Below are 135,325 nucleotides of genomic sequence, written 5' to 3'. Positions count from 1 at the left end.
TTGTGATAGCTGCAGGTAGGAAAATAGCAGTAACAGCAGGGAGCTTTGAGGGACCTTCTGGAGGTACCATGAAAAATCACCTGTCTATAAAAATTACAGCAAAACAGCAGGCTGCTGAGTTTCAGCAAGATTTCTATGCAGATGGGGATTTACTTTTTCTGCACCTGCTGTCAGTAAGCGTTAGACCATAAACATCAGCAAACATTGATTAAGCGTATTGCTAAAATGAATCATTAAGCAAAGAAACAAAGAAAGTATGTCGGAAACTGCAGATCATCAAAGACAAATGACTTATCCAACATTATTTTAAGGCAGAATAGAATAATTCCTACTTAAGAGTTCAATGGAAATCAAATCCAGTTGTGTTGAATTTTTTGTAGGTTCTTGTCTTAATAAATTCTACCCAACATTTTTGTTCAAAAACTCTCAAAGTCCAGTAGTCTTCAATCCCAACAAATCTATGGAGGTCAGATTACTGGTTGGATGCATGAAAAGGTACTTCCTGTACTGCAGCTCTTTGGAAAAATAATTTAAAAATGCATTTATCTGGTAGGAGGGTCTGGAAGTGTAGCACAGTAAATAGGAGCAGAAGTCTGTGTTGACTTCTTACCCACAATTCACCTTGGAAGTGTTTTGGCACAGTACAGGCATCAGAGTTCAACTGTCCTCTCTCCCCCCTCTCATTGTGGTGGAGCATAAGCAGCCAGAACACAGTCAGCAATATTTAAAGCAATGTGGTGGAAAGAAAGATCAGCATGGAAAACCTGAGCAATTTCTTTTTCCTGGTAGGACAGACTTACTGAAAATTAGATGTCAAATATCCAGTGAGCATTTTCTCTCTGGCGTCATACACCCACCCACCCACACACACACACACACACACACAGAAAAAGGTTGCAAGCTTACTGGGATATTTTTTGCATGATTTAATCTGTGTTCCAGCTATGTTTAACAGCACAAAGCACTATAGGTAAAGGTTACCTGTAACATACTTGAACTCTTGTTTCTGCACGTTAATAATGTACTGCAGGAGGGTTTTGTTATGCGGACACAGTTACAAATAAACTTTGATGAATAATAAAATTGTTAACATATTGCTTTAATAAATAACATACGTTTCATATGAGACTTACTTGCTGAATGCCTGTGTGTCTCCAGATAATCCTGAGGTTAATGGAGTTTAAAGGGATTGGACCCACTCTGTTTCCTGAGGATGGAGATTCTGACTGCAGTGAAGAAGTTTTTATGAAAGGATGTCCCACTGTGATGCTCATACAAGCTGTGCTTCACAGGTAGACAGTTTAATTGAACACAAACTCTTTTGCATGCTAGAAAAGGTGCTTTGAATACCATGCTACCTAATAACCATCCACAGTCATTGTTAGGCTTAATCAGCCTGGGAGAATGAAGTAGAGATCCATAGCTATGTGCCTGACTTAGGTGGGAGTGATTACCAACTTCTCTTCGGGCTGAGATTTAAAGGATCTTCATAAGTAACTTTAAGCAGTTTTCTCCCATCTCAGCTCATCCCTAACAGAACAGCTATAATGCTGGAAATTCTTTTAGCTCCTCACAGCAGATTCCTCCTAGCCCACATATAAATGCTGGAGCATGTTTAACCTTAAAGAAAGACAGCTGGAAAGTTCTGGGAAGGAAAACTGCACGTGTAAAGAGTTTACAGTAAAGTGGAAAGAACAAAAGAAGCTATATTCTGACTTGTAAACCTTATTATGTATTGTTGATGTGTGTAACTTTTAAATCACATTTTTTATTCTCCACAAAGCTGACTAATGTACTATGGCTCTTCATAAAGTAAAAGATAGCATCTTAGCTGAGTGTTTTGATCTGCAATATTTTAATGTCTTTTCACACTACATATGAATGCAAAGCTTTCCTATTGCCAGTGTTTCAGTTCTTTATTCCCATATGCAGACGCATTTTATATACCAATCACTTCGCTATTCAGCTTTGTTTGCAGAAAGAGGAAAGAGCAGTAATATTTAGCATAGTAATTATCCTTTTAGCCAGGCAATTTTTCTCATGAAAATAGGATATCAAGCATCCAGTGCAATTCAGTAACTAGAGCACCTAGCCTCACTAGAGTTACTCAGGCTAAATACCACTTGATAAGGCTTTAAATGAAAATTAATAATATACATTGATGCACTGAAATTGATTTTATTTTAATTCACCTAGCTCAGATCTAAGAATATATTCTGCTTTTCTGTTTGCATTGTGAAAGCTTTGATAGGCAATATTTTGAAGTGTCAGTAACCGGATACTATTAATGAGAATACATTACCTCTGTGCTCAAATGACAGGCATTCATTTCAGTGCTCGTAATTAATATCAGGTGCTCTGATGCTTAGGAACTTAACCATCAAGTCTGAAAGCAAAGTAAATTGGATTTCTTTTGGTTTCATTTTTTTTTTCTTTTTTCTTTTTTTCTCTTTTGTTTATGTTTGTTTGTTTTTCCTTTTCTGTCAGTGCGAAGAGGTAGGCTTTTATTTACGTCTAAATGTAGGATAAAATAAATACTGATGTGCCAGCAGCCTGAAGTAAAGAGATAGTGTCCAGCCAACATTTTAAAATGTGTATTTTGAAAAGAAAAGCAGAGACCCTTTTAAGAACGATTGGTCTCCTCCCTAAATCGCCAGGGGGAAGTTTGGATGTGTACATGACAGGACTAGCTATTCCTAGAAGAAAGACACAATACGCAAATAACATCACCCATCCCAATGTGTTCCTGCAAACTTTGACAGCATTTGCAAACTCATCACAGCCAAGACAGCTGATTAATTCTGATAGCAAGAAACTTTTGCATACTGGCAGGGCCTATTTACCAAGTGCTGCTGTGCACCTGGTTTGAAATGATAAGCCTCATGTCAAGGGCTGCAACTTTCATGTTGTGCAGAGACCTGAGGGTGCTCCTGGGTTGAGCAAGGAGGGAGGAGAGCCTGCAGGCCTCTGCTCCAGCGGGCCAGGCAGATGGTGCTCGCAGTACAGACACGGCCCTTCTGCACCCAAAAGGACACACAGCCTATACCCTCTGAAAGGAATCTAGCCTTATACTTACCACAGAGCTGCCACTTGGTTGCAGACTGAGAAGCACAGCAGGCTTTCAGAGAACTGCCTTCTCCCAGGCAGCCCTGTGTGCTGTGCATTTGTAGCACCCCAGGCACCTTGCTCTCGTGCAGCCTGGTCTGTGGAAAAGAAAAGCTGCTGTCCTGCACTGGGGGAGAAAAGAAGCTGGGGAGTTTCTGGAAAGCATTTGAGACACCTGGTGTCACAGAGCCTAGAGAATGCAGCGGTGTCTGAGGAAAAGGAATTTTGGCACCAGATTCACCGTTAGTATTCTCAGCAGAAATTCTTTAGTTTATATACAGAGATCACAGTTAATGAATTCTCTGTTTCATCACATTTTGCTATTTTAAAATATAAAAAATACAAGAGAAGTGTTAACCAAAAAATGCACTAGAAAGCAGACACATAAGGAAGCCAGTAGGAATGGGAAGAAAGGGAAGAGAAAAATCAAAGCTGCTTGCAGACACTTGCACTTTTACAGTCCAGCTCTGGAAGTGGGGGAGGGAAAGAGGACTTAGGCCTTAGAGATATAAATCCAAGTGAGAACAGGAAGGAAGCTTTAACGAGGAGAGAAAGGAGAGAGAGCAAGCAAATCTCAACAGCCCTAAAGGGAGCTATTGCTAACAAAGAGACAGAGGAGATGTCTGCATGGAAGCTGATTTAGAGAAGGTCAGCCCTAACAGCTGGAGGTCAAGCTGCCTATTTCCTAAGCAGCTAGGAAGGATCTTGGTCTTTAAATCAGTTATATATATACTTTTAAATGCTTATTTTTTGTAACTGTGTTTGCAATCCAATAGAACAACAGACAAGACAAACTAAGTGTATCAGTACATCAGACTGTAATCCCAAGAAAGATTATGGACTATCTGGCACTACTGCTTATACTGGTTACTGGTTATACTGGTTATGTCACATTGTCTCAGTCACTAACAGTTGCCACCAATGACCAGAGGCATGCTCATGCCACTCCATAAACTTAGGATTTTCTAGTTTGCAATAAAGCTCCCAGATCTGGATTTGCTAGCTTGAAACACTTCTATAAGCAGGGAGGGCATGAATGGTGTCTTACTCCTGACCTAACATTCCTTTTCTTCATCTCTCTGAGCTTCCCTTTTGTAAAATTGGGACATGGAAACTGAAAATCTTGGAACCTGAAATCTTTTGTGACATTTAAGAGCTGCAAAGCTCACTTTTGCATTGGCATTTGGAGCTGGTCGCTCCAAATTCTAAGGACAGTTGAAACACATGAAGAAACACAAATCTCTCTTCTCCAGCCCTGAAAATCCCAAAAAGACAGAAGAAAAACAACTATTACACAGTTAGACGTAACCACTATTATGTAAGTCATATGCTGCATGCTCAGACTCTCGTGCAGTTCAGGTGTGAAGGCCTGAATAGGGGCTAAAGTGTTCCAGAGTACCAAGCTTGGGACAGCTTGCACAGAAAGCTCAGAGTTTGCTTCCCTGGGCTTTGTCACACTCTACATCTCACCAGCAGCAAATTCAGCATACTGCATGCATAATGAGTTAAGAATGCTAGGTCTTTCCTATTAATATCTTGTCTTGGAAAGTCACTGGTTGTGCATGACACGTAATGAGTTGGAGAAGACATATTTGTTAGAAGTGCTTGGTATAGATGGACACAGAGGCAGATGGGATAACTGACAAGCTCTATTGTGCTGCTGCCAAAACACAGCATGAGTGTGATTGGTCTTGGTCTGCATGCAGACTGCGTGAAAATGAAGTCAGAAGCCCATTGGGAAGACTATGGCAGAGAATATCTTGGCTTTGCTATGGCCTGGAGATGATATGAATGCTTAGGGACAGTAAATGGAGAAAACTGAAAATGCTGTTAGGAAAATTCTATTTCTCTAAGTTCAGCTTCTCTTCCCTCACTATTGCATTCTGTTGAGATGCCATCTGCTTCAAGGCTGGAGTTCTTGAGTCAAGAGGGACCAGAGAGACTCCCACGTTGTGATAAGCAGCATGTGCCAGAGCTGCCAACCATGGCTCCTTCCCTGCATAGCAGCTGAACCAGCAGGCTGTGGAGGCTTTTGATGCTCCCCATGCAAACACGGACTGGTGCCATGCCAAGACCAAGAATTTCCATGGAGCCACCAAGAGGCAGATGAGCAACAGTGCTCTTCTTTAAACTGGACCAAGAGTAAAAGGACTGCATATACACCCCCCCTAGCCATCCACTCGCAGCACACTTCCTCCATTTTTATGCTGCTTGCTCAGCATTTGCAAATGTTACAAAAATTTTTTTCACTGTTGAACTGCTTGTGTGGAAGCCTCTCACTGGTCTTATTGCTGAGCATTTCTATATCTACAGACCTGCCGTTCTCTGTTTTAAAAATCCTGTATATCCCTCATCAGGTATTTCCCATGCTGGCAGACATGACTACTTCTTTGCACTTCGTCCCTTCTGGCACAAACAGACACAAGCACTGAAGGAGCCAATACTGTACCCATACAGTAGCATAGTGCAAATTTAAAGTTTGGAAAGATCTCACAAATGTGACTTTGTTGCATAACGTTTATGTTGTACATCTGTTCCCTCAAGACATGTACCAGCTCTGACAGACTCTCCGCAGCAGTTTCACATGCACTGTTCTATGTAACATTAATGAAAGCTTATGAGGCTCGTTAGGCAAACACAGCATAGCCCAGCAGGCTGTGGCACTTTGCCAGCAGTGCCCTACCCCCCCAAATCGTGACAAGCAATTTAAAGCAAGTGAAGAGTTATGCTAAGTATATCTCCAAAATAAAGCATTGCACTTCAAAGAAGCTGCTCTTCCTCACCGCCCCCATCCACCTCCTGAGAAGTAGAAAGTGCTGAGGAGCAGACTGTGCAGTATTTGGATGCAGATGCACAGGAGACTGTGCACTGTGCTCTTTCACCCAGCAACTCCTGTAGTGCTGTCTTTAAATTTTTAATAAAAGCCATGTTGAAGGTATGTGCTTCCCCTTTTATGAATGTAAAATATATTTATCATTTATAGTGGAAGCAGACAGATAGACTATGGATGCACATCTGCTGATTTTTCAAATGGTAAACTGGCACGAAGACATTTCATATAATTCCTGCCTGGAGAGACAGAGAAGTCAGAAAAACTCTTTTCCTGCTACTGGTGATCGCTCTGAAATTTATCCTCTGATAGATCTTCTCCTAAACACGAGGATCAAGCATAGTCTTGTGCTTTGTATATTCTTTTAAACTATAGAAAAAGATGAATAAAACAATGTTAAGTCAGAATAGAGCATTTTAATATACAGCTTACCCAGGTGTAATTGATTGCAGAAAGACCAGGTAAATATATGTGATTCTCGGTGTTTTCATCAGGTGAAATTACAAGGGCACGAACATGAAGCAACACCATATGCTGATAAGCTTTTGTTTCTTCATTCAGAGCCAAAAATGCATAGTATCTATTAGGACACCATTTTAGTATTTGTTTTCAGATAAATAAGAATTTCAGAAGGTTGCAGAAGAGCTCTAGTTATCAGGTTAATTTACTCTTCCAACTTAGTAAAGTTTCTGATAGATAAAAATTTGGAACAACTGATAAAAGTTTCAGTATTTCAAGTTGTGAACAACAAAATGCAAAAGCAGCCTCTCATGTTGCGTTGTATGTTTTCTGAGATCACTGCAGAAGGTAGGTAGGGTTGAAATACTGGCTGGACAGCAAACAAAGCTGATAATAAAAATCAGCTAACTGCACAAATACTGTTTTTGCTGAATTGGAAGCAAACATAAAAGTAGAAAATTTTCTAGTCTGCAGGAGGAGATGCAACCTACTTTTAAAAATGTTGTAATGTATGCACACATCCAGCTGAATTGTCTGTACTTGCACGACAACACATAAGCACACACAGTCCCAGAATAGATCAAGTTCTGATGAATTCAGAGATTTCTGTTCAAACAGGAAAAATGGTTGAGCTGATAACTTTCTGAAAGTTATGTAACTAGGAGTTTTGCCTGAAAATGCTATATGTTTAATTCTAAGTGCAAAGCAACAGTAATGAGACTTATTAAATCTAGAAGACTGAAAAATCACCTTCTCATTGGAGACTTGCTTGTGGATTACATCTTGTTTTTGGGAGTATACTTCGGTTAGTTTTTTAATTGCTTATAGGCTCTTGGAAAAAATTGGTTAACTTTTTGTGATGACAGATTTTGCTAAGTTTATTTTGTCCAGCTGACTGTGTGCATCCCCACAGTGATTTCATCAACTTCCTCCCCATACCAGCCTTCATACGCTTGCCAAGAAAACCCTTTCGTTTCCCTTTGTCCCCAACCTTGTTTTTCTCCCTTTTTTGTGTACCCCCTCTTCTGACAATAAAACAAATTCTCCCACTTAAAACATTCTAAAAAAGACCTCAACAGTCAATCATATCATTCTGTATCCTTAAATCTCTTCTTATTCTGTCTTTTTAACAGTGCAGGCTCAGTGAGATGCTGATTATGTTTCTCCAGGAAACATTACTCTGTGAGCTGATGCTACAGATACAACCAACAACATGCTTTTGCTGGAGCTAGGGCCAAATCTGGGCATTGTTCTACTTAGATACTGAGTAATAAAAAACTCAAAGTAGATAAACAGATCCAGGTAGACTAGCATGGGGAATATTTTATGTATCATAGACCTGACTATCTATGGCTAATTACCAGGATGAGATTTAAAGTATGCGGATGTAAATTGAGTGTACAAAAATCCATCTGGAGTTCACTGTTCAGTGGTTTGGATAAATGCAACATTGAAAATCAAAGAAATCCCCAAGCATAATAAATCATAAGTGTTATGCCTAATGTGACAGATAAAAGAATTGTAGAGCTCTCTTCAGTATTTTTGTAAGATGCAACCTGTGGAATCTAATTTCAGCATGTATAGAAACTTATTTTTCATACTTCACGCTTTTCTTCTTTGAAGATTTTTTCCCCTTGTCTCTTTCGAAGCTAATATTACTAAGTAATAGAGTGGGAACTGATTCTTTCCTGCAGTACAATTTTAATTGGGCTACTTAGAGACTCACAGGATGTAGAATCAGAATCATTTAGGAAAAGACCTACAAGATCATCAAGCCCAACCATTAACCTAGCATTGCTAAATCTACTGAAGGATGTCTCCAAACTGCTACAATCATAGCAGCTAAGCAACAGCAGCAATACCATAAATTCAAAGTATTTAACCAGTATTTGGTGAAAAGAACTGGGCACCTGTTTTAACTCAGTGTTGTTGGATATGATAAGCAAAAGTAATTTCTAAAACATGGTGAGAAGTGAAAAGAATGACACTTCTGTGGTTTTTAGTATGAATACTGACAAATAATTGTTGGAAAACTCAACAGCTCTTGCAAAAAAATTAAATGAAGCCAAGGCTAGGGAAACCTGCTGAGTTCAAGGACAGAAGCATAGAGCACAGTCTGAGTGAACTGGGGGAGAATGCAACCTGCAGGTGTTCAAGGCCAGGTTGGATGGGATCCTGGGCAGCCTGGTCTAGAAACTGACAGCTCAACCCATGGCAGGGGGTTGGAACTAGATGATCTTTAGAAGATCAGCTGCAATTTAAGCCATTCTATCATCCTATGATTCTATGATAACCTTGCAACAGAGGATAATGGATGCTTTTCTTAGTTCTCCACTATTGACTTTAATCAAATCTGACATTAAGCTTTGTTCAAGAACTGAATCTGACTGATAAAGATATTTTTTATTAGATCTTTTCATTATGATTTCAAAAAGCACTCGATGTATCTGCCACATATATGAAATAAATTACACATTCTACACTGCTCATTTGCCACTAAAATAAGCATTTTACACCCAGTCAATTATCCTCACAACAGAATGGTACATTTCAGGAATTGTTTAGAAGCTACTAAGCAACTAGTAAATATGCTTAGGCACAGAATTTATGTAGCAGAAGATGCAGGAAATTCCAGAATTATGGCTGTTCAAAATTATTTTGTCTCCTAAGGCATATATACTGTTCAATTATCCAATAAGACACTGTTCCCCACTGGCAATCTTGATTCTGGCATTTCTAGCTTTTGAGTCTGATCTGTGAATCTCGATAGCAATCTTTTCACATATTTGTAATGTAAACATAGAATACACACGAAAAGATTGCACAACACAAAGTAAGGCAGGTTAAATACACGACCCAAATAATAGCAGGCTTTCAGTTTCAAAATAACAACAGGTTGGTTGCTTATATTTACAACTCCAGGGGTGGGGAGCTTGAAAGAGTCTGTAAAACTGTCTTTTCACTACTGTTTTTTCACTGCTATGCTGAGACAAATAACTCCAGCTGTGTTATTACCGAGGTCATGTAATCTACGCATTTGTGTATAAGTAACTGAATGAATATTGGAAAGGTCTTTTTAGATCCTCCATTCTTTCCATTATATATATATATATATATATAATTATATATATATATATATATATATATACTTAGCACAGTTAATTAGATTTATTCTCATTTAGTCTGGTTATCTAAAATGAGATCTACAGTCTTTTATAAGCTTTGGTGCGAGAGAAGATAGACAGCTAAAATTATGGTTGGACATGTAAGTGCATTGACAGCTCTAAAACATCAAACTGTCTGCAGCTCCAAGGACAGCCGGAATATTCAAGTTATTGTCTACTGAAAACTGCCATCTAAGTATGCAAACTTGCATACAGATTATCAAAATAAAGTCTAAAAAATTCTATCATATTAATAACTTCTGTAATAATGTTTACATCAAATGCATGATCCTAAAAGTACTCCTAAAAGGAGTAGTTCTGACAGATAATCTAGTATCTTCCACAGATGAACAACATTGATTACTTTACCTAATTTTCACCCTCAGAGTCAGCCCCAACATGTCATATTCTTTTCTCCATTACTGTAGTTCTGTTGAAAACTACAGAGAAACATTTCATTTTTCCAACATTTTCATATCTACTTACTATACCTCCAAATCCTGGGATTCAAAAATATCTCAAGAGATTTTCAGTCAGAAGAAATATTGTGTTAGAGTTGACTTCTTCACCAATTTTCACTGATACCACACAGGAAAATAAACATGTTCCATGCTAAAATTAATCAAATCCACCAATTTTCTGTCAGTAATCCTTTAGTTTCTTCTTTCAATGCTTCATCAACCACAGATAAATCATGATGGCTGGTGAGGCACCAGAAGACTGACATGGCAGTGTGTCAATATCTGTAACTGAGGTATTGTTGCCTGGTAAATTATCAGCACCAGGGATTGTTGACTGAGCCAGCAATTCCCTGGAAGTTTGGAGCCATTAGGGCACATTACTTTCAAAATCTGTCAGACCCGGAAGACTAAAAACATTTTAAACATACCAAGTATATAGCATTTGTTCTGGGCTGTCCTTGCACAGGTTCAGAGTGTTTTCATCAATAGCTGTTCTACTGGGGAACCATTACTGAATGGACAAGTTACCAATGTGGTTCCCCAGGGTACCTCTGGCCCTGTAACAAGACACTTTTTAATAAATGAGGTAGGAAAAAAACAAAGTCATTACAGATAACATTTCCAATGATTACAAAGACTGATGGAGTGCAACATGGGAGACCAGATCCTTCACCCCATGTAATTTTAATGTCTGGAAGCTGGGCACAAAAAGTGCATTAAATGAAGTTAAATGAAAAGTCACACGATGTTGAAGTAGTGACTGATGATTAGTCACCCCTGTGCCCATTATCACTCCAAAGTGATTTCTTTATGTCATTTTTGTGCTTTAAACAACAACAATATTGCAGCATTCCTGTAGTTACCGAAGATGTGACTGGCAGAAGACAGGTTTTCTAAGTCTCACTGACTCTGTGAATGGAAGGCTTTATGCTGATCTTGAAATACAAGGTTACTCAGCTAGAAAGAGCTCAAGCAGTGATTTAACTGGTGGCTGTCATTAACAGGTCATGCTAAAGCCATGCTAGGAGATATCAGTGCTTGGCCAATCAATTGGAATGTGAAACAATCAGTTTTTCAAAGCAAGGATGATTGTATATAATTTCCCTATAATTTCCCTATAGTTTCAGTTAATTTAACTTGTTGAGGTTGGAAGTGTACAAAGAGGAGATTCTGATCATGTGATCAAGTCAGACTGCCCAGTACAAAGTAGGAGAGAACAGTTTTAGATTTGGCCTTAGAATAAGTAGAGATTGTATTGCTGTTCCATTTCTTATATCTATAATTGAATAATCTATCAGAGATTTCATAAATGAATACTTGCAATTGCTCTTGCATCTTAGCATGGCTGAAGTCAAGGGTATTTTTATGGTATCTGCAGAATACTTAGACATTCAGTTTCTCAGACCACGGTGATATATATTTTACAGTACTTAACATACTGTGGCACCAGTATTGCCATCTAGCTTTATGAGCTCATTCCAGAGTCGGCAATGCAAGAAAATACATTTTCACATTTATTCACATATTCTATTTCGCATATGTACTAATTATTTATTTTTATTCATGCAGTAATTCTTTTCATTAGTTGCTGTGTGAAAACTATATTTAAGAATTATCATTAAAATATATATTCATCAACATATGTCACATAATTTTCATAAATTTCATTTACATTAAGGAAAAGAATTCCCCACACTAAAGTCACCATAAAATCCTTATAACACTGACAAAGGTGGATAGTTCACACACATTCCTCCCCTACTCCCTTCACCACAGGAGAACCACACAAATTCCCCATAGCTGTTAGCATTCTGACAACATCCAGTCCACATTTTGCTCACACTCTCTCTCAGTTATTGTCCTTACCTCAAACTCCTCAAGACCCACTGTTGGGCACCAGGAAGGACTGTGCTGGTTCAACACCAGTATGCAGCTCAGCCTCACCAGGCTGCTCTCACACACTCATTCCTCAGAAGGAAAAGAGGAGAAAATGTGCAGAGAATATGGCACGTGGGATGAGGTAAGAAAAGGGAGATCACTCAGCAACTACTGCCACGGATTAAATAGACTCGGCGTGAGGGATATTAATGCAATTTGTTGCCTGTTGCTAACAGACTAGAGCAGTGAGAACTAAAAGCAAACTGCAGACACCTTTCCCCCATCACCCTCTTCTATCTCCTCTACTTGAGAAGTGCAGGAGAATGAGGAATGGGGGCTGCAGTCAGTCTGTAATACTTTGTCTCTTACCACTCTCTGCCCCTGCTCCACATGGGACCCTCCCACTGGATGCCATCCTTCCCCAACTGATCCTGCATGGGCTTCCCACAGGCTGTAGCTCTCCAAGCACAACTCCAACGTGGCTCCATACCACAGGGAGAGTTTGTCAGTCTCTCAGACTAGCAGGTAGCAAGATCGAATAGCAGGAAACTGAAGTGAGAGAGTTCAGACTGGTAATAGAATTTTATTATGTTTTATTTTATTTTATTTTATTTTTCAATTTTTTTTTAAATGACAAATTATTAATTAAGGAATTATTGCAAGTATTGTACTGTGATACCACATACAACTGACAACTTTCAGCTAAAGCTTCAGTGTTTTTCAGGGAGAGGTACAGTAGTTGAATAAGAATTTTTTTATTTAATCGTACGGTGTATGTTGTAAACTAAAAACAGACAACCACAGATTGACCCTCACTAATTTGATTATTTAAATCTCCACATAATAAAAATGTCTTTCGGTGAACAGGAAAAATGTTCTTTGTTTTTCTGTGTAAAAAAAAATTGTGTATTCCAATTTTTATTACACATTGCTAAGAAGCAGCAGTATTTCTGCAGGTTAATACATTTATTTATTTGCAATGGAATGAGACCTGCAGAGTCCTGGAATCCTTTAAATTTGGAGTTGTTTTTTTTTTACTGAAAGAAAACGTTTCTGTTCCTGCAGGGTTGCATGGATTTAGCTAAGAAAACTGTCATTTCTCCTTACCGGAAAACACAAGCCAATTGTGGACAACTCAGCTGTGTATTCATACCATAAGGCAATTTCTCTGCTCCGCTACCTTGATTTTAATGAAACCCGTCCTTCTGCTGCTGCTCGCTTTGAATTAGCTATTCTTTTTCCAGTCAAACTGATTGACTTTTTTGTCTCATGACTGCCCAAGTATGGAACAAACTTCTTTCACAACCATCTATAGTACTTACAGACTGCATTCTTTTTTATTTCCGTTTATACTTGTGAATATGTTGAAACACAAGAGACCAAACACGACCATTTTTATCATCATTTTATATATTTTATATGCTGCATATAAATGTTTTGCAAAAAAAAAAAAAAAAAAAAAAAAAACAGGGATTTGTTTTCTAGGAAGGCTAGCTAGGAAGCTGGAGTTTTGTCACAGCATCAAGTACTACCTCTATGTTTTCTATTTTATATTATGCACAAATATACTAGGATCCATAAAGGAGAATCAAAGTTCAAGAATGAGGACCAATAAATTTGGTGTAAACTTACCTCTTACAATTAGAATTAGTAGACTTAATTTTCTAGTTCCTGTGTCTTTATTTATTCAGTTACTGAAAACAGAACTGTAGAACTTTTCATATCCCTCAATTGGTACATATTTTACATCCAATAACTCTTTGGAGACACAAGACTGGAGGGAACCTCAATATGTCATTAAGTATATTATTGCTTTGCCCCAGAAAGAACAATTATGTCAATGTCATTTCTGACAGGTATTTTACTAGTTCATTCTTAAAGGTTTTAAAAGATGGAGATTCCACCAATTCTCTAGGTAATTTATTCCAGTGCTTCACTCTCCTTCCAATTAAGCTGCAGTTTATACCTATTATTTCTAGGCAGAGAACATAAAGAATGGATTATTCCCTCTTTTTGAAACCATCCTTTATGTATTTGAAGATTGTTGTGTTCCTGCAATCCTCTGCTTTCCAGGTTAAATAACCCAATTTGTTCAATCATTTTTCATAGGTCACATTTTCAAACACCTGACATTCCCATTTTTTCTCTACTGAATTCTATCCAACTGTTCCATGTATAATTGGCAAATTACTCTGAATGAAGCCTTTAAATGCTGAATCAATAGGAAGAATTCCTTCATGTCTTGGAGGCTACATTTAAGGTAATAAATTCTCTTTGATCCCAAAGAACTGTGGTCTTTTTTCCCATCAATATGACATTGCTGAATCATGTTGAGCTAGCCACTGTATGCCCAGCTTTAACCCCTATGTCCTTTCTTGCAGACCTGCTCTTTAAATTGCTTTTACCCATCCTGTCTATGAAACATATAGCTCCTGGCTAATGTATGTTTCTCCATTGATCAGTATCTGATTATTTTCAGATAGTACCTCCAATTTGTCAAGATCATTTTAAATTGTTATACCATTCTCAATATATTCACCCTCAGCTTGGTTCCGTCTACAAATTTAATAACTGAGCTCTGTACTCCATCATCTTGATTATTAATGAAATTATTGAACAGCGTATAGAAACAGATGCTGCTATATACATCCTTCTATTTTGACAATAATCCATCAATAAATACTTTCACAGTATTGTTTTCAAACCAGTTCTGAATCTATATTCACACAGCTCACATTTCTTTGACTAGCATATAAGGTTGTCATTGTAGAATGCTAGAAGTCTTTCTAAAATGAAGGTATAGTAGGTATAAAAGCCTTTAGTCCATCACGCCTGATTTCCTGTTAATGAAGGACATATTTGCTAACTGAAAATATATATTTATATTACGTATAATTGACTCAAAACAAAATGCAAAGCCTGACTGGGTGAAATCCTTGCAATGGGTTGTCATTATCAGTTTGTGATTCTCTTTCCACCATGAGGTTGTCTTCCCTTCTAGTCATTCTTCTTTTACCTAGGCTCTACAGTGTCTTAGGAAATTTGAGGTACTTGCCATGCCTCTTTAAGTAGGAAAGACGTTTGAGCTGCATTTAGCTTTTCTTACATGAAAAAAATGTTGCACATTGAATCATAGAATCATATGGTTTAGATTGAATGGGACCTTCAAGATCATCTCATTCCAACTCCCCTGCTACAGGCAGGAACACCTCCCTCTAGACCAGAATTGCTTCAGAGCCCATCCAGCCTGAATTTGAGCACCTTCAGGGAGGGGGCATTCACAGCCTCACTGGGCAGCCTGCTCCAGTGTCTCACCACTCTCACAGTAAAGAATTTCTGCCTAATATCTAGCCTAAGTCTACCCTCTGCCAGTTTAAAGCCATTGAGAAACAAAATATTAAGTAGTTAGAGAGCAATGTATGGCAGAAGATTCAAAATATATACATATGATAAGGGAAACTGAAGTTGACAGAAGAGTCTGTGGATGGTGGAGTTGAGTCAAATAAGAAATTGCATTTGAAGTTTATTTCGAACAAGTGAAATTCTAACAATGTTGTAGACTCATTACTTGTCAAATATGGTAGATTCATTCACAGTGATACAGAAGCAAAAATGTTTATGAAACCTTTCCATTCAGTATTTCAAATGAAGGATCACAGAAGGATGATCTATGCACAACGAAGTAGTTCTAAGTTATTTGAACATTAAACAGCTAACTGCATTTAATCATTTCTTTACACAAACAGGCTGGGAAAACTTGCATCTAGTTCATAAAGGAACTGCATAAGGATCTCTATGTCTCACTTATCATTCATTAAATTCTGGGCTACCCCAGAAACTCCAGAAGATAGAAGGAATGATGTTCTGCCAAGAGTCTAAGGGAGCAAGTGCTATGAGCAGGATAAAGTCAGGAGAGGAATATCTGCTCAAGAGGCAGCATACAGTTTTAATAGATAGAATTTCATAGTGTAACAGATTTGCAACAGATTTATCGAAATTACTTTAAAAATATAGAAGAATCTGATATTTTACCCAGTTAAAACAGATGGCAGGCACTGCAGTGTTTCCAGACGCCAGCTTCAAGTTTTGAAGGAGGCTTAAAATGAGGTAAAACAAAAAAGTAATTGAGCTGTCAGACATACTCTCTAGTAAACAATTATTCATACCAAATCACTTGTCACTGATCCATCAGTTATATGAGGAGCAGTCCAAAATTATCCTGATGTAATTGGCACAAGTTACAATACTTTAACAAATCAGAGAAAATACATATCCTCCCGCTGAACTATGTCTGGTTATGTATCAAATTATTGTGTTTATGCATTTACAAACATTATCATCGAAGCAGCTGCCTTCATGACATGCTTTGTATAAGCATTCTGTATCATCAGTCTTGTGATCCTACTTATACTGAGCTGTGCAAATTCAAACTTTACCTGTAATTATCAGAAAATGAAAAATTGCCATATCAAAGTCCAGTCACATTGCAGAAGAGCTGATGTGGCTCCTCTTCAGGGAAGTTCGCCATTCTCTAAAAATCAGTCCCGTAGAAAATGCTTGAAACTAGAGAGGCAAGAACAGAGACATCAGAACCAACCATTCCTGAAAGTTTGGTTATCAACTTTGATAGTCACTCAGCTTGCTAACCTTTAGTCCAGCTGAAAATAGGACAGGAATAGACAGTTGGAGTTAAAGCAAATCCAAATTATGTTCAGAAATAAAACCAAACAAGTCAGGAAATCAAAACTAACTGCTGGGCCTTCAGCTCAGAGGACATGGATGAGGGTTTTTCTGGTTTCTACATGCAGCAGGTACTTTTATTTGCCCTCACAAATCCTTATTAATTTATTTTTTTTAATCCATAGGTTAAGTCTCTTGGATCCTGGATCTAGCTCCATCCCCCAACACCAATGTTGCAAACATCTGGTTTCTTACATTTCTATGCAAAATGCATCCCTGGGAGACTGGAGCTGAATTCAGAGAGTGCAATTCATCTTGCCTCAGAGGTATTTCAAGAACACGATTCACGTAGTCCTAAAGTAAGCACCTAAACTAGGTCAGATGAATCGAAACTTAAAATCTTTCCCTTTCTATTTCTCTCCCTTTTCTATAAATAGACCTTCAGTGACCCTTCAAGAACCAGTGTCTTCACTGTAACTAAATGCAGGAGACAAAAGCCCCAAACCTACTTTATCGCCTAGATTAGGTGATTTCATTTTATTATCAGCGCTCTAACAACCTAACGTACACTAGCAACACATTACTTGCCTAATTGTTTTTGTGAGAACTTTTCTTATAGTATTAGTCTATTATTTTAAAGGTCTGAAGTTTGGGTTTTTATACAAGCGTTACCCACAGCCCACTTATTTATTACCACAGCAAGAATGTCGAGACACCTGCATAAGTAAGTCTACCCACTGCACAGACTGCAGTTTTAAGCTTGTGGGTCAACATTTTCTCATTTTTCAGCTTCATGTACAAGATCAATTCCTTTGCAGTAACATCTGAACCATTTTTGGCTCTGCTCCATATCCTATTTTAAGTCAGAATGTCCTCCAGGTCATAAATGAAGGACATAATACTTTGTTTCACTTGTAAATGTCAGGAAATGTAGCATTATCACCTATGTTACCAGTAGCAGTAATGACATTGCAGACTAGACTGCTCTGTCTTCATCAAAGGACACGCATCAGCTAAGATACAGTGCTGCGGATAACTTGAGTCAAATACCAGTGCAAAGAGCTCTTTATCAGTGTAGGTCAGTGCTAGAGCTCATTTCAGCAAACACCTACAAATCGTACTTCACCAGAAAAAAATTTTCTCCTTGTCAAAGAACCTTTTTTTTTTTTTTTTTTTGCAGAGTGCAAAGAAGACGTGAATGTTCTGTAATCCACATGCCTAAGTGTGCAGCACACAAGCTCTTCATAGCTTGCTGAATATTTATACAAACCTCTGTCCTCATACCATTTTGGTTTGCTTTTGCAATGATTCTTTTGAATCTTTCCAAGCCAAGCTTACATTCTGCCTTTTCAGACGCCATAAGAAAGACAGCAGACTGAAATGTGCTGAAGACATCATAAAGCAGCATAAACAAATCCAGCAACAAAGGACACTGTACAGTAAGACCAGTGCTGGACTCTAGCCATACATGTACTGGAAAGAAATTCCTGCAGTGAAGAAGTCTTTAATTTGCCCTTAGTTAACATGTGCCTGAGACAGCTACACAGAAATATCCCATATCGCAGGGAAGAATTCTCAGAATAACAAGCTACATTCACCTGCCTTTTAAGCACAGGTTTCTCCTATTGTGTGCACGATATTAATGAATTTGCAGTTTTTTTATACTAATATTTAGTTTTTAAGTTAATTTTTAGATGAATCTGTAATTAGTTAGCATTTTTTCCCCTTTGCCAGTAGTTAGTGGGGAGGGAAGTTTATGAAAACAAGCTCCAAAGCATTGCTCAACACTGAAATCTAATAAGCTTTCTATTTGACTTATATCTACAACTAGGATGTTTAAATAATGCATTCCACCTCTGGTTTTGTGGCATGGCTGCTGCCTTATATGTTTTTCTGTAAGTGCTTCATAATCAAGGAAGGATGCATTCAGAGCATCTTCGTAATCAAAGAAGGATGAGCACTTTTGTGTTTGTACTGAAATTACAAACCATAATAAATTAATTTCCATCAAAATTATTAAGTGAAACTTCCCCCAGTGGAATCCTCTTGATCTTTTTTTTTTTTCTCATATGCAAACAAATAAAAGAAATATCTTGAGTTACTATGCACCATCTGGGTAAATGTCAGTAGGTCCCTACCTAGAGGGTTTGGGGTTTATTTCTCAAGAGGAAGGGTGTTGGTTTTGCTTTTCTTGCCTACAGTTTGCACAGCTGAATAATTTAAAAAGGTCTATGTGCTGAAAGATAAAATGAAGATGGAGTATATTGTTTCTGGCTACAATCCCCAGTGCATGTAGGTGGCATTTTCTGCTAATACAGCTTGCAGTAGCATTGCTAACAAAAATATATTTGAATCATCATAATTAAGGCTGTGTCAAGTAAGACTTTTCTTAACATGAATTATGTACACAAATAATACTGTGCACAAGTACCACTAAGACATATTTAATTCCTATATCTCTTTTATCTATAAAAGAATTATTTGATCTTTCAGTGAGCTCACCAAAATTACTGAGTCCTAAATATCAGATCAAAACAGAAACCAGATAGACATTCTGTGCAAACATTTCTTGCATTTGAAACACAGGATTTTTTCCACATAATAAGCTGACGAAAGGAATTGAACCTCAAATTGTCTTCCCATCAGAGTTATGGCCAGCAGGGCTGACAGAGGTGAGGGTCCCTTTAAATAGAGTACAAAGATATTACATGGGGCTTTGATCAAATTGCAGAATTTGCAGTACAAATAAGGGAAAAAGAATTTTGGAAAGGTCAACGAAGAAGCATTATGCCCAGCACCAGGGAATGTTAAAGCTCTAAAATGATTCAAGATCCCTGGTTTATCTAAATGACATGTTTTCTGTTTATGGTATAGAGGAAGTTGCTTCTTTTGAAGAAATGCCATGATTCTGCACCAGGTGCTAGTACCGTGTCTCATGGGTTTTGTTCTTGTCTGCACTCCCAATTTTGTGTACCATTCAACTCTGATTTTTTTTCTGTGCAAAATTCAATCTTGGGTTAAAAAAAGCTGTGTATGTACAGCTGCATGCTGTCATTCTTCAGATTGCATCTTCCTGAATTATATATAGTGCTTTATTAACAATGACAGTATTTTGTAATTGAATATCCAGATAAATTCTGTGTCGGGTCAAAATGGTTTATGTATGATCAATCTCCGATTGATTTGCCTGTAGAGCTAAAATATTTGCATATCTCCTCTAAGACTGAAGCGAACACACTGGGCAGCCTAGTGAAGCATCCCTGAAGAGCCAGTAGTTAAAGAAGGGTCAAGGTGAGGGTCAATACAATACCTGCTAGAGCAGCAGTGAAGTCATCATTCTGAATTTATTCTCAGCTGAGGGACAACCTCATTTACTCTTGTACACTGAGGGAGGGGAGAAAAACAGAAAAAAATAGGCATAAGTGGAAATGATAAAAGGGATAGGGAAAAAAGACTTATAGACAAAGGGAAGAAAGTATGAAAGAAGTCTGGGAAAGAAATCCATCCACAAACAATATATTTCTATGCAACATTAGGAATCAGCAGCTTGGTTGCTCTTTACTGCCTCAGTGCTGTTCTCTTCCTGCCTTCACTGAACAAGTGAGGCTTATGCAAGGGGCTGAGTGGAACCTCAGGAAACTACTCAAAGAGCCCCTCTATCTGAACAAAGATAGTTACATCTCTGTCTGAATAATTATAGGATCATAGAATCCTTAGAGTTGGAAGGGACCTCTGAAAGCCGTCTAGTCCAACTCCCCTGCAGTGAACAGGGACACCACAGCTAGATCAAGTTGCCCGGTAATTCCTTGTAGATGTTCATCTAACTGTCTAAATGCTGCCTAATCGCCCTTAAAGCTGTCCATAGTTATACATTATATCACATCTCCAGGTTGCCTTTTCCAAACCATTACAAACAGCTTCTATTGTCTAATTCGGTCATTTTAAAACTTTTCCTTTCAAGATTACTGTGCTTTTAGACATGGTCAGGTGCAAATGCAGGATCTAGCCACATGAAAACACATACAACAGCTAGTGTTTCTGAGTTACTTCTCAAAAATTCTTCGAAGACAATTGATTTTTGACATATGCAAAAACTAAATCAATTTTATTTAACTTATTCCACTGTAAGTAAAATTTTTGAGACCTTTCAGCATTCAAACTGCTTTGTATCCCTTCTACTCTAATTCCAAATACTTTAATGGACTGAGGCAGTACTGCAATATGACATAGCACTCCAACTGAGGTTTTGCAGTCTCGAGGTAAGAGGGAGGATAGCTGCCCATTTCCACAGGCTGAAATTCACATTACACATTACTGGGGGATATCTGTTCCTGGGGATTATCTTGGCAGAGAGGAAAAGATAAGGCACGATATTGTTGACTTATCTCAATTTATAAGCCATACAACCTACAAATAAGAATTTGCTACTTAAATAGTTGTTCCCTTTTTTATTTGTGCAGTTGATTATTCCTACCTAAATGCAGTTTGTTTCATCTGTCCTCAGTGAACAGTATCCCATTTATCTCAGGCCACGCTTTCAATTTTTCGAAATCACTTTAAATTCGGATCCTGTTTTCCAACATACTCACAGTCCCTTGCAGATCCTTAGTAAATCTAATAAGCATGCTCTCAATCCTTTCATTTTTGGAGATCCCTTGAGATTACAGCACTTTTATGATCTTACAAAATTGTAGGAATAAGACGTATGCTTTTTCACAGCACTTCAAAACAGCAACAGTCAAAATGGACTTTGAGGATATTTTTGTCCTTAAGAATTCAGCGCAGATCTCCATGAAGATGGGTTACGCCTACACTTCCTTGAAGAAAGTTGTGGGGTCAGTTGTCAGAGTTTTCTGTCCAGCCCCCTTATTGAGCTCCTTCTACAGGCACAAGCATGCCCAGCATCCTCACACAGTCTTACCATATCTCTATGAAGACATGTCTGGGGAGCTCACTGTAGTTTCCTCAAGGATCACTGTGAGTCTTATCCAACTAAAGATATTCTATGACTCTATTCAATACTTTGCAGCTGCTTTCAAAGGCTTTCTGTAACTATGAAGGTGTGGCAGTTTTGATACATTATCTCTGGGGATTTAAATCCTTCAGGGAGCATGAGAGTTCAAGGATACTTGCCCTGAACCACTCAAAAGGCAGATGTTGATGGAGATGGCCAAAGAACCCAGACTTGAGCCAGGTTCCACGGGAGGAGCGACCAGTGCACTGTCTTACTAAAATTTAATCTGTCTGAAATACAACAGCAAGATACAGACCCAGCCTGCCACTAGCCCTGACAGAAAGCAGTAACTGGAACAAGCCCTGCCAGCAGTGCTTTCCCCCTGCTCCCCATAGCAGAGTGACAGACCATCAGACAGTTTCAATGATCTAATATCTTATGATTATTCTGCACAGAACATAAGATTTTTAGGTACTCAGAGGCAGAATAACATAATTGCCTAGTGCTGCAGACCACCTGAGTATTGCCAAATCCCATCTTTATCCTCCTGGACATGTAAATGCTCAGACTTTTCAACAGACAAATCCCAAATCATTTTTCTTCAGCTGATGTGATTCCTAAACTTAAGGAAATGTGATCTCAAACAGAATTTAAGTCATGAATAGTAGTCTATTGCACTTAATTGTTTGTACCTATTGTCTTCAGTGTTTGTCTGGAGAAAAGGAACAGACAGCTTTATTTCCAAATTGCATACTTACAGGTCTTCCCAACACCTTCAGCTGTGTCATCTACTTCAGTTTAAACAGTGGCTTGTGAGAAGGCCCATACAGGAGAATCAACCCAAAAATATAGAATTCAGTCTTTATCTAAGAGACTTCTATAACCTTCAACACCACAGTGGATATCATATAGATTCAAAAACATCCTGATAACACTGTTTTAGAAAAAAATCAATTCAAAACAAAGTGAGTGAAGTATAGATTTATTTGACATTCAAAAAAATACCCTTGAACAACAGCTGCTGTTTGCTAAATGTGATGCAAAAAGACTTGTTCAGAACTGCTGAGGAGGAGAAGCTAATTAGACGTTTAAGAGTCCATCTCCTTCTTTCATTCTCAGTTAATCAAATGAGCAATGTTAAGGGTCAGAATAACTCTCTCACACTTACACCAAGGGGAAGAACAGGAGATTCTTGTTGGGTTCCTGATACAGTAAATTAGCAGATGACTTTTTGATAGAAGGAGATAGATTTCCTTTGCTGGAAATAGAAGGAAGACATATTAGTATTAATAGATCTGTTCATGAAAAGCCCCATCACAATTAGTGATCATCATCTATCATCATCACAACTTCACCAAGAGATCCTAATCACTCATTCCCTCAATTACTCACAGAAAAAAGAGCAGTATGTTAAAGTGCTGAATGCATGTCACCCATTTTATGGCTGGTATGAGATATAAGATGTCTGTGGCAGATTTGAACAATTAATTTTACATTTCCTTAACTTACTGTAAGAAAAAATATACACCCATCTTGTCATTTAAATTGCAGCACTGTTAAGGTACAGTCATTGAAAGAAACTGGAAAGGGACTCTTGTAGGTGCTGAAACTCCAAAGGAAAGAAAAATATCTATTATTTGTGTTTGTCTTTCTCTTCCCTTCATCCTCATCTCCCAAATTCCAAATGTTAACATTGGATAGATTTTATACTTAACATTGGGTAGATTTTTCACCATATGTTCATTAAATTTCTTTTTATTTTCATTTAATTTCATCATATGTTTATGGGCAGCTCAGAGAGTGTAAAATTAAGTTGTTAGGATGCGCAGGGAGAAAATCAGAAAAGCAAAAGCCCAGCTTGAACTCAACCTATCCATTGTGGTAAAAAATTAACCATAAGAGGAGTGCTAAAGAGCATCTCCGTCCTTTACTGGGTGCACTGGGGAACATGACCACTGAGAATAAGGAAAAGACTGAGGTTCTCAGTGCCTTCTTAGCTCTGTCTTTAAAAGTCAGACCAGTTATCCTTGTGATACTTTACTCCCTGAACTGGAAGTCTGGAATGGGGAGCAGAATAAACCTCCCACAATTCAACTGGAAACAGTTAGAAGCCTATTATTCCACCTAGACTATCACAGATTCATTCGGCCAGATGGGATCCACCGTAGTATGATGAGGGAGCTGTTGGAGATGATTGCCATGTCATTTCCACCAGCTATTGGCATTGCTGGAAAAACAGAGACGCCTCAGAGTATTGGAGCCTTGCCCATGTGACTCCCATCTGCAGGAAGCATCATAAGGAGGATCTAGGGAACTACAGGTCTGTCAGCTTGGCCTTGTTGCCGAGAAAGGTTATGGAACAGATCATCTTGAGAGAGATCACATGGCATGTGCAGGACAACCAGGGGATATGGCCCAGCCAGCATGGGCTCATAAAAGGCCTCACTTCCTTCTATGATTGAGTAACTTATCTGGCGGATGAAGCTGTTCACGTGGTCTACCTAGACTTTAGCAAAGACTTTGACACTGCACTGTCTCCAGCAGTATTCTCCTAGGGAATCTGGCAGCTCACGGCTTGGACAGGTACGCTCTGCTTGGTTAAAAACTGGCTGGAGGGCCTGACCCAGAGAGTGGTGGAGAATGGAGTTAAATCCAGTTGGCAAGTGGTCGGGAGTATTGTTCCCAAGAGATGGGTACTGGAGCCTGTTCTGCCTAATATCTTCATTGATGATCTGGATGAGGGGATAGAGTGCGCCCCCAGTAAGTTTGCAGATGATACAATGTCGGAAGGAAATGGCAATCTGCCTGGGAGCAAGGAAGGCCCTTCAGAGTGATCTGAACAGGCTAGATCGCTAGACTGAGGCGAGTGAGATGAAGTTCAACAAGACCAAGTGCTGAGTCCTGCATTTTGGCCACAACAACCCCAGGCAAAGCTACAGGCATGCAACAAATTGGCTGGAAGAAATGGACCTGGGAGTGTTAATTGACACTTGGCTGACCATGAGCCAGCAGTGTGCCCAGGCCAATAGCATTATGGCTGGTATCAGAAAAAGTGCAGCCAGCAGGAGCAGGGAAATGATTGTCCCCCGTGCTAAGCTGTGGTGAGGCTGCATCTTGAGCACTGTGTTGTTTTGAACCCCTCAAAACAAGAAAGTCATCGAGGCCCTGGAGCATGTTCAGAGAAAGGCAATGAAGCCACTGACAGGTCCGGAGCCAATGAAACTGAAAAAAAAATAATAATAATAAAAATAAAAAAATAAAAAATAAAATAAAAATTAAAAAAACTTGCATACTTTGACAACATTTCTGTGATTTACATATAACTTGGAATGATGAAAAAGGAGATACGATTATGGACCCCTCCTACAACAAGTAACTTATAATTCTCTGTGTTTTGTGACCTCGTACCGCACAGTCAGATGGGCAGCAGCCAGCTGTGAGAAGGAAGGGAACAACTCCACAGACAATCTTCATCTCCTGGCTGCTACCTGTGAAATCCTTCCTTCGGTCACTGGGGAACACTGAATGCAGGAGGATCAAGCGAGAAGAGTGCAATGTTTCTAAATATGCTTGCATATGTGCCTATCCCCAGTAAGATCTGAACCACTGGTAAGAAAGTCGAAGAGTACATTGTAAAGTCTGAGGTGCCTGACTGCCCACTGGATTAAATAGTGGGCTCTGAAAGGAGCTTATCATGTATTGCAAGTGTCATACCTCAAAGCAAATGAGAAAAAACAGTACTGTAAATGAACAGATTGATGTGTGACCAAGCTTTCCCTGTTCTTCTCCTACTGCCTGGTTGAAGAAGGCGTAGTTACACCAGGTATATTGACTTCCAACTCTTTCATACTGATTTGATAGCAGATAGTTATATCATGTGCTTTATATTTTCTGGCTCAAGTGTTCCTTATCACTATAGCAGTGTTTTGAGCTTGTAGGTGTTGTATTTCCAATATTGTGTATGTGCTTTTTGCCACTTTCTACCATTTATTACCAGTATTGTCAACAGTAGCTACTATCATCCTGGCCAGAGAAGCTGTGTGTGCCCCATCCCTGCAGACTCTCAAAAAAAAACGAATTGGCATGTCTTACTGCAAAAAGTAATAAACAGCTACATAATTCAGAGATCACTATTTGACCTTCTTGGCAATCTGATGTGCAATTACTTAAATATTGTCTGATTAGCAGAACAAAAGATTAAATACCCTTCAAATTTAAAACTAGAACATAGTTTGTATGCACTGTGTCACCATCTCTTTTTATTCCAAGAAGAAAATTATGTAAACATCATTTGGATGCAATAACATTTAGTGCCCTCATGTTTGTTCTAACAAATTCATTATTTTCTTTGCAGTCAGTTTTAGCAGTGATCTTTTATTGGAACACATAGTCTGTGTTTTCATTTAATTTTCTGTGGGCCTTTTTTGTTTGGCTCATTTATCTTTCCTTATCCCTTGAAACCATCTACAGTAATTCAGTTCACTACAGCTAGATTTTCTGACAGAGCAGGAAGTAATCAGCTCCAGGCACAGCTGATTCCAAAGTCTGCCAAAGAGAATCTCACGATTCTATTTTAATGCTTTTTAGGTTATTGGATACTTTTTGTTAGCATTTCTTTGGCCTTCATCCTGTCAAAGAGTTACTCCTTCCTCTTTCCTCTGTACTGAAATGCAGTTTGAGCAGTGTTGCATACACAAATCGCAACAAGCCATTGAAATAAAGCTCTCAGTTGGTTTGTTGTACCTAGTACTAGTTAATCTCTCTTAAAACATTTCCTTCCAACATACAACAGTGTTATAAAATATTTTAACACAGAACAGTTTGTTGTTTAAAACATTTTGAAAGTAAACAAACTAATGTATGTACAAATATCTGTTTTCCTTAAGCTCTATTTAAAAAGCAGTTGATTCCTAGAAGCTATATTGTGGTTTGTAGTCAAGTTAGGGTACTTAATGTAAGTAATTTGAGTCATTTGTCTTTTCCTGTCAAAACCAGCATTCACAAAAATTTCACGAGTGACAGGTATGCACAGAAAAATGAATGGGATACAACTGGAGCAGACACTGTCCAAGGTGCCTAGGCTATCTAATAGTGCATTATGTACAGGTCAGCTCCAGGGTATCATTTTAGATAGGGAAGCCTTTTCTCATAGAACAGCACACAGTTCTTGAGAGTTTTTTTTTTTCTTTTTTTCTTATATGAATGTGAGGATGGTACCTGGCTAGTACTTCCATTGTGCAGGAAAACTCATATGCTGACATTCATTTTTGCTCTTGAATTAGAATGAAGACAAAAATCTCCAAAATCTCACACACAATAAAGAAAACAGAAAAATATACATATGCAGCTTCAGATGGCAACATTCAATGAAAACAAATGCTTCACTTGGATTTTGACCTGTCCAGTATGTTTGGAATTTGTATTATTCAGTTTAGTTTTGGCCTGACAATTGCCACCAATTACCAAACGTAAAGTGAAACACAGCCACAAGAATTTTTGTTTAATTTTTGGCCTGACATTTGCTAACATCACTGTTTTCTTTGTCTTTCTCCAACACATTTTTTATTTATTTCTCTGAAGAAAAGCTATTTATGCTAATCTTCAGTGCCCCTTGGGAACTATCACAATCCCTTTCCCATTCTGTGCTGAGAAGTTAACTCAAATAGCCACAATGACATCTTCCTCCTACTCTTTAAATATTTTCTTCCTCTTCTTTATATTCCCCTTGTACTTGATAGGAATTCCCAGTACACATTTGCAGAAATAACAAATAATTCCCATTCAGATTCCTTCTTTATGCTCACCGTCGCTTAATGAGACCGAATTGGCTTTTGCTGTGTTGAGATCACTGGCTATCAATCCGACGAATATTATTTATTATATATTATTATTTATATTTACCTCCTCACCTCACTGTATTCATACACAGTTTGGACTTCAACATTTGTAGGTCAAGTGGGATAGGTCCTGTCTCTTTTCATAACAAACTGAAATACATATCTCTGTAGGGATCCTCAAATATTATTTGCATAATGAAGATGGAATGAAAGAAAAGACTTACTTTAACCCAGATACGTAGCATTTCTTGCATAGAATATTTAAAAGCATCAGAAACATTACTAATTAAACAAGTGTGTCTACAAATTTTAAGTGGGCTTCTTCAGAATGTGCTCTAGTGCATTAGAAACAATATTGTATAGAGTGGCAACAATTAACTGTTAATAATTGTTTTTTAAATTATTTATTTTTGAGTGTCTGACATTATAAACTCAATGTGGTATTGAGATTAAAATTTTGTAATGACAAGATTTGAAAGGGTTACCTGCTGAACTATGAGGCTTTGTAGCTAGGGAAATAAATTACATTCTAGCCCACATCCCTCTGTAAAATAGATGTCATTTAGGAGAAGCTCTTAAAAAGAGATTTCTTAATTGGAAAAACATCTTTTTCAGTCACAAGTGGCTGAACTGAAGTGTGTCCTCAGAATATCAATATGAGCTGAAGCTATTAAAATGTCATGGTTAACCTTTTTAAAAAGCCTAATTTAATTAGAAAATAATAATTAGGGTATTCTTACCAGTAAGAAATGCCTGCTTCAAATGAACTTCCTGTACACTCCAATTTCAATGGATAATTCTGTTGGAAAAGATTCAGCATATGAACAATGAGACTGAGTTTGCAAATACTGTGATTAACTTCCAGGTTTTGCTATTGAAGGTAATTACTGGAGCATGCTGGAGGGCAGGGACAATTAACTTTCTGATCACACCTTGTAAAATGTTTTTGCACATGTCAGCAGCTCTGAAGCATAACATAAAAAAAAAAAAAATTATAATAATCAGAGCAATCAATGTTCTTAGTGTAGCTTGTATGTCTTTCTTGAAATCAATGAGAGCAGAGCTCTTGTGAACTGAAGCAAAGGGCAACCTGGCACCCTGCAGAGTACCTCTTCAGTTAAGCCTGCATGACTTAGAGCTTCATTCTGGCTATCATTTTGCAGTTACATTTTTATCCAGATAAAACTATTACATCCCATGTCAGGGCTGGAGATATGATTTCCATTTAGTGCAGTGGCTGCTGGAATAAGAACAGTCATATTCAATGAAAATAGATTATTTGAAGAAAATTGTGGTTTCAGGATATAGCTCAACTGAGCAGTATTTGAAGACCAGTTGATGTAACATCATGGAATGGTCACCCGCTATCTTCCATAATTAGAAACAAACATCCAATGAATCTCATTAGATATGGGACTGGAGAATCACTACCTAGGAAAAATAACACTGCTCTTTTGGAACACTATCTAGGAAAAATAACGTTGCTGTGTTGCAACAGAGTACTTAGGATGAGCAATTTAAAAATACTCTTTTAAGATACAGAAGAACACTTCTGTTTCCCTTTGCTAGCCAGCAGCAGTGAGATCACACAAGCCAGTCTGCCAGCATACAGCAGTAGTTAATTTGTTTGAGAAGTGACCTTTGTCCACGTTCTGTTTGTTTTTAATTGGACTGATTCTTGGTTGTGGAGCTATCCTGACCAGATGTCACCTGTCTGGTCACGGTTGGCAGTCAAAGTGTCTTTCAAGAACAAAGATTTTGGCCCTGTGCTCCCTGACAGAGGACCTGGCCTTTGTTACATGCTTTGTATTCAGTCCTGAGGGGAGGAGACATGGGATACAAGTTTCTAAAAAGCATTGCCAAAACAAAGTAAAGCAGAGCACTGAGAACTTATTCAGGGACAGGGCACGGGCACCCTGGCCCATGCCAGTAACAGTGAACACAATAATCAGTCCTTTGATACGGTCCCCTTTCTGTTTAAACTACAGCACAATGAACTTTGATTTTTGCCATCAATGCTTCCAGCATGCTTATAATAACATGGAAGAGACCTAGGCCCAGTAGAAGATAGGTCACATTTAAACATAACCTCATTTTCTCACATTGAGTGTTTAATTAGATTTTACCAGATGAAGAATTGTTAGAAGAACCAACAAATTTATATGCCAGAGACCTGTGAAAACAGTCACAGCAGCTCTGCACAGTGTCATCCATCATCATACAAAACAAGGAGGGAACAAGGGCAGGATCTGAATCGTCTTCATCCAAATACAGCGGAGGAATTTCTCTCTGCCTCAGTGTCACTCCTCCACACAACATATTTGTTGTAGGAATTTCTTCACTGAATTTCTCTCTGTGCCGTGAAGCCTTGAGGCCATTGGCTGCACTTTTCAACCATGTCTTCCCGGGTTACTCTGCACCTCTGTATTTGGCATGTTCCGTGCAAGGTACAGAATGATGGTACCAGAGGGGTTAAAAATAAAATACAATCAGATCTCTATGCTGTGACACAGAGACACACATTATATGTTTTGCATTCAGCTTCAGAAAGCAGGGAGACCAATAGAAGAGATACCTTACAGCTTTGAGAGTGCAGTCAGCCTTCCCTAATGCTGAGATTTCAAGAGATAAATGGCTCAAATCAGGCAATGGAAACATTTCAGAACTCTTAGCTCCTTTAAAGCATGATTGCCTCTGTAACAATGGCTAAAGAATTTTGTTAATTTTGTAGCTCTTTTTATACTGATCTATAGATACTACAGGAAAGGAGTCAGAGCAGAGATGGGCTGAACTTATACAGCAAAGAATTGCACTCAGTCCTGTCTCTGTGGCTGGTATTTCCTTCTCTTCCTGTGCTGGCTGGGATGTCTCTGCAGGGTGCTCAGGCTATCCCCCTGATGAGCAGGACCTTTCGCAGCGCAGTCATTTACTGACGTGCTCCCCTCTGTGCTCTGCACCCCACTGATCGCCTGGTTTGGGATGCTGGGAGTAGCTTCTAGCAGGTGGCTGTGCAAAAGACAATGTGAGACTCCTGCAAAGTCACTGATCACTCCACTCCAAAAATCAGTGCTACTCCAGCTTCAAACATACAGCTTTTGCTACAGGACAGCTGTAGTAGTGGTGATCCAAGGAGAAGTGTAGTTCCCAAAGGCATGAGGAGCAGCAGTGTTAAAGGTGTGATGGGACCATGTGGGGTACAACAAGATTGAGGGCACTGTAACCGCAGGAACTGATCGTCCTGAAGGTGGCCTCTGACAGCACTGACCATTGCCATGGTTCTGAGATTTTCAGAATTGCTTCAGTCTTCCCACCACTTGGCTGCCACTGCTGGTGATCCACAAGCACACCCTGTTCTGCCCGTTCCTGCTGAGCTGTTTGGTCAGGATGATGAAGAGCTGCTTCAAACAAGGCATTCTTATTAAGCATAAAACCGTGTAACAAAGTGATACAAAGTGTGCACCTGTTCAGGAGAGCTGAAGTGTTGCTCTGAGAGTAGATAAATGAATTGATGCTTCTTTGCCATGCAAACCTGGAATGAGAGGATTTCACAGTTTTGAAAGGTTGTTTAAGCAGTGGTGTTTTGAACAAGTCTGCACCACAATAAGACTGCACAGAGTGCAGTCTTATCTAAATCAGTTTTATAGCAGATGATTCAGGTTCTTGTAGCAAAGAGTTCAGTGAATGACATAAAACCCACCTATGAAATCAGGGAAGCGTTTGAACGATCAGTAATATCATCAGCACTTCCTGAGTTCATTAGTTTAAAGCTGTCTCAGGTATGTCTGTGCTGTAATGCAGACACAAAAATAATTACAGATCTTGCATCAGCTGTATGCAACCTGCCCTGTCTTGCGCAGGGTGGATATGCAGTGGTTAAATCCTACAATCCTGTCTTGCTAAATTACAGGATTTTAGTTCCTGTAAGCAGTTGTGCAATCTCATGCATGCTCATGCTTCTGCTGAAGACTGAGAATTCTGTACAAGAACTTGGTGCTTGGTTTTAAGTGCTGTTTTCACTTACTGTGACAAAACAGAGCTTCCAACAGTCATGAGGTGTCTGCACTGCCAACAGGATGCCTGTTTACTGAGATCTCCCCCTTGTCAAGATCAGTCCTAAACTTTTTCTAGCTTAACAGAAAATGCAGTCCCGAAGGCTTTTATCACTCAATACTAAATGAAGGACGCAGCAACTCATATGAGAAATATGAAGTTCTTTTACCAAATGCAACTATGATAGCCCACTCTTCTTCCTTCTCTTGCCCTGTGAAATTCAGCTTCTTTTACCTGCGTGCTTTTCTGGGTAGAGCTGCAAAATACAGCTTTGGCTAGCAGAGTCCTTTTCTCCTCCTACAGACTCTTCTGAGATGCAGCCCTACCATATTTTGTGTTTCAGTGTACACAGAATCTCTGGGGATTGTAACATTTTCAAGGCTGTCATAATGTTTTATACATCAAATATGATAAAATATATTCACTGTACATTTGCTTATTAATCTTGTAATCTCTTAGTCACCTCTATTTTTTGCTACAGACAATCCATGACATTAAAAATACAGAAGACAGGTTTAGTAGAAGATGTACTAAGTCCTTCCCAGCCACCTCGTGTCAGCCATTATCAAATTAAAATATTAGAGTTAAAAAGATAGTATGTCATCTTTGTCATCTTTGTTGATTGTGTATGGTGCCATAATCTTCATGTGGAGATAACATCCCTTCTGCTTCTAACCCATAATAGTCCACATTACATAGACTTTGTTTTTTTTTGGGGGGGGAAGGAGGGGGTTGAGGAATGGGGGCAGTGGAGAGGGAGGGGGAGGATCATGAGGATTTGAATACAAATTCACGAATCACTGTTCATGGGAATTCTATCACACAAACCCACCACAGTTCGTGAGCACTTTGTGCATTTGTTTCCCAGGTGTGCTGTTTCAAATATAAAAATGGGCATTTGATCAGGAAGGCTGGAGTCATAGGCTATTTTTCACTTTGCATATCAGGGTCAGATAGACAACTAACAGGTGAATGGTCTTTTTTAAAGGGCATTTGTATACATCAGACATAGTGAATGCCATTGCAAACACCTTATTATCCTTGCTCAGTCATGGAAAACACAGCTGTAGCAAGACTTGGCAAGAAATCAGCTATTGGGAAAGTAAGTGTAAAACTACAGCCAGTGGCTTTGAAAAGGCAACGCAAACCTGAAGCTGCTGCACTGAAGTGGCAATTGCTGCTTCAATTTCACACTGGAAATTACTAGTATGAGAGAAGCACAGAGGAGCTCAAGTCAAGGACTAGACCCTATCATCAGGAGGGCTGCACAGATAGTGATTGAGAACAGAAGCAGTCACTACCCAATTACCACTTTTGTAAAAAGTAAAGATCACAAGGGGATGAAAACAAGGGGATGTTTCATTCACACATGTACACAAGGAGAACATTTGTAACGAAAAGCTATTTTTTAAACAGACCTGGGAGTAACAGGCCTACTCTTTTGTTAAAAACAAACAAGTAATAAATACCTTTTTACAAAATGTGTCCTTGAAAGTATATGAATAGCTAACTGCTTGGTACAATGGATACGTTTTTTTTTTTTTCTTTCTGTCTCCTTGGGATGAGATCTCCTGTTTTGATCCGTTTTCAGAATTAACTAACATAACAAGATATCCAGAATAACTGCAGGATTGTAAGATTTTATTTTTGCAGCTCAAAACTAGCACATAATAATAAATACAGACTCTGCACCCGCTCACACTGAAGCTCTTCCAAAAAGAGAAATTCTAACATATGGCAGCTCTCAGTATCTTATAACTTGCATTGTGATTCTAAGTGCGAAATCCCCCATGGCTCTCTGAAAGAATACATATAATGAATTCAACACATTATTTATGTAAAAATCCATCCCGTTGAATATTCTGCTCTTAGAAGACATAGCTTTCAAAATTAGATTTGCCAATAAGACTCCCTTCCTTCATTGATAATCAGCAGTGTATTCCAGTCATTCCCCTCAATTTATTCATGGCAATGGAGGAGAAGGAGAGGTCTACTAAGGAGTAATCTCTGCTCCACAGGATCACTCAGGGAAATCAATTCAACGGAAAGAATACAAAAAGAATTATGCCTTGTGCACGTAAATCAGGGATAAAACAAACACTACTTACACTTGCAAATTTGATAAACAGAATCACCATTTTTTAAGAGTTAAAGTAAAGCTGGTAGCAAAGGATAGAAGGGCTTGGGGCACCTTTGAGTGTCACTAAATTACTGGCAGTGCTAAAACATAGTGCTGTAGTTTAATCCAGAAGGTGGCTGAGCACCACACACTCCCACCCTTTCCCAGTGGGATGGGGTAGAGAATCAGGAAATAAATAAATAAATAAATAAAACTCACAGATTGAGATAAAACTATTTATTAAGATAGAGAAAAGAAGAAGGAAAAAAAAAAAAAAGCAGAAGAATAGTTATGACAAATATATGCATGTGTATATGTATATAACGAATGATACACAGGCAATTGCTAACCAGCCAATGATTGCTCACCTAGAGGCCTCTCTTCCTTCTCCCTAGTGGTAGATATTAGCCTAATTTCATAGAGGAAGTATTATGGAGTCATTACGGAGTATACTGATGTTTTTACCTTTTGAGATATATGTTAGTGGTCATGCATCTAGAAGTGTTCTGGATTCATTTAGCAGAGGTAGACAGGAATTTTTTTATATAGTTGTCTATATCACTACAGAGCTCTTCTGTCTTCCCAGCTATCCGTTCTTCTGCAGTTAAAGCAGTGACTGCATCTGCTTCAGTTACTAAAATCTGTGGTTGCACAGAGCTCAACTTTGCACTGCTAGTAAAATCCATGCAAGTTTTTCTGTCAAGGCTGGCTTAACCTGCATTTATAGTATATAGTTCACTTACAGATGTCCTTTTTAGTAATTCAATATTGAACTTTCATGGCAGAACTAACTCCATTCTTATTCTAAGTAATACTTCGAACAGGCATTGAAATTCTACTGCCTTCAGAAGGACCAGAGCACGAGCTCATGTGTCCCTGATTTGTGGCTAGCCCTCTCATTTCTGCTCATACCACCCCCAAAGGCAGTGTGTGCACAGCAGTGGGACAAAGCTCTGGTGCTTACACCGGTTCACCTAGGAAATCTCACTGGTGAGTGGGCACCTTGAGATCAGAGCTGCAGAACTGTGACCCCCTGGAAGGGCTGCTGCTTCTCCAAGGTGGTAGGTCTGGTATTACACTTTGAGCAGTTCCAACATTCACACTTACTATAGTTGCTTGTGTAATTTATTTAATCAAAATTCCAGTATGGTTGGATTACAGCTTTATTAAAACTTTATAAAAACTTGAATTATTTTCCTAGGTATCAATTAAGAATTAGTGACTGATGCCTACCCGCTACATACTTTAATATATTTTTCTAATATGTGTCACTGTACTCATATTTTAGAGGTTCCTTATTATAAATTGTTTTGCTTTGTTGCCAAGTATCCCGTGAAAGGAACATAAATCAGGCACAGCAGTCCGAAGGTATATTTTCAAATTTTCATGCAGAAAGCCAGTAAGGTCTAGTATCATTTATTTATTTAGATGACACTTCAAAGTTTGTCAATCTTACTGCTGAAGTTTCTCAAAGGAAAGAGATGCCGTAGGACTGTTTGTACTGCAAAGATTAATTGTGGTCTTTACAGAATACAGAGCAGTTAGACAGCAAGTTCTTCATCAGATTAATCTGAATAAATTAATAAACTTGGCTTTTAATCAAACTTCTTTGACTGGACGAATGTTAGGCAAAAAAAACTATGACCCCAAAGGATTAATAGGATTAATTTTTTTGTCTTCAGCAGAAGGCAAAATGTTCCTTAGAGATATGTGTTAGGCTGAGTATTGCTCAGGTAACCAAAACCCAGTGCACACAGGGGACTTACTCATTCCCTGTCTCAGCTATAATTTCTGAGCAAGCTGTTGATTTAATACTAGACGAAGAGGGCAAGACTAATATTCGTTCAGTAACAGTGATGCAAATTAGCTGCATCTTTCTGAAAGTCTACTGATTGCAGACCATCTCTTGTTTTATTCAAGCAATTGATATCCTGGTTACATTACCAAGCTGGGTTTTCAGTCCATTTGCTTATGACTACCGGACCCACTGGCAGCAAAAGAAAACCTTATCCATTCAAATCGTCTGGCAAGGTTCTAACATCACCGGGTTTCTCACTGTGTGAATTTTGTACAATATTATTGTACACTGAACAGAACTGTAAAAAGGCTTTTTACTCGTTCATAGCATGTTTTCTTTACATCTGTATTTGCTAAGATCTGAGCTCTTGTTGCCATGCAAATATGTAACGTGGTACAAATAGCACTGGGTTCTCAGCAATAATCCACATGCAATAAGATAATGAAGACAGGTTTCATAGCTGCAAGCTCCCAGCATTCAGTCTACCTATGTGAGAGTGCCACAAACACAGGGACACAGAGAAAACCAGATCAATACTACCCAGGCTGCCACCGCTCTGCTTCAAGGCAGGAAGGGCAGGGCAGGCATCTGGGTTGGGAAAGCCTCTAGAGTGCACAGGTTCACGTGGATTCCTGGGTTCTTAAAGCATCTAATCACAGAGCATGAAATTAATGATGGTGTTTTTGTAACAGATGTCCTTCCATTTACTTTTTCTCATCTACCAAATGAAAAAGACAGAGAATTATTTCCTGCCTTCAGTTGATCTCTGGACTGAGGCAGACCTTCAGCCCTTTCTCAGGCATTCAGACATCACACTGCCAGCCCCACAGCACTGCACTGCTCAAGAGAGGCTGAGGGCAAGAGAAGAAAGAAAAGCAGTATCTGAAGTGTAAGGAGGTAGAAAGAATTGAGATAGGGCATGCATGGATTTCCTTTTTCAGGATCAACTAGGATCTTGCCCATCTCTTACCCAGCTCTGGAATTTGTGCCCTGTGGGAGTGCAGGAGTCTGATGGGACAAGTTTTCAGGTGGATGTGTCACTTGGTGGGAAGGGAAAGCAACAGCCAAACAGCCACAGCAGAGATGTCTACCGTGGAACAGGAAAGTAATTTGTGAGCTACAAAAGATATCTATGTTGATAGGGAATGCAAACAGGGAAAAGGTCACACAAAGAAAGAGAAACAGATTTGTCTGAGGCAACTCATCTGGTTACAGGAATGTGCTTCCTGTACTGACAGGCTCGTTGGTGCTGTGTTCGTGCAATCACCTGTATCAATGACATGGCAGTGGGAGGTGGCATTTTGCACTGAGGGCAACTTCAAAAGGTGGAAAATGTTCATCTTTTTCTTTTTTTATTTCAGTTACAGAAACTGCTTAGAACACACACAAAAAAGGCTCAGATTTCCACTGTAGAAAGAATACTTTAACAACCCTATGACGTCTGGACAAGCAAAGAATCCATTGGAAAAATGCATTCCTTTGGTGCTGCCACAAAGAGGCTGCATGCTGGGGCCTGGATCACAAGTGAATGCACACACTGGCACAGGGAGAAGACGTCTGCTGCCTGCTTGAGCAATGCATGAGCCCTGGGAGCTGATTTACTGCAGCGTGTGAAGGCTTCTGCTGGATGCCACCTGACATGTTCACATGTTTTATGAAACAAAGAAAAGGTCTCCCTTTTAAAGACCACACAGTCAATCTGTTGTACATGGACTAGCAGTTTCTTACATAACATCGCAGAATCTTTTCTTTTTATAAAAAAGAAAACTAAACAAGCCTATCACTTACATACACAAATTCCCAAGCAGCATATTATCATGCTACGCCTATTAGCAGGCATAGTCAATGGTCAGCTCTCCTCCTGAAATAAAGATATTCGCTGGAGTTTCAACTCAACACTGGATATTCAAAAGTAGCCCCAAGTTTTCATAGAATCATAGAATGGCCTGGGTTGAAAAGGATCACAATGATTATCTAGTTTCAACCCCCCTGCTATGTGCAGGGTCACCAACCACCAGACCAGGCTGCTCAGGGCCACATCCAGCCTGGCCTTGAATGCTTCCAGGGATGGGGCATCCACAACCTCCTTGGGCAACCTATTCCAGTGTGTCACCACCACCCTCTAGGTGAAAAACTTCCTCCTAATATCTAATCTAGACCTCCCCTGTCTCAGTTTAAAAACATTCCCCCTTGTCCTATCACTATTCACCCATGTAAACAGCCGTTCCCCCTCCTGTTTATATGCTCTCTTCAAGTACTGGAAGGTCACAATGAGGTCTCCTCGGAGCCTTCTCTTCTCCAAGCTAAACAAGCCCAGTTCCCTCAACCTTTTCCTCACAGGAGAGGTGCTCCAGCCCTCTGATCATCTTAGTGGCCCTCCTCTGGACCCGCTCCAAGAGCTCCACGTCCTTCCTGTACTGGAGGCCCCAGGCCTGGACGCAGTACTGCAGATGGGGCCTCACAAGAGCCGAGTAGAGGGAGACAATCACCTCCCTCTCCCTGCTGGCCACCCCTTTTTTAATGCAGCCCAGAACACAGTTGGCCCTCCAGGCTGCAAGCATACACTGCTGGCTCATGTCCAGCTTCTCATCCACCAGAACCCCCAAGTCCTTCTGTGCAGGGCTGCTTTCAAGGAGATCTTCCTCCAGTTTGTATAAATACCTGGGATTGCCCAGGCCTAAGTGGAACATGTTGCTGAACCTTATTATATTCTCATGGGCCCACTTCTCCAGCCTGTCCAGGTTCCTCTGGATGGCTTCCCTTCCCTCCAGCATATCGACGGCACCGCTCAGCTTGGTGTCATCTGCAAACTTGCTGAGGGTGCACTCGATGCCATCGTCTGTGTCATTGATGAAGATGTTGAAGAGCACCCGTTTCAAGATCAACCATTGGGGGACTTGTGACCAGCCTCCACCCAAACATAGAACCATTGATCACAACCGTTTGGCTGCAATCAGCCAACCAGTTCTTAATCCACTGAATAGTCCATCTTTAAATCCATATCTCTTCAATTTAGAGAGAAGGATGTGGTGAGAGACCATGTCAAAGACTTAGCAGAAGTCCAGGTAGATGACATCCAAAATCTTTCCCCATCTACCTATGCCATCACTCCATCATAGAAGGCCACCAGATTGGTCAGACATGATCTGCCCTTGGTGAAGCCATGCTGGCTGTCTTGAATCACATCTTTGTCTTGTATGTGCCTTAGCAAGGTAACCAGGAGGATCTGCTCAGTGATCTTCCCAAGCACAGAGGAGAGGCTCACCAGCCTGTAGATCCCCAGGTCTTTCTTTCTCCCTTTATTAAAAATGGGAATAATGCTTCCTTTTTTCCAGTCACTGGGGATTCTACCCAACAGCCATGGTTTTTCAAATATGATGGAGAGCAATAATAACATGAACATGAAATTTCAGAACAAAGGTTCTTTCAAAATTAGTCATCTATTAAAAAAAATTGTGTTGAAAACAAGTAGAAGCACACTTAGCCTGTAAACAAGTTACAGAGACCCGTACAAAATAATGATCTTATTGGCTCATTACTTCTGGCTGTGAAACAGCATAGTACCAACACTGTGGAGGAGGAGTAATACAGATGGATTCCCTACTTTTCTTTTCCAGACACGTCCTTACACCCTGGTCACCTTCACAGTGTCCAAGAAGCCTCAGAGCCATTGCATTAGGCAGGATCACACCTCCTGTGCTTGTTCCTTTGCTCTTCCTACAGAGTCACTTATTCTTTGCATGAAAACACAGGGGAATCTCCTCAAAAATAAGTTGTACAAATAAGTAACCAAATAGCAGAAATGGTAAACCTACCATATTACTTCCTTACAATACATACTTCTTGTGTCTTATTATTCTGCTAAGATAAAACTAAAGTTATCCTATTTAACATTATTACTAAAAAAGTCCCTTCGGTTTCTTCATCTCAGATTCTGGAGAAAACACAAAACTGTGATTCTGTTTACTTCAGAACATTATGGCTTGGGTAAAGAAAAAAATCCGCAACATAAATGTATTTCCCAATGTCATTTCATTAGGTAAAGAAGTGCTTCATATTAAAGATTTATCTTTCATCTCACAGTCACAGTTTCAGTAGCACTGATCTCTTTATTCTCTTTTCTTTTTTTTTTTCCTAGTGAAATTCCATTTCTTAAAATAACAGCCTTCTTTGTAAGATGACTTTGTTATCATTACCCCAGTAATCTCACTTTGAGATTTCAGACTATTCATTTTAACACCAATTCCAATCTGCCTTTTGATATTCCTTTCTCTCCTGTTCAAACAGGCTTCTGATTGCCCTGGCTCATCACTGAGGGGGCTGATATGGAGACAAAACCAGCTGACATCCCACAGTGTCATTCAGCAAATCCCATGCTCTTCTCTAGCAGCAGCCAGCGTTGAGGTGATCAGGTTATGGTCACATTTCACTGTTATATTCTCCTACTCGTTATCCAGATACAATTTTTAATCTTTGCATCAAAACATAGCAGTTTTGACATGAAAAGGAAAGTTGTAAATCTGTTCAAATCTCAGACCACTCTGCACAAGCATTTTTTTCATAGAGGGGATGCTGTTTTTCTTCTCTATTTGAAGCTGCTGATTTGTCTCTTTATATTGCAATATGTTTTTCTCCACATGTGATTTACTTTTTCTATTTTAACAGCTGATTATATGTTCTATAGCTATGCCTTCAGTTTCATAGTTTCATAGTGATTTGGCTTAATAGGTAACAGGAGGTGCTTTAGTTTCACAAACAACTTTTAATGAGCCTATAGGAGTCTTAGTCAAAGAAGTATTTTCTATTTTTTTCCATTCTGTTTAAAAAAAAAAAAAAATTGTCAATAGCAACATATGTTCAACAGCTCCTTTGTAGTTTGCAAGGAAACTTTGTTTGCATTTAAAAAGTATTATTTACTGGGAACGTGATATGCTCAGTGTTCACTCCTTAAACCAGGCAGGAAAGAGGGAGAAATACTGCATATTTAAGCACTATCAGCTTCCTTGTGCTATACTCTTGTCCCAGTTAGGATTCAGCCTCAGCAGGGGCTTATGTGCAAAGAGATGATGTACATTACACTAAAAAAGCTTCCATGCTAGTATTGCTGTCTAGAGGCAAACTTTGTTTTCTGTCTTGCTATAACTCCCTTTGCCTTTAAAACTTCTTCAAAGACTTTCACCAGTATGAGCAAGGTCAAATACAGGAAAAAAAAAAAAAAAATCACTGGATTTATCACCATTGCCACATTTATTAATTTGTCCAACATGCCAAGATAACAAATCAGTATGGTGATAGCATATTTTAGGTTGCAAATTTCAGAGTCTCTTGCCATGCATCAGAGCTGTGCACTATCATCATTTCAGAGAGCAGAGCAATGAGCATCTGCAAGAGCAAGTTCTAACATGCTGTGCCTTGAAGATGTCATGAATGCAGTAGCCACTAGCAGACGGACATAAATGCTTCCACAGCTTATCTTAGAAGCACTTCACAAGTATCATTCATTACACTTCAGCGTGCTGTACTTGAGTGAACCAGTAAAAAAGGGTGAACCATTACACGTCAGAACAAGGAAAGAACACATTACAGAGCATATATATACCACGCTTCGTTGCAGGGTAGGCTGCTTCTGGGTTTTGGAATTAACTTGTCTATTTTATTTTATGTAAGTCACTTGAAATTCTTTCCCCCCACACTCCTTCCAATAGTGTGCTTTCATTGTTAAGGCATTAGGACAGTATATCTAGAGTACAATACAAGATTCAATTTTGCAAGCGTTCCCTGTCATGAGAACCCATTTTAGGTGTAGAGGGACTCCCTCACCTCTGTGCCTGTGTGTTACACTGCCCTACACAGCTAGCTAGCACACCACACAGGGCCAGATGGGCAAAGACAGGCAGCAGCCTGTGAGCTGTTGTGCTTTTTGCTGAGATAGTTCCGCACCGCTCTGAACGCAAACTCATGTTTCGCAGCATATTTCAACTCTAACGAGAAAGGAACATAAAGAAAAGGAAGCCACAACATCAAAACCAGCAAACCCAAGGTAAATAAATTATAATAAAACACAACAGAGTACATGCAGAAAAATACACAGAAGATGCATACATCCTTAAAAGACTGAATCAAGGAAATAGCGTTTTATTCTTCCCACCCCCCTTTTTTAAATCTTTCAGTTATAGGCTTTAAACTTACAACCTATTTTTGTGAATTCAGCAGGCACAGTTGCTATGGAAAATACGTAATGCTCCTCCAGGGTAGGCAGCAGATAAAAGTGAGTGTCACAGCTCAAGTCATGGAGGCTCAGTGGGGCAGTGCTTTTCCTCCCTGCCTACCTGAAGAGTATCAGTAATGCTTATGGGCACTCTGCAAATATTAACAAATCAGAAGAGAATTTCTGAGCTGGCTGGAAAAGCAAGAACAATACAAATAAGCAGCAGGGGAGGCGAAAAAGCATGCAAATCAATCTATACTTTCCGGTCCGTAGGTCCCAAGCCTCATTACCTTTGAAACTTTAGCTAGTGCTTAAGCAGCACTCTAGTTTCTTTCTCAAAGACGGAAGCAGAGTCTGCCATCCACAGTTTAATGAGCATCAAGGAGATCAAAAGAGCCAAGGCAGAGAGATTCCAATTGTCATCTTAAAATAAATTATTTCTGTATTTGTTTATTTATAATTCTTTATCTTCTTTATCTTATAATTATTTCTATTCCTGTTTTATACATATATTTGGGGGATGTTTAGAAGAGGATGGCATTATTGCTTTCTAGAGAGATGAGGGAAAATAGTAATGTGCCCTTTATGATCAAAGTAGATTTATATTTATCATATATTGCTTTTCATCTTCAATACTCTCTGAAAACATGCATGTATTATATTTTAAAACATTCTGTGAGGTACATAAGATAAGGTCATACTCATTTTCTATGTGGAAAAAAAAACTGTGCCAGAGAGAATTTTACTCCTCTGTGCATGAGAGGGGTGACAATTGCTCTGAGGGAAGAAAGACCAAGTGGGAAAAACAATCAGAGCAATGAGAGGCCTGTTTCTTCTATCATTCCCTGTCATTTTAATTCTAAAATATGGAGGGATAGAGCGGTATTTTTTTTCAGAGGTAGAAAGGTTAAACTGTAAAATATATATTAAAAAATGTATATATACATAAACCTATGAAAAGGAAAGCACACGTACCAAAGGAAAAAATTGAATGACATCCCTGTTACATGACAAGAGCAAAACTTGAACAGGCAGTCTAAGATCAGTCTTCCTGCGGAACAGTCCTAATTAATAGTCACAAGCATTACTTTTTGTTCTGCAGAACTACTGCTCCCTCAGTAGAAGCAATGATTATTCAGCATTCAGTTTACTATTCACTGTCCAACATATATTTCCATCTCTCCCAAAAAGATGAGCAAACCTAGGATACAAACTTTGTTTAGAAAGAGGTGGCCCGTCTGATACTTATTCTACAAACTAGAGGAGTTGCACAAAACTTAGGCTGAGCCTCATTTATCAGCTTCAGACCTAACTCATCTGTGGGCTGAATGTTCAAGTGCAAAAATATTCTGGAAACAAATACGGTTAGGGGAGCTTTTGCTTCATCTGTACAGAATGACAGAGAGTTCTACTGAGTGCAGCCTCACTGAACAAACACGGCACAAATATGCATGCAGTGCTAGTGCTCTATTAGTCCTGAGGACAGAGCAGCTCTTCTCAAATGCTAACATCTATCATTTAACAGCTTCTACTGACCAAGGTTATTTCAACCACACTGCACTATAAAATAAAAATTTTCTGTTAAAATTAAAGTGAAAGGTGAATATCTATGTGTACTACTTGGAAGCCAGAGATATTTCTTCAAACAAACTTGCTGAAACGACATCGCACGTTGGCCAGTGCAAAAAGCCAGTGATTAACAGGGTGTATACTCGTTGTTGGTATCAGCACGTTCCAGTAGGTCTTGGGACCAGAATGGATTTAGTGGCATTTAGTGACACCTAGTGGCCTATTCTCGCGTATGAAAAGTACACAGGAACGGGAGAAAAATCATTGTTCTCTGTGTGTATCAAACGCAGATGTCTGGGAACAGATTTCAGTGCCCTCAGAAATCACGGTAGAGAAACACACGATGCACAGCTTTGGGAAGGGGACGAGACCTGACTGAGGCAGGACTTTTGGCATAAAAGTGCTGACAATTGCTTCATGTCTTAAGGAGTACACAACGGTACTTTATGGGAATGTAATGGCTCTCATAACGTTTACAATGTTTTCCTGATCTTTTTTAGCTTATTTGACTTTTCTACGTCCTTTTCCCAACTTGTCATAAACTTCTGTCGGTGTCCAATTTATGTTTAATTCATTCTAAAAAATACACCTTACCTGCCTAAGGAAGGGGTCTTTTCCAGCAGATGTCACTGTGAAGTAATAAATGCAAAATCCACTCCCAGCGGCGGTGTCAGGAGCCGGCAGGGCAGCAAGATTTGAGAGCTTGGCTGGGCCAAGGGCCAGAAGCAAGCTCTGTGCTAACACCAAACCCTGAAACAGAGGCATTAAGCCTCGGGGGAGGAAGCCAGGGGTTTTGCCTAGTGTTCGATGAAGGGCTGTAGGACACACCCATCCTCCTGCAGCTGGACAGCGTGCCCCTGCCTGAGATGCCCTTGGGTTGAGCCATCTGCGTCTCAGCAGTGGCAGAGCACTGACTTTTGAATGAGTGAAGCCTTTTACATGACAAATTCTTGAAGCCACAGGGAGCTGAGCCTATATTTTCTACTTTGGTCTTCATGAAGGCCTTTATTTCCTCTATCTGTAGAACAGGGCTGGTTTTCAGGAGCTAGTTTTCAGAAGCCAGTTAAAACCATGGATGCATGTGCCTGACTAGGACTAGCTTTAGGGAGCCAGATTCGAAAATGACACTGTCACTTTTTAATTTGGTTGTAGTCAAATTTTAAAACTTGGTTGTCAGCAGGACTCCAGCTAAGTTCTGTTAACTATTTTAAAGCTCCATACTGATTTTGCATTTTTTGCTGTTATTAACAATTTGATATCAACGTGTCTGGGAAACCAGCTAATTCACTTGCATTTTTATGAGCAGTTCAATTATATCACTTATTTCATTACTGTTATACAAAATGTACCATGAGTAGATCTAGACATAGAAATGGATGAGGAAGTCTTCTGGCAGCATTTTTTTCTGAGAAAAATACTAAATATTAATGACATTTTGCAAAACTACACCACCTTTGATGAACCTTCCTTTTATAAGAGACCGAAGGACAGGAGCTCAGAAACTGACAGTATCTGAAAGCTGATGAGAGGACACCCTGCTGGTCTCTGCATGAGCACTCCAGACCATGCTTGTCTCTCGTTCTTGACTGTTACCTTTTAGAGTGCCAGGACAATAAAGTTCCACTGTACTGGAGATTTTATTTTATTCTCTTTTAAGAAGCAATTTTCAAATAGTTGTCACAGAAAGGGAATTTTAATTGCTTTTTTTTCCTATTAAAAAAAAAAAAAAAACTAAAAAACCCAAAATCTATCTTCAAGAAGTTTAACCTACTTAGATTGTCCATGACTGTTAGCATTACTGGAGTGTAGGGGTTACACAAACAAGTCTTTTGCATTTAAGTTCTCATCAGCACATGATGTTAAATCTAACCTGTTTATTCTCAAAGCTTCTGATTCCCACTGTAGTGGGAAATGCTGATATTTATTAGCATTAGTTAAAATCACACACCTTCATTGTTCAGTACTCTGAAAAGGTATTTTTAAACATCAGTGTTCTGTTTTGTCAGTAATTTAGAAATGGCCTGGTAGATTTTGCCCTGTTGTCTTAAATTAATCTAGAAAAAGAAAAGTTCCTTGGTACAATTTGGAAGTTGGAAGCTGTTGTGAATTTCTGCTCTTGTACTCCACAAAAACATTTTTGCAAAGACAACACTGTCTCCATGGAGACCTTAAAAAGGTATTTTGAAACAAGTGTCACCTTTAAATTTTGCTATTTAAAGCATGCAATGTGACATGAGAGAACATATTTCTGAGTGTGACTTTTGTCTTTTGATCTCTGAAGATAAACTTCCTTGAGGTGAGCAGATTAACAAGCACAGGACACAAATTAATTGCTTCTCGTCTGCATTATAATTTTCACTTTTTAAATTACTTTTAATGAAAAAACCCCTTTCCCTTATATATGTTGTAATAAAGTAGCGTAAATAAATGTGACCTTTCTTGGACTTTTCCCTCCATTAACTGCTTCTTTTCTTGTGCAACACTTATCCAGTACCATGAGTGAGAACGTGATTATATAAAGATGTAAGAAGCCTACACAACACTACTCAGAAACTTATCAGAGTTTCAGATCTGTGATGTGTATGTTATTTTCTTCTTACTCTTCATGACTCAGAAACTCAGTTAAGTAAAAATATTTTACTGGATTTGTGTCTCAGTGAAACATTAACATGTTTAAGAGATCTTCACCTGACTTAAATTCATGTTTTATATGGAAAATTTATGGAGGAGGAGACAGAGGGATGAGGTTTTCTGCTATCTGCAGAAGGACTCACAGAGACACACTGATTCCAGCTTGAGCTTGAGAGCAGGAACCCCAGCTGTACAACTAGCATGTGTGGTTCTTGTAGCACGGCTTGGACCCAGCTGATGATACTCTATTCCATTCATCTTTTCTTACACAGGACCATGGATGTTGTTTGAATCATACTTGATTTGAAAACCAGTAGTTGCCTACTCAGTGGAAAATTCTAGTTCTTTGGTAACCACTCAAGAAAGATCAGGAGGAACTGAGGAAAACAGAAAACAGAGTAATTGAGAGCCAGTATGAAATGTTAGATATGTCAGACTTCTCATTTCACTAGCTGTCTGTGTTACAGATTAAGAAGAAAAATCGCTAAAGACTAGTCCATCTCATAAAATTCTTGAGTTGTCAATGCTTCTTGTGTTACGCTTTTGTGATTGTCATTTGCAGTGTAGTATAATAAAATTAAAGAAATCCAGACCCTCTTTATTGAGATATGCAATGAAATGTTTATGTCAAAATCTCTTTTATGTTATAAAATGTCTTTGTTGTGTCTTGCAAGGCTCTGAGTTGTTATTAAACATGTTGTAGAGGGCTACTGCCCTAATCACTCAAAAGACATAAACATAGCATGTCTCCCAAGATGAAATTCCCTTGTAATGAATATTGGAAAGAAAGGTGAATCATTATATTTCTTTATAATTCTTCCTCTAAATCATTATAAAAAAGAAAAACAAACTAGAAACTCAGGCTTTTTTCCAACTATGTCTCAGAGACAAACAGTTCTGGTATAGCCTTCTGTAAGGAGTAACGTGAATAAGAAACAATCAATTTTAAGTTGGAGCCTTACAAATTTACAAACAGGCTGAAAGTCAACAACTTCAACAGGAGTGGAGCTGATGATTCAGAAGTTTCCTAACTTCACTTCAGAACCCAAGGCAGAAGGGACAAATGAAAAAAAAAAGTTGTTCTCTGTTACAGTGCTGTTTCCTCCTGCAAGAGAAAGCTTCTTCACTTTGTTTCACTTCTAGAAAGCTGAATGAATGGCTGAACATGGACTTACTTTGTTCTCCAACCTCTCTTAAGACTGAAGTGATGCTCACAGAAAGTGGGGTCAAGCAAGCAGGCCATAGCTTCCCTCTTACAGAAACAAAGAAACATTGCTTTTGAAAATGATCTTAGCTTCCCTCCATTCAGAGTTAATCTGTTTCACTCGCATCAGAGAATAAGCTCCAGCACTGGGTGGGGCAGGGTATCACAAGGATGCTCAGATGATTAGACACTCTTTGTCAGAGACTGCTTTCCTCAGCTATCAGGCAGGCTCCCCTGTTCCTCCAGCCCCTGTCACTGTGAAAAACAGGGTGGTATATAGAGATATCAGATTTCATTCACATCCTCTTATAACCACACAGTGAGAGCAAATCTCTCAAACAACTGTATCTTCAGTATGACTGTCAACGGCCCTGAACCACTGCAAGCTGTGTTAATCCAGAGTGGAATCCAAATTTCCTCCATTTCAAGGTTCCTTATCTTCTCTACAGCTCAGGTTTATTCTTCAGCGTTTCTTAATACTATTCCTGTTTTCCTCAGCTTTCCCCTATTCATATTTAAAAAAAAAAAAAAAAAAAAAAAAAAAAAAAGGAGCTTGCAATTATGATAATTATGCAGAGTTCCACCACTCCATGCTGCCATGAAAGTTTTTCCTAACATCATAGAATATTCCAAGTTGGAAGAGACCCAAGGATCATCAAGTCCAGCCCCTGGCTCCAAGCAGTACCACCAGTACAGCAGTACCAGTCCAAACCCCATGTCTGAGAGCGCGGTACAAACACTCCTTGAACTCCGGCTCTTGGTGTCATGTGCAGCCTGTTCCAAAGCCCGACCACCTTCTGGTTCAGACCCTGTCTCCATCCCCCAGCTGCCCCTCCCCTGCACAGCTCCATGCCATTCCCTCGGGCCCTGTTGCTGTCACAGAGCGCAGAGCTCAGCGCTGCCCTCCGCTCCCTGTGAGGAGCTGCAGCCGCCATCAGGCCTCCCCTCAGCTCCTCTGCTCTGCACTGAGCACACCCAGGGGCCTCAGCTGCTCCTCATGTTTTCCCCTCTAGACCCTCTGCCATCTTTATAGCCCTCTGTAGGAAAGTAAAATTCACTAACTGGAGAGAGCTAAGCAGGATCTGCATTCTTCAAAATGGGAAAGTTTGCAGAGGGCTTTTTGATAATACTGTACTGTAAGGAAAAAGAAACTGGGTAGCTTTGCTTGAAGTGTTTGGTTTTTTATCAAAGACATCACGTGATTTGTATCATTATTATGCTTATTATTTTTTAAAAAAAACAGAACAAACCTACTTTCAGAGGGCAGTGAGGCACTGGCACAAGCTGCCCAGAGAAGCTATGGATGCCTACCCTGGAGGCATTTAAGACTGGGTTGGTTGGGCCCTGGGCAGCCTGAGTTAGTAGGTAGCAATCCTGTGCATGGAAGTGGGTTGGAATTTGATGATCTTCTGACCCAAGCCATTCTATGATTCTACGATTCTATGTTTTTATTATTCTATGATTTTATATAGCATGTCTGCACCTTTGTTAAAGTGCTGTGACATGTGCACCATATGTGCTTCAGCATTAAATAAAGCCTCCTCACTGTGCTGGGACATCTGAACATTCAGAAAACCTGTCACATTCTGTGACCTATTACTTATCCACACCTCAACTCAGAAATGAAAACTTGGCCCCCTGCGATCAGCAAGCTTCACTGTGATAACTCTCCTGGCAAAAGGCAGATAAAATAGAGACAAAACCAGAAACAGCCTGAGAACTTTTTTCTTCTATTTCTTCTATTTCTATTTTCTGCTATTTCATAAGCAGAAAAATAAGAGAGAATCAGAATACACAGAGACAAGCTAATGAGATAATCAGGAAAATGAAGTACTTTTCACATAATAATAGTCCTGGAAGGAATAACTTGTTGAACCTAGGAAAATACAGGCTGATAGCATAAGATAGGAAAGAAAATGTTTAGAGTGAATTCACTGAAAAATGTACAACTGTAATTCAGACAGGAATAAATATAAGGCTAGAAGCTAGAAGGAAATCTCACCAGACATTTCTAAATTTAGGAACAGGTTCTGCTATAAGTGGTGAGGACCAAAAACATAACAATTTTTAAGATGGAATGATTTCAGTTCATGACAGAGATTGCAAGAAGTGGTTACCTATGATAGTAGGGTATTAAATTCAGGGAGTCACAATCCCTTTGGCACTCCTGTGTTAATGGCAGCAAAACTAAGCTGGAAGAAAAGATGCATTGTCAGAATTCACACTCTGTTAGGAGAAAGCCAAGAATTCCACAAGTGTGCAGAGCTTGTGGTCAGAACTCTTTCATTCACAAGGGCCCATTATCTGATGCTCAATGTTTATTTTAAGAGGCTCAAATGAGATGTGACTAACTATACACCAATCTTTGCTCGAGTGATTTTTCTGAATTAGCAACAATATGAAGCAGAGTAATCTAGATGGGGAGATGAAAAATAGTCCATGCCAGGATGTTCTAAAGCATGGTAGCTAGTCCCATATTATAAGCCCTCATGTTGTCAAGATAAGTCCAACCAATTGCACCTCCTGCATAATTGTTGCAATCATGGATATGGAGAAAAATAAAAACCATGACATTATTTCATCAATTTGGAAAACTTGATCCCTCCTTGACTTTCTGTTCTGTACAAAAAATAGCAAAAAAAATTTTGTGAATTATTTTTGTATCACCAAAGAAAATGAAAGAAGAAACAAAACAAAACAAACAAAACAACAACAGAAGCATAGCAAATGGTACACAGCACAATTGCTCACCACTAGCCAACTGTTGCCCAATCAGCCTCCAAGCAACAGCAGGTCTCTCAGCCAGTTCCACCACTGTTACTCTTCAGCACAACACCACATAGTACTGGACATTCCCTTGGCCAATTTAGGTCAGCTGTCCTGGTCATGCCCTCTCCCAGCAATTGTCCAGCTCCAGATCCCTCAGTGGCAGGGCAGCACAAGAAGCTGAGATGTCCCTGGCTCTGTGCAGCACTGTACTGCAATAACTGAAACGTCAGAGAGTTTTCAGCACTATTTTCATCACAAGTCCAAAACACAGGACTATATGAACTGCTATGAAGAAAATTAGTTCTATCCCACCAAAGAAGAACAGTAAGATATGATCAAAGGTGATCTAGGAAGGTCTGGTTTATAATTCAAATCAAAATACTTAAGGCACTGCCTCTGTACACAGCTCAGCCAGCTTGTGCCCACTAAATGCTGTTTGCTTATCACTGATCTGAAATATGGCACGGAAGATTTCCTCCAATTAATCAGGAAACAAAACTGCAGCACTAGCTGTGATGCTGCAGTAAATTGAAAATGCTTGTCTCATCTGATTGTGTTGCCTCAATTCTTATAAATATTCCTTCTGGCACACCAGACAAAACTCTGCATTTGTATTTAAGGAAATCTGGCATCACAGTAGTGACACCATAGATGTACTCTGTACAAGTAGAATTCAGTTCACATTTGGTCCAAATAAAATCAATTTAGTTTTCTTCTTTTTCTTTCTTCCAAGGAATCTTCATCTAAATATAAAAATTGCTGGTTCTCCCATAATCCACATTAGCTGTCCTGTTTATTTATGCTTCATCTATTTTTGGGGGTTTTTAAACCTCTTGGAAAGATATCTTCTGAAGGTCTCCGTTCAGCTAACGTGTTAGGGTGAGCAGTGTGATTTTCATGAAGATAGCATAAAGCTCTTTGATTGATAAGCTATTTCACGATGTAACTTGAACCTGAAAGGATGAAACATAGTGTGTTGGAGACTCCCTATCACACTGAGTTTTCCCCTGGGGGTGTGGTAAAGGGCTGAGTGGGACTTTTTTCAAAGGCCGTATCAGAATTGCTTTTTGAATTCAGACATTGATGTTCTCTGGCAAAAAGTAGTCTACAACAATCTTTCAAATCTTTTGCAGACTTGCACATCTGCTTATTGGAAGCAGTTATGTAAGAAATAACTTGTGCATGTAGATCTTTTTTAGGTGCATAGAAGAACGATTCAGGACTACAGCATGTAGTAATAATAGGACAAAATCAAGTTTGAATTTTTTATGATATTGAATTTGTTGCAATATGCACAAAACAGATCAACTGTATCCAATATAGACCTTTTTTTTTTTTCCCCCCATTAGATAAACAGAAAGCCAATTGAAGCAAAAATACACACACTCAACCAGAAGAAAATGAAGACTTCAACTGCCTGCACTTCAGAAAAGGTAAGATTTCAAATACAAGTGAGATATTCCTTTGCTGGTGCAATGTATTTTCAGTCTACATTCTGCTTCAGCTGCCTACCAGACTCTGCATGTGCTTTAATGAGCTTGCCTGTTCCACATTACCCAAACTGTCTTAGAATGTATTTAGGACTCTGAGTACACAAGATTACAGATCCCTTCTGTTTTGTTAGCATTCAGGGGCACAAGACCTGCTTGAAAAATCTACTCTGAAACTCACAGGCTGCCTCATTCTCCCTTTGATGTGTTCCATAGGTATAAAGCAGGACAAAGGAGCTGGCAAAATACTCATCACCGTGCTTGTGGATCTTTGGAGCTTCTTTTTCCTTTGGAGCGTAACAGCTAACAGGTGAAATTGGGTAGAACAAAAACATTACTTTGTTTTTTTCTATTAATTTACTTGATGCAATCCAGACTAAGTGGAAGAGCCTAATATTGCATACTGAGCAGGTTGATAGCCTGCATTGTCTTTTACTGCAGAATTTAAGTAAGCAAATAAAGAAAAACATTAAGAGAAATGCTTAACCACATCTATAGTAAGGCATAAGACTGAGAAATCATTTAATTAACAGAAGAAGCGAAGAGATAGTGCTCTCTTCTAACCGTTACTGAGATTTTAAGCTTATCACTGAAGATGGCATAATTTAACCTGTTCTGAATAGCAGAAAAATTTAAGGCATATACAATTCTGACTGAAATCCATGCAAGAAAAAGCTAAAATATTAAACACTTGAAAATGTAGTCCGATGCAAAAGGTATTTCAGAAATAATAGCTCAGCTTCTGTTAAACATTAAAAGGTTACTACAGCACCTGTACCTGAGCTACAATTAAAAACAGGTTCTTACTCCTATGGCAAAATCTGGTTTATAAAATTCTGTCCTTTGTTTTGATTGGCAGTGTGTTCTCCGTACTTCACACTGTTGATTTTTTTTTTCTTTAAATGGAAGTAACATTCATACTGAGACCTAGCTCCAGCAATCATCACACGGTCTTGCCTTATTGGGTTTCCTTCTTTTCAGTATACCCCTGACCCTAGTGGCTACACTATTTTTGATACAAGACAGGATGCCATGGGCCTCCTTGGCCATCTGAGCACTTTTATTTTACTCTGAGGCTGGAACTCTGCAACCCACTATCAAAATCTCTCTCATCTATGACCTGTGTTACCTCTTTGTCAGTTTTTCCTTACTACTCATGAATTACTACTATTCTCTTTCTGTTCTTTGTGAGAAGTGCTGTCAAGGCAGATATTTGGATTTCTCAGGTAAGAGGGATTTTAACTTTGCATGCATGTCTGTCTACCTCCCTTCATCATTTTGGAACGTGCTCCCAAGCCCATACAATCTCATTACTAGGAAACTCCCTGTAACACCCAGTAGAATTGAATGCTCATTTGTATTCAGAAAATCTGATAAGATATTGATGGTGCAATTAGTCACATACTGCCACTGTACAGCAGGCTCAGAACCACGTCCATACCTTTATTTTTAAACAAGTGATTCATTTTAAACAGATATATATATATATATATATATATATTTGCTATTTATTATTCAACTTGAAATACATTATGTTTGCCGAGATAATTTAAAAATTTGCCTATCACCAGGTAGGTCTGAATCCAGTGTCTGCTTGCAGCTGTCTAAACACAGAGGGGAAATTTCCCTAGAGTACTGAAATTTTCTGAAAATTTCCCTTTACTGTGTTAGCAGCAACTCCTATGCTAGTTCTGATGGCTTCTGTGCCTAGAGTTATTTTAAATGTTCTATGATCAGACTTCATAGGCGTGGAACTTGTAGTCACACCTGATGTGTGATTTTTATCTGCAGTAAAGCTCCTAGTGTTGCTACCAATAATGAAGATACAGCATGTTTGCAATGCTGATGTTATTTTGAGTGGGAAAAGGAGGCAGAAAGAGAAGACAGGCAGGATCTGCTGCTACACTATTTCTGCAGTATCCAAAGATTCATGTTAGAGTAAGTCACAAACTTTGCCTTACTTTTGATATCAGTATTTCCAATTCACATTGATATTTAGCCTAGATTTCAAAGATGCTTGAATCACCTACCTAAGTTTGCACTGCTGATATTTTATACACATTTAAGAATCATGTTGTTACTTCTTGCAAACAGCAGGGGTGAAAGTTTCTACTTCTCATAAACATGAAGTTAGGATTTTGTAAATATATTTAATAAACATAAGCTTGAAAGTCCAGCACATTAACAAGCAGGTTATTTGTATTCAACCAATGCAATTACAGCTAGTAGATTGAAAAGGAAGTTAGAAAAGGAAGTGTAAAGAATAGACTATAAACAGTGTAATGTTGATGGTAATCATTATGCTTCTTTTCAGAGAAGATGAAGAACTCTCTGCTTGCAGCTATCATTTTATTTGCAGCAGGTGAGTTCTCATTTGATGCATGATTTACTACTGTTTATACGTAGTAAAAATTCTAAAGATTACTCAAAGACAAGGATGTATGACTTAAGTCATTAATGGATTAAAGACTCTGGATAGAAGAAACTACAATTAGTAACAGATTTTCCTATTGATTTTACAGTTGTCTTGTTAAATGCATTCTTTTTTATTCCCTAGATTCCTGCAACTATTTAAGCTGGGATTTTCCATTTTGCAAGCAGCTTTCAGGTGCGTAAACATTTCTCACATGATGCCTACTTAATGACAAAGATGGAGATCTTTGCTGATGGAAATATACCAGCCGAAGTGATTGCATTTGAAATATGGCATAGGGCTTTTTGGTTGAAATTCATAATGTAGAAACTGTGAATTTCTGACTGTGTTCCAAGACCTCACTCCCTATTGCAGGGCTGAAGGCACAGGGTCTATCTCTGTTTCTAGTTTCTGGGGGCCTCCTAGTGGCCTCCTCAAAAGACAGTAAAATCTGTAACGTTTATATTAACAAACTTTTATGGTTTAGACTTAATTAATACACTACTGTCAATGGCAAAATGGATCATTCAAATATGTATCAATAGAGAATATGGTGGTCATGTGGAATTTATTGTAGGCAGAAATAATCCTACTTGCTAAGAGACACAGCAAGGAAGATACATTTTTTAGAACATAGTACTGCATGAGATATCATAGTAAGACTATTTATCTGAAACTAGCCGTGCATTATTTTCTAAGCCTTGCTGTTATCCCACTGGACTAAATTCAAAGTGCTACTGAGAATACCAGACAAATTAGAACAAAAACAATTCTAGAGTGAAAAAACTATGCCTCATCTGTCTGCCTGCCTGTTTCTTTGTTTTAAAAAGGAAATTAGATTGTGGTATCTTTGGTACAGGAAAAGTATTCTCTTTGTACATCTCTGAGTGCTGTCTTGGTACAGGCCTACAAGGTGTAAGGTGCAAGGTGTAGAGGAATTAACAATACCTATGTTCTTTCAGGGAAAGCAGTACAGTAAAACTAAAAATGAGTAGGATAAAACTGAATGTGCATATGTGCACTAAATCTCCCAATTGTAGGACAAGTGAAAACATGGTAATAAAGTATTGTCAGCTGAAGAGTGTAATGCAGAACTTGAGTATATGGGCTGGGGCAGCAGGTGTGGGGTAAGCTAATACAGAGTTTCCACGCATAAAAAATAATGCTACTATTTTGCCTTTAGTATTTTTAAACTCTCTCATAGGGAAAAAAAAATTTTTCTGGTAAGATCAAGAGCATAAAGAACAATACAAGCCCCTTCTTTTCTTTAAGCAGACAGGTCTGCAACAATGTGGTCACCACTTGGATCTCAGTATCAAACATTTCCTGTTTAATATTGATAAATTTATTGGCATCTTATTAAGCCTACTAAATACAAGAAGAACAGGGTGCTATTCATTATGGGAAAAAAAAAAAAAGTTACATTGAGTATCTATGCATTTTGAGATCCTTATCTACTTTTCTGAAAGAAAAAAAAAAAGAAAGAAAGAAAGAAAAAACCTAACCAAACAAAAAAACCACCCGCATTTTCTTTCTGCACCTCTTTTTAAAAGTGTGGATGATACTTTGGCTGATTCTTCAGATAGTAAAACACAAGGCAAAAGGAGGACAGTCAGATTTTATGACTACAGTTTCTGATAAGAGATTTCTGAAGTATTAAAGTATGTTTAACCACTACAGATTAATACATTCTTTAAGAAGATCATTAGTGTTTAACTACACCTTATCTGAAGCACACACATATGATCAATTGCAAAACAAAACTAAACAAAACAAAACAAAACAAAAAACACAAAACCTTTTACCAAAAATTAAGCACAAGTCGTTCTGCTTGAAAATTCATGCTCCTGCTTTGTAATGCAATCATTACGAGTTTGGGAGCATACAGCAGACTATGATTCTCTTCTGAACTCCAGGTGATTGATGATTTTGGACTAATTCTGGAGTCTGGTCAATCCATTCTTGAAAAATAGTCCTAACTACATTGGTGTAATGATTTGCAAGAAATTCTCCAGTAAACCTTACAGGTTGGAAACTGTAGAAATATCACATTTGTCCTTGGTGTTGATAACCAAAATGCCAGCTCTCTTTTTTTTTTCATCCACATTTAAAATTAATTGATTAAGAAATAAATTTCTGCATGGAATTAATTTCTAAGATGTGTGTGAGGTCTAAAAGACCCTCAGTTTCGGCCTACACTTTCCAAAATGTCTACAGACTCATGTTGAAGAGTCAGTAAGTTGCCACTGACAAAGCTGTTGCCACATGTAGTTTGTAATCCTTCCAACAAACAGTCTTCACACACACAGGACAGTTGCTCCTTGTTCTGAAAGGTTCTCAAGCCATAGTAACTCCCCAGTGAACATGGGTTGCTCTGAAGATCTGGAGCAACCTCCCAGGAGGCACTGTCTCATACGTGTTTCAGCAAACAGCTGAGTGGTGCCACACAGTTCCTGTTCCCAGTCTGTCACACTAGCAGAGACACTGAGGGCACAACAGACTCTGTCTGACAGAGACAAAAAGTGCGAAACCACAGAAAAGAGAATTGGAAGGCAGAAACCAAAGGTATGCTAGGGTAGAGGTTTCATAGCAATTTTGTCATATGCTATAGGGAAATTACCTTGCAAGAGCTTTCCTCAAAGTTACCCAAAAAGATGATCAAAAAATATAAATGCTTCTTTGCATTCATGAAATTATTTTGTGCCAGGGAAAGCCATAGTGCTTTCCATGGTATGAAGGTACTCCAATCAAACTAGAAGAAAACCAATTCAAGCTCTAAAGAAGAGCAGGGGCAAGCAGGAAGCAAAACTGTCACTGCTGTGGGAGAGAAGTGCTGCTCAAAGGTGTCACAACACAGAAGCTGCAGGAAAGAGAGTGTTTCCATACTGTGTTGTTTTGGTGCAGAATAGCTCTTAAATGAAACATAAAACATAGGGAGAATGGTTCTTTTTCTACAGTCACATAAGAAAACTATGTTTTAGTTGGAAACATGTTTAAATTCTCTAAATGTTTCTTGTTTAAACGTTAGTGAGCTGCTTACCTTGAGAACAAACGTGACATAAGGTCATACAACAGCTACTTATTTCATTTTACAAAAAATACAGCTTGTTTTATATTTTTTCTCTTTTGATTCTGCTAGTTATCTTGCCCCTGTTGATTGTAAGTAGTTGTTGGTGATGGGTCTTTTCCAGTCCATATATTTCATCTTACAGATTGGGACAACGAATTGACCTGTTATAAAGAACTAAATGAGGATCTAACCTGTACCTGGCTGCCAGCACCCAGTGCTCCAAATAGTATTAATTACACTTTATTCTTAAAATGGTAAGTCTAAAAGTTACCTTCAGAAAATGAATAGTTATCATTGCTGTCTGGTCATTCCTATCTGCCTAAATTTACATATTTAATCACATTGCAGGCTGTTACACAGTACTGATCAAGCCTTTCAGTTTCAATTCTTACTGAGAAGAGCTGCACATTTCAAACTGCAGGGAGAGTGACACTGGCAGCACACATGGTATTAAGCAGACACTTCTGTTTGCTTTATAACCAATGCAGAAACAGCTGGAATTTGTGCTTAAAAAGAACAGATTTACAGAAAAGTTTGAAATAGATGCTTAGAGTCAACAACCATTGTCTAATCTGAAGAAGAGTGATATACCTTTTTCTAATTTCTTGAGGAGTGCCCAGAAAACTACTAAGGATTGGACTGAGAGGACCTCAGTTGTAGCAACTGTACTTACCTGTCTTTTCCACAGATTCATTAAAATCTGAGCAAGCTAAAACCTCCACCTTCCCTCCTAGTTTTAAAGAAAAGACAACAGAACAAACATGTGGGTTAGTAACCATATTTCAGAGACATGACATTAGCTCTTCCAACCAACAATTGTATTCACTATCCACTGAGAACATGGAAATGATACTACTACTACCCTCCCTCCACCCAATAAACAATGTTCTATCCAAGAAATAATTTCCTCATTCTGCAATTTGTTAGTCATTAGTCATCTTTCCATGCATCAAAAATCTCTGTTTGAAACTTTATTTCCCAAGACCAATTAATAATTACTTTTGTCTACTGAGTTGCAGCAAACATTCAACACTAATGCATTCTAAGACTAAAAGATTGAGTTTCGTTATGCAATATTATGATGTTAAACCAGATAATGAAATGCTATATATGCCACATTCAAAAAAATAAAATAGATTCTGAAGTATCTTATTGCAGTTGCAAGTTAGCGAGTTTAATAGGTGAAATTAAATTGTAAATGTTAATAACAAAATATGTCTATCTTCAGTTGCTCCATTTTTTTAAGAGAACTAAAGCAAAGAACTCAGATAAAATGTAGATGGGCAGATTAAATCAACATATGCCCACTGGATTGTTAATGTTACTGCCTCCAAATCTTTATTACAAAAGGAATTTTTCTCACTTTACATCTTTGTATTTTGGATTTGCCATGAGATTAAGGGCATGTTTAGAAAAAGGGAGCTGACATCACAAACACAATTATGACACTGTTGGCAAATTCTGATACTCACTGCTGATTATTTTACCACAGAGCACAGTGCTCTTTGCATTAAAAAGTGCTGTGGTTAGAAGCATCTCCGAAAACTAAGGAATTCTGCACTGGGAAATTCCCCAGGGAGATCTTCTGCACACTGCAGAGCAGCACAGTGGCAGTCTCAAGACTGTGATTGCTCTCCTAACCACTGTGGCTATTTTCCCAATGACAGAAGAAGTGCATGGCAATAAATACCAAACCACACTGAATTTGTTGTCTTGCCTCCTGGATTTTCCAGGAGCCCTTTTTTCTTGGAGGGAGAGAAGAACTTGTGAAACTGCTCTCTTTCTACAAAGATGCTGTCAGCTAAAGTATTTGTAATGTAGTTGCTCTTTGTATGTCCAGTCAAAATCAGAGTGTATTATTGGTAAATTGCAGAGTTGATGTTATGAACAGAAAAGGCAGTAAAAAGGGAAAGAGATGGTAGGAAAGGAGAGATGCAATTATCTCACAGAGATACAAGTTTTCCCAAGTTACAGTCAGAATTTGAACCTCCGTCTCCTAGGCTTCAGCTTGATAATCCCAAAGAAAAACTTTCTTCTCCCTTTTCATTGTTTTAGAAGGAAAATAATAAGCATTTGAAAGGATTTTTTTCCTGCTTGCCTAGAAGATGACATCACTCCATCTGCAAGCAATGTTAGATTAGCATTGATTTTTTTCCTTTTCTTTGCACTTTACAATTTAATTGTCAGGATGAAAAGGATTAAAGAATAACACCTCCACAGAGATGTTCAAATCAAGCATTCAAAATCATAGTTTGAAATATTAATGGCTGATTCACAACTAGTCTGAAGCAAAAGACAAGGAGTTTTGTTCTGTTATAAAATATTCTATCATGATCAGCACATTTAATACTTGAAGTATCTAGGTATGTAATTAGTATTCTTATCCATTTTTTTTTAAGAATATTGAATTAGAACAGCTTTAGCCTTGAAAAATCTGTTTTGTATGCATCAGAGAGCAAAGGACAGAGCAGGGTCTTGGGGGATGTCCAAACAGAACAGGAACAGTCTTCCATTTAATGCCTTTTCCTAAAGAAATACTGAGTGTGAGAAAACAAACATACACACAAAAAAGTTAAATCTTATTTCCCCAAGTCCTGCTTTTCTTTACACATTCTTTGTATTCACATGTACTCCCAAATCCTACATACTCAGGACCACAGTTCTGCTGCAACTGCATACATGAAGAACATCTTGCAGAAACTTAAGCTTTCACTACAGATCAAAGGAAAAGGCTTAAACCTCAGCTAGCTTCCAGAAGGTTTCCTCTTAAAAGGGAATTTTGGGACAGTGTACACTGACTGCCTCCTGCACTTGCTCTTCTTCCTGCTGTTAACTGCTTTGAGCAATGGTATTGGATGAGATGATCTCCATATATCCAGTCCAATCTATTTTGAGACTCAGTGAATTGTGGAATCCTGGCTGCATTAAATGGCTTAGGCCATAGCAAAGTAAACTGCCTAAATGGCTTCAAGTACTTCTGGAGAGTCAATACATGTTACGGCCACTGAGTTTTTTTTAAATTTATAATACAGACTTGGCCTCTGTTGGCTTGATTGAGAATCAAAGTTGTACAACGTATGTTTCCATTATCCAGCCTGAAGTATATAGCAATTACAAAAATCATTTTTATATAAAAGCTTTACTGTACAGTCGCATAAGTTGAAGGCAGTTTTTCTCTTGCAAATATATTTTTTAGATGGTAGACCTGCCCTATTAACTTACTTTTACCATGACAGCTTCAACTGTCGCACAAGGCTGCTGAAGGAGAAGTAGGCTTGAAGACTTACTTGAACAAAACTGGTGATATTTTTTGCTACTAGGGAGTACAGTTAAGCCTGTATAATAAATCATTTGTAACAGAAGTCACAAAGTCACAAAGTTACAAAGATATGTTTGTTTTGGTATTTTTCTTGAGTGTTCTTGAAGGTAAGTGAGGATGAGGGGAGTACCTGCTTATGCAACTCCTGTGTAAATACTCCAGTATCTGAGGTCCAACTTTTAGTAACCTTCAAGTAGCGGAATTCCCTTCCTGAAAAAAAGTCACAACTGCAAACACACAGAAGCATCAGATACCAGCAATCACAAACTCTGGAAGAAAACAATGAAACTTCTTGGACTTTCTGTACAGTAGGCAGATTTACTGAAGAGAAGTCTATAGATCTGAGGAGTGAGGGGTCTTTTAAACGTCATTGTCTTATTTAAACACGAATGTCTTGTTTCAGCAAAGCATCAGATCTTAATTCATAAAGACATGCATGCAACTCATAAAACCAGACATTTTTTATATGTTTGTCATAATTTAGATTCAGTAAATGGGAAATTTTGCTATTCAAAAGGAATTTATTTTCCTCTACGATAGGTGGCAAGTAGACTTTATGCAAGTAATTTCTAATCTAACAGTACCTTCTAAAAGCTGTTTATGTCCCATTTTAATCTTAAAGAAAACTCTAAAGATTTTTTCTTTTATCACACTGCTCCTCACAAATGTAAAGAATTTAGCAGTTCTCCAGTACACAACGTGAATTTGCAAGTTTAAGCTAGGATTGCTAGGATACTGGAATTACATTTGCTGTTTCAAGGTGCTCAGTCCTCACTTTCAAGTTTTCAAAATGATGACTTTGTTTGTGAGTACCTGGAAAGCTATGAGTTGTTATAATGATACTTATGAGGAAAAAAAAGTGTATGATAAACCAGCAAAAAGTTTGGCCTTCATTCTTATTCCTCTTCTCTGAAGGGAGAGAATCACAAAACTTTTTAGAAGAAATACATCATCACCTTCCATCACAATAGAACGAAAAAATCTCTTCATGAACCGTTCTGCTTCTATCTGGATAGCAGTGAACTATGCCCATGCCAGCTGTGTGAAAGGAAAGAACATCTCAGTTACACCAAGAAAAGCAGGTATTATATCTTCATGATTTGTATTACTGCAGTGTCCTGCTGAAGCAATGGCATGATTTTCTTCAAAATTATTTTCAAAATGTTAACTCCTGCTATACACTTGTCCTTTTCACTGATTCAGAGCACTGCAGTTTGGCTTCTTTACTGGCTTCTTTATGAAATCTTTATTGAAGTCCATAGCAGAAGTCCATCCATTTTTATATCAGGACTTTAAATAATTTGCAGAACTATAAAATACTGATACCCAAAAAACTATATAGTGACATTTGCATACCATACTTCACTAGCTTCCTCTATTTCTGATGGTTTTTGTAACTTCTTTATCATAGAACCATAGAATCATAGAATTGCTCAGTTTGGAAAAGACATTAATCATCAACAAGTCCAACCACAACCTAACCATAGTACCCTAACCTTAATAACTCTCCACTAAAATGTGAGGAATCACAGGTTTACAAAGAACAGGCTGATGCAGTATCATACAGTCAAGAAATTTTTTCTACAGAAAATTCACATTTTGGGAAAACTTAAAATTTCAACTATTTTCTAAGGCCAGTTACCTGTTACACTGTACTACAAGGGGCATGCAAAAAAAAAATAATCCTATGAACTATGCACTGCAGATGCCTATTCACAGATTCTCTACTGAGTTAACTTCAAGATCTTCCAAAATCCTTAACTTCCCAGAGAAACAATGTTTCAAAAATGCTTCTCATTGCTAAAAGGCACTATCAGTAAAACCCAAATTATCACTATGACCTCCTTGGGAGATTTTCAGAGGGAAAACTATCTCTATTTGGATTAAAAAATTATATAGCTAAACACAGTTGCTGAAATTGGAAGCTATTAAGAAGTTCCGGAAACTTTTTTACAGTTCACGATTAGAAGTACTCTTGACATTTTGATTTTGCCTTTCAGACTCACTGAGCACCTGTTTAGAGAAGGGATTTTACTGATATCAGAAGAAGCATTCACAAAAGAATTGCACACACAAACCCAAATTTGTTGACACTATAAAAATTTAGTAAATACTTATTTCCAGTTTTTCTAAGTCTCATAGTGTTCGATGTTCTCAGCCAACTCTTCCATTTTTGATAAAACACACCTAGTTGACATATAATATCCAAAGCTTTCCTGCTTCCCCTGTACTGATGACACTGATGATCTGTTCCCAATTACAGGGAAGTGTTTGACACCATCTAACATACAAGCTCATCAGATCACAAAGCAATTGGTCATAAAATGGAACTTATCCACAACTCCTACAGAATATGAGTTGAGATACAGAGAGGCACTGACAGAAGCCAGTCAGTGGACAAGGGTAAGCATTTCCATATGCCTCTTGAGAACATGAGGAGGTTTATTGTCAGCTCAGTAGTACATAGTACATACAGCTACATGGCAGGATATAAACAGGACATAGTTGTAGCACACAAAAACGTGGATAGCAAGAGAACACAGCACATGATTTGCTGGCAAATCTCACAGTGTTCTCTTAGTTGCACGCCAACAGATTCTGAACTGTTTGAAAGAGAAAAATTAGTAGTTTTACACTGAAAAAAAGAAAGCCAATATCACTATGTCATATGGTACATTAACTTGTCAATAAGACACAACGACCGAGGAAAAGCTGAAGATCTAGAAGGGGTATCAGAAATGATACTCAGATCTGATTACACTTTAATTAAAAGACTACATTACTTTCTTTACTATTATCATTAGAGACCAGTTTGCTGTAATATTGTTCTTCAGAATGCCAGTAAAGATCAAAGTCAAATAAGTGATAATTTTTCAATGTATGTAACATTGAATCCAATTTCAAGAGGGGGTTAACCTGCACTAGTGCCTACATGTCCTGACAGAACATAATTAGTTAAAAAAGGGAATATCATCTTTCAAGTATGAAATAAAATTCACTATATGTGTAGTAATTCTTCATTGATGATGGCAACTGCTACTTTTGGTCCGAATAATAGTTTTTGATTGAGAAAATCATTAATATAAGATTGTCTTATTGCTGCCACATATCTTAAACATCATTTGCTTTTAGGTGCCCATAGAAAGCAATGCTATCAACATCACTGTTTCAAATGCTACATCTTCGTATATCATTCAGCTCAGATGTATAACCAAGGATGGTCTTCATTGTGTTTGCATTTGGAGTAAAGAGATTTTGGTCCCTCACAGTAAGTTAATTTCATGGGAACAAGCATAAGTGGAAAAACCCTTTTCCAATTTTATAATGTACGAACATAATCAAATACTGTTGAAAATATTAAGACCAACCTGATTTCTATGAGTGCGTATCTCTATCTTTTCCCATATTTACCAGAGCTCATGAACAAGCCAAGAATATCATATAATGCAACTACAGAAATATCACCAGGCAGAAGAAGTGTTCTTCTTAAGTGGGAGGTAATTTTCTCTCATTATATTATAACCATACCATTAATTCATTATTTTATAGGGGAAGAACAGACTTTCTCATTGTATCAGGACTACAGTATACAAGAAAAAGGTATTGAATATTGAACTTGTGCTTTAGGATTCACTGCATTAGTATGGTGATAAATTAGGTTCCAGAAATTAGCAAGGAAAAACCACAATAATTTATAAACTATTTAAATTTATAGAAACTTCCAGGCTCAAATCACTGACTAGAATAAAGATTCTTTCCAGTTAGCAGTAAACACTGGTGAATCTCAGGTTAACTATGAAATTAATTTTCCTTGAATAAACTTTATAAGCCATATACAAGTGACATATCTTGTGTTAGACATGTTCCTAAGGAGCATTATTATTCTCAAGAGAGATAAAAACTTCTTAGAAAAGCATTTTGTAAGACTACTGATTTAAATATTCAGAAGTGCAAGTACACTATAATGAGAGAAAAGGAGCTTACAAAAACAATACCTAGCTGAACATATCCCATAACAACATTTAAAATTCACTCTATAAATCATAGGCTTCCCCTTTTCTGTAGCAGGTGTCATTATCAGACTGACTGTGTTCATCAGTCACTCTTACTAGCTGAAGTTCTCTTGATAAGAAAAGGATAGCTGACAATCTGGAATTCCCATTTAAAGGGCCCACGGGTCCACAAGCAAGATCTTACCATTGTTTTTTAGTTGGAAGCACACTCTATCCTATGCTGAGAGAATGAACACCTACAAATTCTCAGAAACTTACCATAGGAAATGTCTGAAGCAGAGTCTGTGTCTGTCTCTGAAGACAGAGGTTGGCAGAGTTTTTAAATATCAAAAAGATATGGGAAGTTTTGTAACGACTCCTTTCTGTTTCTGTTAAGGGAAAGAAAAAAATAGCAGAGAAAGTAGACATCTCCTCTGGTTAGGATGAGATATCCCTTCTTTTCCTTTATCTCCTATGAAGAAGGAAAAGCTACAAAGTAAATGATTCGCTTTATGTGAAAGTAAATTGTACGTGGCAATTCCAATGTTAAGAGAAGAAAACAGTCTCTACTGATGAACTTTAATTTAAAAATACCTACATTAAATACAGGATCAAGGCTAGGAGCTTCTTTCAGGATAACTCTTGTACTGAACTAGTATAGTAAATAAGGTTCAAGTACACTTTTAAAGGGTTGAGGAAAGGAGTATACCTGATAATTAAAATGTTTAAATGAATGGGAAAAAAAGAGGTAGGGGGAAAAGGAATGCTCACCTGACATAGTTGTTTAAGCCAATTTCAAACAAAAAAAAAAAAAAAAACCAAAAAATTTAAATGTCATAGTCTACCTGTAGTTCCTCTGACTTTTTTTGGTGTTCAACGTGTAAGTTTTACATAGGTTTGATAAAAAGGCACAGAAAAGGTGATTTCATCTCTAAACGTCCAACTGGGAAGTGCATACTATTTTTATAGAAATGAGATCTCCTGCAGGATTGCACAAGATAGACAGTGCTTTTTCTTCTCAGTCTAAGTTCTGTTGTTTTTTTTTCATGTGTCACATATCTTAGGAATAATTTTCCCTGCATATGTACCTTTTCCATTTTCAAATTCTGATCAGAGTCACAGAATCACATAATGGCCAACCTCTCTGGGTAGCTTGTTCCAGCACCTCACCACTTTCTCTGTAAAGAACTTACCCTGACATCCAACCCAAATCTTCCCTCACTCAACTTAAAACCATTTCCCCTTGTCCTGCTGTTATCTACCCTTCTAAAGTGTTGACTCCTGTCCTGTTTGTAGGCTCCCTTTAGGTACTGAAAGGCTGCAATGAGGTCACCCCACAGCCTTCTTTTCTCCAGGCTGAACAAACCCAGCTCCCTCAGCCTGCCTTCGTAGGGGAGGTGCTCCAGGCCCTGATCATCTTTGTGGCTCTCCTCTGGACCCTCTCCAATAGCTCTCTGTCTTTCTTGTACAGGGGGCTCCAGACCTGGACACAGTACTCCAGATGGGGCCTCACAGGAGCAGAGTAGAAGGGGACAAATACCTCCCACCTGTCCCTGCTGGCCACCCCTCTTCTGATGGAGCCCAGAATACCATTTGCTTTCTGAGCTGCAAGAGCACACTGTCAGCTCATACTAAGCTTTTCATTCATCAGGACCCCCAGGTCCTTCTCTGCAGGGCTGCTCTCAAGGACCACTCCTTCCAGTCTGTATAAATGCCTTGGCTTCCTCCAGTCCAAGTGCAAAACCTTGCACTTTGTTGTGTTGAACCTCATTAGGTTCACCTGGGCCCTCCTTTCAAGTCTGTTGAGGTCCCTCTGAATGGCTTCCCTTCCTTCTACTTTATCAACCACACCACTCAGCTTGGTGTCATCAGCAAACTTGCTGAGGGTGCACTCAATTCCATCATCATTCCATGTCACTGATAAAGATGTTAAAGAGCACAAGTCCCAAGACAGATCTCTGGGGACACCACTTGTTACCAGCCTCTGCCTGAGGCTTTAGAGCCTTTAATCACCACCCACTGTCTGCAGCCTTTCAAACAATTCCTTATCCATCGAGTGGTCCACCCATCAAATCCACATCCCTCCAATTTGGAGATAAGGATGTGGTGGGGACCATGTCAAAGGCCTTGCTCAAGTCCAGGTAAATTATATTGACCGCCTTCCTTTTGTCCACCAATGCTGTCACTCCATCATAGAAGGCCACCAGATCAGTTAAGCATGATCTTCCCCTGGTAAGCCGTGCTGACTGTCTCAGATCACACTCTCATTCCTCATGTGATCAAGCATGACATGCAGAAGGATCTGTTCCATGATCTTCCCAGGTAGAAGATGGTGAGACTGACCAGCCTTAGTTCCCAGGGTCCTCCTTGCTCTCTTTCTTGTAAATGGGAGTGAAGTGACCCTTCCTCCGGTCATCTGGGACTTCACCTGACAGCCACAACTTTTCAAATATGATGGAGAGAGGCTCGACAACCAACTCAGCCAGCTCCTTCAGAACCCTGGGATGCACGCCATCTGGCCCCATAGACTTGTACACGTTCGGTCTCATGAGGTGATTTCGGACTTGTTCTGTCCTTACAGTGGGGGGGGATTTACCACCCCGGTCCCCACCTAGAGTTTTAGGGATGCAGGGCTCAGGGATGTGAGAAATACTGGAATCCTGGCTGCCAGTATAGACTGAGGCAAAGAACTCATTCAGTACCTCAGCCTTCTCTTCGTCCATTGAAGCCAGCTCTCCTTTTACATTTACCAAAGGAGGTACACTTGCTTTGGCCTTTGGTCTCTTTTGGCCAATGTACCTGTAGAATATCTTCCTATTGTTTTTCACTCCCTCACCAAATTCAGTTCTGCCTGCATCTTGGCTTTCTTGATCCTGCATCTGCAAGTCTGGACAGCATCCCTGTATTCTTCCCAGGTGATATACCCTTGTTTTCCGAGCTTGTACGCACCTTTCTTTGCCCTCAGTGTGCCCAGCAGGTCCTTGCTGAGCCATGCTGGTTTTCTACCTCCTTTGCCTGGTTTCTTATTCAGAGAGATGGAGAGCTCTTGTGCTCTCAGAAAGGCATCCCTGAAGAGTAGCCAGCTCTCCTCATCATCTTTGTCTTTAAGGACAGCATCTCAACAATTGGCCAACAATTCTTTCAATAGCTTAAAGCTCACTCTTCCAAAGTTCAGAGTTCTGACCCCACTCTTCACCAGGCCCACATTCCTCAAGATCATAAATTCAACCAGGGCATGGTCACTTCAGCCCAGCCTGCCTCCATCCTTAACACCTTTAATGATCTCGTCCGCATTGGTGAACAGCAGGTCCAGCAACGATTAGAAGATTAGGGGACACTAATCTGATTAGAGGACACATTCCCCCAGAAGCTTCATCAGAGCTTCAAATAGTGGGATCAATTCTTTCTTTGGTATCTTGGGAAAAACTTTTGTTGCTTCCATTTTAAGAGCTTCCAGCATTAGCAGTATTAGCGTATAGTTTACTGGATGTCATCCTCTCTATGTTACTCTGAAATTATCCAATTATTTCATTAAGAAACTCAATCTCCTCACTTTGTGTTAGCTTTACACTATTAATTTTATCCCAAGGTGACCAAAAAATAATAACCACGCTTGATATCAAGTGTCACAGAATCCCCAGACTTTATGTTTTTATTTCTATTTCTAACTAGTAGTAATTTCCATTTTTGTGCACTAATTTTCTCATCTCTCATGCAGATTAACAATAAAATAATGGCTGAACCATCACCTAAAAATTTATATCAATGAATATACAACATGTTTCAAAGTAATAGTATCATTACCAGCATTTATCCTCAAAGAGATCAGATGATTAACAGTCTAGTAGATGAATATTCCCTGAGGCATAAATTGCAATTAAACACCTCTCATTAACTTTCAAGCTTCTAATTATGATGGATATATGTTCCAGTGAAGTGTAAAGAACACTGTTGCTTCTTCAGTGCTGCTATTACTAATTGGATACACATTACTAAGATTCCAGTTAAGCAAAACCTTTAATCCTGTGTTTAAATCCTTTCAAGAATGCTTTTAATGTTAAGAAAATGGTCAGCATCCCTGCTGACCTGCTTCACTAATTCCTGATAGTCTAATTGAAATAGTTTGATATTATCCCCAACATTAAATGTGATATTTTGTTTCTATAATTCCATTGCTCTTAATTTTCTACACAGGACATAATAACATTTATAGAATAATAATCTTTTTATTCTTTTAGGTAATGCAAAGTGAGAACACCATTGGATACTACATTGCTGTTGAAAGAATACCCAATAGTTGCAGGAATTCACCAAATCGCATCATTCTAAAGGACAGACAGGTTCTTCTAAATATCTCTATGGCTTACTATAGGATTAATATTTCTGCCTACAACAATGCCGGAGAATCTCCACAAACCATCTACACTATCCCAGATTTCTCTGCAACAGGTACCTACCATTTATTGGTATGACTGGTGGAAAAGTTTTATAAGCAATCTCTAGACTAGATTTTGGCAGTCTTTGGGATTGGCATTAGCACTCTTTTGAATATTCATTAGGCTGATATTTTTTCATAGTGACAGTATTATATGCTAGAGGGAAGGGATGCCATCCAGAAGGACATGGACAGGCCTGAGAGGTGGGCTCATGCCAACCTCATGAAATTTAAGAAGAAGAATTCTTTCAACAAGTCTTTTCCTATGAGAGTGGTGAGGTGCTGGAACAGGCTGCCCAGAGAGGTTGTAGATGCCCTGTCCCTGGAGGTGTTCAAGGCCAGATTGGATGGGGCCCTGGGCAGCCTGGACTAGTATTAAATGTGGAGGTTGGTGGCCTTGCCTGTGGCAGGGGGGTTGGAGATTCATGATCCTTGAGGTCCCTTCCAACCTGGGCCATTATGTGATTCTGTTAAGTGCAAGGTCCTGCACTTCCCCTGTGCAGACAGAAAGTTGGGACTCTTCAGCCTGGAGAAGAGGAGGCTCCAAGGAGACATTATAGTGGCCTTCCAGTACCTGAAGGGAGCCCATAGAACAGCTGGGGAGAGTCTTTTTATCAGGGCATGTAGAAACAGGATGAGGGGAAATGGCTTTAAACTGGAAGAGAGTAGATTTAGACTAGATATCAGGAAGGAATTCTTTACTGTGAGGGTGGTGAGACACTGGAACAGGTTGCCCAGTGAGGTTGTGGATGCCCCTTCCCTGGAAGCATTCAAGGCCAGGCTGGATGGGACCTTGAGCAACCTGGTCCACGGAAGGTGTCTCTGCCTATAGCAGGGAGTTGGAACTAGGTGATCTTAAAGGTCCCTTCCAACCCAAACCATTCTATGATTCTATGATTCTGATTATTTTTTAAGAAAGGATTTTGCTGGAAATTAACCAACAGACCGAGCAATTAAACATTCCTTGTACCACTTCTTGTTTTCTCAAGTTAGAGAAATAGCAATATGTTAGATTTATCTATCAGAAAGGCTTATGCTGTGTACTCAAAATTAAGTAGATTCCAGCATTTTAAACAAAATTCTCAGAATTATGTGCAAATAAAAGCTTTTGGAGTTAAATAACTGGTAAGACACATGCTACGTTGCCTACTTCAGATTTATCCCCGCTGGTACATGAAAGAAAGAATAGGTAGGATGTGTACATCCTATTCCAATGAAGATGTAAGCTTTTTGATATCTGAAACTACAGGATTTTTAATTTTGACTATTATATAATGATTTTATTATAGTATAAGCTAATTTTATTTGTTATATTCTTGAGGTACAGCAACTTAAATATAAGAGCCTCACTTTCCTTGGGATTGCTTTTTGTTCTTTTTTTTTTTTAATCAAGCTACAGCATTCACAAATGTTGCATGGATCAAACAGCCGCAAACAATTATTTTTCCAGAATTTTCTAATGCTCCTCTCATTCTGTTCTCCTTTGCTTGCAAATTCCTAGTAGTTTACTTTCGCTGCTTGCATTTGATTGCTTTAGCTCTTTTCTAATACAATACATCCAAGACATTCTTCATCTAAGAACCACGTGTTTACTAAATATCAGCCTGTCTTTCATGGCTCTCTCCAGACATCTGTTTTAGATTTGGTTTCACATACAGGCGGGTTCACTATACCTATGGTGAATTACTGGGAAGATACTACATTAAGATTGTTCCCAGGACAAATTCCTTCTCAGCATGCACAACTCTTGTGAAAATGTACAGGCATTTAAAAAAAAAAATTCTATTCTATTATAATGGTTTTCAGAATAAATGAAATACAGAAATTTGTCTCTCATAAGATTCAGTTCTTACCCCACGTGATGGAGTGTTTTTCTTCTATATAAGTTTCAGTCAGAAGGTCTTCTCTGGTTGAATAATTTGCCTTGAAAAACAACAGAATATTTAAAGAATTTTGCAATTCTGCAATAATGACACTAAGTTACACAGCTACAAAATGTAATTAGCCCCATCTCCTCCCCCAGGTAAGAGTGATCACACAGCTGTTCTGCCTATAACAGTTAATAGTGGTTCACAGGAGATTGTTTAGCAGTGTTAGCCATCCCCTGCCTGAGGCATGGAACAGCCATTTCCCCTTTGAGAAATTAAAGGTCCTGAACAGCAATTAACACTGAAGGTCGCAGAGTCTATTACAAAGTGTTAGTTGCTAAATTTCCTTTATTGACATAAAAGAGTATGTATTACTGTATAGTCATCCACATGATAACTACTTAATGAAGAATCTTCAGATGAATCAGAGAAAAAGAGAGAAAAACACTGATAGAGGAAGGGATAGACTGCTTTTCTGTTCATTCATGTCTAATGGTATATTTGTTCACAGATTTGCCCGGCCAAATCAATGTTAAGCCTCACGGAACTGATGCAGTTGTCACCTGGAATCCAGAATACAGTCCAAAATGTTTTGTAGTTGACTGGGGCACTCGTAAAGAGGATATGCGCATGAAAATAGTAGCTACAACTGCTGGAAATTTCACACTAGGTAAAAGCAACAGCCACATCTCATACAGGCACCATTTCACTTACTGGTTATTTCTGCTGGGGAGGGAAGGATTTTCATCCTGTTTTTAAGAGCAAACTAAGGATCCAGGTAAGTGTACCCTATCCAACAACGAGATAACATCTACTTTTAAGAACCATCAAAACAGGGAAAATAAACTTCAGCAGAGTTCTTCTAGTCACAGCTGGGCAAGAAATGTAGCTAAACTGCAGTTGCTGGCAAGAGATCTCTCCTTTCCCAAATTCAGGCAGACCTATACGCTACCTTCTGGCTAACACAGTGGCATAGGAACAAATAAATGTCTTTCTTGTCCCTAACTTCAAATATAAACTGCTCTGCTGCAGACTTTCCCCTGCATTATTTTTTAACTCCACAGTTGTGCTGTCAAAGCGCAAACTCTCAACTCTTGTACCTGCAAATCTGGGTATGAAGAGCTGCCGGCAGAGATCAATTTACAGAACAGTCATCCAAAACCTCTATTGAAATCATATAAGTGATTCTTGCAGATACTATTCAGAACTGTCTTTTATGTATAATATAGAACATTTAAGTTCAGGTTAATGTAAATGGGTGCAGTGTTTTCCTCAGTCCTCCTGCAATATCTGCAGTGTCACATTACATCTAGTTGTTCTGCATGCTTTTAAATATGCTGGCTGGGGGAAACATTGTTCATTGAACTAAGATGTGTAAACTTATTTTTGTTCACTGCTTTTTATACAGCAGTTCAAGCTTTCCAGAGGTGGGTTTAGGAAAACATGGCATCTTTTAGTAACAAACCAGAGCTACATCTTGTTCTACTTTTGAAATAGTTTCTGTCGAGTACTGAAAGTCAGTGAGAAAGGATTCACATCTTTTATGCTCAGTGTAAAGGACTGTAGCTTAATGCTATGCTTTGAGGCCCAGGAATATATAGGATCTATACACAAAAACTGTAACAACTGTTGTTGTCCCTCTTTCTCTTCCTCTTCCTTTTCAATCATAACTTTTCAGTAAACACTGAAATACGTTTGTTTATTTGTTTTCCAGACAATATTAATCCATATAAGCTGTACAAAATCATGGTGCATGCATCTGATGTGTGTCAGTGTGAAAGTTTCAGAGGACACGAAAAGACTTTCGGAGTAACCCACTTTTACTTGCTTGAAGGAGGTACTCCTCTTTTTTATATATTTATGTTCCTTATACTTCTTCTCATTTCCTATCTGGAAAAAAAAAAAAAAAGATTAAAAAAAAAATCCAACATGGTGACTTAACATGCTTGTACAGTTAGCATTGCCTTTGGGCCTAGCAGTTATGCACTGGCAATGAATGACCTGAATGCTTTTCCTTACTGACAGGTCCATTAAAATGTTGTTATTACACACGAGATTACAAAAATAACAGAAAGGGGGCACCTGAGTTACTACTCCTTGTAGCTCAAATGTAATTGTAACTGAAGTCAGATTTCCCAATAGAAATTCAATGATGTCTTACATAACAAATTGAAATTAATACAACTGTGACTGCTGAAGTAAAAGTGTTTGTGAGTGAGTTAGTGATAGTGTTTACCACCTTGGGTATTTGTTTAATATCTGAGTGTTTTACTGTATGGAGATCCTCTTTTGTTTTCCACCCTTTATCTTGTATTTATGACAACTAGAATGAAGTAAAGATCTCCCTAGGTAGCAGCTAGGTTTCAGTCATGTATGTCTATTGCATTAATGTTAATGTGGATCTTATTTTCTGACTTTTAAGTTCCTAGGATAGGACCCACTAATATAACAATTCTAAATATCACAAAGCATTCTGCATTTGTGAAGTGGTCTGAAATATCTGCTGACGACTGTATGGGCTTTCTCCAGGGATACAAAATCAAATACATAGATTCATCGATGAATAAGTTTCTGGGTAAGTCTCCATTGCTCAGAACATAGCAGTAGTTCAGTGTTATGACAGAAATTTCTTCATACAGAGCCATTAACGTGCATTAATTAAAAGCACACTACTGAATCATATTTCCCTGGGAACAGAGTGCTTCCAAAGATCAGTTTCTGGTTAGGGTTTTTCTGCTCTTGATGACTTCAAGAAATTTATACATATTCATAGGAACATGTCAGATTAAGTATCGATAAGAAAAATTCCCTTAAAACATACAGTTTTAAGACAACAATAGAATTTCCCCGTAACACTGAAAGGAAGATATATCTTTTAGCATTTCTGAGGTCTTATGATTTCAGTCACAATACTTTTATGCTTCATTGCAATTCAGCTAGGTTTGACTCTGAGCATTTTTTTTTTTAACTCTATTTGCTGTAAATTTTTTCATACTTCTTACCTGTTTTGAAAGACATGGTTATAAATTCCATTTTTTAGAACATCTTCTTTAGTTGATAGCCTTATTTATTGCTTAACTACAAAAGATAGACCTGCTACGCATTGAAATAAAGCTCATAGCTATTCAGTTGCGAGCTCAACTACTAAAGTTTGGGGGAAAATAATCACTATCTTTATCTCTTTTGTTAAACATATCATAAATAATAATGCATTAATTTTGCATGTATTGACTTTTAAATACAATTAAAGATATGTTGTGGAAGACAAATAGCACCTATGGCCTGAGAAAGGAGAAAAGCAAGGATTCTATAGATCTTATTGGTATATGTCTTCAGAAGACCACAAAAAATAACAAAAGCTTGAACCATACAGCCCTGTGTCTGCTGAAGTTAGCTGGAGTTTGACAGGGAATTCAGGGAGTTCTACTTCACCATGGTTACCTATCAGAGAGTGGAAGAGGAGGCACAAGGGAGTCCACAGGGCTGAACTTAATTTTTTTACTCACCCCTAATGATCAGTACAACAGTAACACAACAACAGATTGCCATGTTTTCCAGATGGGAATAATAATTTTACTGGAGAATCCTAGAGGACCTGCAGGCTACAGTAATATTTCTAAGATCTCAGATTCTCAATAGCAAACTTGAAAAATAATTTCTGCCTAGTTTAAGGTGTTCTACTGCACTGCATTATTCTAACTGGAGGAAAAGTCACCACGGCATCAGAAAAAATGGACTGAGATCAAAGTTCTAAAAAGCAGATGAAGTTGAATACATTGACATTTTTCTGTACAGAACCCAAAATAATAGTACTGATACTGACTGACGTGAATAACTACTCACTACCAGTGAGGGTAATGCAAAGGTCTTGTCTTGCAAATATCATTCAGTCATTGCTTACAGGCAGTTCAGATGCTTTGCTCTTTCCAAGTCCTTATTTCAACTCTAACAACAAGGGGTTTTCATAAAACCATAGTACAGCATGTCAGGTATATATCCCATTAAACACAGCCTACTGTACTTATCGCCTAAATATCCTGGTGTGTTAGGATCTCATACTTTTTTACATCTGAAAGCCAAATGCATGTAAGTACTTTGAAGAATCTTATACTCACCCAAAGAAAATCTGCATAGTGTGACTTTCGAGGTATGGATCAGGACATAGGAATTTTGTCTTTTCCCTAGTCAACTACACAGATACAGACTCAAATAATAGAAATCATCTCATTGCCCCATTCTCTAACCACTCTTGTGTTTTCAGCTGCTAGCATCAACTCTTCTACTACAAGTTACCGTCTTACTGGACTTAAAGAAAAGACAATCTACCGTGTAGAGATTTCAGGATTCACTAAAGCTGGAGAAGGATCACCATCTTTTTCACCGCAATTCAGTACTCTAAAATATGGTACTATAGAATCTGCATGCTACTGTGTTGCCTGGCAGCAATCTTGGCTTTATATGCCTTTATACAAAGCATTATTCTATACCCTTTCCCTTTTCCCTGCTTTTCAGGGGATAACAAAGTGCTCATGCACAGGATTTATTATTCAGTTCTTGGTTTACTGATAACAAAGGCAAAATTGTTCATTTGCTACAGATGAACTGTGTATCATGAAACTCTGCCTATATTTCTTTACCTAACATGCAGAGAAGACTCAGCTAGGATACCTCATCTTCGTAACATTTTGTGATTTTTTTCATGTTAGTTATATTAACTGATCTTTATTTATTGCAAACTCTTATCACAGGTTTCAGTAGTCGAAATAATCTGCCTTTGACTTACAAAGTTCAGTAGTCTTTGTTCTTGGCAAAATCTTGATCACATAAAGCTGGTTTCCAGTTAGATACCTCAGCGAAAAAGTTCTTTTTTTACAAAAAGAAAGTCAGTCTTTCTACTGTGGCTGACTGTTGATCAAATCTTCTGTTTTCTGATAACTAGAGTCCTTTTCATCTAATGTGTTCTATCATTCACTGGCAAGAATTTGCTTGTTTCACAGATGCTTCAATAGGCTAAGGTATTGTATTATATATTATATATATATGTAGATATAGATTTCAATTATAATTTAATAATATAATTTTATATATTATATATATAATTGAAATATATATCTACATATATATAATATATAATACAATATATATTATATAATATATACGATATATATTGCATTCACATGTGGTTAGCTGGAATATGGACTCTCAAGTCATTTCAACACATTATCAATTGGACAGAACAGGAATCCCAGAATATGAGTAAAGTCTGACTTGTGTTTAAAGTATATCAGTACGTCTCTGTATACTTGATAGCACAAGTCTGAGTCAGTCTTTCTGTTGCTTCCCATCAGAAAAAGGAGAATTTGAAGGTTTAATGACTGGCCTTTGTTTCAGCATGATGTTTGCTTTGGTTTTTGCACCTATGACGTGTATTCTGATGCTTAAGAGGTAAGAAGCGAATATTGACTAATGCTATTAACAGTAACTCCCTTTTACTTATTTCTGATTTTCAAAGCACTATGCCTTTTTTTGGTCATCAAAAGCAAATCAATTTAAAAGTACAAGGAAAAAAGCTCACCCCATATATTTACACAGTGAGATAATTTACAAACCAGTAACAAGCTTATTTAAATACTTTGTCAAAAACCTATAACATTTTGCTTTTGATAGAGTTAACTAACTGATTACTTCCAGTCTCACATACCCTTGGTAAGAGCTAGGATCATTTATCCCAGTAGAAAATGCACTATAGATAAGAAAACATGGTGTATTTAATCAGTTTATTCTTTCACTCCCAACTGATAGTCATGTCTTTTCTATGGAAATGCAGGAGGAAATTCCACCAGTATACATACAAATGCTGCAATCAAAGCATTTTCCTCTAAGCACATTTAGATGTTACAAATTACTCACATATGAAAATAATGAGAAGAAATGGATGAGTAGGAAGAAGAGAATAACGGGTGCCTGCAAGATATGGATGAGGGAAGCGATCTTTCCCTCAAATTAATCTGAGGTGCAGTGAAGGCCATATACTAACACTGAAAGAAAATGGCTTGCATAGTAATCGATTCTGATACTCATTTTCTCATAAACTTAGTAGCATATGACCATTCTGATCACTATTATGATGTCCTAGGATGCCACTACCCTTCTTCTCCCTTTAGAAAGCACCAGCTTCAGATGATGAATATGAAGCTTTAAAAAGGGACTAACCAGTCACAAAATCTATCTTTACAGGGTCAGTGAGGAGATCAGATAACACTACAGCCTTAGGCTTTACCTTAATGAAGTACGTGACATCTAATAAAGTCTAGATTTGACTTTAAGACCAGACAACACTGAAGTCAGTGCTGAGGCAAGGTGATGGCCTAGATAACCTCACGCTGTTTCTCATAAATGTGCTGACATTTTTCATGTAGATATGAGTCATTGCCAGGAGCTCCCACAGTGCAGCTCTGACAGCAGCTGCTGGCAGGGAGAAGCTCAGAGGGAAAATGCTGAGGGATGTTCTCCAGTGACCTGGGGTGACAGGAGTGATGGTGTGCCACCATAATGGCCTGTCCACTTGAAAAGGATGAAGGAGAAGAAAGACCCTTACCTCATCCTGATCAGTAGTGAGGGAGACAGTGGAGCGTCGCCCCAGCACTGCCAGAGCTGCCCAATCTCACAGCTTTCTAGAGATGCTCCTTCACAAGCAGCCCTTGCTTTGTGCCATTCACAGGGGATGAAAGGCAGCTTCTTCTCCCCAGAGCTGTCAAAGCAGTGCAGGGAGCAGCCTCCAAAGTCTGCACATACCCATGAAGATAACAACCAGACTGCTTAGAGACCAGCTGTCAGTTCTGTGGTTTTGAGCTCTAGGAACAAGAAAGAAGCTGGAAAAAAAAAGGCTATGAGAGGGCTGAGGACAAACAGCCACTTGAAACTGAAGAGTATGGGACCATTCTGAGCCTTCCTCTACTCCCCTCTGGGAGGATCAAGCTTTGAAACAAACAGTGGATTTTGATTTTGCAGCATTTTAGAGTAAATTATCACTTACACTACAGCTATGGCAGAAACAACCTAGTGATGGTATGTTTGTGTCAGATGAAATGGTGAGATACTATAATTCCTTCCAGAAAGGGCTGAACTCATAGTGAGAAAAGAATCTTGCTCTCCACCTAGGGAGAGCTTTCTCCAGATCAGAAGTGTGATTGTAAAGAAGTTAAAAACAAAAAAATGTCAATTTATTTTTTTTTTTTCTTAAGGAAAACTAAACTATGTAGAAAAGAGAAAACACACTCTAAAACAAAAGTCATCCTGCAGGTCCTCAAAGAATATAGAGATTTTTGTGGAAATGATAATGAATTAGGAATAAGATACTAATCTCACCATCTCAATATACTCTAACAATTTTGGCCTAGAGTTTTTAATTGCCATCATGCTTAATAGTCACTGTAGAACATCTTGTTTTGATGGTCATGAAAATACCAATAAAATGTAGATACAGCAGTTAATTCAAATGCACAGGAAATGACAGTTATTTAACCTGTCAATAAACTTAGGATATTTATTTACAGGTTGAAAATATCATGCTGGTCCAGTGTACCAAATCCAAGAAAGAGCAGTGCGATCCAAGATATGGCAAGTATAATTCCAACAGTGTGAAAAAAATGTACTAGAAAAATCGTACCTACTTACTAATCACTATCACTAGCTATTACTGTTTTCACACTTCATCCTAACATAAGTCTCATTCCAACAGTTAGGAAGCTAGGGTATTATCAGAAATACACAAATGGGAAGGTTGTTGTTCAGACAGAGGCTGTATACATCTTTTAGCTTAATAAAGGTTCTCAGACTCCCTTTGAAAACACTTTAGATCACATTTAAATGAACTGTTGTTAAAAGAACAAGAAAACGTTGAATGGGTAGAGTTGTTGAGAGAGACAAGTTCAACTATACCTAGTCACTTTTCAACAACTGGAACAGATTATTGAGCACAAGTTACTCAAAATACATTGTAACACACTGTGGTCTAATTCCACAAAAGAGGAATTCGCAAGAGGTAATGTATTGGTTTTCTGAAGCCCAGTCTTTACCTCCCTATCCCTGCATCCTTCTGCAGAAATTCTGGGGCTTTAGCTTGTCAGCTGGTAGCTGTCTGAGGAGACATCTACTAGTCAAGAGGGAACACAGTTCAATAGCACCTTCAAACCTGCCCTAGCCACAGAATTCCTGTATGTTCTAGTAATGCTATTTGAATTTCAGGACTAACAAAGTGCCTGGAAAATAGCTAGAATACGTGATTCTACTCCTCTTTTGCTGGTACCTGATAAAGTCCTTCCTCTAGTACAACTCAGTTTATCTCCCAAGTCTCTGATTGCTAACAATTATGTTTTTGGAACAGGAATTTGTGCTGCTTCCTTTTAAAATCATTTTGATTTTCCTGGCAGACATAAACTTAGTTTGGCACTTGTAGATCTAGTTTTTCAGGCCAACATTGTAAGCTATGGCAAAGCAGACTTGTGTCTATTTAGAACAAGGGAACATTAGCCTAAATAAGCCTAAATCAAGTGAAATACTTATTTCTTGATGTATCCTGATGGATAGAGATACAAATATGCCACTTCTTTGTTTCTAAGACTTAAGCTGATGAGAGCATGTCATTGCCAATCTAAGCTGAAGTCAGAGTTTGTAGAGCTTAAAATTACGTATTCACATAAGGAAAGGCAAGTGTACGATTAAAGATCAGAACAGAAGCTTCAAGATAATATCTACAGCCCAGCACTGTCAAAATCTAAGACAACAGAGCAAAATAACTAGCAATGACATTAATGAAGATACTGACAGGCTACTCATAATCAAGAGGTTAGATGAAGATAGGTATTTTTTTCTTCTTTTGTATAACAAATAAGTCTGAAATCTGCCCTCTTGCTTTTCCTATTTAATAGCAATCAAGAAGTTTCCAATAAGAGCTGCAATCTCCCTACACACTAGTGAGACTAGAGATATAATGAGGGCATGGTTTAGTGCTGTGGCTGATGAGGAGTAGATGTTATGGGGCTTCAGTCATAATTTAAGGATGTGAGCCTAAGACAGCTGGACTAAAGAAGATTAATGTCTGTGTGCAAGGGCTGGCACAGACTATGCTTTGGTGTTGTAACTACTCAGGATACAATAGGTAGGAACAGATCTTTGTCATGCTTTGTCAGATCACGCTGGTCCTGGGAGCTGGAAAGATTACAACCAATGCATACTGTTCATACATTAAAAAAATCAGTTCTTGTATAGAACTTATTTTAGATTAGTTAGTATAGAGTTAGGACTGTTGATCATAATAAATGGAATAATGGAAGTGCATCTCATAGAAGTTACCTCCTAACTTTGTTCTTTTGGCATTTATTTCAATATATTGACAATTTCACTTTGCCAAGGTATTATACCAATGTTACAATTTCTTCTTGTCTTTCCTTGCAGAGTACTTGGAAACCCATTTCAAAATCATTGCTTCAAACACTGCCAGACAATGATACCACCAGCCTTTATGTCATAGAGCATGATGAAAAGGCTTCTTTGAAGCTAGAGCACTTTACAGATGGCATAGAAGACAGCAAGCATGACATCAGAGAGTCAGAAGAACCTAGCAATAATATAGGCATAAATATAATACACAAAGAAATCCCTGAAAAAACAGTTACAAGTGAAAAAGATGGAATAATTTCCTTTACGGTACCCCTCTTGAGTGACTACACCAGCATGGAGTGCAGCCAGAAAGCTCTGATGAGTCTGACAGTGAAGCTGCCTGCAAGAGCTGCTCATCCTCGCCTGGAAATGGAACTAAGCAGTAAGCCAACACAAACTGAGCATCAAGTTTTGTTTGCTCCCCAGGACTACCTCAAACAAAGCCAGGTAGTACTTTTGCCACCTAGACCAACTTTGATGGAAAAAGTCGATTTGAACTGAGGAATCTTGAAAAATTCAACTTTCAAAACCTCAGGTACATGAATGGAGGGCATTAAGAACATATAAGCCAGTGACTCTGTGACAAGAACTGTGCTCTAGTTCAGTGGCCATCCTTCCTCAGACCAAGCGGTCTGAGGAAATCCATTCTTAGTCTTCTAGTCTAAAAACAACATTTTCTAGTCATCAGAAGAGCTTGCTATTTAGTGTGACAGTGTAAGATCTTGTTTTCAGAACAATAATGTTCTTCAGAAAAATCCTACGAAAACCACCTACCATGGCAAAGAAGCTCTCTAGTTAGTTGAATGAACAAAATAGTGGGACGCCTTGAATTTAGGAACAGAAACTTAGATGAATAGTCCTGTTTAAGAAAAGATGGTAACAAGTACTATTATTACCAAAGTTTTACTTGCATTAAGGCTATTTCTTCTTATGTTCATCTATACAGACAGAAATCTGTTTATATTCTTGTTTGTGATGAGGTTGCAGATACTATTTCACTTTGTGTACAATAACAAATCTGGAACAAAATTAATGAGCTAAATAGCTAGTTCATTTAGTCATTCCCCAAACTTTGCATAGAGAAGATGCAATTGAAATATATCAGCTCCTCTGTATGATCTATATGTGACTGCATCATGTACCTCCACAATGCACTGAGTCTGAAATGGTTTTACAGCTTACAGGGACTTCTCTCTCACTCAGAAACTCCATAAGCATTAATGGTTTGCACTTACTGTAGAAGTCTGTTACTGTCTTCTCTATTCTATGGAGCATTTTATTAAGATTATTTCATGAAGAAAGAAGTTTATCAATTTCTAAGCACTGGATGTTCCCTAGACTGACATCTCTGACTATAAGTGAAAAGAGTCTTCTATGTAGAGAATATTTGAAGAGTGTCCTTGCTAAACAGTCTCACCCAGTAAAAAAGGGACATGGACTAGGAGGCACAGAGTGTTGTGTCTTCAGATTAGGGGTAATTATCTAAAAATACAAGTGCATAAAGAGGTGTAAAAAACCTGCAGAACACTGCCTCTAGTAACATATGTGCAAGATATTTCATTTTATTTAGAATACTGTGCTCAAGTGGTTTCAGCTAGTTATACTCTTAACGTCATTTCAGTTGTTTGCAGTTATGCTCTTAACTTCATTATTGTCAGGACGTGTTACATGAAAAGTGTAATTGCAAACACAGGGGCTCAAGATCATAAATGCCAATCTATTTTGAATATATCTTGGGGTTTTTTTAGGCAGCATACAGAAATTCCTCCAGATGACCAATGTTAGCATCAGTGAGAGTTTAGACATTATAAAAGCTTAAATACTTGACTGCAGGCCTGGAGGGCACATAGGCACAGTAATTCATAGCATGGGATAATATACTGCAGGGTTACAAGGATCTAGTATTTCTTATTTTCGGAGAAATGAATGCAATATCTAGTCTCTAATATGGCCTGTGTATTGAGCACTAGGGGAAAGTTTTAAAAAAAAAAAACACAATCCAAGTATAGGACAATAACAAAAAAGAAGAAAAAATTGTGAATGCTGGAGGTAAGTGAATTCTCACAGTGTTGACGTAACAAAGGGTAACATCTGGCTATGTGCCACCTTTTAAATGGGTAAGATATGCATAGGGCCTAGATAAGGCATATGGCTAAATAATTGCTTTGCTGCCAGCTGCGCAATTCATGATGCCAGAAAAAGAGATACAAAGGTGCAAAACAAAATTGCTTTCACATTTACATTCTTGAAGATAAGTTCTTCTCAGTTCTCACATTTTTCAGTTTTTCTCACATTTCTAAAGTGTCTCAAAAGCTAGGTAACAGAAAAAGAGATTTGTGGATGCCAAGTCATGGCACATTACTGAGTCAGCAGTGACACTAAAAAGTGTATAGTAATAGTAGTGAGTCAATTAGCACAGCAAAGTCGATATGCTGGTTTTTTCTGGTAAAGAGAGTAAATCAATTTTTTCTTGGATACTTTAATGTATGAATAGTATAAACACAGAGATACATTTTTACACATTTTTTTACACTTGAGGGTAGATCATAGTGCAGTAACTAGACAGCACTCAAAAACATGACAATGTTTTTCAGATATGGGAAATCAAGCCACTCAGCCTGGAACTGCAGATGGCAGCAATCACACTATTCCAAAGCGTTTTTTTTCTTCTCTGTATTAACTGTCAAATAGAATAATAGGAATCACAGAATGTTATAAATTTGCTAACAACCATTGTCGGTACTCTGACAATCTTAAAAGCCACCTTACAGCACAATGGCATCCGCACTTGAACAGAGTCCTCTAAGGCAGAGTACAGGAGAAGCCCTTTGACTTGAATCAAGTCCAGCTACTGCTATAAAAATTGTAAAGTAACAAATCATTCAATTAAAGCCTTCTAATTACAAGATACTTGTTTCAGAGCTTTGGGATATGTGTTGCAGGCTCTTGATTTACTTATTTTCTTCTTGCTCAATGATTTTTTTTTCCTTAAAGAACTGTGCTTGCACTGCTTGGATTATGTTAACTGTGTTTTAGTTACTGTATTGGTGAGCTCTGTAGGAAAGTAGGTAATAAAACTCAGGACTATTTGTATCAATCACTTCTGAACACAGCTTGCCACTAGGACAAATTACACATTTGATATCGGGAGAATGATCGTATCCCTGTATCTATTTTATTTCTACAGCAGAAGCACCAGTTTGACTGATAAAACTGAAAACAACCTGCTGTTCTAGAAACTGTCATTCACATTACCCATCCTGTCCTAATTTCAGCTGAGACAGCATTAAAAGCACAGAAATGCTTGGGTTACTGCTGAGAAGAGTCACCGCCATGATGGCATGGGGGCAGAGGGTGGGACAGAGGAAAGGTGCCTGAGTTTGGCACAAGGTATTCCACATCATGAGACATCATGAGAAAGCCAAGGGGAAGTGGCCAGGAATGGTCGCTGCTTGGGGGCTGGCTGGGCGTTGGTCAGTGGTTGGTGAGATATTGTGTAGATAGCAGGCTGTTGTACTGTGAAATGGGTGCTGGTTAGCAAGTGGTGAGTGACTGCACTATAGAGGTATATATATATATATATAATAGAATCACAGAATCATTAAGGTTGGAAAAGACCTGTAAGATCACATAGTTCAACCATCCACCTGCCACCAATATTGCCCACTAAACCATATCCCCAAATATATATATATATTTATATAATAAAATAATATATATGTAATTAACAGTTATAATCACATGTTTATTCCCATTTTCCTTTTCTGTCTTAGTAAATAGTTTTTATCCCAACCCATGAGTTCTATTTTATTTAGCATTCTCTCCTTCATCCTACTGCAGGTTACTGAGTGAACACCTGCGTAGTGCTAAGCTGCTGCTGGGTTCAACCATGACAGTTCTCAGAGAAAGGCAGAAATTTACCGGAAGAAATTAAGGAAGTATTTTGCATTTGCTGAAGTGGTAATAAAAAAAATCTTAAGGAAGCATGAGCATAGGAATAGCCAGTACAGGCTAGGGAATTTGCAGTGGAACAGTTTCAGGTATTTACTGGACATACTGAAGTCTCGGTAGGCTGGAGAATAAAAGGTCCACTACTTACCTGAAAAACTGCAGGTTGAAGCCCATTTCTGGTATATTGTTAGAATGGAAACGGATTGCAGAACCACAAAACTTGGTCTTTAACAAACAGTAACTGCCAGTGTTAAACTTTGCTTATAGCGGTTCAAGTCAAGGTACACAACAAACAGCAACATTCACCTTTTCTTGCTAAGTCTCCATTAAATTCTTGCATTCATTTAAAATACATGGTTGCTAGAAGATTTCTTATGATTCATAAGAGGTATCTGCTATGATACCTGCAGCTTTGTGTTTGGTGGGCCATCACACTGAAAGACTAAAATAGCTAGCCTGATGTGGTCATAAACTGAAGAGCAATTTTGACCTCGGAGGATTGGGATGTTTTGACAAAAATCAGATAATTTCATGTTTTTCACTGAAGTTGATGAGGTGAGAACAGATGTGACATAAAACATACATATGTATATAATATGTCAATATACTCTGGGTTCTGTCACAGCTGTGTTAAGGAAGAAGTAACTATCAATGTCCATAAAACATACCTAGATATTTACCCAGGTACAGACGTTATTGTAACTTCCCAACACCGCATGTCCTGGTACCTCGCGTCTAAACAGCAATAGCACACTGAACACCTAATCTGTTACTCCAGTTACGCTGGGTCACACAGACGTCCACCCAGAGCCACAGGACAGCCACAGGACAGCCACACCCCCCACCTCGCGCCATCACGGCGGCGGCTCTGCCGCCCAGCCGCCCCGCCCGGCCCCGCGCGCGCAGCCGTCACTCGGCCGTTCCTCAGAGCCGCCCTTCATGGAGCGGGGCGGGCGGCGGCGCGCGGGGCGCGGGGCGGCTGCGCGCGCTGCGGTACTTTGGCTGACCGCGCAACGAAGAAGACGCAGCCGCCCGTTCCGTTTTGATGCGAGAATCAGAATGCCTTTCGAGGTTGCCGAAAAAGTCATCAGTTCCTTGGTTTATTTGCGAATCGATTCTTAGTTTACACAAGCACGTGACCTTTCAGACGGAAGGTACCGCGGTGCGGTGAAAATGTGACTTCTGTAATTACGCCCTCTGGTACCAGAGAAATGCCCCCCGCTTCACAGTCACGCCTCATTCATCTCACCGCGTTTTGGCAGTACCTGCGTTTGGGAACAACTGTTTTCAGGATGAAGCACGGGAAGAGTGAAATTTCATCAAAAATCTCTGAGGAACGCCCTGAGACCTCACTAAGAACTGCAGCCATTGCTGTGGCACCAGGGTGAGGCATTCGGTCACATCCCGCTAGTTTTATGGCTTTGTTGCCTTTTTAAATATGTTTTAACAACAGCAACAATAAACATTAAGTTCTGTTACTTATATGCATTTACTATATTCTGTATTTTATGAAGGCTGCTCAGAAAGCAATGCCTCTTGTTTTATTGTCAGACCACGATGTCAGAGGCAATGTTGTTGGCATAGCAGTATAGCTTGAACCTTCCCAACAATATTCTATTATGTTTTGTTATTGTATGACAGATCGCAGCAGAGGGGTGCTCTGACAGAATGGTGTCTGACGTGGAAGTGTGGATGGAGCAAAGGCATGTCAGTTAATTCCTCCAAGCAAAAAAAAAAAAAAAAGGCACCCACTGACTTTCATTGACACCTCTGCTGTTTATTACAAGCATGGCATGCTGCTTCCTGTTCATCACTGGTGAAAAGGACAGCTCATGGTGGTGACTGTTAAAAAATTGTAATTGAGAATTTGCTCTGTTAAATAGTCTTACTGTGCTTTTTGTATCTATTGTAGTTCCCATGGACATAATTAGGAGGCATTACTTTCAGAGCAACCTTCGTAGATGTGACCCTGACAATTCCTCCTCACTTAGTGTGGCCCACACAAGCCAAAAGGTTGGACACCCATGCTCTAGAGCATTTGTGGGGGAAAAAAAATGATAAAGCTCTACAGAATACTTTGGCTCAACATAAATTAATATTGCTGGTGTATACATATATATGTACGTATAAGATAGAAAGTCTGGGGCCATCAACAAAAGAAAAGCATACAAGTCCTTTCTGCAAAACCAGTTAAAAGCATTCCTGTGCTATGTGACTCTTCTATTCAACCTTTTTTTTAGTGTCCAACTCTGATAAGAAGATTCTCAGGAATTTGCCTAAGAGAAATAAGAAAATGTAAGCTATGTCAGTAGACTTAAATTCACCACACCTGGACCATCTCTGTGTGCACTCGTAAATCCCATGATACAATTGCTTTGATGACATTTGTAGAAAAAGTGTTTCTTACATTTCTTCAAGCATCAGTCCCTCCTGTTTCCATGCTTTCTTATTTGGAGTTCCTTGATTGCAGTGACGCTTACTTTAAAAACATTAAGTATTTCACTGGCAAACTGTCAGTTTGCTTTTGTTTATAATACTGTTTATAATACAGTTTATGCTGCCGAGATATGATGAAAAGATGAGTTGATCCTACAAATCAAGAAGTAACTATAGAGAGCCAGTCACAGGCCTAACAGAGAATACTACCTCATCTTCTGAGGACAGCACTCTTTGTAACAGCGGTGTTTTGTTTGTTGGGTTAGTTAATACCAGCTTCAAGGAATGCAAGGGAAGGTTTGGATGCAGAGAACATGTTGACCAGGATAGATGGCAAAAGGCTGCTGCTCCTAGCATTCATGTTCACACAGGCTATGAATTTTCCTTCTAGGCTTATGCTTGCATAGTCTGTCCTTCCAGCAGTTCCAGTATATTCTGGGTCTGAATGGGTGGTGTTGTGACGTTTGTGACATTGGCACCATTGTCCTCTGCCCAGTGGCACATTAGCCATCCAGACTAACGGTTCCTATCTCTTCGGTATGTTTGTATGGTACCCATAGACTAAGGACTACATGGTTTAGATTTGTAAGACTTCTATTAATATAACTTATGTAAAAACATCTTCCTGCTCCCAAGCATTTGAATTTATCCTTCCCCTCACCGGTAAATAAAATAAAGTAAATAAATAAATAAAAATACATCTAATCAGCCAATTAGTAGCGAGCAATCAAAATGCAAGCCTTCAGCATTGATCTGCCTCAGTCCCCTGGCTTTGGCCCAAGGCATCAGGTAACAAATGTGCATGTCTTCAAAGACAAAGCAAAGCTATTTCAGCTGAAAGACACTGTAACCCATATGCAGCATATCTCCTACTAACAGACTGCTACTGTGTCAGTGTATTACAGTAGCGACAATATGGCAGTAAAAACAACAGGGAGATATTCCTCTGTGTGTTTGTTTGTTTTTAGTGGGTTGTAAGTTTGTGTTGTTTGTAGAAGGTTTTTGGAAAGCCCCACCACTCTGTCATCTGATAAGTTACTGCCGTACTCCAAAGAGGGTGCTGCAGCACTCAATTTTTTTGTTGCAGTGAAACACAGTGTAACTTCCAGATGTTCTTCACACACTATCATACTTTTATTTTTTCTAATTTCAGTATATACCCCTGCTTCAAAATTTCTGTTTCACCACTGTAATTCTCTCAAAAAGCCTTAAGGAGCTTGAATCTTCCTTGGAGATTTCTCTCTCAGGACTAACAACCAGCATACGTTTGCAGTAACAAAGGACAGGATTTTTAAGGTACTGCTACCACCAATCTCTGACTGCAGTTAAAACAAGTCACACGCACACCAAATTTTGATTTTTAAAGACTGCCCTTTTTTCACTTAATTTTCAATGTTCTCCCCTAAGAATAATGTTGATTTTGTTTTGTTTCATTTATTTCAGTGCATAAATTATTTCAGGAAATGATGAAATAAATAGAGAATTTTGAGCCACTGCTGAGTCATCTCAATGTGTTTTTTCCCATTTTCATTCAGAGGAGAAACATAGTGAAGTGCAGCTGATGACACCACCTGATCAGACAGAGCTGAACCGGCCATACGATTTGTTACAAACATGATAACTCTCAAAATTACAAGACCTCTATTGACCAAGTAAAAGTTTAAAGTGCACTGAGAAGCACATCTCATACAAATTATATCTTGATAGAGAAGCTTAAGCACTGAAAACAGTGAATTTTAGTATGAAAATAGATGTGACAGTAAATTGTCATATACTGTTCATACTAAAATATCCTGTGAAACCCTAACTCTACTTAATAAAACAAATTTTGACATATACTTCTGTACATCCACGTTTATCAACTAATCATTTGTTTAAAAATGACGAACTCTGCCTGCTGGGGCTGTTTTTTGTGGAGAAGAAAAACAGTGCTCCTTGGTGTGGCTGGGTTTCCAGAAAGGCCTTAGCCTCTCACCATCATTCTTGCAATATTCTTGACAATTTCAATCCAACCAACAGATGTAGAGATAATAAATAAATAAACAAATAAATCAAACAGAAGACAGAACTGCTTTACAGCCATTTGGTATATCTCTCTGAACTTAGTCAAAGTGAGCTATGACACCAATAATGCTTTGGGACATAGTTTATTCACAAAAATAACAACGTAATAGCAGCAGTTGACATTTCTTTACTTGTACCATTTCATAGTTGCTTCAGTAATGCAAAAATATATTCTACTAACACGGAACAAGCTTGGATATACATTTATTAAACTTAAAAGGCCTCCTTTACTAACAAAACGTCTGATTTAGATAGGGGCAGTAATATTTTTGCTGCTGTGGTGCACAGGATACCCAGGCACATTTGAGCACAGGTTGTGATTCGTGCTGCGTAAAACAAACTTACCATGGCTCCTATATCACTGAGAAAAACATCAGAAATGATCTACTGATAAGCTACATTAACTTTGCAAGTTAAATTCCTCTCCTAATGTTCCTAGAGCAGATCACTCATTCCTCTGATCAAATTATTATGAAATTTATGTATTATGAAGCACTAGCTTCTAAACAGACCATGATGTACCCATCACTGTAGCAGCAGTTTTAAATTTTTGTGCTAAAAGTTTTACATAGTACAGCAACTTACTCAAGAAATCTGCTTGCTTCCTGTCATTACCTTTATCCCCTTATCACTCCCTAAATATATTTGACATTTAACTATCAAAGAACACAAAAAGTACATTTGCATAATTCTACTGTAAATAAAAACAGATCTGCTGAAGCAGATCTGAGTTATTATATCAATGTATTAACCTTCTCAATAGTTCAAAACTAAAATACTACTATAGTCATTAGATTAAAATATCCTTTAGGAATAGTTACAGATTTGCTACCTAGCGCACTAATATCTACATTAGAAGAGCTACTTAATTGTCAGCTAAGAACATCAAGGACTGAATGATAGTAAGAACAAATGACTTTTTCCACTGCTGATAAAAACTCTTTCTGACCAAGAAAGACAGATAACCTCTATGTGAGAAGAAAAAATCTCCTTTGCACAGTTAGTACAGAAGATATCCAATCTTAACCCTTTCATCAAGTTTGGCACTTGTTTATCTTATAGTTAAAAAAAAATAATAATAATGCAGTGAATCCAAATAATGTGTAAACTGCAGCTCTCCAGAAGAAAATAAACAAACAAAAAATCTCATTTTTACTTGTGTCTTCCTGTACTAACCTCAAAAATTGTAAAACAGCTATGACAAATTTTTCTTAGGCCTTCTTGATAAGAGTTCTTGGTTTCAAAAAACATCTTGAAAATTGGAATTCATAAGTAGATCCTCAATGGTTTAATTAACTCAAAAAGCACAGAACTGAAGCCTTAAGAGAACTGCTCTCAGACAGTGGGGCAAAGGAGCTGTATGGATGTATCATTAGACAACTTCCTCAAGCTGTTTTACACTGAAGTGACTACTGAGAAAGATCGATACTAATGTGCTCAGATCCTATGATGCGGCTTACCTATACATGAAGCATTCTTGAATTTTAAATGAAAATAAACACTACATACAGAGACATTGTCAAGGAGTTTAAAATTAAACACAAGTGAATTTATCTGACATTAGACAAAAGAAATTCCTTTTATACAATGCTTTCAGTATTAATTACATTTTTCACCATATAAAAAATAAACTTCACATACAGGCTGGAAACTTTTCTGTTTAGACATTAGCAAACAAAATCAAATTTCAGGTTGTAATAACACTAAGAATATCTATGAATTTCACCTATCCACACTCTATCCGCTGGTGAGAAAACTAGGCCTTTCTGAACTAAGCATCTACAAATTTACATTATTTTAGTCACTTACAGCTCTCAGAATTTGTGTCACTACATCCAAACCCTGCTTTTAAAATAATGACAACACCAAAAACAGTAATTCATTTATATAAAATCTGAAGTATCATCAGGTGTCAAAATGGAGACATAACATGCCCCAATTTGCTGAACTTTACTGTGCTGAACTTATGTACTTAGAAATTGTTTTACTCTCAGAATTCCACTTTCACACTGAAACAAGATGACTTGTCCTTTATTTTTTCCTTTAAGTGAATGGCTTGCAAAATTAAAATGCATGTTTCATTACAAACTTCCAAAAAGAGAGTGATACAGAGATGCTTCCGTTTTAATAGTAAAGAATATACATACCACTATGGCATTACTGCTTTCAGTGGTTAAAATGTTAAATAGAGTAACTGAAAATAGTAACAGAGACTTGTATGCAGCATGTAAGAATTTGTGTCATACAAGGCAGCCTTTACTTTTTTCTCTCTTGATTAGACCAAAAGAGTATCACGGAAATTCCTAAATATAATTACTATTACAAACTGAATGCAAACCAGAGAAGCTACCATTAACAAACAGATCTGCAGAATTCAAAATTAAATTTATTGCCTTACACATACCTAGGCTGGAAAACAGCAGCAAACAAATTGCAAGCAACACAGAGCATGATACAGACTGCAGAATTTACTTCAGCAGAGAAGTAAACCACTCAAATGGTCAACTCATCACATAAACCAGGGTGTCCCTAGGTTGATGCTGTTAGCCAACTGGTTAACTAAAGCTAATTCAATTATACCTATTTGAAATTGACATTAAAAAAAAATAATAATAACAGGCAACTAATGTGTAGGCAGAATCCAAAGGCCAAGTTAAATGAAATTACATCTAAAACAATACAGCTACCACAAACTACACTGTTCTCAAAACCATCACTTAGTTTCATCAACTCATAGAAGTGCAAAAGCAAACTACCTGACACAGCAGTTCAGCATGCAAATCCAATACAATCAAGGCATGGACTTCCACTGGAAGATAGCACATTTAATGGGTCAAACACACAAACGTGGCAGAGCAAGGAGGTACTGTTCCATAACTGGTTTAAAAATGATCTGCCCTCTGTGGTGATGGGTGTTTTACAAAACATTTATCATCTAATGGTGTTTCTGTTTTTGTGGTTTTTTTTTGTTTGTTTGTTTTTTGTTTTTTTTTAAAACAAAGAAGGGAACCATTAAATACCTAATACAAAGAGATAAAACTATCCTACAGAACTACAAAGTACTACAAGGCAGAACAGAAAATACACTATTTGTAAGAAAACACAGCTTGGGGTGGGGAGGAAATGTGTGTATTTGGTGTACATTCTTTTTTTTTTCCCCTCCTGTCTCAAAACTCTTTTTAAAGGGACTATTAATACACATAAAATCTATCTTAATACGTTGCATATACATGATATATTAGCTATTAATGCTGCCATCATTACCTATGAATTTTCCAAGTCATTTTTCTTCATTAACTGTGCGCAATCATCTACACATTCTAAACTACGCGAATTTAGGATAACAAAACTAAGAAAATCGAACTAGCATGAACTGAAAGATGATATGAGAATTCTAATTTCTCCCAAAAAAGGAGTAAATTATCTTTTCAGAGTTATTATAAATAATACAGGTATATTTTAACTTACATCCACATTTCAAATCAAAAAAAAGCTGCCTGAATAAAACCTGATGACCAACTAAAAATGTTTCTTTAATAAGTGTGTAACAGCAGAAATTTCCCTCTAAAATACTTAATTTTATTAGTTAAATGGTAACAAAGATAAAAAGTATACAAACAACCTCTTTGCTCTACGCTACTTACACATCATAAATAAGACAGCTGTTGCTGTAAGACACAATCCTTCACAACCTTCCTTTAAGTGTACAGATTTGTCATTCTTTTATCAGAGTAAGCTGTTAACCAACCATCAGCATGTGGCTTAAACATTGCAAAAATGACTGTCTATACTTTACATGGTAAAGCATTTTCCTCTAGTCTTTAATGTACACAGTGGTAAGAACACTAAATCCTATCAAAAATGAAGAGTGATTAAGCAGCTTCACAATCAAATTAGGTTTCATTACCTTAGGAATTGGACAAATTTTCCGTTCCCTGTATTATGCTTTTTAAAAATTATTTTCATAAGAATTACCTATGCAACAGAAAAGGAAATTGAAGGCAAACTGCTAGTATTCTATTAAGCCTTTTTAAATTTCCAACTGAATGAAACTCCTTCCATGAAGTAAGGCAATTAATTCATTTGATTGTAATAAGGTGTATAATCTACCTGATTTTAGGTATAAGTAAGTTTGTAAATATGACTCTTAAAAATCTCACAACAATGAAACTGGTTATATTAGCTCAGAGAGCACAAATTATGGTTTTACTTGAAAAAAAAAAAAACCTGCTTTGTCATTTGCTTCTTACATGCTTTCTCACCAAAGAATGAAAAAAGATTCTCTAACATATAACTGCTATGTAAATTAGAACATTTCTTCCCCAAGTATTTTCCACCCCCAGCTCTGTATTAAATTCATTTTACAACATCTGATGGATATCAGAGAAAACGATGGAGAGGTAATTGTTAAGGCCATCCAAATGTAATTAGTATCTTAAGGGCTGCCTGTGATGCAGGTGTTCAGAAAATACTTTGTATTCAGCTACTTTATTTGTACAGTGGTGGTCCCCAAAATGCATCTTTACATTTACTCTACCTTTCCTGAAAATAAAAAATAATTGTAAAAATGGACCTGTTCTACTTAAACAAGTGAACTAAACATCCATTCTGGAAAATCACTTGCATTCTTGTCTATAGTATGGTAGTGGCAAAACAGCAATAGAGATGATGCAAGATTTAGCTGAAAATGTATAATAGCACATACATATTTCTTGAAAATACCACGTTTTAAGAAGGCACTAAAGCTTATGCTTGTGCTCTCAAATTTCTTGAACAAGTTAAGAAAAAATTTAATTTCATAACGGCACCTGTACCATTTGCAGCTGAACAGACACACTGCAGTACATGTCAAAAAACAAAGCTGTTAAGTTTTCCTAATATACAGATGTGCTCAATTCTGGAACAGAAGAGAACAACAAAACAAAACAACCTGAAAATAATTCAATAAGCTAACCTATTATCATCATACATGGTAATGTTCCTTTTAGGAACAGAAAAGTAGCATGCATTGTTCAAATATTTTAAGCAAATACTGAGTTTAGGGATATTGGTAAGAAATTGTTTTAAATAATAAAACCCACAAACCCCAAGCAGTGAGCAAATGAAGAACATACTAGTCATTAGGCATATATCATAAGAACCATAAAAACTTTTCCAACAGCTGCCATTTACACCAAAAGAAAGTGTGTACATTTATGCACCGCTTCCAAGCACATAAAAAAGTACACATTGAAGTTTCTGTGGACTTCTTAACTCACAAAGTAAAATAACATAAAATTCATCAACAAGCAACATTTTAAAACAACTTTCAATGTTTATCTTCAGCTATTTTTTTCCTTTTTTTTTTTAATGGGTAGTAAAGGTTTACTTCTTTCAGTTTCTATTTAACAGCCTATGGCAAAACTTAACATAAATTATTTTACCTATAAGTACAGCCATCATGGAAATGCATGGAGTTTCAGAGATGAATAGTTCTGATGACATATGCTTTTTCATGGTATAACCTACTGGTCCGTGCTTTCTTGCCTTACAGCAAGAAGACAACAAAGCTATCACAAGAATTGAAAGAGCTACTAGTGCTATCAACATGGTCAGGTTGATTGCTTTGACGTTTTCTTCCTCATTCTGGGAAATAAGAAGCTTTGGATTTCATTCCTTAGTTGAAACAGAGGTTGATTCTTTGCTTTAAACCTCTTCCATTTTAATTGAGAGGTTATCTTCATTTGGTTGACAGTTTCCATTCTGCTGAAGTTTGACTTCATCTGTCCTTTGTGTATTTCTGTTGTCAACATCTTTGTCAGTTTCTGAACTCTGATCCTCTTTAGCGTGATCTTTATCCTGTCAAAGACAAAATCTTTCTCTCAGCATTAAGGGATATGACTTCCAATTAACTGCTGGTATTCTGACTTCCTCAATTTTTCATGAGTACTTAGTATCAGCAATTTAAAAAAATGTTAAAGTAGATACATCAGCAACTTCAGGTGGCTGAAGTCCGGCATCAAAATCAAGTGTTGCTGAAGAAATCACTGTGGTAGAGTGGTCTGTCTTTACTTCCTTATCCACATAAAACAACAAACAGTCCAGTGGAACTTACATTAAGAATTCACTATATACTGTAAACAAAGCAAGATTACAATTTTCGTTTCATGTATTTTGTGACTCAGCTCATGCATTTTACCTGAGTTCTTCAGTAAGTGGTCGCATATCATATACATGAGACTTTTTATAATAGCTGAATCATTGTGAATACAACAAACCATTCTTTAAAGGCACACTGCTTTTCAAAATAGAGGTTTAATAATGTGAAGATTATTCTTTTCTTAACCGTACCACCTTCTATTTTGCAAGGGAAAATCCCACACTATTCTTCTCCAAATTTTCATTTTACTTCCTGCAGAGTTCAACACACAGCCCAGAACCAAAGCAACCAGGGACAGGCTGCACTGCAGTGTGAAAACGTATTAAAAAAAATTAATATTTGAACAGTCAAGCTGTCCCAGAAGCATACTGCTTAGCTATACAGTCAGCTTCCTGGATCCTTCCACAGTTAGGCAACCAACCAACTCTTAAAATACGGCAACAAACAAAAGAGAGAAACAAAAACGCTGTGTTTTTGTAGACTATACATACAAGTTCCTAGTGGTCGAATAAAGTTCAAACACAAAAATTGGCCTACTAACATCTCACAGAAAACAACTTTCATCTCCTGCTAGCAGAAGCTAACCTCAATTGTTTCAAGAGGCAATAATTTGCTGAGGAGAAAAGGGAAAATGAAAAGAAAGAAAAAGAGAGGAGGAGTTATCACTCCTTCTGCACTCCAGTCTATTTGTAAAATAATCGCTTGATTGCAGAGCTTACCTTCAAAGTAGTGGTGCTTTTGTCAGATCTCTCCCTTCCCTCTTTCTCTTTACTACTTTTTTTCTTGGAGGTGGAGCGTTCTCTTTCTCTTCCTTCATTACATGTATCTCGTTCTCTTTTTTTTTCTTTCTTGTTTCTATTCAAGAAAATTTTTATTCAAATTAAATGATCCAAAAGCAGCAAATGAACTACCAGAGCTTACATGAACTGTATTGCACAGTACGTTGCACAGCACAGTAACTAAGAATATTGGTATCCTGGTTACTCTATGGAAGGTTTGACCATCTTCAAACCATTTAGTTGATAAATTAATAAATAACAACACATAACGGCAACAGAGACAAAAGGATTTTCTGACTGAAGAGCGCTAAGGAACACATGTTTAGAGTACATAGCGTTAACAAAGAGAAAAGTGAATTAAACCATACTTGAGGAAGGACTCTAAGAGAACATTTGTCTCACTGACAGACAGACAATATTTCAAAGTGTAACAGATATTAAATCCCTGAAGTTCTGTTTGTTTTTTTGAATTGAAACTGGATCACACTGACCAACAGAAATTGCCTCCTGCATCCACTTTTTTATTAGATACCTCTTTGCATGTAAAAAAAAAATAATAATAAATAATAAAAAAAAATTGACTCCTTTCTTCCAGAATGTTGTTCTTTATGTTGTATTTCAATTCAACAAAACATTGTATCCACTTTACTGCTACTGTTTACATCAAACTGACCTTCTGGGAGAAGGAGTTCGTGAAGACTTTCTCTTTGTTCCTTTGGATGTTTTAGGAGACTTAGAAAGACTTCTACTCTTCCTCTTGCGCCTTTCTCTGTATGACAAAAAATTCCACATCAGCAAAAACCAACAAATAATAAACTCAGGAATTGTACAAAATCTCTTAAAAAGAACTGTCACAACAGCTAAGTAAATATTTCTCAGTTTAACATTATATATAATGATTTCTACACTACACAAAGCAGAACTTTTTCATGTTTCAGAGCGTTGGGAAAAGGGAGAATGCAAGCATGAAGTACAAAAAAAGACTCTGTCATTTCAGATTTTAGTTTTATGCTTACCCACCCATGCTTGTACTTAAACCTGACAAATGAAACGTTTACCAGTACTCTATTAAATAAGAACTTCTTCAATCAGGAGAAGATTTGAATTGAATGAGGAGCCCCATCAAGACAAAAGGTATAACTTCAGCAATATGAACTTCAGAACTTAGAATTAAATACTCAGGATCACCAGAATTTCAGATCAGCATGACTGAAGTTCAGAAGCAAATACTGCATAATGAAGCTCAAGCTATTGTCAAAATTAAAAGGCTATTTTATATTTATTCTTCGCTTAACAGTCTATGCTCAACAAACACAGCTCAAAACAGCTTCTTTATACAGATGCATTTGCTTAGTTTCTATTCTGGAATCTGGTTTTGAATACAACAGAGCATTTATTAGCTGGTTAACATACACTGTTAAAATACATAAAAAACCGAGGAAGTAAACTTCGTTCAACAAAAATGCAAAACCTCTAGCTATCAAAGTAAGATAACTTTCTCTTCATGGAATAGGGAAAGGTAACAGGAAGAACTACTGATGAAGAGCAGGAAAGATAAAAACCAGCTGAGAGCACATTTCAACATATTCCACAAAAGATACAATTATGGATCCCAGCATCTGCAATTAACATCTAATTTCTCTGATGTTTATAAAGTCCAAGGAATCAAATGTTATTAGATGAATCACAGAAGGATATATTAAAACATGTTTTTTAAAACTAAATAGATTCATACTCAGACAATTTCATCTAGCCTAAACTTCTGAAGGACAAGAGCTTCACAGGAAAAAGTTTCAGAGATAATTTTGTTTAGTAGGCTCTTAAGATTGATTTGATGTTTGGTAAACAGAAATATAAAGTAGTCGCAAGGTTACACTGAGATAACACTGGTTTACTGTTAACACACCTCATCTTGAACACCCCCACATTTATCAGTACATTTTTTCATATAACGAAACTGGAAATGCATTTTTATCCATGGATCAAATGGATATTTACATTGCTTTCTTGCGTGTCTGTGAATAACTAGGCAACTTAATTGTGTTCAAACAATATCAAAACTGTATTTTCAGATACTGATTTTCAAGTGCCAAGCAGGCAAATTCAATCACCAAAATAAACAGACTCCCTTATTTACAAACTAACTGGGGCTTAGCAGTCTAAACTTATTGTCAGATACTTCTTGAGACAGTAATAGTTACTGAAGTTGGAAGAGCTCCGTGAAATTCACCTAACCCTATTCCAGACCTCAATCAAAACAAGGTCAACCACAGCACATTACTCAAGGACACAATTAGTCAGGCTTTGCGTATCTCTATGGACTGAATCTCCTCAGTCTTCCTGGGCTTCCCCGAAAATAAAACAGAAAACAACAAAACACCACCACAATTTAAGCATTAGAAAAAAATATTTTTCTGTATTTCAATATTGCAAAATCACAGAATGTCAGGGATTGGAAGAAACCCTGAAAGATCACCTAGTCCTACCCCCTGTCGGTGCAGGAACACCTAGATCAGGTCACACATGAACATGTTCAGGAGGGTTTTGAATGTCTCCAGAGAAGGAGAACCCACAAACTCTCCGGGCAGCCTGTTCCAGTGTTCTGTTACCCTCAAATATGAGAAAAAACTTCACTATATGTGGAACCTCCTATGTTCCAGACTGCACCCACAGCCTCTTGTCCTGTCAATAGATATCAATGAGAAAAGCCTGGCTCCAACTTCCTGACACTCACTCTTTACCTATTTATAAATATTAATGAGGTCACCCCCCCATCTCCTCCAAATTAGAGAGACCCAGCTCCCTCAGCCTTTCCTTGTAAGGGAGATGCTCCACTCCCTTAATCATCTTTGTGGCTCTGCACTGGACTCTCTCAAGCAGTTCCCTGTCCTTCTTGAACTGAGGACTCCAGAACCGGACACAACACTCCAGATGCAATCTCACCAGGGCAGAGTGGAGGGGAAGGAGAATCCCTCTCAACCTACTAACTACACCACTTCTAACACACCCAAGGATGCCACTGGCCTTCTACGCCACAAGGGCACAGTGCTGGCTCATGGTCATCTTGCTGTCCATCAGGACCCCCAGCTCTCTTCCCCCTACGCTGCTCTCCACAGTTCAGTCCCTAACCTATATTGGTACGTGGTTGTTTTTGACCAGATGCAAGACTCAACACTTGTCCTTGCTATATTTCATTAAATTTCCCTCTGCCCAATTCTCCAGCCTATCCAGGACTTGATGGATGTCAGCACAGCTTTCTGGCCTATCAGTCACTCGTCCCAGCTTTATGTCATCAGCAAACTTGCTGACAGTGCATTCTATTCCCTCATCCAGTCGTTAATGAATATACTGAGAAGTACCGGTCCTAGTACTGACCCTTGAAGGACTCCACGAGACAGTGGCCTTCAACTAAACTCAGCCCCATTGACCACAACTCTCTGGCTTCCTTCCTTCAGCCAGTTCACCTCAGTCCACCTCAACACCTTGACTGTCCAGATCACAATGTGCCTACTTCCTTTAGCTCCTTCACTGGCCACCAAGAAGAATCTGGCTCCACTCTTCTTACACTCTTTATTTACACTCTCCCACTAGAAACTTGTATGTATTCCTAGAACATTCCTCAGCCTCCTCCTCTCCAGAATAAAGAAACCCAGCTCTCTCAGACTCTCCTTGTAAGACTGGTGCTCAAAGACACTTCATCAGCTTTGTGGCTCTTCAGTGGATGTATTCCAGTTAGGTCTGTTTCTCTCTTGTACTTGGAAGGCCCAGAACTGGACACCAGATTCCAGATCCGGCACCACCAGCACTGAGGAAAGGCAACGAGTCACCTTCCTTGTCTGCTCACAACACTTTTCTCTAGAAAGAGCAGCTCAGCACACTGCTGTCCTTCTTGACTGCAGGGGTGCATTGCTGGCTCATGTTCCCCTTGGGATGCATCAGAACCATCAGTTCTTTTTCTGCCAGCTGGCCTTCCAGTCAAGCAGCACTCTTGCTGTACTGGTCTCCGGAGCTATTCCTGCCCATATGCAGGACTCAGCACAGCCTTTTGTTCAGCTCCAGCTCATTTTTTAAGTCTGTTGATGTTCCTTTGAATGGCAGCACAGCCCTTTTACATACTACCAGCTCCTACCAGTTCAGTATTGTCTGCAGACTTGCTGAGAGTTCAGTCCCACTGGCTAGGCCATTGATGATGTTCACCAGAACTAGCTCCAGTACTGCCACCTGGAGTATAAGACCACTGATTGCTCTTTTTTTCAGTTAGACTAGCTGTTCTGAAGAGATTGTTTCAATTTCGGAGTGGTCCGATTGGAAGAGTCTGTGATTTTTGTGGGTCCTTTCCAACCCAGCATATTCAATGACTCTATACGAGTAACCAAGAAATTATACATTGATGACTCATAGTTTCATCAGGACAATGTGTGATGCCCCTCCATTAAAACATTTGTTGGTTCCAACACAGAGAAATGGCACAACAGCCATCTACTTACTGCCCTCAAATACTATACTGTATATTTAAGTGAAAGGCAAGAACCAGCAGCCCGACAACAAACTACTTCTTCCAGGTATGATACAGATTTCTTTGTAATTCAATTTACTTCACTGGGAAATATACTAAACAAAAGAACAAAAACTGAATTATCAAGATGGTAGTACTGACACGTGAAAAAGAGACTTATTTCGTTGTGCTGGTAAGTTCAAAAAAGCATTAAAAAAATGCAAAATAACAAACCTGCTGGAGCTACGCGATCTTCTTGAAGAGCTATAGCTTCTTGGGGGAGTTCTGGATCTCTTATCTTTCTTCTTTTTATCATCTCTCTCTTTTTCTCGCTCCCTCTCCTTATCCCAATCTTTTTCCTTTTCTTTTTCTCTGTCTTTCTCTTTGTCCCCTCCCTTGTCCTTATCTCCCTCCCTATCCTTTGCCTTCTCTCTATCTTTCTCCCCATCTTTGTCATCATCTTTTTCCTTGTTCTGATCTACATCTTCCCTGTCTTTTTCCTTCTCATCTTTTTCCTTTTCCCTCTCCTTGTCCCTGTCTCTATCCCTATCTTTGACTCTCTCTCGATCTTTGTTTCGATCTTTGTCTTTATCCCTGTCCTTATCCCTGTTTCTCTCTTTATCTCTCTCTCTTTCCCTTTCTTTGTCTCTATCCCGGTCTCTTTCCTTCTCCTTGTCTCGGTCTCTCTCCTTTTCTTTGGTCTTTTCTTTTTCCTTGACCTTTTCTTTGTCTCTTTTCTTGTCCCTGTGAAAAGCCAAACACAAATCCATTAACTCATCTCAGAATTTCCTAATAAAAACTACAACTAAGTCTTAGTATACAGCAACTGCTCAAGAGAAACTATGTCTGTTGAAAAATAACTATTATGCAAAATTCTACTTTTCCACTCAAGTTTAACACAAAGGGGAGACTACATAGCTAGGAAATGTCTGGAAATTAGCAATCAAATTCATTTGTACTGAGCAATGGTACTAAAGTTTCTTTACTTCATAATTCTTATTATACATAGACAGATATTCTACATTTTCTCAGGACTGAGACAAACACTACCATTTCTAAATCCACTTCATACTAAAATTGGATCCATATAACATAGACAGGAAATTAACCAGCCCCATATGAATACTGACAGAAACCTCAATTCTACAGTGCTCTATCACATAAACATCCTGGAACTGCTTGCAAATCCAACACCAGTAAATACAGAGAAACCAAAACCAGGAGTTAAATTTCACTGATTAAATTCTCTCAAAAGGCAAATGTAAGGTCAAAACTCAAGACAATTCAATCATCTGTAATTTAATCAGGAATTTGAAAATTATCTAACTGTAAGAAAGTTATATGTTTATATGTCAGTAAATACATAAGCGAGGGTAACAGATCAAGTCAACTTCTATAGAACAAGCAAAATTACACCTGTTCATAAAAAGAAAAGATTGTGAGAAAAACTTATGCATGTATTCTAGTAACCAAGGCAAATAAAAAAACTGATTAAGTTATAGCTTTAGCTGGAATACTACACTACCTTGTGGCAGAGGATTATTAGAAAGCACAAGACTCCAAACCATCTCACCTAGTGGACATGCACATAAGCTGCCTCAAGGACATACAAAAATCAATAGTTGTTTAGACAAACAGGACAAAGCACATTATAAGAAGGTGATCAATAGGCTTTTCACATCCACAGGAACCAGACTGAATTGCTGTTTCTTTCAGTATTGGTATCTAGCCCAAGAATTTGAAAGATTCCCAAAAAGACTCATTCAGACTGGAAAGACCCAACGCACAGCTCCCACCTTTCTTCATTCGATCAAGTCTCTCCTTATATATTTCTTCAACTCCTAATGCACAGCAGATTGTTTTATGTTCCTTATCTATTCAGGTTCTGGCAAACACTTTTTCACATATCTCACAGAAACAATCTAAGTCCATAAAGACGAGATAGTGTGCTATCCCTACAATAGCAATGGATTTCATAATGCCACCAGAAGCACCTTCCAGTTAGTTATTATACACATTTCACTGGACTTGCTCCTTACAGTCAGTAGATATCTTAAAAAAGTCTGTCAGACAAGTGCAAGAGAGAACCAAAAACATTTTGTCAGCTGTCAACAAAGCCTAACTACATAAAGTACTCCTAACTGCTCCCACCAAGGTCCAGAAGATTCACAGTTCTCTTTTCCACAACACTTCTCTCAGTAAAAAAAGAGCTATGAAGCTCCCCTTAAATGAGTTGGGGCATTAAAGAGATGAAAGAAGAAAATTACCAAGTTTTCTACTATGAAGCTACTTCCACATCCACATTATAAATATTGTGCTGGAATTTCATAGGAAATCAGTGAATTTCCCAGTGCATGAAAAAGGGAAAATATAATCCCCATTTTTAAAAACAGAAAAAAAAGAACTACAGTGCAGTCAGTCTCACCTCTCTGCCTGGCAAGACTGTGGAGCAGATCCCCCTGGAAACCATGCTAAAGCATATGGCAGAGACTAAAGGGGATAGCCAGCACAGTTTCCCTAAGGATAAATCATGCCCAACAAATTTGGTGTCCTACTATAATGGAATTACAGCATTGTTGGAAAAGGGTAGAGAACTGATGTAATCAGCCTTGACTTGTGCAAAGCATTTTATACTTTCCTGCATGACATTCTTGTCTCTAAAATGGAGACACATGTATTTGACAGACCACTCAATAGATAAGGAATTGGCTAAACAGTCACACTCAGAGGGCTGCAGTCAATGGCTTGGGGTCAAAGGAGGGAGCAGTGATGCCTGGCGTTCCTCAGGGGTCAGTGTCGGGATCGATACTGTTTAACACCTTTGTCAGTGACATGGACAGCAGGATTGAATGCAACCTCAGCAAGTCTGAATGACATCCAGAGGGACCCTGAAAGGCTTGAGGAGAAGGTCTCCGTGAATCTCAAAGTTCAACAAGGCCAAGTGCATGGTCCTGCACCTGGATTAGGACAATCCCAAACATGAATACAGGCTGGGTGGGTGCCCTGATAGACAAGTCCCGCAGAAAAGTACTGAGGGGCAGTGGTGGACAAAAAACTGACATGGGTGGGTTGGCAATGTACTCTCGAAGCCCAAAAAGCCAATCATATTCTGAGCTACATCAGAAGTATCCCAGCAGCTGCCCTGCTCTCAAGACCCCACTTGGAATACTGCATTCCTGTTGGAGGCTTCACCATACAAAAGACATGGAGCTGTTAAGAGTGGCTCCAGAAGAAAGTCTGCAAAACTCAACAGAGGGCTAGAGCATCTCTCTACAAAGACAGACTGAGAAAGCTGGGGCTGTTCAGCCTATAGAAGAGAAGGCTCAGGGAAACCTTAGAGAAGCCTTCCAATAATTAAAGAAGGTCCACAAGAAAGATGGAGAGAGATTCTTTATCAGAGAATGTTGTGAAAGGACAAGGGCTAATGCTCTTAAACTAAAAGAGGGTAAATTTAGATTAGATATACCTTCTTTATTCAGAGGGTGCTAAGGCAGGGGAATAGGTTGCCCAGAGAAGCTGTGGATGTGAATAGTCCCTCAGGGGTCAGTCCTGGGGCCGGTGCTCTTCATCATCTTCATCTGTGACAGATGATGGCATCGAGTGCACCCTCAGTGAGTTTGGATGACACCAAGCTGAGCACTGCAGTCGCTACGCTGGGAGGAAGGGAAGCCATCCAGAGGAACCTGGACAGGCTGGAGAAGTTGGCCCATGAAAACCTAATGAAGGCCAAGTGCAGACAGACTAGGAGAAAAACCCCTTGAGAACAGCCTGCGGAGAAGGACTTGGGGGTCCTGGAGGATGAGAAGCTGGACATGAGCCAGCAGTGTATGCTTGCAGCCTGGAAGGCCAACTGTGTTCTGGGCTGCATTAAAAAAGGGGTGGCCAGCAGGGAGAGGGAGGTGATTGTCTCCCTCTACTCGGCTCTTGTGAGGCCCCATCTGCAGTACTGCGTCCAGGCCTGGGGCCTCCAGTACAGGAAGGACGTGGAGCTCTTGGAGCGGGTCCAGAGGAGGGCCACTAAGATGATCAGAGGGCTGGAGCACCTCTCCTGTGAGGAAAGGTTGAGGGAACTGGGCTTGTTTAGCTTGGAGAAGAGAAGGCTCCAAGGAGACCTCATTGTGACTTTCCAGTACTTGAAGAGAGCATATAAACAGGAGGGGGAAACAGCTGTTTACATGGGTGAATAGTGATAGGACAAGGGGGAATGTTTTTAAACTGAGACAGGGGAGGTCTAGATTAGATATTAGGAGGAAGTTTTTCACCTAGAAGGTGGTGGTGACACACTGGAGTAAGTTGCCCAAGGAGGTTGTGGATGCCCCATCCCTGGAGGCATTCAAGGCCAGGCTGGATGTGGCTTTGGGCAGCCTGGTCTGGTGGTTGGTGACCCTGGGCATAGCAGGAGGCTGAATGAGATGATCATTGTGGTCCTTTTCAACCGAGGCCATTCTATGATTCCTTGAACCATCTCTGGGAGTGTTCAAGGTCAGGCTGTACAGGGCTTTGGGCAACCTCATCTACTGAAAGGTATCCCTTCCCAAGGCAGCGGGGTTGGAACTAGATTATTTTTAAAGGTCCTTTCCAACCCAAGCCATTTGATAATTTTACACAGGTACACACATGGAAACAGGACTTCTATACAGAAGTTTAGGTACTTCGATATAAAAATTGATGTTCTGTTCTTCTGCCTCACAAAGCCTAGGGACAAGATAAAGCATTTATGCTCCATGCTTTACCATTGCCTAAAACATTTATTAGATTTTTTCAAAAATCTCGTACTGCTAGCTAAGAAGAACAATATCATTTCTTAGGAATGGAAACTCACCGAGAACGAGACCGACTTCTTGATTTTCGCCTTTCCCTAGATCTAGATCGTTTTTTCAGGGGACTTCTGGATCTGCGCCTGTCCTTGTGTCTTGAGAGTGATCTGTTGCCAGACCGACTTCTATATGAACAAGATCAAAAAGAATACTTTAATATTGAAACTTCATAAAAATTAGGTCAATCGAAACAGGAAAAAGATATAATAAAGAAAAGATATAATCCCACCTCACTAAGAAAAATTACATAGGGTGGCATTTCAATAGTTCAGTGCCTAACATTTTTACAAATAAGCTTACTTAAAATTTAAACTGTTGCATATGCTCTTTTTGAGATTCATCATCTAAGTATTAAGTTTTATTAATATTCTGGAAAAATCACAGTGAGATAGCTTTTCTTAGAAAATTAAAGTATATAAGACCTAAGATCAGCTTGTAAAAACAGTTTTTTCTCCCTCAGGTCCAATCATTTATTGCAGTTTTGGTCACTTGGTTGGTTCTCCAAATAAAAAACAAAACCTGTGGTTCAGAATCCAGATAAGTTATCACCTCAGATGGAAGGATCTGTGAGCATAGATTTAACAATTCTCAAGATACAGAATGAAAATTTACTTCATGATGAAAAATGATGAAAAAAAAAGGAATGAAAATAATGTGCAGAAGCTCCAACAGAAATCCAACTAAACGTTTCTGACAAAAATATTTAGATCACTCCAGAAGTAATGCCTCCTATTTATTCCCATGTAAACTATAACCAACACAAAGAGCATAATAACGCTACTGGGTATAGCAAATTCTCAGTTACTTTTCAACACAGTCAATACCATTAGCTATGCATTTTTAAGAGCGATGAACAAAAGCCTCCATCCTGCAATCCTCAGAATCTGCAAGGCTGTCTGAATTGTCTTTCACATCGCTGTCAGCCCTGCTGAAACATACTATCCAAGGCCTCACTGTAATCACATCCACTGTTTGGTCTCCATAAACATTCAGCAAGCACCAATGAACATCAATGGGTGCCATTTTTTCCTGCATGGAGAAATTCAATGACAAAGATTTGCTTTGCACACATTTCCTTATCAGACACCATTTTGTCAGACTGTCCCCCTGCTGCCATCTGTCACATGGCAACAAAACAATGGAATATTGGTGGCAAACCCCAAGCTCTAGTGACATACCACCAACATTCAGCTTAGATGTTGCAGGCCAACATAATAGAATAAGAGTCATTACTTTTGGAGCACTCCTGATATACAGTACAGTCTCAGATTTGATAATGAAAACAGAACTTCTAATAATTACTAAACTCTGTTTTCCCCAGTATTCACCATTTTTGGAAGATTGTATTCCTAAGAAAATTAAAATAAAGAGGTGAATTTGAATATTAAATTTCAACCAACACACTACTTGAATACTTTGCCTGAAAGGTTCATCTACAACGAAGTTCAACTTACCAAAAACAGAAAAGCCATGCATATTACTCAATAAATCCTGAAGAACAGGAAGACAGAAAAAATAACAGATCTACCTGTCTTCTGCAGCTCAAGACATACAGAATAAGGATATACCAGGAGAGGAAAGGCAACCCTTTTTTAGCTACTGCTTTGCTCCACACATCAGTGTAGCGCAGAAACTAACTTCAGGGCAAATGAATTACAACTTAGCCAAAATAAGCTCCTAAATAAAATTTGTACCATAAAGATGAAAGAGATACATGGAGACACAGAACAATGGTAAGGATATTTTATTCTTAGGGATGCATTTGCTTCAGTGGATCAATCTTGCTCTTTTTGCAGCATGTAATTAAGATTGCTGGTAACAGACGCAAATTATGTTTTTAAAAAGTGGTATCAATAGATATTTGAAAGCACAGATTTCTTAAAATGAGGAATGCAGGTTTATTTTCTAAAACTCAATCTAATTTGTGTTGTTACAAAACAGCGCAGACATTGCTGGAATGTTACACTAACACAGCTTTTCAGTCATATCCCATGCTACAGAAACAACAGAGCAACAGAAACAGCTTGCAATAAGGAAGTGACCAAATGACTATTCTTGCATTAAAAAGGTGCCCAATGGTCTGATGTCAACAGATAATGCACTCTGTTGTCCTTCTGCTATAAAACCAAAACCTGCACTTTCCATATTTCACTGGGAGTACAATCCATGTAGTGTGCGCCTCTACTCAAGCTTTTCTTTATATATTGTGTTCTCCCAGTCAATAATTTCTCACAATGTGAGAAAAGATGCAACAAAGTTGTTTCTGCAACGTGGACAACTTACCTTTCTAAAGCGTAAACTATCTAATAAATTTTGAGTGTCTTTTTTGACACCAAACACGTCAAATACTTTTAGATTGATTACATAAATGCTCAGAAGTCACTGAAAAAATACAAACCATTTTCAGGACATGTCTGTAAGCATCACATATCAATACTGCCTCATTCATGGGAAATAAATTTATGGACTAATTTTAACAGTGATCTAGTTGCTTCATTTCCTCCTACACTCCAAATCTGTTTCAGAAGTTAATAAATTTAGCAAAGCAAACAAACTGAAGAAAGCAAAACTGCCCCTTGAGCCTTTTTCCCTTGGTTTCTAAAAAATTTAGCCACATTTCCATTACAGTAGACAGAAATACTGGTTTTATTAATTCCGTGTTTAGAAGTTCAAGACAGCAGGGGAGCTTTGTAATAGCAAAACCAGTCAACCTATCAGTTTAGAGTAGAGTTAACAGTAAAAAATGTTCTGGCCATATAATGCAGATAACTATTAGTTTTTAAAACACAGAGGTCATAGAATGAAATTCACTATGTAGCACTAATGTGTCTATATATAACATCTAGTGTGTTTTTACTGAATGTAATCTTGAAAATACTAGAGCAAAAGAGTATCTGTTCAGAGACAAAGATTGCAATTACTGTGATCTGACCAATATAAGCTATTCACGTATTCCATAGCAATACTTACTTAGAAAATAATTTCAGTACTGAAGAAAAATAGTATCATCTCTTATTACAAAAGAAGAAAAAACCTACCTGTGTTTTGAATGTGATCTTTTCCTTCTAGATCGGGATTTTGAGCTAGACCTGGATTCTGAACGAGAATGGGAACGAGATCGACCGCCTTTTCTTTCACTGCTCTTTCCAGACTCTGAGAGGAAAAAACCACTTTGCAGTGTAAGCTCAGAACATTTAAAGATCCCAGTTAACAATCTGGCACAAGTGGAATGTACCACATATAGTACAATGGGCCTACTCTTTGCACATCTTCCTTCTTTGCAAATATCCTTCAGAAACATCCAAGAAAGTCATTGCATATACTCGTTGAGTGCAGCCATCCTGCAGCAGTACACATAAATCAGATAATTATAAACAGCTAGCTCTAATAGGAAAGGGATTTATGTTGCTGCCACAATGCACAAGATTACAACATGTTTGCCTCTTGGTATATTATTAATGTAACTATTTAGAAAAGAGATAATAACCTGAAAAGAATAGAGTAAATTAGAATACAGGCCATAATTTTCAAAACAAGCATAAGATATAAATTATAATACTTTCTTGGTCTTTTAGATATTTACACTACTGTACAAATACTCAAATTATAATTCACAAGGAGAGGAAGGGATGGAGAGAAAAGGTTGAAAAGTTTGATTCAAAGGCCAGGAAGCCACCAGTGACCTCAGGAGACTTTGGTTTGGACTCTTTTTAAAAGATTACTGTTCTGCTGCTTTACACTGAGGAAATGTTAGAGCTATTTTTATTCCAATGCCAAAAATGAAAAAAAACTCAACTCTCTCCAAAAACAAGACTCCCCATAATCTAATGTACATACACTGAAGTCTGAATTTGTTAATAAAATGACAAAACCTCACTGATCTAGAGAAAAAGGATGATCTCAATAAGGTTAACAAAATCAGATTGTTTTATGCTGTGATTTAGAAATCAGAACAATTCTGCAAAAATCAACGCTGAATAGCACCATCTAACTTCTCAACCCGTAAGAGGTCTTCCTCCTAGACCAGCCATTTCAGTGTTAACAGAGATCAGGCAACTAATATGGATGAAAAAGAGTCCATTACAACGCAACTGTTTTACCCAAATTCATTTTCTGATCCTATTTGCTTTATAGATGCTCAGTCTTCAGCCACCATGAAAAAAAGCACAGCAACAGGGACAAAAGTAATCTGCTACAAATTAAGAAAGCATAATATTGGTGCTTTGACCTGAATGCTAGCTCTCTCTAATCATGAAACCATGGCACTAATTTGTGCTAAAGAACGAAACAAAGCATAAAGCAATTTCATGGTAAATGTTTTTATGTACTTTCAACTTAAAGAAGCAGCAACATTCAATGCATTTGCATTGTCCTCCTGTTCCTGAAAATGCTCAGTAAGCATGTATGTGAAGATAATACATGACAAAATAAAAAAGCCAACTTCTGCTGCTCTGTTACATGAAGGCAATTGTGATTATTTTCATTTCTTCCTACACGCGTTATTCAGCTACAAGTAACCTTTTCCTGTGTCTGAAAGTGCTCTTAATAGCATGTACCAAGATGTAGAAAGAACATGTCTGTCAGGTACTAAATGTAATATACCTACCTGGCTCAATAGCAGCAGATATGAAAGACTGAGCTTCCCTTACTCTCTTCATCACTTCTTCCAGTTCCTTGGCAGCAGCCTGCGGTGTCATTTCAGGAGGCTTCACTATTGCATTATTGGAGTGATTTATTCTAAATTAAGGACAAATAAAACATTTATTTCACAAATACTTGAAAAAAAAAATGAAAAATAAGAAAGGAAACCATCACAAATTCCATGTCTGACTAAAAATTTCGAAGTTAGTAAACTACATACTTTTCATAATGCTCATCTGCTGTCTAAAAACATGAAATGTGTGCCTTCTATTCCTTTCAAGTATTTTAAATAAATGAGGTACACCATTTCTGTGTCATTTTGAATAAATAAAGGTTCAAGTCTAGGAATCTAGCTTTCTATTTTAGATTAAATTTTAAACTTAAAACTCATTACAGCGTCATCTATATATGATGACTCCGGTCAGTTGTTGCGGTTTAGAAAGAGTCAAAGAGCACAGCTGAAGTAAAATATATAATGAAAAGCTTTATCAGCACCAACGACCTTGCAGATTCTCTCCTCGTTAAAGCATTCATTACCTCAAGATTAAATATAAACATTCTTCTTAGAGGAAGTTATATCCAATTTTGAAATCAGAGTTTATAAAAGTGTTCTAGTTTGCTAGCAATAGATCCTTATATTGATAAAATATGCATTACTGTCTCTTCCTGCAGAATCAGAATCATAAATATATAAGAATACTGAGAAATCTCTCGTTCAATAAACATATGGATAATTAATTTCTTACTTTAGTGGCCTGTCTCCAAACATAACTCCATTAAAGGCAAGAGCTCGAGGTACAGAATTCTGGTCTGCAAATTCCACAAAAGCAAATCGTGTTGGTTGAGTCTCATCTCCTGCCATTCGCACAAATTTGACTTCTCCAACTTGCTTAAAGAATTCAAGCAGCTGATCAGCTGTTGTGGTCTAGAAACAGTCAAAGAGCACAGTTGAAGTAAAATATAATGAAAAGTGATCATACAATGTATTAGGTAATAAAAAATTTCTACGTTTCGGTAAAACATCTTCCCATGGTTTCACAGATCACACAAATTTGGCTATTTTACTTTTTTTTTTTTAAGACAGACTTTTTTTTTCTTTAATCTACAGAAAACACTACAAGTTAAAATATTGCAACCAAAAGCACTACATTTAGGATATAAATAAACTTGCACAGGATTCTGAGCTTTTTCAAGCAACCTCTCTGAAATAACTGATACAGAATTTACTTATACACGTATGTCCAAGCTACTACTGCTACTACGACTTTTAATCAATTAAAAAAAAAAAACCAATATCAGAACACTTAGCTTTTATTATCTGTTTTTCTACTAGCTTACAACTCATTTGATTTTACTGCAATCCACTGAACTTTTACACTCTAACAGCTACTTCAGCAACCAAATAAAACCCCCAAACAAATACTACTACTGCCATCCATCAAAGCAATTGCTTTTCGATCAATAATTACTGAAAATAAATACTTCAGACCTTCAGACACCGAGCTTTTCTATCACAGAAACGTGAAGATTCTCAGGCTGATTTTGCAACTTCCATTGGGAGAAATCATTAACCTTCTACTGTAGTTCAGGTGAATTCCTTTTTACTGTGATTAAGATCTGCACAGTATTATAGTGAAGGACAGCTATCACGATCTCATGTCTTCTAGGGTATTATTCAGCTAGTATAACACAGTTGGTCAACACACACAATCTTATGTATGTATGTATGTATGTATGTATCCTCAATTCTGCTGCACTGTGATTTTTCCTGCTAGAGTGACTTCCACTATCTGATCTGACCTCCTGGTTGGTGCAGGAGCATTCAGAATTAGAAATATCACTAGTAACCAAAAAGCATGATTTGTTTCTTTGTTTAAATTGACATCATCTAACGAGAGCTCCTGTGATTATAATTCACAAATAACAATTCTTGTCTTCCATTAGTATTTCGCAGTAAAAAATTTAAAAAAAAAAAAAAAAAAAAAGCTACCTGTGAATTCAAATTTCCAACATAAACTGTTCTCCTGATTTCATCAATTTTGGATGGGTCCACATTCCCCATTATTGGTGGCTGGGGTATTTCTCCCAGTGCAGTAATGTTAGGGTCCAATGCTGCTGCTGGTATTGCTCCCAAAGTGCCAAGTGAAACACCAAGCTGTAAAAGACAGAGAGAATATGGCACAGTCCTTGATTTCCAAAATATTATTTACCCTTAGGCAAAACAACAAAAATATATCTGCAGCCTTCTGGGAATGGTTTCATTTTCCCTGATATACGCACAACATATTTTTTTTCATGTTATAAAATGATCATCGCAGATGACAGTAAGAGGCAGTGTAAATAGCTTTTCCTCACTTACAGAGTGATCCATAAAATTAGCTGAAAAGAATAAAAAAAGCTCTTAATATATATTTCTATTCTATTTTTAGATTTTTTGAATATCAAACATACTTTATAAAAGTTTTAACATGAGTTAAATACTTTCCTTTTCAAATGTATCACCTGACAATGTTATGCCACAGAGTAGAAAGTACAAATCAGCACGAATGATCGAATTTATGAAGTTTTCTGTATCACCAGCTGTTTTACACAACTAAGTATATTGCACTAGTATATAAAAACAATTTCAAGACTCAGTAAGTGCCATTTACCTCAGCTTGCTACTGTCTAGAACACAAAATTTAAATAGAAATGGAATACTGATCAGTAATACCCTCGTTTTTAAAAAGCAATCTCTTCAAAGCAGCTAGTCTAGCTGTAAAAGCCAATCAGTGGTGTTCTATGTTCCAGTTGACCATCCTGAACAATTTGTTGAACTTCATCGATGGCCTATCCGGTGGGACTGAACACACTCTCAGCAAGCCTGCAGACAATACAGAACAAGGAAGGGGTGGTAGTACACCAAAGGGCTATGCATATGGGCAGGAATAGCTCCGGAGACCAGTACAGCAAGAGTGCTGCTTGACTGGAAGGCCAGCTGGCAGAAAAAGAACTGATGGTTCTGATGCATCCCAAGGGGAACATGAGCCAGCAATGCACCCCTGCAATCAAGAAGGACAGCAGTGTGCTGAGCTGCTCTTTCTAGAGAAAAGTGTTGTGAGCAGACAAGGAAGGTGACTCGTTGCCTTTCCTCAGTGCTGGTGGTGCCGGATCTGGAATCTGGTGTCCAGTTCTGGGCCTTCCAAGTACAAGAGAGAAACAGACCTAACTGGAATACATCCACTGAAGAGCCACAAAGCTGATGAAGTGTCTTTGAGCACCAGTCTTACAAGGAGAGTCTGAGAGAGCTGGGTTTCTTTATTCTGGAGAGGAGGAGGCTGAGGAATGTTCTAGGAATACATACAAGTTTCTAGTGGGAGAGTGTAAATAAAGAGTGTAAGAAGAGTGGAGCCAGATTCTTCTTGGTGGCCAGTGAAGGAGCTAGAGAAAATGGAAAAGCAGTGTTCACCTTGTTCACATGATTAATTCTGAAGTATTACATCTGTAAACCTGAGTTCCCTCGAGAAATTTACAGATGATCCACACGCAGTGCATGATTTATAGCTTTAGCTAAGTAAACTATCTCCTTGCCTTAAAAGTCTTATACTGCCAAGCAGAAACGCTTTCAAACCAGAAGGATTACCAATGGTAAACAAGGACTCTCTAGAGAAACATGCTCTCAGCACATGAAATAACTGTAATCCAGAGCAGCATTTTTTAAGTTTCTGTCCTATAATTACAACAAAAGCTAATTTCCCTGGCAGAAATGCTGGTACTGAGTTTTTCATAAAACACTGTACTTTACATTCTAAACTTTGCTCATAGGTAATGTATAAACATGCTATGTAGGTAATGCAGAAACACAGTAATGCATAAGCAGAACAAACATGAAAGAAGCATTTCAAAGGTTTAAGATAACTGGTACTGCTACCTGTTGTTATCCTTCCAGTCTTCCAATGAGAGCTTCATCATTAGTTTCTCTTAGACAAGGAAAGGGGCAATCCTGAGTTCTTCTTTTTACAACAGACTTGTTAAAATTTGTAAACCAGATAGACCAAGGGAGCTGTTCTGAAAAAACAATTGTATTCTATACCCCTCACCAACCTGAAAAAAGCTATGTCAAATCATACTTCTTCAGTAAGAGACCATATAACACTAGCATAATGTAAAAGAATGGAAATGCAATGCCAATAGTAGCTCTTTGGGCTGCAGCACAGATTTAGACAAGCTTCAGGCAAGATAATAGGCAACTCTAAACTGTAGTTAACTGAATAACGAAGCCCCTCAAACAGTTGGCTGGAGAAAAAAGCAAGGGAACAAGACCTGAATCTTTTCCCCCAGAATCCCAATCCAAAGCACCAGTGTTTCACATCCTTTGCTAAGCTCAGTACAGTGTGTCAGGCTGATGTGGGTCAAACAAACTCACCCTCATTCCATTAGTGAATTTGTCATGCTTCTCAAGAGGTACAATAGGTGCCAGAGAGAACCCAGAAAGACAAAGAATCACACAGATAAACTGGAATGTACAGTCAAAAGCAAAAAGAGTATTATCAGATTACTAGTTCAGAGGCTGTACATTTTCCAGGCAAAGGTAGCTCATCTGACAAATTACAACCTTCCCTTTGCTGGACAGTTACTTCCTAGAGAATGAAGACAATATGGCTCTTGTTTTACTGGCTACTGAAGTTATAAAAAAAATTACTAAGAAAACACTACTAAGCTGGTCTGCTGAGTTCTTGGTTTGTATTTTATTTCTTACACAAAAAGAAGCTGCTTTTCTAACAGGTGAAATTTGTGTTAGAAATTAGCAGCAAGACACTAGTTTGCTTTTTGTAACAAAAGACAAAACTACTCTGCTTGCTGAAATCATCCTTTTATTATTGAACAGAAATTGTCAGACAACTTGCCTTCCTCTTTGATAGTCTAGTATTCACCAATAATTTATTAAATATGTATATAAAAAGAGAGTCAATTTACCTTAGATGGTTAGTTTAGAAACAAATGTATCCAAATCCCAGCAGTAATTATGTTTGAATAGCAGCAATTATGTGTAAGTAAGCGTATTTGAGTTTATGAAATACCTAAATTATTACTTCAGCTAACAGTGAGTGTAATATCATTATCATATAATTTTACAGAAAAAAAAGCCAGCATCCTTGTGAATTAAAGATGATTTTCAATGCCATGTGATTTCTTTTATACAGTGACATTTAAGAACTATAAATTAAATCTGACTGTTGACTCTGGTCCTGTGGTTTCAGGGTAAAAGTTGGATGGTCTTAAATAGCTGTTGGAGCACAAGCTTTAAAAAAGATACTGCTCTCAGTGCAGATTTATTAAATACTGCAGCAGAAAAACATAATTTACACAGTGTTTTAACAGAAGGGAAGAAAGAAGTAGTAAACTAAATATTCATTTCTTCTAGGATGCTTACCAGTATCAGCTAAGAATAGCAAGTGGGAATAACAGTTCTGGTAATTGAGACAAATGGGGAATCATTAAAGGAAAGGTAAATTTTGGATACTGTATTTAAATTAAAACAAAAAAACAAGCTACTGATACTACTGTACACAGCTGCAACACGTTTGGAAAACTGAAGACTTTCATCTTCAAATAATATGGAGTAATTATAGGCCTGTCAGCCTCACCTCCGTCCCTGGAAAGGTGATGGAACAGCTTGTGCTGGATACCATCTCCAGACAACTGGGAGAAAAGGAGGTTATCAGGAGTAGTCAGCATGGGTTCACCAAGGGGAGGTCGTGCTCGACCAACTTGGTGGCCTTCTATGATGCTGTCACATGCTGGGTGGATGGGGGAAGAGCGGTAGATGTAATCTACCTTGATTTTAGAAAGGCGTTTGATACTGTCTCCCACGACATCCTTATAACAAAGCTGAGGAAGTGTGGGATAGACGAGTGGACAGTGAGGTGGGTTGAGAACTGGCTGACTGGCAGAGCGCAGAGGGTCGTCGTTGGTGGTGCAGAGTCTGGCTGGAGACCTGTAACCAGTGGTGTCCCCCAGGGGTCTGTGCTGGGTCCGGTCTTGTTCAACATCTTCATCAGTGACCTTGATGAGGGGATAGTGGCCACCCTCAGCAAGTTTGCTGATGATACGAAGTTGGGAGGATTGGCTGACACGCCTGAAGGCTGTGCTGCCATTCAGCGAGACCTGGACAGGCTGGAGAGCTGGGCAGTAAGAAACCGGATGAGGTTCAACACAAGCAAGTGTAGGGTCTTACACCTAGGGAGGAAGAATTGCATGCACCAATACAGGCTGGGGGATGAGCTGCTGGAGAGGAGCTCTGCAGAGAGGGACCTGGGCGTCCTGGTGGACGACAGATTGGCCATGAGCCAGCAGTGTGCCCTCGTGGCCAAAAAGGCCAATGGCATTCTGGGGTGCATTAAAAAGAGCGTGTCCAGCAGGTCGAGGGAGGTGATCCTCCCCCTCTACTCTGCCCTGGTAAGGCCTCATCTGGAGTACTGTGTCCAGTTCTGGGCTCCCCAGTACAAAAAAGACAGGGATCTCTTGGAAAGAGTCCAGCGGAGGGCCACAAAGATGGTGAAGGGCCTGGAGCATCTCCCCTATGAAGAAAGGCTAAGTAAACTGGGTCTGTTTAGCCTTGAGAAAAGAAGACTGAGAGGGGACCTGATCCAGGTTTATAAATATCTGAGGTGTGGCGGCCATAGTGGTGAGGCCAGTCTCTTTTCAGTGGTACGTGGAGACAGGACGAGGGGAAACGGACATAAGCTGCAGCATAGGAAGTTTCGCACGAATGTGCGTAAGAACTTCTTCACGGTGAGGGTGACGGAGCACTGGAACAGGCTGCCCAGGGAGGTTGTGGAGTCTCCTTCTCTGGAGATATTCAAGTCTCGCCTGGACGCCTACCTGTGCGACCTGGTGTAGGGAACCTGCTTTGGCAGGGGGGTTGGTCTCGATGATCTCTAGAGGTCCCTTCCAACCCCTACAATTCTGTGATTCTGTGATTCTGTGATTCAATGACGCCAAGCCCAGTTTTTCTGAAGCAGGCTTTGCTATTTCCAGAATTTTCCCTGAACCAGGCACTACTGCCGGATGATGTCAAGAAAAGCTTACAGAAGCAGATGGGAACTGAGAAGCAGCAGCAGCAGCAGCAGGTAGCTCCTGAGCTTTCTGTAGTGAAAAAATTGCTAGGTAAACAGTCAAAAGCCGTGACAGAGGGATATTAAATAATAGCATCCCAAGATAACATTTCAACTATGCCAATTAAGCTATTATGCTTTAACTAACTTTTAGGAAGTGGACAGTATTGCCAGTGGATCAAATTAATGAGTCTAGGAAGAGACAAGAGGGGCACAATCAAAATCAATATTCACCCACTATTCTGTAATTTAAAAATACAAAAGGAACACTCAGGAAAAGTTAGGCACAGACATCTCTGTGATCTACCTTCAAAAGGGGCACTACAGCTAAGCCCTCAATGACTTGACATACAAGAGGACAACATCAATGTAGCATACATAGCTTTTATTCTCATAACATAAAAAATGCTGTTCAACAGAGATGAAATCAGAAATCAAACAGCATCTGAATTTTACTTACTGTTGTTAAAGGTGTTGGTGTAGGTATTGGAAGCAACCCTGCACCAGGCATCAGGCTTGTCATAGTAGGAGCAGGTGCCAATAGAGAAAGGGCTTTGGCTTCATCTGGGATTTTACCTGAAGAAGCAAATGAAAGCATTATACAGAGCTGGAACACTACACAAATGTTACTCTTACTATTATTTTATAATTACCCTTGCATTTAAAAAGGTAATAAATAAGAATGAATCTATCTACCAGATCCTTACAAAGAAACAAATAAGAACTTAAGATTTTCCTTTTACCCTGCTCTACTAGGAAAAACAAAAGTGAGAAAAACTTCAAAGAATAGTAAACTCATTAATGGATCATTATTTTAAAAACTGAATATGTACACAATTATTTAACACTTTGAGCTATGGGTCACCTGTACTGGAAACTTAATGTTCATGAACCAAACGATATCAAGCATGGACGCTTTCCCAGGGCGGTGCTTTCACGGTGATCGAAAGTTGTTTTACACATGACAACCGTTCGTGTTGGCTGCATCACTAATAGCACACAGAACATCAGATACAGAAAAGAAGAACATTTTTTAAAGTTTAATCCCCAGAAATGGCAAATAACCAAATCAGTAAAAGAAAAAAAAAAAAGAAAAAACATGTATGAGCTAACTGAAATTTGTGCTTTTTTCTCTACTTTGAGGTACCTACTTTTGATGTAAAAATAAATAAAAATTAAATAAAAGCTACTGTGATTCAATACACATTGCAAGTGAACTTGGGGGTATGGAAAGGAAGAAAAATCTAGATTTGTACTGTCTTACATTCTAAGTCATCTCAGTTTATCTGAAACTTTCATGAATTAGCTGTAAATTTAATGACGTTGAAGAAAATTCTAACCGATCAACTAAGCAATCCATATTTTCCTAAACTATGTGTTTTGTACCATTTCAACCACATTATATTCTCCCTATTATGCTAACAGTTTAAATAATAAGTAAACTGCCCTAAACACAGGTTTCATTCAAATTTACTTATAATAAGTTAAATTAACCCCATAAAGTCTTCAAAAATTAGAAGTTGTATATATAAATATAGATTAATAGTAATGTAATAGATAAAACAATTAAATGTGTCTATTAGATTTGAAATGCCAAGGAGTCTAAACTAGAACAAACACTAAACACCCAAAAGAAAACCTACAGCAGCAACTTCTGCTTATACCAGGTATCAATTATCCTGTTTCCAAAACTCCTGACATAATTGTATATATGCTAACTACTGAGCCCTTTGTTATTACCACAGGCATTTTAACAAAGTTTTTATGTAAACATTTTTCTAATAGTCAAAGTATCTCCACCACTTTTCTTTGAATAAAACTATCTGTTTTATCTGTTAATCTCTAACTTCAATAAAAATCAAAATACTAGGTAAGTTTCAAAATGCTGTGTAGTTTTAACTGTATGAGTTTCAATAAAACCTACAGGAATTACACTACTTTTAAAAAAATAAAGACAAAGTATTGCAAACCAGTACTACAGATCTGCAGCAGAGACTGGGTTACAACTGGATGTGACCAAAAAACAAAACATATCTAAATGAAAATTAATTTATATGTAGCATACATGAATAGAAAAGATAAAATAACAGTACCCATTTTTCTCTCATGCCTCCTATTTACATTATTTTATTTATGTTTAGTTTTGAGGCACCTTGCTCCTTAACATGTAACAAACCACTTGATTTTTCTATCTAAAGGAGAAAAATAGGAAAATAATTAGCACTCAAGAATTAACTGTGCAATAACGTCTTCCAGGGCTTTTTAAAAAACATGCATGAATCTGAGTCATCACAATAATGTTCAGCACTCATCATGAAGTCACGCATGCAAGGAGAGGTGCACCTGATCTGCCTGACTGCTCGCAAGAATTGGGTACTTCACTGCATATCCTGCCTACTATGTAGCTAACTAAACAGGCTTTCAAATATACAGTTCTACTAACTGTGCATGCAAATTAGGCATACAGTCATATACCAGTTCTTCTGAAAACCAAAGTATTGAAGTGCTTTCAGATGATTGATGAACTAGGCCATTAACTACCAGACATCTTCATGAATAGCCAGCTTCTTGCAATTAACCACATCCTCATGCAGGTTTCCATAGAATCTACACATGTGGATCAAGTAAATTCAGTGACAAAAAAGGCTTCTAAAACGGTGTCTGCACTCTTTTGATCCTTGGCCAACAACGTACATAAGCATATGCCTAATTTAAGTATGCACTTACATACAGCCAATACAATACACAATTAATCAGATAAATTTTTCAGATGCTTAAGGCATTTAGCCCTTTGAAACAGGAATGGAGTTAGGCACATAATTAACAGACAGCAAGTTAAATTCAGAGAATTAAATACGAGCCTAAACTTTAAGCACATGGGCCATCTTACTGAAGTAATATGAATTACTCATTTGCTCAAACACTGCTTAAAGAATCAGGTGAACACTTTCAGTTAAGCCACCTATAATAGAAGTTCAAAGAGAGAAGAGTACACACGTCTAAATAATAACAAGCTAGCAGCATTATTTCCAGAATAACTACGGTGCCCAACAATGTAGTGTTTTGCTTTAATAGAAACTCCATTTGGTCAGTTCCACATGATAGAGAAAGATCTGTCCGTGCCTTTTTTTTTTTTTTTTTTTCCTCCCCCCAGAACTACTGTCTTTTCACAGGTTCTTCCTCCAGCTTTTAAGAGCAGCTCAAACTTTGAATCAACTTTATAGAAAATAAACTATGGGCAAATCTACCTTCCTGAATAAATTAATATGTGAGGCCAACTAACCTCTTAACTTAAAAACAGCCTTTATGTTTTGGAGCTTTATCTCTATAAACTTATTAGTAAGAGAATATGAGCCCACAAGACACAAAATATGTGGCTTGTGAAAAGCCAAACTAGGAAACTTTCAAAACTGTTTAAGAAAACTGATCTGGTTTTAAAACTCATGCTTTGAAACTCAAGCTAAATGGAAATGAGCTAAAAATATTTATTTTCTAATAATGGAAACAGATAAAAATGTCACATATATATCAGATCTGCAGAAATATTTCTTGGATGCTTTTGACTGTTCAGTAAAAGATTCTGTGATCATTTACTTCATTCCTCTCTGCTTTGCAACGGGATCTGGTAGTAAACGTAGATTGGCTCCACACTGCTTAGAGGTATCTCAGGCTTCATTTTAGAGGAGTGGTCTTGTTCTAAATACATGTTACAATTGTTACTTTCTTGTCTTAGACAACCTGGTTCATATCAGCAATCATTTGGCTAAGTGCTCCAGAGAAATGTTAGTGTTAAGCAGGTAGTAAACTTTTTTTTTTTCCTTCCATGTGTGCAGAAGAAAATAATTTCCTGTTCTTCACACTTAAACTATGTGCTTAATCCTCGCTGTAGAACAGCCTCAGCAGTAGATTTGTTTTAAAGACATCTTTTGCTCACATCTACTTTAAACATAATTTAAAAGTTATTTTCCTGCCTGTTAAGTCAGTGGCCAATGTACACTTCAAAATAACTTCCGTGCAATCCAGTTCATGACTCTTATTGGATTTAGCAGCACTGATTAAAGAGATTAAAACTACTGGCAATTGCCTCAACTGCCACAGATAAATCCAAGAGAGATCATGAAGCAAAGCTCTTCCCCGTTTACAGCTTGGTACATTACCCAAGTGAAACCAATTGGTATTAACACACTTAGCTGAGAAGAGCAATGCCTGAGGATGAGACACACCTGGCCCACCGTTTCTGCTTCAGGGATTCCATTTCAATGGAAGAAGTAAGAACATCACCTAGAGATGACAACCTTCTCAATCACTCCAGCACCAACTGCCAGGGCTTGTGTGATGACTGAGAAGACTTTTAAAAAAATAAAATGTCTTCTTCAGATAACAACCAGTGAAGCATGTATAAGTGCAATACATACATACATACACACGCATACAGAACTGATTCAGTCTTCCCACAAACAACAGTTTTAAAAGACAATGTGCCTCACATAACACATTCTAATCAAAAACTCAGGCTGCGTTTGTACTTATGAGTGGTAAATAGTTTTTCTGAGGATGACATTTTCTGCTACTGAACTCACTGGAGCAAGATTTCATCGGAAGCAAGTATTTCAAGACATTCAATATCCAAGAAATTTCAATTTCAGAAATAATTACTATAAACTCTTTATGTTAGACATAAACGGAAAGCCTTCTTTTAAACAGACCATGCAATCTAAATAAAACTACTCTGCTAAGAGGGACAAACAGCAGAGAAAGATTATGACTGTATTCTGTAAAGTTAATGTCCCCAGAAAGTAAGATGTCTTAACTGTCTTTTCCAAGAGGAAATCATAAAGCATAACATACGAAAGAATGCATCTTAAAACTCATATATTTTACACTATTCCAGTCTTCTGTTCCAGTGTGCTCATCTGCTGAATTCAGATGCTTAAACGTACTCCAAATGGAATTTATCCAAAATTTGCAGCATAAAACTCAACTAGTCACACTTTGCCGGATACCATCCACCATTCATAAGCAGCTTCAGGTCAAACTTCAGAATGAAACACTGTGAACCCTTTACAAAACACCATTTTTACAGAACTGAGGTACCAGTTCACAAGTACAAGGGAAAGAGATTTAACAAAACAAAAAGGGACAAAATAAAATAAAAACAAAATAAAACAAAATAATAGTAATAAAAAAAAAAAAAAAAAAAAGGAAAGAAAGCAAAATAAAATAAAAACAGAGACAGGGCGTCCATCTTCAGCAGGCCAGACTTCGATCTCATTTCCCCCATGAAGGTTTCACTTGACGGCAGGTTTAGTGGCATGGCAAACAATGCCTAACTCAGGCAAGTGTAACAGGTCTGCCTTGGCCAGTCTAGTCATCTAATAATGCACAAATATCACACAGAGAAAACATACAAAACCAAATTAATAGTCAAAATCCATCTACTAGATAATGTGGACATAAAATTTAGAATGATTAGGGTGGCATCTTTGTTATCTTTCAACCTTTGCATTCTCAAAGTATAACATTTAAAGAAAAAGCTATTCATACACACAAAGGAAAGTCACATTTTGACAGCTTGATAGAGTTACTTCATTTTACAATTACACTTTTTGTAAAACTGTTTATTAATTGTCACAAAATTAACACTGATTTCATTGCATCCCTGTCCTCATGCCCCCTTGATTTAACACTGTTAAAATACACTCCAAATTTCAGATTTTATTCTGGTTTTTAAGACTAAATTTTCAGAGTTTCATTTTACCTCTCGCCTACGTTCAATTCGGCGCATTAAACATTTCACTTTTGGCACCATTAGCTAACAATATAATTTAACAATATAATGGTAAAATATAGCCATTGCTACTTTTAAAACTTGTGATACACTCCACTGACTTCATTACCAATGCATCCTATCACACATCATGAATCAAAAATGTTGTCCTGTATTCTCCAAAACCACATCTACCCCACACAATAAACTCCTTGGGAAGTTAAATCTGTATGAATTGACACTTTCATAAATTAAAATCAGTGACCCTGTTAGAAAGTTACATAGAGACAGCATTATTACCTTTAAAAATTTTTTTTCCTCGCAACCCAATCACTAGTTCACTACATTGTACACAAATCCCTGCAAGATTTGGAATGATTTGGAACAGTGACAATTTATGTGTGAATATACTTTCTCAGAAATGCCCACTAAGTCAGCTGCAAATGGGGCTGGAACAAGATTTTTCAGAACTTTCATTTCATTCTTCTTCCACTCACTCCTACCATCAAGAGACACAGGAAAATGTAGCTTTACCTGCCTGTTGCCATACCACGTCAGGCAGTGATCTCATCACAAGAAAAACACCAGGAAGTGCTGTTCATTCATTTGGCGACAATCTTCCCTCTCTGGCAGTACTGAACCAGTGTTAAGATCTTTTGGATGAAACATAAGACTACAGTCCTGAATAAGCTACAGGCAACTATTTGGGGGCAATTTTTTAATAACCAGGGCTCTTGTTTCATGCATTTTGCCTACCCAAAATTTGAAGTGGATAGGGCAATATCCTCTTTGCAGTTTAAGACTTAAGTTCAAAGAATAACACCAAAAAATGCCACAAAATAAGGCATAAGAAAAAACTAAAAATCTAGGCTTCAAAAAGTCAAAACATGTGTGCTCGTACTAAAGGCTATGAGAATATGCACTGTCTTATAGATCACTATAATCTCAGAGTAGCATTAGAGTTCAAGACATTTTGTAGACTTGCCAGAGTTTGCTAGGAACATCTCAGACCGTGATCACTGCAGCACTAACCTTACACTGTTCAGATCACCATGTAGTAAGACTGGGGAAAAAATGGTACTCTGAGAGCACTATTAACAAACTCCAAGAAGTCAACAGCTTTTTTTAAACCAAAACCTGACTCATGCTAATAGCAAGTACTTCCGAATTTGCAGCAGTTTATGGTTCAACCACTCAAGGTTCTTTTTTTCATGGCAAAACAGCTACCATATTTAAAGTGAAGAAAGCTTCACTTTATCATCTGGAATGTTTCTACTCCAGTGAGGTAAAAAGTCTTCTAGACCCAAATGGGCCTATGCTAGATTCCACAAGGATCACATTGAAGTCAATGGGGCTCTGCCAAACTCCAGTTATCTGTCTACACAGAATTCAGCAACAGTAGGGCCACGCTTCATACGACTGTATTCAGACTCAGTATACTAACTATAAGAATTCCCTCACATTCTACACATCTGCAAAAGTATGGCCTCAGCATTACTTAAGGGAACACTTGTAAAATTATTATTTACCAAACATCTTTACTAAGAGTTATAAAAATACTTTACTCTGGAAGCACTCTATGCAGATAATTGCATTTTTCAAAAGGTGCCTAAAATCATAAGGAGTACAGTATGTAAGAAAATCTTTTTATTGCAAACAAAGTATTACTTTCAACAGCAACAAGAAGGGAAAACTGGAATCTTTTCATTACACTAGGAGGTAAACATCAAACTGTAATTATCACCATGAACACAAATTATTTTAAATTATATAAATCTAAAATTGCCAAATGCATACAGTGCATGTCAACAAGACAAATTTGGATTTGGTAAAAAATAATAATAATAATCAATATAATCAAATAAAAAAACTGAAAAAATAACAACAACAACAACAACAAAAACAACGCACAGACCAAAAATAACACATTAAGACCAAAACTTCCATGTTGTCTTTGCAAGGAAATTAAGTAATTTTCATATTCATGTTCAGTGCTCCATTGACTTCAGTGAGAACTTTGTGTGGGAATAAGCTTGCCAAGATAAAAATCACCTTTAAGGGGACAAAATTACCTTTGTGTCCTCCTAGATATGTAACAACAATGGAAAACTGAATTATTCTAATTTAAATCCGATCTTTTTTTTTTTTTTTAATGCTGAATTTAAATTAAATCTCTGTAACTATGTTTCTTCGCTCTATTTTCATTTTTGTATCAAGGCTTTTTTTTTTTTTTTGCCCCCCAAACAACATTAAAATAAATTTAAAAAAAAGTAACAACAGAGAACCACCTCCTCACATTGAAAGCTTAAAACAATGAGCAGACACGACAAAGACCGACACTACAGAAGAATGACTGAAATACTAACCTTCTGCACAGGGCACAACTATCAAAGCTCTGTCAATAAAAACCGTGTTGGTTAGATGCTGGGCCACACCAACACTTGATGCTTCACGAAACTTAATATAACATACTTTGGAGGAAAAAGCAAGAGGTGCGTTGCTGCAAGACAAAAGGAAAAAAAAAAACAATCACTTATACTGAATAATGTACTTTTTTTTTTTAAACCACGTTTTCTTAATTTAAAAGATTTTTTAGACTTCCTGGAAAAAATTGCCTCAAAGTACAGAAATGTACTAATTTGACTTTTACGGCACTAAAAAAAGCACATCACTTCCTTCTTTTTAATGATAAGTTACATAAGCCCAAATCCCAAATTTACAAGACTTACTATCTTTACAAATCTTACTATACAACATTATGCAGTTCACTATTACTGCAAATAGAAGCATGAATCAAAGTATCACACTTAAATCTAAAAAACTGTAAATCTACAGTTAATCTTTTTTTTTTTTTTTCTCTGTATAGTCCTATTATAGGAAATTCAAACAATAAGACCATTCATTTTTCAGTGAGTCCTCTTCAAATATTAGTCCGTACTAGCCTGGGCAGCAGGAGAGAAACAAATCATGTCTGAAAGTCAAGTTTATACAAGTTCTCACATTCAGAACGGCCTGCTAGGTCTCGATTTAGAATACTTCCAAATATCACAGCTGATAGCAAATGACTTTCCAACTCCTCGTCAGAAATGTTTGCACACATCGTACATTTTAAGCATTTGAAAGAGTTAGACTTCAAAGATGTTTGCCAGAGTTTCTTTACGATGGGGTTGTTTTTCTTGTGTCTGGATATTCAAGGGGGAGGAATTATTTTTCTTTTTTGGTTGGTTAATTTCATTTGTTTAGGTTTTTTTCATTTGTTTTAGGTTTTTTCATTTGTTTTAGGTTGTTTAGTTTTTTTGACACATGCTACTGTCACAATCCGAACAGCCAAAGCCTCCAATGAAGATTCCATGGTCCAGACTGCTAAAGACCTCCAACATCTCTTGGCCTTTTCCTCTTTTAAAAAAAAAAAAAAAAAAAAAAAAAAAAAAAAAAAAAATCATTGCTAACTGTAGAACATAATTCTGGGCAAGGCAGATTCAGTCCCTCATAAGTAATCTCCATAAATTTCAACATCCACAGAGCTAGCTATGTGTTATGTACCTTTCTGTAATATTTTCTGCCCTCTATTTCCTAGATTTCAGTCTTGAAAGCTGTTTCGAAAGTATGTTAAAAATATTAACAAAAGAACAGTGCTTCAACGAGGCTCCAAGAAGTAGCCTGTGTACAAACTCCTTCTGAAGATTAGGTTAATCAGGTAACTCATTAGAGAAGTAACTAAGAGGAAGAAAAATTCTCTCAAGAGGAAATATCTGCAGAAAACTTATCAACACTGCATGTACATCCATGGAAACAATGAAAATCTAAAATTCTAAAAGTTTTTAGTTTTACAATGATCATTCCTATCCTTTTAAGAAGTGGGTCTCCAAAACTTCTCCAATAGACATATTCAGAACAGCTTGAAAAAGTCTTCTTCTAATTCCTCTTGCTCAGCCAACATTTCTTAAGGCATAAATGAGGCAGACTCACAATATTCTTCAAAGCTACAAAGCACTGATGCAAGTCCTACACTCGTAATTTAGAACTACTGTAATCTAGTAGCTCTGGGCTGCAAGAAAATTAAAAAAAAAAAAAAAAAAAAAAAAAAAGGGACCTGAATAACAGTCGAACATTTTTGCCATTTTTGTTTTCCTTTCTGGAGAGATAACATCCATCTCTCAGGAGAGCAGTAAACATCAAAACCATTTCAGATGAATGAACTGTTCAGAAAAATACAGTAGAAATAAATAAATAAAAGGCTACAGAACATCTATCTAAGGTTACAGGTTTTCACAAGGTGCCAGTGCAGAAAACACTAACATAAACAAATAACCTATTAAAATAAGATCTTATGGAATAACTGTACACATCTCTAAGACCTCCTTTGCAATACAGTCACTGTAGAACGCTGTGAGGACTAAAAAATGGCCACTCTAGTTCATCCAAACGAAAGCAATATTATAGCAGAGCTTTCATCATCGCACACAGTCTCCCTGCTTTCAAACAACTCAGTCTGCAAAAATCCAACTGGCTGTGAGAGCATTACTCAGAAGTACAACTGGGACTACACAGCTCAGATCTAACTGGTTTCCTATGCTGAAAAACAACTCCAAGCTGTAGGAGCAGTTTGCGAACTAGAGTAAACAGCCAAAAGCTGTCACACCCTGCAAACAAGCTTCGGATTTCAGCTGTATCTGTACCATAAACTGAAAGTCTCTGCCTTCTTTAGAACTATATGAGCCACACTTCCTGCTCTTACAAATGTCTATTTAAACCAAAAGAAAGATAACAAATTAATACTTCCCTGAACAACACATTCTGTACATTTCATTGTAAATAACTTTATAATGTCTGTAAAAACAAAAACAAAACACCACTGCCATGCAGTATGTTTCAGAGAATGTTCTACAAAGCAGGGAGCACAGAACTTCCTCTCGCAGTCTCACTGTGTACTGAGAAGTGGTCATCACTTCCCCCACAAGCATGGTTTCTCAGAAGCTTTTCACAAACACAGGCTTGCAGGATGCCTCCCTCCTATGTCAGTGGAAACATACCAAGCCTCCCTGTACTCCCACGTGAGAAACTCAGTAAGCACTGGAAGGTTTTCAGATGGTAAATTGCCATGCACGCGTGGAAACACTGATAGCAGTTCTTCTTTCTAAGTATGGGAGCTCAGATCTGTAACCAAACCAAAACAATGCACGTGAGCAGCTCTACTACAGACAGTCTTCTAAGCAGAGCTGACAAATCCACACTGAGGTCCTGAGGTAGAACTAATAATACTTACTAGTTAAAAAAAATCATCCTACATGGGCTGTGATTATAGTATTCCCCATTCTTCTGGACTTCTGCACCCTATCTAACCATAATTTTCCACACCATTTTCACACACACCTCCTACTTCTCTTTACAATTATTGAACTCCTTAGCTTCAGGAGGAAAACAGATCTCATTTGGTTAAACTAGCGACCTACAATTCACCCATCCTATTCTCTTAAGGCTTAAGTAATACTGTATGTACTAAAAAAAAAAAAAATCCCAAGAAATCATGTTTCCTGACAGGATTTTATAATAACCCCTTGCTTTCCCTTCTGAGCATTTTTCATAAAAAGCTGGTTAAAATAAGGAAAAGGCAATTCTCAGAATCTCTGCATTTCCTTTCTCACAAGGTTATAGCTTTTTTTATGGAACAAGGATCAGTAGATGACCAAAAGGTTTGGCTGTAAGTGAAATAAAAGTGGTCTTCAGGCACTGAAAGCCACCTGCACTGAAGGCAGAAGCCTTCAAGAGAAATCTTACATAGAAACTGTCATGAAATCAAAGCTTCTTGGTCAAGTTTTTGAAGCCAGCAACCAGGAATGTTAAATCAGTGCAGCAGACAGAAAAACTCTAACAGTTTAGACACTGTGTTAGAGTGTTAGACACTCTAAGGTGTCTAACAACACCTAAGTACAAATACAAGTAGATTAAAAAATCTTCTCCCACTTCCATGTAACTTTTATTTGCTAACTACTGCTCCTGAAGACCCTTAAATACATGCTATCATTTTTTATAGACTCAACCTTCAATGGAAAGGCCTTCACAGGTCAGAACAGCATACTTGTAAGAAAATAGGTAATTACAAACAAAGGCCGTCATTAACAATCCATAAAGAGAAGATTCATATTAATGTTTTTTTTTTTTCTCAATAACAGAAATATTGCTTTAAGTGCCTATGACAAATAGCTAAAATTAGGACCATGACCACATGGAAATAATTTGTAGGAGTCTCCAGCACCCTCAACACTGAATCCAAAGGTGATTTCCTCACAGCTCTCATGTGTCTTTCAGAAAAATAATAGTAATAAAGTAGCTTTTACAGCTACCTGAGAAATATCTTCACTGAGTACCAGGCTCTCAGTAATATGACAAGTACAGAAACCATCCTTTTAAAGAGGTATCTGATTAGCAGTGACCGCAGAAACTGAAAGGCTGTTACCAATGAAAATAAAACACAAAGGGACAAAGTACCAAACAGCATAGCATGATTTAACATTAATTTAAAAATTCATCCAAATCAATTAGGGATACAAAATAAAAGACCTAAACAGAAACTGGTATTTTAAAAAGCAGTCTTTAAATACGAATTGCTGGAAAAAGTCACTGAGTTAAGGAAGCTCACTAGAATACTGAAGAGTCATCTTAAAAAAACCTCAATTTTAGTCAATACCTTAAAAAGTCAACACAGTTTCTTCTTCCCTTCCAAAATCTGTGTGATAACAAGAATTTTAAGTCAAGTATTCCAACACTATCTAATATAATCTGTAAATAACTATATTTGGCAACTTAAGACTTCCTTTTAGCTTTTCAAATAAAACTCAGTCCCGCATCCTATAAAGCCAAGAGTTATTAACGATAGGAGTCTGGAGAAATGTAGAAAAATGAGTAAAAAGGAGTAATTCTCTGCAACAGTAATAGTTCAAGAAACCATAGCATAATCTTTTATTTTGTTCTACAGTCATGGAAATGCAAAATGTACAGATGGCATCCTTGCTCCCTGCTAAGTCATATACCTTCTCCTTTTTCATCCTAGGCAGCAGTAGGGTGGTGCACAACAAATCATAGTGGAATGGGGCTATAACAAATGATCACTTGGTCAAGCACATCACAAAAACAAAATATCAGAGGATAAGGAAAAAATAATCAAAGCCAAGATGTAATACTCCAACTTCTAAAAAGAGGAAGAATTAAAAAAAAAAAAAAAAAAATTTTTTAGGAGCCAAGGTCCAACATGGTACATGTCCCTAATCAACCTAATTTGCAAATACCAGAATACAGCTTGTTTCCTCTCAACTAAAAAAAAAGCACATTTGTTATTGAAATATTCTATCCAACCATGTTTTATAGATTAAATTTCAACAGATTACAAGAAAAGTATATGACTGACACACACGACTGACTTGGAAGAAGTGGATCATAAACTGTTTTTTTTTCCACTCAGAAAGATCACAACTGATAGAAGGGAGTATGTATGCTTTATAAAGTGTGTATGTAGATATTGTTTTCATTTCAGCTGACACAGTTGATTTTCTTCACAGAGTCCAGTATGATGCTGTTTTACCTTCAGGGGAAAAAACAATCATGATAACACATCAATGTTTTAGTTGCTGCTGAGCACGATGGTTCAGAGCCAAGGAAGTTTCACTTTCTCATTCTGCCTTGCCAGCAAGGACAGCTCAGTGGGGGGCTCACAGGGCTAAGATAATGACCAGTCTGACCTGAAAGTGCTAAATTGTTATAAGCAGTGTTAGTAGCTTAACAGCTGCTGGTCACAATGCTGGTCTTTTCATGCACAGTATTCACTTGCTTCCAATGCTGTTTTTCTTAACTCTGGGATGTTTACTGTCTCTTGAGGGTTGGTCTAAATTTCTCCATGGTTTTGCTGGTTTGTATATAACATGTGCTCTTGTTGTACCAGTTATGGATTTAATTTGGTACTTGTGCTCAGCAGGGTGCTCATTCTCAGATTTCAGGAACCTTACTGCAAACTCCAGCAAATATACTCTACTGAAGGTAAGCTAAAACAGTTGTGGAAGTTTTTGAATATACCTGGGATATTCTAAGTAGCATGATCTTATGCAGTGGTGAAAAAAGTTTTCATGTTGCGTTGCACAGTATTGTAACCTGTTTTCTAATTCTGCATTGAAGATATTCAGCATACAAACAAAATATTTTTACTTAGCTTAGCCTGAGTGTGCAGAACAGAGTGAAGTGGTGTTCAGCAGGATGGCTGTGCATGGCAAGATGTGTTGGCGGATATGGGCAAGTATCTATTACGATTACCACCTCCAATAGGCCTGGAAATTGCCCTGGAAACTGCAGAATCCTAATATACTGACAGAATGTTTCAAAAAGATATGCCCTGAACTCGGTAATGTCAAAGATTCACCACTTGCTGCACTGTACTGAGGTCTGGCCTGTATATATCAAACACTGTTGAACACTATTTGCCAACAATGAAAGGAAGAAAATGCCTCTGGATCTGACCCAACGTCTGCAAGTGAACCAGAGAATCAATTCATGCTGGTGCCCCTCACCCCTGTCTACAAGCAGAAACAAGGAAGCAAAGCTCTTTTATTAATGAAGGAAAAAGTGGACAAGAAAGGCTACTCTGTAACACAGCCATCACAAGAATGGAACAAAGAGGCAGAGATTATAAATGAGTCAATAATCACCTGATACCTATCCCTAGGTAAAACACGAGGTATGTGAAAAGATTTCAGCCATCACCCAGGTGAGCACATTGTCACCTGGCTGCTCTGATGCTGATAATAGAGCTGACAGCACAGATCCAGCAAGCATGGAAGCCAGACAGCTGGAATCCCTCCCTGGGGAAGGGGGCATTGCCAAAGCAATTGCAAAAGATGGAAATTCTTTCCCCCTCTGAACATGACTCCTGTCAGCCATGAAGGAAAGGTATGCCAGGAGGGACAATGTTACATGCCAGACAGGCAGGTGGACCACTATGGAAAAAAGTATCCAGTATATAAGGAAAGGAAAGTAGCTGTGCTGGAGATGGTGCATAAGGATGACTTGAACAAACATCAATTATCCTAAAATCCAGATAGCATCAAGTACAATAACACGTGGCAGAAGTTTGTATGGAGCTTCCTATCATCATACGCCAACTCACCAGCAGCAACGGCCTGAAAAGATTGAGAGGAACAAGGATGGAGTGGGGGATTAATTGGCTGACCAATTCCAAACATTCAAATAAAGTTTATTTTTCTCCCTACTGATCCATGTGTCAGCTCTGGAGAAACTTTCAGAAAAGGTCCAGCAACTCAAAGGGAATACATCCTCCTCATCACCTGCATGAACCAGGATCTCAGTTTCCAGCAATAAGCTTTTTTTTTTTTTTTTTCTCCCCTCAAGAGATAGGGTATGCACTGCATGTCACCTTATAGTTTTACCTGCACGACCACAGAGAGAATGCAAGGAGGTGGGATGAAAAGTTCACCTCAACCCTAGAGGCAAGAGTACATGAGTTGGTAGGGAAAACAACCACAGATTCCATGAAAACAGCCACTCTAATTGCCATTAAACAGTTCTCTGAACAGAGTAGGTGGTCCAATCCTACTTCCCCTCTTGATAACGATCCTTTTGGTTCATGTGAAGTAAGTAACAGACACAATAACCAGGACTAGAAGGGTCCTGCCTCCAGCCAGATGGAGGAAAGGGGCAACTGCCAATTCAATGGCCTGGCACACAAGAACCACAGGAGCATAAGGCTCTGTACAAAAGACTTATATGACACACGTACACAGACTTTACAAAACAAACAAATTCCCTTTCGTATTCTCTTAACTGTTATGCTTTTTAACAGAGCTGACAGTTCACATCCATTAGTATTAAAAATGTGCAGTACAGGCATTCAAATTATGTTTTGATTTTTTTTAACAGAAGATGATGAGTACAGAAGAGAACACGATTTCACTCTGTTCTGCACACTCAAGCTGAGTTAAGTAAAAATATTTTGTTTGTACGCTGAATATCTTCAGTGCAGAATTAAAAAACAGGTTACAATACTATGCAACGCAACATGAAAACTTTCTTCACCACTGCTTTATCTACAAAAAGTAATACTCTTAATATTACACGACAGATTATCTTCAAACAAGAACTTTTTGTTTTTTTACGTGCTTCCAAACAAAGGTTAGCAAATGAGATCCAATCTCAGCAAAAGCTCATGCTTAACTACTTACAATCAAAGCTTTCTTTCATTACTGTTTCTTTTCTATTTACACTATTTAAATAACATAAATATTCTGAAATTACTGAAAGCTGAAACTCCCCCATATTCTCATTCTCAGTGAAAAACAAATTTTAAAAAGTTTACATTAATATCTGTCACTAAGTGGTCAATATCCACAAGATCTGTAGTTCACTAAATTCAAGCGACGACATTCCGCTTTTCAGAGGCAGATCTGAACAAAGAACAAAGTTCTCACTGTCCCAAGAAGGTAACAAAACTGATGCTCCAGAAAACACTAAAAGTTTAAGTTTCCTTTGGAAATATCTTCAAAGCTGAGACAACATGAATTTTTGCCTTATGTGAACTATAACATAAAAATTCCCTTTTAATTAACAGAAAGAATTAATTTTTAAAAAATTATTTATTTATTATATTATTAAATACTCATAGAAATAGCACTGGCTATACATAATTTCAACAAACTGCAGACATAAACTGTAGCATCTTCTTGCTTGGGATTCTTCTGCTTCCTGCAGACTTGTCAGTGAAGCACTATTACCTGATTTTTTCATTATACTCTTATAAAACATGTTCAGAGAGTGAAAAAGCAGCATATATTTACTGATTAACAAGAAGGGTATTGGATTAAATCCTCATTTTTTTTTCTATGGGAGCAATTTGAAAATAAGGTCAAAAGTCCAGACCTGTTTTGCAAGGAAATGCATATTTCTAAAAATTCTGCACCAAAAAAAAAAAAAAGTAAATAACATCTGTAGAATAAATAACCACAATTCTGCATCCTATCTTGAGGGGAAAAAAAAAAAAAAAGATTGATTACTTATAATTGATGTTTAACACAGCATAACCTTGACATTTCCAAGTCAAACCCTATTGCGGCATTGGATTTTAATATTTCCTGTATATATTCACACAAGCAAAATTTTACACACAGACACAAAGACCAATTGAAAACTTCAAGAAAATATCTATTTGCCATATATTTTACTACGTCAAATATTGAAAAATAAGGCCAACGGCTGTAACAAAAATACACTTAGTCATGAGAAAACTCAAGTATATCAAAAAACTGCAGAACCATTCAAATTTAAGAACCAAGAAAACTTTAGGAAAATCACCAGAAATCTACTAAAGACTGCTTAAAACTTGACTGCACTGTTTTAACCCACCGTCACATGAATGAATAACTATTACATACCCTCTACAGACCATGCATTTCTGAATGCTGTTCTTTCAAATCAATACAAGCACAACTTAGCAACACACAGATGTGGAAAAATACCAACATTTTTAGCTAGTTAGAAAACCTGAATTTTATTTTCCTGATTTGCACCCAGCTCAAAATACCTGGGTGTAAATGATGTACCCCCTTTCTGCTACCCCACGATTTTCACAAGAAATAAAAAAAGATAAACTGTTCTGAAGGACAGGTATGTCATTCACGCCGTAGGACAACAAAGGCAATAGTAAAAATCGCCTCTTTTCCTCCCCAGCTTTGCTGGTCACAATTCGCCCGGCTGAAGCATCAGGGCAAGCAAAGTACACTGTCTCCCATCCAGAGATCCCTTATGCGCAGCTAACGAAATGAAATCAGACACAACTTTGAGAAGCGTTTGCGTCCGTTATTAAGGTTCACGTACGGGACACACGCTGCAGAGGGCACTGCTGCGAACGAGGCACACGCCATCCCCCTTCGCAAAGCTCTGCCGGCGCCCGTTAGCGGCCCCTCAGCGGCGGTGAAAGCCGCCCTTCAACAAAACACGGTAGTTCCACGGGGAGGTGCATAAGCGGAGGACAAGGAATAAAGAGGGCCACAGCACGGGGCTGCCGTGAGCCGAAGGGAGAGGCGCGCTTCTGGGCAACCTCAGGGTACGCTTCGATCAGACCCAGGGCTGGGTGCCACGCAGGGGAGGCCAAACCCCAGCTGCCGCCAGGAGGGCGCAGCCCCGCTCCAAGGATGCGACCGCTCCCTCAGCCGCCATCTTAAGTGCGGGCGCAGCACCTTTCCCCCGGCGCTGCGGCCATACAAAGGCGGTGCACGTGATCGGTCTGCCGCGGGAGGCGGCGATGCCCGCACTCAAGATGGCACGCAGGGCCTCCCGCCGTTTCCCTCCCGCCACCGCACGGCCACTCTGCGCCTCTTCCTCAGTCTCTATCGCCCCGGAGCCGGCCGCGCTTACTCTGGGGGATAGAGGCGCAGCTCCTCGATATCGCCCAGGAAGCCGAAGAGAGTCCGCATCTGCTCGCTAGTGACCGCCGACGAGAGGTTCGTGACCTGGATGACGGACGTGGGGCCCAGGGGGAAGCCGAGCGGCACCCCGATCCCTCCGCTGTTCATCATGGCGGATTCTGCACAACCGCGGCACTGGCGGCACGGTCGCACGCAGCCGGGGAGGCGGGCCCGAGACGGAGAGCGGCGCGCGGCGTCTCAGCAGAGCGTCCCCGCGCGCTGCCGCTCTAGCCGCACACTCGACTGCTCTCGGAGGTGCTGCCGAGCTGCTCGCCTCCTGCCAGTAGAGGCGCTGCAGGCGCTGCTAGCTCTCCCCGCGGCGGAGCTCCTGGTTTGTTGGCGACGCCGCGCTGAGAGGCCGGCGAAAGGTTCCGCTTTCCTTCGGTTGCCCTGGTGCCGGCAGGGCAGGCCGCTGCGGGCGGGGCCGGCGCGGGGCGTCGGCTCCCGAGCCGTTAACGGCGGCGCAGGGCTGTGTCTGCCAGATTTGGAGGAGATTCCTGATAAAACACTGGTTGGTAGCCGAAGGGCTCTCTTGGTTGTAAACAAGATCTTTCAATGAGAGACTGTTTAAAGCCTTGAAAACCTTCGTCATAAGGGCTATGGGGGAATGAGTCGTCAGTGGTTTTGTTAAAGCTGGAATGGGAATCTCTTCCACTTATACTGAATTTGCCCAGAGTTGGAGTCATAGAACCATACAATTACTCAGGTTGGAAAAGACCTTGAAGATCATCGAGTCCAACCACAGCCTAACCATACTACCCTAACAACACTTTAAATCATGTCCCTTAGCACCACATCCAAACGGTTTTTAAACACATCCAGGGACAGTGACTCAACCACTTCCTTGGAGAGCCTATTCCAGTGCTTAACAACCATTTCTGTAAAGTTATTTTCCTGATATCCAACCTAAACCTCCCCTGTCGCAACTTGAGGC

The 135,325-nt window shown here is 38.3% G+C and overlaps 2 protein-coding genes across 5 annotated transcripts; one reads left to right on the top strand and one right to left on the bottom strand.

Annotated features, from left to right (window-relative positions):
• The first annotated feature begins 53,520 nt into the window (after positions 1-53,520).
• On the top strand, positions 53,521-83,329 carry LOC104914934 (interleukin-6 receptor subunit beta-like). The gene is made up of 15 exons (XM_085213036.1): positions 53,521-53,568; positions 53,764-53,814; positions 56,832-56,943; positions 60,924-61,090; positions 62,272-62,411; positions 63,141-63,276; positions 63,423-63,505; positions 68,239-68,449; positions 70,815-70,973; positions 72,018-72,140; positions 72,726-72,878; positions 74,565-74,708; positions 75,652-75,748; positions 77,860-77,923; positions 79,760-83,329. The coding sequence occupies exons 1-15, from the start codon at positions 53,526-53,528 to the stop codon at positions 80,243-80,245; spliced, it is 2,169 nt and encodes a 722-aa protein (XP_085069162.1). The 5' UTR covers positions 53,521-53,525; the 3' UTR covers positions 80,246-83,329.
• Positions 83,330-88,262: 4,933 nt separating this feature from the next.
• SREK1 (splicing regulatory glutamic acid and lysine rich protein 1) lies at positions 88,263-134,682 on the bottom strand. 4 transcript variants are annotated; one of them, XM_085212672.1, is made up of 13 exons: positions 124,297-124,430; positions 122,465-122,583; positions 117,029-121,535; positions 116,624-116,739; positions 111,057-111,221; positions 109,813-109,991; positions 109,032-109,162; positions 107,464-107,578; positions 104,431-104,550; positions 99,843-100,352; positions 95,787-95,882; positions 95,054-95,189; positions 88,263-94,033 (listed from the first exon to the last, which is right to left on the bottom strand). In XM_085212672.1, the coding sequence occupies exons 4-13, from the start codon at positions 116,684-116,686 to the stop codon at positions 93,881-93,883; spliced, it is 1,668 nt and encodes a 555-aa protein (XP_085068798.1). In that variant the 5' UTR covers positions 116,687-116,739; positions 117,029-121,535; positions 122,465-122,583; positions 124,297-124,430; the 3' UTR covers positions 88,263-93,880. The 4 variants fall into 4 exon arrangements, with proteins under 4 accessions (XP_085068798.1, XP_085068797.1, XP_085068799.1 ...); XM_085212671.1 differs by lacking the exons at positions 117,029-121,535; positions 122,465-122,583 and adding an exon at positions 134,342-134,682; XM_085212673.1 differs by lacking the exon at positions 122,465-122,583.
• Between the last annotated feature and the right edge of the window lie 643 nt (positions 134,683-135,325).

Source organism: Meleagris gallopavo, chromosome Z (genome assembly GCF_905368555.1).
Source record: "Meleagris gallopavo chromosome Z, MGAL_WU_HG_1.1, whole genome shotgun sequence".
Taxonomy (NCBI): domain Eukaryota; kingdom Metazoa; phylum Chordata; class Aves; order Galliformes; family Phasianidae; genus Meleagris; species Meleagris gallopavo.
Note: the sequence above shows the minus strand (reverse complement) of the source record. Positions and strands in the feature narration are given on the sequence as shown.

Excerpts from the sequence above, each read along its gene's own strand:
- SREK1 (XM_085212671.1), bottom strand. The coding sequence starts at position 134,502 with ATGATGAACAGCGGAGGGATCGGGGTGCCGCTCGGCTTCCCCCTGGGC. Across the intron at positions 95,883-99,842 it reads AGATCGCGTAGCTCCAGCAG|AGAAAGGCGCAAGAGGAAGA; the intron begins GTTTGTTATTTT and ends TTTGTCATACAG. Across the intron at positions 94,034-95,053 it reads AAAGCACCACTACTTTGAAG|GATAAAGATCACGCTAAAGA; the intron begins GTAAGCTCTGCA and ends TGTCTTTGACAG.
- LOC104914934 (XM_085213036.1), top strand. The coding sequence starts at position 53,526 with ATGAAGAACTCTCTGCTTGCAGCTATCATTTTATTTGCAGCAG. Across the intron at positions 53,815-56,831 it reads ATTTTGCAAGCAGCTTTCAG|ATTGGGACAACGAATTGACC; the intron begins GTGCGTAAACAT and ends TTCATCTTACAG. Across the intron at positions 77,924-79,759 it reads GCAGTGCGATCCAAGATATG|AGTACTTGGAAACCCATTTC; the intron begins GCAAGTATAATT and ends CTTTCCTTGCAG.